The sequence below is a fragment of the Oratosquilla oratoria genome, chromosome 10, assembly GCF_046742065.1.
Source record: "Oratosquilla oratoria isolate Oo_2021 chromosome 10, ASM4674206v1, whole genome shotgun sequence".
NCBI classification, from domain to species: Eukaryota; Metazoa; Arthropoda; class Malacostraca; order Stomatopoda; family Squillidae; genus Oratosquilla; species Oratosquilla oratoria.
The window spans coordinates 73,507,548-73,647,783 of NC_134786.1; the positions used below are offsets into that span (position 1 = coordinate 73,507,548).

General features: G+C 41.2%; 2 protein-coding genes across 8 annotated transcripts; both read right to left on the bottom strand.

Moving 5' to 3' along the window:
• Nucleotides 1-7,875: 7,875 nt before the first annotated feature.
• Nucleotides 7,876-30,263, bottom strand: LOC143028970 (uncharacterized). The gene is made up of 7 exons (XM_076191320.1): nucleotides 30,256-30,263; nucleotides 28,687-28,751; nucleotides 11,325-12,171; nucleotides 10,759-11,229; nucleotides 10,471-10,714; nucleotides 10,067-10,315; nucleotides 7,876-9,693 (listed from the first exon to the last, which is right to left on the bottom strand). The coding sequence occupies exons 1-7, from the start codon at nucleotides 30,261-30,263 to the stop codon at nucleotides 7,876-7,878; spliced, it is 3,702 nt and encodes a 1,233-aa protein (XP_076047435.1).
• A 4,309-nt stretch (nucleotides 30,264-34,572) lies between these two features.
• Nucleotides 34,573-121,567, bottom strand: LOC143029302 (ethanolamine-phosphate phospho-lyase-like). 7 transcript variants are annotated; one of them, XM_076192054.1, is made up of 13 exons: nucleotides 120,760-120,916; nucleotides 112,071-112,121; nucleotides 100,588-100,703; nucleotides 90,603-90,762; nucleotides 89,112-89,186; nucleotides 88,021-88,166; nucleotides 77,239-77,383; nucleotides 76,308-76,395; nucleotides 75,632-75,751; nucleotides 60,959-61,203; nucleotides 47,898-48,059; nucleotides 47,066-47,223; nucleotides 34,573-35,059 (listed from the first exon to the last, which is right to left on the bottom strand). In XM_076192054.1, exons 1-12 carry the CDS (start codon nucleotides 120,783-120,785, stop codon nucleotides 47,082-47,084), a joined length of 1,476 nt encoding a protein of 491 aa, XP_076048169.1. In that variant the 5' UTR covers nucleotides 120,786-120,916; the 3' UTR covers nucleotides 34,573-35,059; nucleotides 47,066-47,081. The 7 variants fall into 7 exon arrangements, with proteins under 7 accessions (XP_076048169.1, XP_076048163.1, XP_076048170.1 ...); XM_076192048.1 differs by lacking the exons at nucleotides 112,071-112,121; nucleotides 120,760-120,916 and adding an exon at nucleotides 121,248-121,567; XM_076192055.1 differs by lacking the exon at nucleotides 112,071-112,121 and having other exon boundaries at nucleotides 120,760-120,907.
• Nucleotides 121,568-140,236: the final 18,669 nt, after the last annotated feature.

A 140,236-nucleotide genomic window follows, 5' to 3' on the forward strand; every position in this document is an offset into this window, starting at 1 on the left:
AGACATGGTGGAGAAGGCTGTCATGAATTTGTTCAACTTACTGAAAAAGAGAAAGTCCCCCTCTCCCACCCCTTCTCCATCCTCCTCTCCCACCTCCTCTTCCTCCTCCTCCACCGCCTCCACCTCCTCTTCCTCCCCTTACACTTCTAAGCCCACCACACCTACTTTCAGTATTGGAAAAGCGACACCTACACCAATGAAGACAAGGAAAGTGGCTCCTACCAAGCCCCAACACCATCAATATGCACTTCGGCTTGAAGACTCCTCTTCTGATGAGGAGGACAATGTCTCCACTGCAGAAAACTTGCAACCCATCTTGTCTTCTGACCGAGGAAGACAAGGTGAGGACGTAATGGAACTCGACAGGGACGAAAGTCGCCCTGTTCAATAGTCAATTAAGGTTGCTACAGTGGAACATAAACGGGTTCCGCAGTAAAAGCTCGTATCTCCTTGCATTTGTGCAAGAGTATGATTACGATATCATACTTCTCCAAGAGATATTGGTGAGGGACGAGGTGCGATTTCCGGGATATCACATTTTTTCCTCCCTCGCATACACACATGATCCTCGTCAAATCATCCATCCCCTGTAGTGAAATCTTGGATCCTGTATCATGTGGGGGTGGTGTAGAAGTTCTTGTGGTTTGTCTCTATCGGGCACAAGAGACACCATCTACAACATATACAGGGGCCATAGTGCGGTGCTGGACATTGGAGAAGTATGTGCTCTTGCTGCGGACAGGCTCCTCATCATAGGAGGGGACTTCAACGCCCACCATCAATTGTTGATGGCGCCCCGAAGGCCCAATGTCACTGGGCACCACTTAAATTACGTATTAGATGAATTACTGACATTGCGTTGTTGAATGATGGGAATCCGACGCACGTGCAAGGTGGACGACTTGATCTGACCTTGGCGACGGCAACTCTGCTTCCTAGGGTAACCTGGGAGGTGCATTCTAATGTCACCAGTGATCACTTCGGTGTCTCTGTGCACATAAGGGATGCACCACCCATACCTGCTGTATTACCTGTTCCCAGATGGAAGACTGCTCTGGCAAATTGGCCGGCCTTCGAGAGACCTGTTGAAGAGTGGGCAGCTTCATATGTTCCACCACAGGACGTGGGAACATTAGAAGCTGAATTTTCTGCAGCCCTTCAAGAGATTGACAGCAGAGCTATCCCGAAGTTGGGCCAGTCTACTAGGGAACATAAGAACAGCTGGTATTATACCCCTGAGGTAAGAGAAGTTAACCATCGGGTCAACATGCTTAGGCGTTTTGTCCGTAGGCGCCGGACTCGGACCAATTTGGCCAACTTGCCACGCTTGAAGACCTAAAGCCCTGCCAAAATGTCGTAGCGAGGATTATCTTAGGGGCTCAACCTTGGACCAAGACTGTTAATCTCCAGATGGAGGCTTCATTGCCTTTTTTATCATTGACTTTCTTGCCAAGATAGTCCAGAGTCCCAGGATAACTGAACTGAGTCAGAGCCTTGTGATAGCTCTGGGACGGGTGGATAATCCCATCCACTGCTGTATATGGCTATCTCAAGCGGCAAGTCTCCTGGACTCCTTCGGGTTTACCAGTGCTCTCCTTGAAAAGGGGTAGGGACTCTCCTCACCCAGAGTTCAAGTCCCCACCTCCATGGCTGTCGGTACCTACGGCTTTCGTTGTCGTTAAGCTTTCCAGTAGGAAGATGTTATGTAACCAGGAAAGAGTGCGAGCGCGGGCCCTACAGGGCATCCGCGCATTGTCGAGACCTGGGACGGCGGTCTATTATACGGATGGTTCCGTGGACTCCAACAGGCCTCGTACTGCGGGAGCTGCCTTCGTGACGGATGGTTTGACCTTTGGCAGGAGAGTATCTGATCATGCGTCCACTCTCCAAGCTGAGGCCATAGCGATCCAAGGAGCGTTAGAGCATGATCTAATATCTCGAACTGGTCCTGTGGTGGTCCACACTGACTCACAGCCTCTGCTAGGCAGCTTGGATACAACCCAGCCCAGCGACAGTGTACGCCTACTGGTCTCCATCCTAGCACTCCTGCTGAAGCTACACCAGCAAGGCAGGAGTGTTACTCTCAACTGGGTGCCAAGCCATATGGGCGTCCCAGGCAATGAGCTAGCCGACGCGGTAGCGGAAGCGGAGCGCCAAAGACCCGAAGTCGATGTCGTCCCTCTCAGCAGTAATCAGTTGCGCATACGCACCAGAGCTCTTAGCCAGATACAACGGTTCCTCCAGCACAGACTGGAGGCAGAGGTATCCGAGAGAGCGAAGTGGTACAGGGCAGTCACCGACTACGAAGTCCCTTGTACTTCCTCGCTCTACACCTAGAAAAGTCGAAACTCTGCTCTTCCGACTGAGGCTGGAGGACCGTTGTTTCTGGCAAATAAAAAGCAATCCGTCACAAGAAGAACAAAGATGCCAACATTGCAGCCACCCTGAAGCTGCCCTCAAGCACTATCTATAGCATTGCTCCGCAACTGCTTTTCTGAGGAGAGGGCCCCGACCACATCTGAGGGTCTTGTGCGCCACCCACTTAGCCACCTCAGCCAATACGAATTGCGTCGGCTGGTGGAGTGTCAGCCCACCCTTTAAAATCACTTATATATGTTGATTTAATAGATTCATACCACTGTTGATATTACCAAAGGGTGCATTCACAGGGATGTAAATTCACCCTACACTGAATCACCCTTCAAACGGGCTCACTCAAAAGCCCGTAGGAATTATATTTCCGAAAAAAAGTCACCTTCACTTCTCACCTGGTCTCCTCTCATCCTCAAAAAGCCTCTTAGTGAGGCGAAAAAACTCCAAGTTTTTTATGTTATTGTCAACAGTTTTTACATGCTGTTACATGTTTTACAATAATATTTATCGGCATTCTTCAGCGCCTTTCCTTTTCCGAGTATCATGGTTTTTTCGTCCATAAGTTGAATGAGGATGATAAGAAGTTCCTTCTTAAACTCAAGAAATTACAACTCAAAATAGTTAAATCTATTAACGCAGTTGATTTTAACCAAATCAGCCATCATGAGTCCACTGCTGAACAAAGGCCTCCTTCATAGCATTCCATGATTCACATGACCGCACCAACCTCTGCCACGTCACTCCCGCAGACTTCTCAATCTCGTCTCTCCACCTTCTGTCTGGTCTCCCTCTTCCACGCTTCCCATCTCGTTGCCTTCACTCAGTAACACACCTGCTTTATCACTCATCAGTCGTTCGCACCAACTTACCTGCCCAATTACTCTTCCTCTCTTTTACCACCTCCACAATATCTTTCACTCTAGTCTGCTCTCTCACCCAACTTGCTCTCTTTCGGTCACTCAGTGTTATTCTCATCACTGATCTCTCCATTCTCCTCTGTGCAGTCCTTAGCTTTGTTTCCATCGCCTTCGTCAGTTTCTAAGTCTCACACCCGTAGATTAACTATTGGTGTAAATGTAAATATATAAATACATATATATATATATATATATATATATATATATATATATATATATACGTATACATACATACATATATATATACTATATATATATATATATATATATACGTATACATACATACATATATATATACTATATATATATATATATATATATATATATATATATATATATATATATATATATATTTGTACAACACTGAATGGGTACCAATGACAAGAGATACATTTTTATCAACCACAATGTACTTTAACTCTAAGCCATCAACATCGGAAGAACCGTGGAGACAACATGCAGGAATTGAAACGTGGTACACCCGAGGACTCGAACCTACGGCCAGCACGTGACCAGTGCTGTAGTGGCTTAGACCATTACACCATCAAGAGAGGATATATATATATATATATATATATATATATATATATATCCATACATATATATATATATATATAAATATATATATATATATATATATTTATATATATATATATATGTGCTAATAAGAACACGGGTACGTGTGTTCACTTATGCAAAGTAGACCACTTGGAAAGAGAAACTAACGAATCAGAGCGCTTTCGCATATTACATCTTCAGTGCAAAAAGTCTTTTTGCACTAGGTGTAATATACGAAAGCGCTCTGCTTCGTTAGTCTCTATTTCCAAGGTGTCTATTTTGTATAGATATATATATATATATATATATATATATATATATATATATATATGTATATATATATCAAGGACTACTATTACACAGGACGTGCGCACCCAGATTCCTGGCTCCTCTAGCGGAGGCCATTGCTTTCTTTGTAACCTAACATTTTATATTGAACAAATATATTAAAACTAGAAACCTAACATTGTATATAGGACAAATATATCAACTATTGACCTATTCAATGCAGTATAAGTTAATATAAACTTTTATAGTGAAATAAGAAACTATTTTTAAGGCACTGTTATGCTTTGAAATGACAATTTTAGCCGGACTTAACAGGTATTATTGTATGAGGTTAGTGGACACCAGGGTTGGCACGCTCTTTGTCAAGAGGATGCTTGGCTGTGGCACGGCAATCACCCGGAAAATCAAACAGCTTACAGTACTGCTGGTTTATCTTGTGGTTGTCTGTGATAGACCCGATGACACGCCCACCTGCCCTCTCAACAGCAGCTGCCGCCTCCTTCACACGCTCAAGCTGGTGTGCTGCTGTAAGCTTGTGGACGGGTGTCACAGAAATCATAATACTAGGCCCTCTGCGTTTCCTTGGCAGCACCAAAAAGTCTGAGTTGTTCATAACTACACTTGGGGTATAATTCAAGAGCAAAACAATAATCATTCATGGAAAACTGTTTTTGTGATAAAAGTTCCAACTGACGTGTCAAAAATACCAGCTTCTTCTCATTCTCGGTGTTTACACAGGCTGACGTGTGGGTTTGAAGAAGAGTGACAATAATCTCAATCTTTTTGTCTAACGGGATGTCATAGTTAATTGCTAACCGCACAGCTTCGGCGGACTGACCATACGACCTCAAACCATTGTTGGGATGAAGTGTCTTACCCAGTGGTACACTAATGCCCTTCTTGAATGCACGGCAGATCAGTGGGCTACACAACGTGGGCGTGTTTTCGACAATCACAGACAGTCTGCACTCACTGAAATTTTCTATCATGAACAGACACACTAACCTTTCTTACGATCTTCAAATAATTAAGTTCTTGTACTGCTTATTTAGGTCACGTTCAGGTCTAAAAGCATCAAATGAACTAATCATATCTTTCTGAAGAAAATGCCTCGGTTGCTTGTCTTCGGCCCTCGCCGGGCGAGTTACAGATTTTGAAGATGGCAGACATGAAGCAGGCACATTGAAGACACTGGGAGGGATCGCAGGTCGCGTAGAACCACCAGGCAATTTGATAGAAGACGTGTTGGGACCCCAGTGTTTCTCACAAATGAAAAATCTTTTGGCAGTTGAAACACTCGGCACCTGTTATCCTTGTTATAATTACCGTTGCAGTTCACAACACCACACTTATTCGGCATTTTGAATACACAAAATCAGCAAGAACCTATGTAAACAAATACAATCCACTTCTAAATGCAGCCACACGGGAAAGACGGAGTAACACAACCTTAACACCTCCATTGCTAGTAGCACACTGGACCAGTGTTGCCACTCTGGAAAATGAAAAAACCTAGACAGCTTGCCAAAAACTACTACATTGAACAAAAAACTGCTAGATTCGAATTATATTACACAACATACACATGAAAACATTTTGAAGTTAGAAAACTGTATACATCAAACTAATTACCACTGCCTGTAATGGTGCAATAATCCAAATTTATACAACCAATCGCCAGTTAGTCAAGTAGACAACTATGATCTAAAATCGTCACTTGTATGCAGGGAAGACTGTTGTTGCATTGCTCTTAACGATTCTGTACTTAAAAATGTGCAAAAACTAATAATTCGGATAATACAAACCTCAACCGTCCTGCAACCATTTATATACTAATGTAACCAATCAATCGCGCAAACATACTATAAGCAAATAACAAGTACGCCAATTTGACTGACAATTTCTATGGAGTTCGTATGATGATATACATTCAGTTCATAGCAACTGTACGTGTGAATGTGTTATAGCTAATTTTCAAAACCTCTCAATGACAAATCATGCTTTCATGGAATAAATCGAGAAGTATTAGACAGGAATGATGCAGAAAAATAAGATTTTGCGAAAACAGATACAAACTTAGACGCGATCGCGACAGCCTGCTATATTTTGTACTTTGTAGGATGGTTGCGTGATTAGTAGGCAGGGTTGCCAATTTAGCATTTTTGGTGCCAGATCTGGCACTATTTTTCTGTGTTTGGCTCAAACTTTTTCAATCTAGCATCTGGCTCCAAGAATTTGGCTCCGTAATGCAAAATTAAACGTTTTTATTAGGATCTTCAAAATATACTAGATTCTTGATATCCATGACGAAAAACCACTAGACTACTAGATTGAGGCAAAAAATAATAGATCTAGTGGGAAAACACTAGGAGTGGCAACCCTGCACTGGACTGGCCTTCGCTAGCGGACCCAGGGATCTGGGTGCGCACGTCCTGTGTAATAGTAGTCCTTGACATATATACATATATATACATATATACACATATATACACAAATATATATATATATATACATATATATATATATTATATATATATATACATATATATATATATATGTATATATATTGTAATGGTGACATAATATTCCTTGTTTGTTATACATACATATTTGTAATATTGTTTATTTATTATTATATATTTAATATATCATTGTGAGAGCTAAGTGTTCATTTAAGGGTGTATGTTTTTCCCGCCAAGTCTGAGCTTGTTGGCGTCGGAGTCAGTTTGTATTCTGTACAAGGTACCCCTTGCCTATTCTTGGGTCTGTTCGCATTCCCTTAAGGTTTTCCTCACATGCTACAGTTTTCTATGTCACTTTTGTTGTTCTCCCTGGTCTTGCTCCAGTGGCGGATCCAGGATAAGAATTTGGGGGGGGGGGCTAACCTGAATTCCTTCCTCTGAGTAGTCTGATGTATCAGAAGTCTGGAGTATACTTAATAAGGTTTTTCAGATTTTTCTGTATTTTAGACATATATAATAGAATAAATATTCGTTTTATATTGTTACACGCTTGTGCTAGTCAGTGATAAGGCACTGGCACGCGTATAATCTCGCATAGACAGAAATTATTGTAGGATCCGTGTGTAGTGTTAGTGCACATGGACTCATGGAAGTAATAAAAAATAGAAGTAGCTTCAAAAACAGAAATACAAACAAAAACGTGTATGAACTTCTGAACCTGTTAATAAAAGTATTTAAATTACATCAATAACACATAGCATTGTTCATGGGATCTCACACGAACAACCCCCTCCAGTTTTTTTTTTTTTTGGGGGGGGGGCAAATACACTGATTACACTGTCTATTTCTGTCAGAATCTTTCACCAGTTGTGTCGATTCTTGACTGTCCATTCTGGTCATTCTCCCTTCCTCCACTCTTCGCGCTTCGGAGTTTGAGTTTCGAAGTTTGGTTGTTTTGAAGCTTATGTGTTTGCTTGTGTTGTTTTTTGATGCTTCATAGTTTCGAACTTCGATTACGCAAATTGGTGATACTCTCGCAAACCACTTAGTTTCTTCAAACTGTAATTGATGTATTAGTTAATGAGCTGTTTATGCATATGTATAATTCAGCCAAATTTTACGAGTCACAAGTGATCTGTGACACTCGCCCACACAAAAAGATATTGCTCCACGCAATGTCTAACCAATTACTCCAGTAATAATTACATAGAGATACTGATATGTAATTGAATTGAAATCTACCTGCACAACTATAATATTCTATAAAAGTATAATTACTACACTTTTACGTCTTTCTCGAGCAGTCGGGACATCAGGTCAGCTCCAACATTTGAACTTCCTTTGATGTACCGGATGACCACGTTGAACTGCTGGAGGTACAATGCCCACCTCATGATTCGGGCGTTGGCGTTCTTGGAGGTCCTAAGGCTCGAAAGAGGCAAGTGATCAGTCTCTAAAATAAATTTATCTCCGTAGAGGAAATAATAATACTTTTTGATGCCCTCTACAACTGCAAGCAACTCCTTTTCCACCGTACTATAGTTCCACTCCGCTGGCTTCAGCTTCCTACTATGATAACTAACAGGAAAAATATCCCCATCTCTTTCTTGCATCAGGATAGCTCCAATGCCTTCTTGAGACGCATCGGTCCGGAGGATGAAAGGCTGGTTGAAGCCCGGTAGTTGAAGTATCGGCTCCTTGCAGAGGAGGTTCTTAAGCGTCGTAAACGCTTCCTCCTGTTCAGGCCTCCATGTCAACTTGTTAGGAGCATTCTTGTTGAGAAGCTCTGTGAGTGGCAAGGCGAGGACAGCAAAATTCGGAATGAACCTGCGGTAGTAGCCCACAAGTCCCAAGAACGATCGGACCTGTTTCTTCGTGGTCGGCCGAGATGCATTCTTGATCTTCATTATCTTGCTATCCTGGCATCCACATCGTCCTTCGCCTAAGGTATGTCCCAGGAACTGTACTTCCTGTTGGAAAAGTTCGCATTTAGACGGCTTGACTGTCATATTCACTGAACTAAGTCTCTTAAGTACCTTCTCCAGGATCTCCAGATGTTCCTCGAAGGTAGAAGAGTGGATGAGTATATTGTCCACAAAAGCTTCCACTCCATGGATGCCGCGCAGAACTTGACGCATGGCACGGTTAAAAACTGCTGGGGAGTTGGTAAGTCCAAAAGGTAGTACTTTGAACTGGTAAAGTCCGTTGGGTATTGCGACTGCCGTGACCTGTTTGCTTCTCTCCTCCAGCGGAATCTGGAAGAATCCTTTCGCCAAATCCATCTTGGAAAATATTTTGGAGTTGGCGGCCTTTGCAAATATTTCCTGCTGATTGCTCATTGGCTCTGCATCCACCTGGGTTACTGCATTTACTCCGCGGTAATCTCCACAGATTCGTACACCTCCATACTTCTTGCGTACAACGACTATAGGACTGCAGTAGGGAGACGATGACTTCTCTATGATGCCTGCAGCTTCCATGTTGTCTATCTCCTTCTTGACCGCATCCACCAGACGAATGGGTATCGGGTATGGCTTCAATCTGACGGGTACGCTGCTCGTCAGCCGTATTTCGTGGCAATCCACCTTGGCGACTCCAGGCTTATCGGAGAACACTGCTGAATGTCGCTGGAGAATAGAATTTATACGTCTCTTCTGCTCTGGACCAAGCCTCGGAGGTACTTGCACATCCTCCACCGTTTCGCCTTGAATAGCTTCACGGGTAAGGGGTGCGCAATCTGTCAATTCCTCAACCTCTGGTATAACCACGGCAGCAGAGACCATCTGCGACTGCTTAAACTGGCCTTCGACAATCTGCAGACACTCGTACTGTTCAGGTGATAGCACACGATCTCCCCTATTCAGCAAACATTCTTGACCAACTGCCGAACATGTAACTTGAGGTGTGTAATATTTCTTCAGCATATTAATGTGGAACCTCTTTTGGTCTGGTCCCACTTGCACCAAGTAGTTCAAATCATTGAGACGTTTGACTACTTCAAAAGGTCCTTGCCATTGCGACAGCAACTTGTTGTGCGCGGTGGGTAGAAGGAGGGGGCACTGGTCTCCTTCCTCGAGGATCCTCAGCTTAGTTTTCTAGTCGTAGTACGCCTTCTGAACTTCCTTAGCTTTCAGTAGCTCTTGCTTTGCTACTTCACAGGTCTCTCGTAGTCGTTCGGCCAAGTCCAGCACATTTATGCATAAGTTGTCTTCACTGCGGGGTCAGGCTCTTCTTCGTCCCAGAGTTCTCGCAGTACTTGCAGAGGACCACGAACTGACCTGCCGTAGACTAACTCAAATGGTGAGAACTGTAGTGAAGCTTGGGGTACTTCGCGGTTGGCGAATAGTAGAGGGGCGATAAATCGTGGCCATTCCTTAGGTTGCTCTGCTGCCATCCGCTTCAGCATCTTCTTGAGGGTGCCATTGAAACGCTCACAGAGTGGTAAGGGGTAGTCCTGAGCCCTTTTACAGCCAGTAGCCTCAGCAACTCTTCCATCATGACTGAAGTGAACTGGCTCCCCCGGTCGGACAACACTTGCTTAGGAATGCCCACGCGACAAAAGATTTCGAACATTGCTTCGGCGACAGTTATGGTTTCAATATTGCGAAGGGGTACTGCTTCAGACCATCTCGTCGCGAAGCCCACGCAGGTAAGGGTGTATTTGGCTCCGTCAGCTGCCCTTGGAATGATAGGTCCAACGATGTCCACAGCCACTCGCTGGAATGGCTCAGAGATCAGAGTGGTGCAGGCTTCACTCGGCCGCGATCTGTAGTCTTCTGACATACGTCACATGACCTCATCATCCTCACTATCTCTCTGCCTATCCCAGGCCAGAAAAATTGAGACTGAATTCTATCTTGAGTTTTCTGTACTCCCATGTGTCCACCTAGTGCAGCATGATGACCCAGCTTAAACACTGCCAGGCGATACTTCTCTGGAACGACGAACTGTAATCTCGAGTCCCCGCTTGGATACACCGTACTGCGATAAAGTCTTCCCCTTTTCTTAAGGAATCTGGTTTCCGTTCCCCGAGAAGTTCTGCAATGTCCCTCTAGAACCTTCTTACAAACCATGGCAAGTGTGGGATCGGTCGTTTGCTCGGCAACTACGTCCTCACTATTTGCAAGATCTGAAACAGATGAAAGTATCAAAGGTTTTACCTGGTTGGTTGCTCTGGCGGCTCCTCTGGTAACCGCCGCTGCACAGGTTTGGGTGGTGTCTTCGTGTGAGCCGTAGCTAAGGGGCAGATCACCCGAGTCCCGTTGATAAGACTCACGGTTACATAATTTCCAGTGTAACTGTCAGGCGTTACAAGCCTCTCCTTGACACAACACCCCGTCGATCCGTTGTCCCTTAAGACTTCCGCGGTGACACCATTTACCTTGCCAGGCTGAACCAGGAGCCCTGTACCTCTGAGACTAGAACTCAATGCAGCTGATAAGTACACGTGTTGGGGAGTTGACACGGAACCGGCGGTGACACACTCTTCTTGTGGAATAACCTTTGGGGAAAATACCTCAGGTGCTCCTCCGTGGTGTACTGCTGCTGCTGCAGCGTGCTGATTCTTCTGACCCTTGTGACCCTTCCAACCACCTTGAGAGTAGGGCTGGTTCCTCACTTGCTGTGGTTGGCTGTGAGGAAAAAAAAGATTGAGTAAATCTTTGTGGTTTCGACTGCTGTGGAGATGACTGGTAACTTATTGTGGTGTTGGGCTTGCGTGTTAGACCCTTGTGGTGTCTGAGAATGTACAGGGGGAGGCAACTTCTTGTGAAGTTGTTTCCTCGTGTGGTACCCGTAAGCTGCGAAGTGTGCGTCGGCCAGGTCAGTCATTTGCTGGAGGTCCTTTACTTTCTGTGTCTTGAATTTAGCCACCAGCTCCGTGGGACACGACTTTTCCAGCTGGGTGCGCAGCATCAAGTCGCGCAGACCCTCGACAGTCTGCGGAGTCTCGTCCTTTTCCATCCAATGGTCCAAGTAACTCTTCAATCTAGCGCAGAACTGGGCTACCGTCTCCTTATCCTGCAACATAGCTCGCTGATATTGGTCACGCGCATCCTCCAATGTCTTACCATAAGCTAGAAGTAATGCTTTCTTCATACCTTCATAATCTCGCATTGAGGAGTCAAGACGGTGGATGATGTCGAGAGGTTTCCCGTCGAAGAGGTTCATAAACTCGACCTTCTTAACATCTTCGCTCAATTTGTACGTAGTCGCCACCATCTGGAACCTGTCAATAAAAGGCTCAATCGCTTGACCTACCTCATATTTTGGAACGTTGAGCCGGTGTGTAGAGAACTGGGTGTGAGCAACAGGGTTGACACCTGGCGAGCTGGTACCATCGGTCTGAGGTTGGGAAAGTTTGAGCTGTAGCATCTCCTTCTCATGCAGCCGTTTCTCCTTTTCATGTTCCAACTTTAGTTTCTCGAACTCTCGTTCCTGCGCTCTGTCGTCCCGAAGTTGCTGTTGCCGTTTTCGGACGTACTCCCGGATTTCCTCAGTATCCTTATACCCCAGGGTTTCCGCCTCACTCGTCAATTCCTGCACGGACATGGCTCTCACACTTCTGTAATCAACTTCAATGTTACAATAAAAGTTTTACTGCCAGAGTGTGAATAACGCACAAGAAGGCCCCACGATGGGCGCCATTTATGTCAGAATCTTTCACCAGCTGTGTCGATTCTTGACTGTCCATTCTGGTCATTCTCCCTTCCTCCACTCTTCGCGCTTCGGAGTTTGAGTTTCGAAGTTTCGGAGGTTTGAAGCTTCAGAGTTTCCAAGTCTTGGTATTTGATGCTTCAGAGTTTCGAACTTCGATTACGCAAATTGGTGATACTCTCGCAAACCACTTAGTTTCTTCAAACTGTAATTGATGTATTAGTTAATGAGCTGTTTATGTATATGTATAATTCAGCCAAATTTTTACGAGTCACAAGTGATCTGTGACAATTTCAATATTGATTTCATTGTAAACGCCGAGTAGCGCCAGGCCGTTGAGGCTATCTTGACCCATAGTATTCCTTAGGTAGGTCTTCAGTCGCTTCAGGGTTGAAAATGAACGCTCGGCCTCTACGTTCGAGACTGGGAGCGTGATCAAAACTCGGAGGAGCTTGGCCAGGTTCGGATACATTCGGGTCTGGGCGTGGGCAAGGGCATCTCCAATGGATTCGAACTTCATTGTTGTTGAATACCAGCGCTCTGCTTCCACCTTCACGAGGCTCAAGGTCTCGATGTCAGCCTCATAAACCTTTGCCGCTTCCAGTACAGCAGCAACATCTCCGTCAGCGCTGCTGAGCAGATTCTTGATCTTGAAGCCAACAGGAATAGTATCATTCCCGAACCGGGTCTGCAGCTCAGTCAATACATGGTCGAGGAATGGGACATATACACAGTGGCGGCGCCAGGGGGGGGGCTTGGAAAAGTGGCCAGCCCCCCCATTAGCCCCCCCCCCCAAACTGAAATGAGCAAATTGAAAATTTAAAACACTCATTGAAATAATTTTATTAAGTGGAATTTTTAATTGCCAGGGCTAAAAATTTGTCAGCCATCAGTGCTAGCCCAACCATTAACCTCCTCCCCTTCTGAAATGAGGATAATATATGTGTAATATCATATTACTATTAGCCCCACCAAAAATTTGCTCAGCCCCCCCTTAGCCTCCCCAACTAAAAATTCGTGGCGCCGCCGCTGCATATACAGATCTTCGGTAATACTCCCTCAGCTTCTGGAAGAGTAAATTCGCTCGCTGCGTTTGGCGCTTGCAAACTCGAGGTACAGGAATGGTGTCATGTGATGAACCGATCTCCTGGAGGAGCCCCTCTGCCTTCTTGAAGATGTTCTGGAAGCTGGTCAGTGCACCTTCCCGGGTCTTGTTTAGATGCGTCACCACATCACCAATCGTAGCGTACGCTGAGACTAGATCGACCATAGGGGACTGCAGGGCTCGGCTCGGCTCCACAGTGTGAGCTAGCACAGACTCAGCGACGGCGAGACCAATCAGAAAGCGCGGCTCTCGGATTGCTATTAGTAGTAGTCCCGCCGTCGCGTCCGAGTTGCTCTCGTTCTCCAGAAAGACGGCAATAACTGGCAGGAATTCCATAAACACAATGACCGAGTCGTGTCGCTCAACCCATCTAATAGCGCAGAGGCTGACCAGAAAGTACTAAAATCGATTAAATGAAATCCTTACAATGATTCATGGAAGAACAAATTTGGGGGGGGCTTCAGCCCCCCTCAGCCCCCCCCCCCGGGATCCGCGCCTGCTTTCTCTGGTTTGCGAGGATGCTTCAAGGTTCATGATGTCACTCGAGTCACGAATAGACTATTTAACGTTAATATGAATAAACTAAAATTCCAGATAAGACTGAACTTGACACTGGGTTGATTTCTTAAGAGAGACTAAAATTCCAGATAAGACTGAACTTGACACTGGGTTGATTTCTTAAGAGAGAAGACTGAAGACTGAAATTTACACTATTGCTGGCTATAAGGGAACCTCTGGATGCTATAGGCTCCTCCTACAACTTATTATGATTGGTTAAGATTCTCTGTATACCACAAATGACCAATGGGAACACATGCCCTTTTCGTAAACATCTCATGCAACATCAGCATAACAGCATATGGCTTGAGAGTGTTTTTATGGCTCGATAAGGGCCCAGCGTGCGATGCGATGACGAAAACTAGTATCGACTAGTATCACTGTACTAGTATCAACCTCTAGTAGCAACTAGTGGTGATGGTGTTGGTGGTGTCGTCAAACCAATCACCACAAATATAAAACTATACAATATATTAGTATGCTATAAAAATCATGATAAGCTTGCACGTGGAAGTAATGTTATTCCAAGGACTGATAAACGACAAATAACAGGTAAAAAGAAAAAAAAAATTATTAACTGGGGACACACACATGGGAGCTTCACTCACACGCCGGCACCAGTCTCCACGGTCTCTCCGAGCAAGCTCCCATGCAGACACCCTTCCCGCTCCAAAGAACTCTAGACTGGTTCGATCAACTTGAGTAGGATCAACATTAGGGAAAGATGCCTCATGTCCACATAGCCAGAGTTGACGTCTCCAAATTATGCTGGAAGTAACTGACCTAGAATTCAAGTCAGCTTTCAATGACCATATCTAACAGCAAGACAGGGAACACTAAGATTGAAAATATATTGGAGACAGGTAGGCTGTTAGCAGTTCTTGAAACAAGTAGAGGGTACAACAATTGTTGTACCACTCGGTGTCATTTTCAGTCCGTAATCCTGAACGAAAATTCGGGGCCCAAAAAACGACACACCGTGGCAATGAACTTCAAACTAGGTATGGCATGTGGAGAATAAAAGACAGGGCCCTATGAGTGTAGCTACTTTCCTGTATAGTATGCTAAAGTAATTACACACGTTTGATCACACAGGTCGATCTAGAAGGTGCACCGTCTCCAGTTATATATAAACAATGTTCAATAAATTATAAATGACAGCTGAACCATTATTTATGGTGTTCGTCTTGTTAGTATACCTCCCTAGATTATGACGTCAGTGGATTGAAGGAGATGAAGTCAAGCCTGGAGCTACCGTTGCTGACATAACACGCAATATAATAACAAGTGTCACATCGACCTCTGCGTTCTCTTCTGCTACGTCGCTGGGCAACGCTCCTGCCTCCACTCTCCTGTCAGTGACAGAAGCTTTCGTTATCATCTACCAAAAGCCGTCGTTTCACCACAACGTGTACTACCATTATCGCCACCACCACCAGTTACAACAACTAACGTAACCGCTTGGTTCACATTTTACAGTTCACATACACGTTCTCTTGTTACTTAATATAAATACGACAGAAAACGATAGGATTACATGGGTAACAACAGTAAATTGTGTCAGTATCTTTGTATATAAATATGATAATAATAATAACAATAATGATGATGATGATGATGATGATGATGATGATAAGTTTATTTGGCAATAAACCAAATACATTAAATACAGATAATGAAAAGAACACATTGTTCGAAATTACAATTACAATTGCCGAGGATAACACAAAAAAGCATGCAAGCATACGATGAGTAAACATTTGCTGAACATTAAGTTTTTACTTCACAAAGTAATATTAACAACTGTATATCAATTGTTTGGAACAAGTGGGAACTGGCTCAAGCACGCGTGAAAACAGAGTTCACAGGTTGTTACTTGACCTTATTTCGTGGTCTGCTGGGCTAGTATGCATTCGGACCTTAATCATCCACGGTGTGATGCCCCTGTTACAGTGACGATGCCCGGAAAAAGCTAATGCTTCTCACACTCACACATTGATGTCACCAAGTTACCCCAAGTGAGCAGCGGTCGGGGGGGGGGGGGCATTACACAGAGTGAATGAAGCCCTTCCTAACCTCTCCGTCACGGCTAGGATTTGAACAGACGACGAAATCCCCACGCGTTCTACCAACCGGTAACTTGCATTTCCGCGCAACATTAGTTCACATAACAGACGGAAAGTAATACATCAACACCGCTACCACCACCGCCACATTGTAAATTTATTTTCCTTGCCAAAGGGTTCAAACCCATCTCGATTAATCTTTTGACGCCTCTATATTCTTCTTTGGTTATTCAGGCCGCCAAAATATTTCATCAAGATGAAAAAAGACGTCAAGGCGTTAAACGGTTTTGACTCTGTGCCTTCAGTTAGAGCGTGAAGTTCAAATTTCTAGGTATGAAGAACTTTCTGTTGCCAGTGGCACGCGATATAGTGTTACAATTTAGCGAACCAGAAGGATTTTGATTGATTTGTAACAAGGCTAGCTGACGAAAAAATACAGAAGAATCGGTAAATGTGCATGACGAATCTGGCGCATGCGTGCGAGTGTGTAATCACGAGTAGTTGTACTCATTAACAAGTCTTACAAACCCAAGCCGCGGTGCAACAGCCCCTCCGCCATTGCCTGCCAGAGTGCAGATCCACTGCCATTCTTCGCGTAGGTCTCAGCCCGCCACTCATCACTGCAAGGGTGGCGCGATACCTTACCATCTCCCCTTCCGAGACATCCCTCAACTTCTTGGGGGTCCACGTGGCGTCGCCAGAGGTTGAGGGATGGCCTCCATTCCTCTTCTCTGGGCAGCGCCACTCCCAACAGTGGTATCATGTGGACACCACCTCCTGTTTTACTGTTTTACCTATGAACACAGTTCCTAACTGCTGCAAGGTGGGTGAAAAAATAAGATTAAATAGAATAAATGAATAAAGAAACAAAAAATCATAGTTACATGTGAGAAAAACAAGATTGTTTAAATATTAGGAAGCATAGCTTTCCACATAGACGTGTAGATTTGTGGAATAAGTTGGATTAATATATAATCCAGGCCAAAGCATAAACCAACTTAGGATAAAAGTGGTCATTCATTCTCAAACTATGGGAGTATGGGTATATCATGTTAGAAAGCTTTCATGCTGTGAGGCAACTTTAGTTTGGAAACAAGTTCTGTCTCCTGTAGAAGAAATGTGGAAAGATGATAGGGGGACTGTTGTTGCTTCACCTAAAACTTCTGGGATAGAGGTAGGGTATACGTTTTACTATATCATCGATGGCTAGGGTAAAGGAAGGACACTAAAGACACTTACTTTTGGGATTCCATCCAACTTGGACTTTGAAGGTTTCGCAAGACTAAAGGAGCATATGCCACAAGGTACATAGCCCTGTGTGCCTGGGGCATTGGCGCAGGTAATAATGCACAGAAGGGCAGTAATCATACACCACAAACACACAAACATAAACTCTCGTGGAAGCCTAGGAGAAAAAGTGTACATTGATACCACCACTGAAAAAAGTATGGCAAAAACAAGGGCGAGTGTTTGTAAATGTGGCGTGAATCACATTCTCTTTGCAGCAAGATGGCTGTGATCCAGGGGCTAACGCAGATACTTGATCAAAGGAGATTACAGGAGGGAGTGGAGTTCAAAATATATGTAAGAAATATACTGAAACTATTTTTACTAAGAGCTTGTACCAAGATGTCTATGGTGATATAACCAGTACAGAAACCAGATTGAAGGGAAGCAGAAGGAAGTAATTTTCCGGTTACCAGAAGAGTCAGAATAAGACAAATTTTTCTAACAATTTACAAGGGCAATTTGTGAGAGCAACTGGGTGGTATTACTTGGGGAAAGGTAGGATTCTGAGGAGAGTCCCCCCCCCCTCCGGCTTCCGTGGGTAAGGTGAATCTTTTGGTGTAGGTGTATATTTTGACTAAGCCACTCACATTAAAAGTGTGATTGTTGGTTTTATATATACATACATATACCAAGGGATTTTTCCTCCTTACAAGGAAGGTAGACAAAGGCAAAGGCATAAATCATTTCCAACCCATTTCATCCCCATATACTCCACTCACCTCCCTCCCTCTTTTCTTGGCTCCTCCTGGATGATGGATCATCTCTGCGTCTTGCCCATTGCTCTGGGCTGGGTCAGAAGCAATGCAGCAAGGCACAGCACATCAAGAGCAAGCCCGCTTCATTTAATTGGTGACCCTCACCCCTCTCTGTCCCCTCATGCAGAAAAAGAGAAGACGGGGAGAAATCCCTATGGGCTGCATCAAAATATCATTCAAATATATTCCTTTGCCCCCACCCACTCTTTTCCATGCATCACAGCATCATCCGTACGCAACAATTCTTCACTCACCCTATTTTCTGTCTTCTCCCTTCCTTCCTCAACAGACATTCCCCTCTTTCCCAATGGCCTTTTTATCCTATCCATCCATTTCGTCCTTGGTCACCCCGTCTTGTTCACTCCATCTACCTCTGCCTTCCACACCTCTTTTACTAATCTTTCTTCACTCGTTCTTTCCATGTATCCAAACCATCCCAATACTCTTTCATCAATCCTATCTCCCAACTCCCTTTCCATCCCCACTCTCCTCTTCACCTCATTTCTCTCTATCCAGCCTAGTAACCCCTACCATACTTCTCAGACATTTTATCTCAAACACATTTAAACTCTTCCTCTCTTATGTTCCATGTCTGTGCCCCATACAATGCTGTTGGCATAATCACCATTTCATACAATCTCCTCTTAGCATCCACTCTCAAATATCTATTTCTCATTACACTTCTTCCCCAAGGCATTTACTTGCTTTTCTCAATCTACATTCTACCCCCCCCCCACTCCTCCCTTTCCCACCACATTCGTCCTCAAGTATCTACAACTATCCACTATCTCCAGTCTCTCTCCCTAAATACTCACTTTCAATTATTTGCTCCCATTCTCTCCCTTTGTACATTTCATCCCCTTTTATCCACATTTTTCTTTGACTTCCCAAACTGTCACTAATTTTCTTAAACCCTCTGATCCTGCCACAAGCGCAGTGACATCTGCAAACAATTGGCTTATCTTTTTCCATTTCTTTAATCATTTCCAATCCCCAGCCAATTACCCTTGCATTTATCTCTTGCACCGCCCAATCCATGTATAAATTGAACAGCCATGACAACATACACATTCCTGTTGAAGTCCCACCTTTACCTCAAACCACTCACTCTCTGCATTTCTAATTCTAACACAGGCACTACTGTAGTAAAAACTCCTAACAGCTTTCCTCCTATCCCATATATCTACAATACCTCCCACAGTCCCTTACTGTCTACCCTGTCATAAGCCTTTTCCAAATCCATAAAGGCCCAAAAAATCCTTACCTTTTCCTAAAGCTTTCTCACATATCTGCCTTACCACAAAAATCTGATCCACACAATCCCTACCTGTCCTTAATCCACACTGTTCCTCACCAATTACTCCCTCTGTTCCTCTCCTAATCCTCTCAATCAAAACCCTTCCCAATTACACTCAAGAAACTAATCCCTCTGAAACCACTACACTCACACTTGTCCTCTTTCCCCTTGTAAAGTGGAACTATACAGGCATTCCTCCAGTCCTCTGGCATGCTACCCTCTTTTAGACAAACATTAAACCTCACCAGCCAGTTTACTGTCACTGTACCTCCCTTTTTTTAGACATTCCACATGACACCCATCTAACCCAGGTGCCTTACCTGTTCTCATAATTTTGATAATTGCTTTCAGCTAATCTTTTCTTATTTCTCCTCCATTTCCCTTATTCATCACTGTCATTTACTTAGCACTTGTCACTGCAACTACCTATTCCTCCCTATCCTTCACATTTAGTAATTTGTTGCTTGTTGGAAAGTGTGGTTTCGTGGTAAAGAACGTCATCGACGAGTCTGAAATGTTCCAAGGAGGTAGGGAAGTCTGTAAGATCTGATGTATCTCCTGACTCGAGAGTAAATATCACACGTTTCCATATTGGGTCGGATCTTTGAGCTGCATGAATACGCGCATGAGTAAGAGTGACTGGCTGAGGGAGGGAATTGACAGCAGCAACAAATGGTGGCAGCGGTGGGATACGAACTACGAACATTAGTTACGACAAATGCGGACTTGTGTTCAGCGTGTTCAACAACGCTTCTGACGCCGTTAATTGCCTTTTACTTACGGCAAGTTACCTGCCTGTGTGACCAATATTACCTGCAACTACAAGAAATCTCTCTACATTACTGCATACGAGATCTTCTCTAGGGTCACCTCCGCCTCCACAACCACGTTCACCAGGAGTGAAGTGTATACCCACGCTTACCAATTTCTGTATTGTCTCATCCGCGAACCCTCCTCCACCAGCCCTCACTCCATCTCGCTCCTTCGCATTCCAATAACAGGAAGCTGCTGTCAATCATCCGGCGGTCAACGCATACCCCAGTCTCTTGGTGTTCCACTTTTGGACGACTCCAGCCGGATCTACCTCTCTTACTCCATCCACCACCTCCACGTGGACCACCTACTACGCACTCCTGCATCTTCCTGGAGCGCCATATACCTCCGCTCCTTACGCCAAATGGGGAACCTCCTCATCCCCGAACCACCACCGCCTAGTCAGCGTAGCAGCCGTACATCCGGTCTCCTTCCCCGCTCACCGGCATCCTCCGCACTACTTCTTCCACGCTACCTGGAATCCCATTCAGTGCCATTTCTGTGACTATTTCAAATTCAATTCACAAATATTTATTAACTCAGTGACATTACCTTCCTTCATCAGTGACATTCTATGAAATATTAACTTTCGTATTCGTGTGATATCTATCACAGTATTAGTGTATATACCTTATACTTTCATTGTAGAATTTTACACATTATCTTATATTTATATATTTACGATTGTACCTCCTCTCTGTATCTTTACTAATTTCTTCCACTGTTTGCAGCCAAAAATTCTTCGTGTGTTTCCATTCTTCCCTTCAATACTTCGTCCCTTAATTCTACCTGCTGCTCAAGACTTCTTCGTGACACGAATTTCCTGGACAGTGGAAGGTGATGGATGTTGTGGGTAATACGTACCTTAAGTGAGTGATGAAGGGAGGGGGAGGATAGCTGCAGTTGGGGAACCGAAGTCCAGATTTGTATCACCACCCGGGACCACTCGCGCTCCCTCCAGGGCGAGCGTGAACGTAAATCAAAGAAGGGGGGGGGGGTGATGGGGCAACTCATTAAGTGAACCGTCCTAGGCTAATGAAACCCAGAACTCCTATTGTGCGTTTTAATATACTAATTAATTCTATAATTAGACACTAGTATTATGCTACTCATCATTATGCAATGTGTGTTAACAGTTAACTGGATTTCACTCATACATCCTATCTATTCCCTGCGCGCGATTACTAGCTAAATAACTTATACTAAAACATCTTAACTTAATGTGTGTCTTGCGTGTGGAGACGTCTTCAATTGGCGCGGTCTCCTGCTGAGTTCCGACCGGCGCGGCTCCGCTTCTGGGGGCGGGGGCGCGGCTTTGTGTGGATCGGGGCGGGAAACTGATCGACCTCGTAGCTTGGTGTTTAAGGACGGGCGCTGAGATTGGGTTTGCAAGCAACCCACTTCACCGACGTATTCCTGGTCACTCGTACACTGCACACTGGAGTAGTTCCGGCGGGGGGGGGGGGTTCGTACCCGTATCACTTGTTAGGTCTTACAGTGTGAACAGTCACTGGAGGAAGAAGGTCCTCGAAAGCCGCATAAGGGAGGAGAGGGCGCGAAGAACTTCCGAGATACGAACGGCCCGACCTCCCTAGTTGAACTCAATGGAGAGACTGACCTGTGTCCCGCGGCATATAAGGTCAAATTGTCCGCCAGCCAACGTCCAACGTTGCCAATAGTTCTACGTCTCCGTCACTAGTTTTGAAGGGAACTGCGAACAATGTTTATGCGAAAGATGACACAGTTCCAATTGTTCCTTGAGGGTAGACACTATTCACGAGCGTGATAGATACGATCCTAATTATTCTAATTGCCTAGCTTAAACAAATATATGGCAGCGCGCAGGGGGGGGGGTGTTCGCACGAAGCTGGAACAAGGTCGCTTTGTGCTTGGGCGCGGAAAACCGTTGGGCTAGGCTATGGGAACACGAATCTAAAGGGAGGGGGGGGGGTTTCTCTAGATAATTAGAAGTCTCTCACTTCGTTAAGGCACTGTAATTGATTGTCAAAATGGCACAACAGTTGATGAGGATAAGGAGAAGGAGAAAGGACAGGAAGTAGCTACTAGAAGTCTTAAGGACTCTGGTAATTCCCCAGAGTATAGGGAATGAATGACCGAAACGGGGAGAAATCGGACGAAAGAAAATGGGAAGGGGAGACAGCGAGCCGGGTGTCACAATAATATTAAAGAATCGTGATACTTCGTATTATTTCTAAGGTAAGTGGAAAACTCTTTGGCACTATACACCCTTCCTGTATGACAAAATTTCCTCGCTATCCTTTTCATAGTCCTAAATTCCCTTGTCATACGATTCATCTTTCATCCCATACACCATTTTTTAACCGTCCACCCCCTTCATCCCCAGAGTCACTACCTCCACTTCCTTCATCCCCAATGTCACAAACACCACCTTCGAGTCCTACCAACATGGCTTCCTCGTCCACTCAACCTCCCATTCCACAACTAATGACTATAATACATAAAACTGTAGACGTCCCCAAATTCACGGGGGACAATATACCCACCCACACATTTCTGGCAAATGTCAAAACAGCTATTAACCGCAGAAAATGTTCTACAGATCAGGTGAAAATTGCTGTTCTCCACAGCTTTGTTGACCTTACCTATAATGATGGTGACATTCTTCAGTCCGATGCCTTAACAGACTTGTACAACAACACGTAGTTCCTTCTGACTTAGTACCTGAAGTACTGTTCCTTTTACATGATTCTCCACTTGCTGCACATCCGAGTAAAGACAACTGCTTAACACAGGCCAGACTTCAGTACTTTTGGCTTAGTATGAGAAAAGATATCCATGCCTACATCGACGCCTGTCATTCTTGCGCTACCCATTAAGGTCATATTCACAGTAAAGTTCCCATTTTGAAATATCCAATCCCTAGCAAACCCTTTGACATGGTTGCGGTTGACCTTCTCAAGTTACCACTCACTTCTAGTGGAAATCAGTACCTGTTTGTGTGTATGGACTATTTTTCCAGATTCTGAGGCGAAGTCTGGGAGTGAGTGCTAGTGGCTAGTGGTGTACATATTTCACTGTTCAATAAAAACTGTGAACTGGAATCTCCAATTATTTTCATTGTTGCCAAGCAACAAATTCCCTAAAATACTTTGCCCATCTTCCTCTTACTGCCGTCTCTTCCATTATCATCTCTCCATCTGTATCTTTTACCTTTTCATCTCTACTTGGTTTGCCTTCTCTTCCTCTTAATTTCCTTCCAAAACATCTTTTCATTATATTCAAAATTTTGTTATAATCTTACCCCATTTCACATCTGCTCTCTTTTATCTTATGCTTGGCTTCTCTTTTCTTTGTACTTCATCTTATTTTGCAACCAATCTGTGAATGCTCATTTCTTCTCTTCTACAACCTTCCTTGCTTTATTATTCCACCACTCACTACCCTTCCTTCTATCTTCCTTGTTCCACACACCATCTTTGCACACCTTATGACTCCCTCCTTGAAACATTCCCATTCCTCCTCCACTCCTAGTTCTACTCTATCCTTCACTCCCTTCCACTTTTATCTCAGCTTCTTCTTATACTCCTCCTTTCCTTTCTCATTTAAGCAGTTTACTCTAAGCACCTACCTACTCTGTCCTTCTCTTCTTTCTCCATCTATCCTCCACTCTCAACTTACCTTCAACCAAAAAATTATTTGACATTCCCCACTCTCCTCTAAGAACATTACATCTTCTCCTGGTTACCACTATATGGTCCATTAAAGCCCTATCTACCACCTTCTTCCATATGTACTTATGTTGGACTTTCTTCTTTCTAAATACTGTGTTTACTATCATCAACTCTGGACACATCATCAGCAACTCTCCACAGTGTATATGCAGTATATATGTGTATATATATATTATTACATATATGAGTATTCTATATATGTAAGTATGAAAATAATTATTACTTTGGTGAAAAGACGTCAGTTATTCAAAGGACGAGAATGGAATGTTATGTTTTAGACTGTACACGTAGGAATATCAATAATGTTTTGGATCGACATCTTAGAAAAGAGATTAAGGGGGACAGTAGAGGACAGCTTCAATGAATGGCAATATGGTTTTAGACCTGGAAGATCTACCATTGATCTAATTTTTGCCTTAGAAATGCTTTCTGAGAAAAACTGTGAATGGAATAGAAAAGTTTACTTAGCTTTCGTCGACCGGGAAAAGGCATTCTATAGGGTTCCCAGAAAGATCTTGTGGTGCATCTTGGATATAGAAGAGTATAACATTCCTCCCAAACTTAAAAGGGCAATAAAAAGGATGTACATAAACGATAGGTGCCGTGTTAAGGCCCAGCAGGGAAATGGGGAATGGTTTAGCATAACTTCAGGAGTAAAACAAAGAAGTGTGCTTTCCCCAGTCTTATTCATCATTTTCATGGATTACTGTGGAAAGTTAGTGACAAGAAGAGCGGAAGGAAAAATATTTGGCTACACAGATGATCTGGCATTGATAGCAGAAACTAAAGAAGTGTTATAGAGGTTCATTTTAGTTTGGGATGAGGAATTATCAGCCAAAGGTATGAAAATTTATAAGGGAAAAACAGAGGTTATGCTGCCAAGTAGAAATGAAGAAGACATGCATGTGAGATTAGGAAATACAATTTTGAACCAAACAAATCAGTTTAGATATTTAGGAGTAGTTTTCGGCAAAGAAAATGACACCTTGATTGAGATAAATAACAGGATCACGAAGTTTAATGCGACTCTCTACTTACTATATCCACTCATTAAAGACTGCCACGTGCCAAGGAAAGTAAAGACTATCTTATATACGAGTATACTACGACCTATACTTACATATGGGCATGAGGCTTGGTCACTTACCACCAAGGTTGGAAATAAAATTCAAGCAACAGAAATGAAAGTTTTAAGATTAATAAGGAATGTCACCAGAAGAGACAGAATCCGGAATGTTTCCATCAGACAAGAATTAGGAGTGGAAAATATCCTTAAATTCATTGAGAAAGGACAGCTACGATGGTTTGGTCATATGAAAAGAATGAACATCAACAGATATCCAAGAAAATATTATGAGTGGAGACATGAAGGAACAAGACCAGTAGGTAGACCCAGAGTGAGGTGGAGGGACAACATTAGTAGAGCAGTGGAAGCCAGGGAAGAGAATCTCGAAAACCAGCATCTATATGTGGACAGGATCAGATGGAGGGGCTACATAAGGCAGAACAACTGACAACCTTTAATGCTTAACAGGAGACTGGTAAGAAGGTAAGAATCATGTTTTGCTCTGTAAGATGCATTATTATTTTTGTGTATTATTCTGTAAATATGCCAATACAAATTATTATGATGTTTTTCAGTGGATACAATACAAATTTATGTATTATTTCAAGGTAGCGTGTATTACATTTTAGTCGTATTGGTTTGAGAAGTGTCACCAAGCATGAGTACAAATACATTTACTCTGTCTTGGCCAATCAGGTCCAAACTCCACAGACTCTGGTTCTATGGACCAATCAGGGGTGATTTTGTACAGGAGGATGGGATGCTTCATGTGCATTATGAGGAGTGAGAATTAGGCAGTCATATAGGGAGTGGAGATGTTATGGCTGCGAATTAAGTGAGTCCTTTCCACCCCCAGTTTATATATTCAACTCAGCTAGTAATTTAGATTTTGTGTGAAGTCTATGGCAGTGATGTGGGAAGCCTAGTCAGTGAATCTCTTGCTTATTATTTCTCTCTCACCCCTGTTAAAAATTGTAAGAATTTGGAATCAGGTTTAGAATTTAACTGTACATCATTCATTCATTTATATGTCTTTTGTGATAATTATCTTGTTAATCCTATGAATTGTAATGAATAATGTTAAACTTAAAAAAAAAAAAAAATTCCCATGATAAAAAAGTTGTATGGCGACCTTGGATAAATTTCTATGAACAGATTATCCCAAAGACATAGGGTCTTGGGAATTATTCATATAATCTTGGAATATTTTTCTGTTACAAGTCAGAAGTATTTGTAAGATTCGTAGCAATATACACATACCAACAGCTTTTTCCCCTTTACAAGGTAGCCAAAAAACAAAGGCATAAAATCTACTCCCACCCATTCCATCCCAACATATGTCACTCATTCCTCTCCCTCTTGGCTCCTGGATGATGGGTCATCCCTGCATCTTGCCCACTAAACTGGATCAGAAGCAATGTAGCAATACAGCACATCCACAGCAAGGATGCTTCATTTAATTTGTGAGCCCCCTCATAAAGAAAAAGAAAAGACAGGGAGAAATCCCTTTGGGTTGCATCAAAATATTGTTCACACTTATTTCCTTTTCCCCCTATCCCTGACTCACTCACCCCTACCTTTTGTCTTCTCCCTTCCTTCCTCAACAGACATTCCCCTCTTTCCCTATAGATATATCTAAATTGTTCTTAAATTTGTGTATGGTTTTTGCACACCATCATTTCATCCAGTTTGTTCCATACATCCACCACTCTGTGGGGAAAGCTGTTCTTTTTCAGGTCTCTTCTATAACTGCCCTTTTTGAGCTTCCTTCCATGTCCCCCTCTATTTCTCATATCCCAATTTAGCAAGTCTTCTCTATCAAGGACTTCCATACCTCTAATGATTCTATAGATGGTCAACAAGTCTCCTCTTGTTCTTCTTTGTTTCAAGATTGGTAACTCTGTGTGTGTGTGTGTGCACAAGATAATGAATTATGATTTTCAATCTAGTTTTTCACTGTTTTTGTGATATGAAAAACCAAATGGCTAAAGAAAGGCACAATTTTTTTTTTTTATAATATATTTCATGAAAATTATTTTTCTTCTATATCATATTTTATATTGGCAAACATTATTTTAAGTATATGATGAGCAATAAGTGCCTTGATCAACAGGTTGTACAATAACTACATGGATTTCCATCTAAATATAATTATACTGGGCTGTTTAGTAATCCATAACAAAGGTGGATGTAAATGCCAGTTCAGTTAAGCATTCAGTTCTCTACCTATGTGTGACAGGATGGTGGATAAAGTGCTTATACTATTCTTGATGGATAACTTTGTAGAAATTTTATACATACATATACCAAAGGCTTTTTCCCCCTTACATGGGGGGTAGCCAAAAAGAAAAAAGGCATAGAAACCACTCCCACAGCAAGGCCGCTTCAGCAACCCCCCTCTCCGTCCCCTCATGCAGAAAAGGAGAAGACGAGGAGAAATCCCTTCAGGCTGCGTCAAATTTTTTCTCATACATACTTCCTCACCCCCCATCCCCCACCTGCCCCCCCTCATGCATCACAGCATTATCCATACACAACCCTTCTCCATTCACCCCTATCTTCTGTCCTCTCCCGTCCTTCCTCAACAGACATTCCCCTCTTCCCCAAAGCCCCGTCTACCCCGTCCATCCATCTCATCCTAGGACGCCCCCTCATATTTACTCCTTCCACCTCTGCTTTCCACACCTCTTTTACTAATCTTTCTTCACTCATTCTTTCCATGTGTCCAAACCATCCTAATACTCTTTCATCAACCCTATCTCCCAGCTCCCTTTCCACCCCTGTTCTCCTCCTCACTTGCTTATTTCTCACTCTATCTAGCCTAGTAACACCTATCATACTTCAGATATTTCATCTCAAACACATTCAAACTCCTTCTCTCTTCCTCTCTTAAGTTCCATATTTCTGCCACGTACAGTGCTGTTGGCACAATCACTCCTTCATATAACCTTCTCTTAGCATCCATTCCCAGATGTCTATTTCTCATTACACTTTTTAATCCACCAAGGCATTTACTCGCTTCTCTCAATCTACATTCTACTTCCACCCCCCTCCTCCCTTTCCTGCCACATTCACACCAAGTATCTAAAACTATCCACTTCCTCCAGTCTCTTACCCTTAATGCTCACTTCCAGCCTGCTGTCACTCTCTCCCCTTGTACATCTCATCACCTTACTTTTGCCCACATACATTTAACTTTTATGCTACCTAGAAATCTTGTTGAAATGGTTGAAATATACACACAATCCTCAATCTGTTTTTCTCTGAGTGCTACCATATAACTTTATTCAACAAAATAAAACTACTGCACTTAAACATATATGTCAAACAACGCTGGAGGGTATCCCCAAACATAATTTGTTACTACAACTGTTAAATGACATACTTCACCATAAAAATTCACATTCTAATGCTGATGAAATCATGAAACTAATTGTATATAAGTAATAGCTACATAAAATATATATATATATATATATATAAATAATAATAATACAAAAAAATAAATAGAATAATAAGTGAATAAAAATAAATAAAATCCTTCTTTGTTGTCCATGAGTCTCTTAAGTCGTATTTACCAAAATGTACACAATCATCTGTCAAATGTAGTATCATCTGCAATCACCATAAATCAAAACAGGTCTGTATTCTTCTGAAGTTACATGGCATTCTGCACTTCATTGAACATTTTAGCAAACAGAGCTGGAAAACAATGGACATAACACAGACTGAAAACATAATTTCCTTTGGAAATTTTACAATTGACTTACTGGGTAAGTGGTTTCGAGCATTGCTACTTATATGGAGGTCAGTAGAGGAAGCAGTTTGAGTCTGCCTGGCAAAAAACAAGTTCATCAAGGGCATAATACATTTAATTCCCTGCTTCAAAAAGTTCTTTATAAAGAGATACCAGTCTCAAATTCTTTCCCTATATAGTATATGTAACACAATGAGATTTTTCAAGTAGTTCACTAAATGTAAACTAAAACAATTTTTGGCTGAAACAAAACTTTTACTATGAATATGATTACAAGATAAGAATATGGAATTAAAGCATCATAATCCTTTCTTTAATGTAGCATTACATGAAGTTATATACACACAAACTTGGAATATCTGACCTCTAAATAAATGGGCATCAAAATAATGCACTTAATTATGACTACTTTCCTTAAGATTCTGTGTTACAATGTAATATATCTTATAAAAATAAAATGAATGAAATAAAACATCTGCATATAACTATACGAGGTAAAAAATGAAATATGGGAAAAAAAGAATAATAAAATAAAGAATCTACCTATATACCAAGGTTTTTTTTTTCCTTACAAGGTAGGTAGCCAAGTCAAAAGGCAAGTACCCACTCCCACCCATTCCATTCCCATCAACCACCCTTTCTTCCCTTTTATTTTAACTCCTAATGGGTGACAGGTCACCCCAGTATCCTGCCACTGTCCTGGGCCAGAAGCAATGTAGCAAGACATAGCACACCCAAAGCAGGGCTGCTTCAATTAATTGGCAACTCCCCCTCTGTTCCTTCATGAAGAAAAGGAGGGGAGAAATCTCTTCAGGCTGCATCAAAATATTCATGCAGAACCACTCCTTAGCCACACATCCCCTCCCACACCCCTTCCCTTCCTTGGATCAAAGTATCATCTATACACAGCCATTCTCCATTCACCCTTATCTCCTGCCTTCTCCCTTCCTTGCTCATGAGACATCCTCCTCTTTCTCAATGTCCCTTTTACCACATCCATCCATCTCATCCTTGGCAGTCACCTCAAATTCACTCCATCCGCCTATGCCTTCCGCAGCTCTTTTACTACTCTTTCTTCACTGATTTTGAGTCAAAACCATCCCAGTACTCTTTCATCAGCCCTATCTACCATCTCCTTATTCAACCCCAGCTCTTTGAGATTTCTATCCAATCATATTCTAATTTAAATTGCTAAAAAAAATTAAACCATACCCTGGATTACTATTTATGAACAATCTATAAGATATAGAGAGGTAGCGGAAAAAACAAAGGGGATATAAATTCAACACTTCATTGCTGTGAACAGAACATGTGGGTCATACACCTCTAACCGTCCAGCCACCTTCTAGAATATCACTTAACAAAATAACCTAACCTAATCACATAATTTTTCTTTATCGTTGGGAGAGAGAACTCTTGGCCATAATCCCTTTCACAAATGAATTCTTCCTATAACCTATTCCAAAAGATTCTTCGATCGCCATGCTCGATTGATCTGTATATTTGTATTTATTTGTGTACTCCCTCTACCCCATTATTACATTCCTGTTGGGATGAATGCCTCAACTCAGAATGCACATACCTGAACATTATACCTGACAGTGCCACGAATGTGTTCGCATCATTGGATGAAGATACTGAATACCACTTCGTAATACAAGTCAAGGTCCCACTACTTTGTTTTGTGATGGAACATTTATGTATTAAAGATCCTAAAAATATTCCTCTAATGGAATTCTGAACTGGAGGGTGGGAAATTCCTAATCGGTTATTAGATATGAATATGTCCTCATGATGTCATGGAGGGGTGGAGTGAGAGCTGTATGGTCCATCATGCCCATAGATGACTTAGTCATGTAAAACAAAAAATAATTACCAATTAAATCCCTGGCCTTATATACAGATGTATATACATATTCATATATCATAACAATGCCAACAAGCGAACTTTTGATCCATACTGACATTAGATGGGGAGCTATAACATTTTACTTGTATGTTTATCCAATTTAATTTTAACCTCTTCAATATGAGTCAAATTCTCACAGGCAGCATCAGTTGCCATGTGTATGATGATTCAATGATGTATTACAATATTTGCTTTACAAAATATAAAGTTACAGGTGTATTACTCGTCTTTCACTCTGAATATTAATAACCACAGAAAATATGATTAAGCCAGTTCACAGAATATGGGGGTCACTTGGCTACGACTACAAAATAAATACAATCAAGACACCAATGCCAGCATCCTCATATAGCCACTCACGCCTCATGATGCCTACACAGGTGTCATTGTACTGAAGGATACCTCATCCTATGTTACATTACATTTACATTTAATTACCTTGACTAGAAGCTTATTATATTCACTGTTAGTGCTGTTGGTGAAACTAATTCTATCTACTTCTAGGTTAGGGTAAATAAGAAAATTGGATAAATGATAAAAAAATAATAAATGCCTAAATCTTTATACATTTATTTTTTCAATTATACTTTAGTTAGTATGCCCTTTTTCCTCAGACTGCCTCATATTTAATTTTTGACTGCCTTACTACAGGTGCTCAAGTGGCACTTCAGAACTGCAATAGAATTTTAGGTTATTTTTAAGATGGAAGTAAAATGCTTACAGAGATTATATCTTCATTGTATGAATATTCTATATACACCAATATTCATTCCATACTTTTTCAAAAGAATGAAAAACATTGAAATAAATATACAAAATGAAAAGGGATAAGTAAGAGAGCAATTACATAGGATGATTGTATAAGGCAATTACCATTTGGAAAACATGTAGTGAGGTTTGGCACCTACTTCCCATATTTACCTAGTTGTATTTTACGGGATGAGAGCTATGCTCGTAGTGACCTGTTTTCATATCTCTCCACATCCAGTTTGTTCTTAAAATCGTTTATAGTACATATGTATATTCATGTGAGTTTTGTTTCTTCTCAACACGCAGGCCTTCGCAGGCTTTTCGCGAGTCGTGTGATTGCAAGCCGTCTTGACCCTGTGGTTGGCATTGGCATGGTGTGCCTCAGGAGCTGGCTCTGTCCCCACACTGCCTGGGCTGGGTCACCTGATTGTGACCATGGGAGATGATTGGCTAGTCAGTTGGCTTGGAAGGTAGATCATTCTGCCCATGTTACCTGCCGAGATTGGTCTACATGTATGTACTCTCTCCCAAAAGTAAATGACCTCACCCAGTACTTTTCCCTACTGATAGTTAGTTGCTCATGCTCCAAAATCATATCACTAGTACACAAATAAAGGAGCAGAATAACACACGGTGGTGTTTATTTTCACACCTTCACCCTCGGCACACTACCATAAACCATTCCAGCTGTGGAGTTCCTTAGGGTGATGACTGCTCAGACAGACAGTCTAGGAAACAACAACGACCCACCCCCACCCTTTTGTTTCCCTTTTATCTTAGCTTCTTGTGGATGAAGGTTTGTGATGGTGTGGTATGTTGTAGCATTGTACAATTATTGTTGTGTAATATAATTATATATTGCTTTATAAGGAATTGTATATTTTCCCTATTGAATAATTGTCATAGGTTTTGTTGGACATTAATTTCATAAATGACTGATATTTAATGTAAAGGGTGTAATTTTGTGCATGAGACTGTAGGGAGACCCAAGTAAGCTCCTGTATGTCTGGTGCCAAAACAAAGCGTGGATCAGTTGTAACTCAATCTCCAAAGTGTACACATGCATTTGCCTATTGTAGTGCTTTATTGAATTGTGATTTAATACACTAATTTAGATTGTTAATATACTTTCATTTAGCCACCCTACAACAGGGTCATCCCTGTCTTCCACCCACTGCCCAGGTCAGAAGCAATGGAGCAAGACAACATATCCACAGCAGGGTGCTACCACTTCATTTACACTGACCTTGCTGTGGATGTGCTGTGTCTTGCTGCAGTGCTTTTAACCCAGGGTAGTGGGTGAGATGCTGGGGACCCATCATCCTGGAGGAGCCAAGAAAAGAGGGAGGGAGGGAGGGAGGGAGGGATGATGAATGGGAGTGGAGCATGTGGGGATGAAATGGGTGGGAACAGATTTATGCCTTTGACTTTGGCTACCTCTTTTGTAAGAATGAAAACATTTGGTGTATGTATGTATTACTATTGGTGGCTAAGATCACTTATAGCACAGAGATAGAGAGAGGGAAAGGGAGGGAGGGAGAGAGAGGGAGAGAGAGAGAGAGAGAGAGAGAGAGAGATATGGAGAGACATACAGAGGGAAAAAATATCTGGCTCTATCTGTGACTTGATACAAGATTCAATATGAAATGATTTGACTTATGTCACCTGATCTGAAAAAAATCTAATGGATTTAAATGTAAACTAGAGTGGCAACTCTTGATGAGTCTTGCATCTTCTTGACATAATGTGACTTGGCTCACTTGGTGTAAATGTAGACTTTGCGTAAACAGTTTCTGTATCACTGGTTTATAGTAGTATGAGGAGGAGAGCAGTCACCAGTTGTCAGCTCTTCTTATGTGAAAAGGTGGAGAAAATACAACTAAAGTTGATGCAGATATTGGGATGGGTCTGGAGACCAACTATTAGTCCCTTGGGGCTGCATCTCCTGATAAAGTAAGGGTGTTGATGGATTCTGAAGATGGGCAGCGAGGATAAGATTCTTGATCAAGTACCCATCATCGGTTCCACTGTTATTGGAAAAATCATAAAATCTGAGAGCAATATGGAAAGAAGGGAATTATAAGAACAAGATCACAGTATCACAACATATTAAAGAAAGAGAATGGAGATGAAGTATGAAAAAGTAGAAATGAAGGGTGTAAGCAGATTGATTGAACATTGGGAAAAGAGTGAAGGAAACTTATGCATAAAGAAACAAGATTATAGATTAGGCAACATTAATAGTGTAAGATATAAACAAGTGGTGAAAAACACAACAGACTTCCACATAAATGATATTTGGCAAACCATATTACAGGAAGACTGACACAAGTGTGAAATGAATCATGATGTCTGGAACTGAACGAGATTTAAGATCTACAGTAAGACAGGTGGATCCCACAAAGAAAGGGTTATTCTTAGCTTGCCCAATTCATCAAGCTTCCTATGGGACATTGGTCTCCAGTTAAAGAGAACCAGAGCAATGCATTGACTAACTGATCAAGCTACTTTCTTCTTAACTAAAGTCAGTGGCTAAAGAAGAAAAACAGTTACATACAGTATGTATGTATGTATATATATATATATACAAATACATATAATTTTAATTGTTACCTCAAACTTCACTATAAGGAAAACCAGTAGCTCCAAAGTGACAGGCAACAGTCCTTGGGACATCCCAAAGATCTCTCTGGGAAGAAACTTTGTACTGTTACCTGTGTTGTATTAGTATGGGACTGTTTCCTTGTCACCAGATGAAAATGGTAGAGGAAGGAAGGCAAATGCATGTTGCCCGCTTTTCATGTGTGAAAAAATCTAAGAAATACAGTTGAGATTGATAGAGAGAGGTCTTGGGATCATTCAGGTTGATGGATTTTAAAAATAGGCAGCTTCACTGTCCATATCACAAAACTACCACATGCAGGTACCCATCATTGGTCCCTACATATATATATATTCTGTATATACTACAAACTATAGGTTAGTTGTCTTTGACATGAATATTTGGGCACAAAATCTGTTTCAAATTGGAAAAAGATGAAGAAGAAAGAAAAAAAAATAGTAGTTCCTAATTAATTCAAGTAACCTAGGTGTCGTAACACACGAATAAAATAAAATTTAAACCCACTCTCGGAGAAAGATAAGCTGAGATACAGAGAAAACCGTATATTTCGGCCACTGACTGTGGTCCTCTGCTGAAGAGGACCACAGTCAGTGGTCGAAATATACGGTTTTCTCTGTATCTCAGCTTATCTTTCTCCGAGAGTGGGTTTAAGTTTTATTCCTAATTAATATTAATAAACTCGTGGAGTTTTTACATGAGTAGTACATATAGTGGTAAAAATAATTCTGTTATGGTACATCATAAAAAGTATCCCTACTTTTGGCATCATCCCATTTTCTGTATTTTATAAAAACAATGAACATTTAAAATAAAAGCTCTTCAGTACAAATTTAAAATTTTGATCACAATACAGACAGTGCACTGAGAATTTTATAATCTTTTCTCCCCCTACATCTATTACACTAATCAATCACAGGTTCTATCCAAATACTGTACACAGGAAATTATTTGACAAAACATACATACAAATCACTGGATATGATTTGCCCTTGCTGTTGTGGATTACTATACACTTGCAACTTCTGCTGTAGCTTTGGTTCATCAGCTAACATCTCTGCAATTCCCTTCGTGCACAGATAACCAGACCAAGAAGAATACCCATACCTGAAAACAAGGAGCACCTCATTAGGAGACTGAATGAAAAGAATGTTCCTAGAAGTTTCAAAGCTCAAGCTAGTTCCTCCTCCATCAAAACTGGCTAAATAATCTTTCATCTACTGTACTGGTCCAACAAAAATAACCTAGCTCCTATACCACATGAATAAGAGAACTTCTTCATGTCTGAAAGAATTTTACACTAGTAGTCTCAAGGACCCATTCTACACTAAGAGGTTCATACATATACCAAAGGCTTTTATGGATCTGGAAAAGGCTTATGACAGGGTAGACAGGAAGGCACTGTGGAAGGTACTGCAGATATATGGGATAGGAGGAAAGCTGTTAAGAGCAATCAAGAGTTTTTACGAGAGTAGTAGAGCTTGTGTTAGGATCAGAAATGGAGAGAGTGAATGGTTTGAGGTAAAGGTAGGACTTCGTCAGGGATGTGTTATGTCGCCCTGACTGTTCAATCTTTACATGGATGGGGTGGTGCGAGAAGTGAATGCAAGGGTAGTGGGTCAGGGGTTGGAGATGATTAAAGAATTTGGAGAAAAGTGGGAGGTGAACCAGTTATTTTTTGCTGATGACACTGCACTTGTAGCAGGATCAGAGGAGGGATTGAGGAAGTTAGTGACAGAGTTTAAGAAGGTGTGTGAAAGAAGGAAGCTGAAGATAAATGTGGGTAAAAGTAAGGTGATGAGATGTACACGGGGAGAGAGTGACAGCAGGCTGGAAGTGAGCATTAAGGGTGAAAGACTGGAGGAAGTGGATAGTTTTAGATACTTGGGTGAGAATATGGCAGGAAAGGGAGGAGTGGGGGTGGAGGTAGAATGTAGATTGAGAGAAGCGAGTAAATGCCTTGGTGGATTGAAAAGTGTAATGAGAAATAGACATCTGGGAATGGATGCTAAGAGGAGGTTATATGAAGGAGTGATTGTTCCAACATCATTGTACAGGGCAGAAACATGGAACATGAGAGAGGAAGAGAGAAGGAGTTTGAATGTGTTTGAGATGAAATGTCTGAGAAGTATGATAGGGGTTACTAGGCTGGATAGAGTGAGAAATGAGGAGGTGAGGAGGAGAACGGGTGGAAAGGGAACTGGGAGATAGGGTTGATGAAAGAGTATTAGGATGGTTTGGACACATGGAAAGAATGAGTGAAGAAAGATTAGTAAAAGAGGTGTGGAAGGCAGAGGTGGAAGGAGTGAATATGAGGGGGCGTCCTAGGATGAGATGGATGGATGGGGTGAAAGGGGCATTACAAAAGAGAGGAATGTCTGTGGAGGAAGTAGTGTTGCAAGATGCAGCACATCCACAGCATGACCAGCTGGGGCTGAGTCAAATTATTTTTCATACATACTCCCTCACCCCCAATCCCCTACCCACTCCCTTTCATGCATCTCAGCATCATCCATACACAACTATTCTCCATTCACCTCTATCTTCTGTCCTTCCTCAACAGATATTCCTCTCTTTCCCAATGCCCCCTTTACCCTATCCATCTATCTCTTCACCTTGGTTGCCCCCTCATGTTCACTCCTTCTACCTTTGCCTTCCACACCTTTTACTAATCTTTCTTCACTCATTCTTTCCATGTGTCCAGACCATCCAAATACTCTTTCATCAATCCTATCTCCCAACTCCCTTTTCAACCCCCTTCTCCTCACCTCCTTGTTTCTCACTCTATCCAGCCTAGTAACCCCTATCATACTTCTCAGACATTTCATCTCAAACACATTCAAACTAATCCTTTATGTTCCATGTTTCTGCCCCATACGGTGCTGTTGGCACAATCACTCCTTCATACAATCTCCTCTTAGCATCCATTCCCAAATGTCTGTTTCTCATTACACTTTTTAATTCCCCCAAGGTATTTACTTGCTTCTCTCAATCTACATTTTACTTTCAATTCCACTCCTCCCTTTCCTTCCACATTTGCACCCAAGTACTTAAAACCATCCACTTCCTTCAGTCTTTCTCCCTTAATACTCACTTCCAATTTGCTGCCACATTCTCCCCTTGTACATCTCATCACCTTACTTTTACACACATTTATCTTTAACTTCCTTCTTTTGCATACCTTCCCAAACTCTGTCACTAACTTCCTCAATCCCTCCTTTGATCCTACCACAAGTGTAGTGTTGTCAGCAAACAACAACTTGCTTACCTCCCACTTTTCTCTGTTTCCTTTAACCACCTCCAATCCCAACCCAATACCCTTCCAAAACATCTTTTAATTATTTTCAAAATTTTCTATCATACTCTTACCCCATTTCACATCCGCTCTCCTCTTTGCCTCCTTTATCTTCTGGTTTACTTCTCTTTTTTTTTTTTTGTACATCTCATATGCTTTGTGTCATATTTTGTAACCAATCTGTGAATGCTCACTTCTCTTCTACAACCTTCTTTGCTTCCTCATCCCACCACTTGTTAACCTTCCTTCTATTTCCTCCTGTCCTCCTTGTTCCACACACCATCTTCTCGTACCTTATGACTCCCTCCTTGAATAATCCCCATTCTTCCTCCACTCTTACTTCTACTCTATCCTTCACTCCCTCCCACTGCCAGTGGAGTTGGAGTGGGGGCAGTGTTGCTACAACCTGATCCTACCTCCACCATTCTCCATCCTGTGGCCTTCTTCTCAGCGAAGCTCAACAAACATCAAGAGAGCTACTCCACCATAGCGAAAGAAGCCCTATCCCTTGTCCTAGCAGTCAAGAAGTTCCGGTGTTACCTCCAATCATCAGCAGCGCCCATCAAGATATTCACCAACCATAACCCTCTCGTTTTCATTCAGAAAGCCAAGCTGCAGAATCAGAAGAATCTTTGTTGGGCTCTAACCTTACAAGAGTAACATCTAGATATCCACCATATAAAAAGGTCTAACAAAATCATAGCAGATACTCTCTCTTATGCTCCAGTCAGCTAACCTCCTTTGTGTTCCCCTTCGGAGGTCTTCAATGGGAGGGGGTGTCATGATACTACCCCTAGCCAGGTGACACGATACCTCATCCGGGTGTCAAGATACCCATTCACCTGAATGACACCCTTCCAACTATCACTATCCTCCTAATTTGCCATTTGTTCGAAGGAACAAGCAGTCAGCCTTCTCCCCCTCCCCCACTTGGGTCACTCCGCAGCAAAGCGATAGTTTGGCAGTTTGGCCTAAACAACTGACCTCAGCCAATCACTGGCCAAGATGTCAGCCTGGATCTACTATATAAGCCAGGTATTTCTAAAACTCAGTAGACTTGCCTCTAGCTAGCTGCCAGCTCTGCTTCCTCTGATTGTAAGATTTATTGCTTGGACGACTCGACGTACCAGGTTTCAGTCTTACCCGTTCTATATTTTCTACATATCTCATTCCCCATTTATTTTGTATGTATTATGTGCTAGGATTATTATTATTATTATTACTTTGTTAGTTTATTGTCTCTGATTATATTTCATACTGAAATATTAAATGGTTAACACTGTCCTCTGTCTTTTGACATACCAATAGTCTGATGCATTTTCAAGACCCCATTCTAACTTTGTTGTGGCTTGGGCACTCGGTATGCCCTTACAGTTAACAAGTATCTTTCCAGTCTGAGTCAACACCTAGCATTAAGGTTTCCTAATACTACTACATTGACATTTCTCCCTAAACCTTCTATGCACTCATTTAAATCTATCTATACTCTTCTCACTACCAGACCCGTATGCACTTACAAACACCTACATCTCCCTTCCCAGTTTCACCTTTGTCCACATTAACCTTGAAGAAACCTTCCATTTCACCACATGCTTACCTATCTCTTCACTTATTAGTATAGCCACCCCTTCTCTCTCTTGTCATCTCTTCACTCCTGAGACCCATCCAACTACACTCCCAATCTCAAACTCACCCCTCCCTTTCAACTTTGTTTCACCCAAATACATTCATCTTTCTTCTCACAAACATACTGCCTATAGTGCTGAGGATTGGCACCTACTTCCCATGTGTACCTTCACGTGAGCTTTGTTCATCTCACCATGTGAGCCTTCATGGGCTTTTAGCCTTGTGGTTGGCATTTGGCACGGTGTGCCCCAGGGATTGGTACCATGGCAAGCTGCCTGGGCTGGGTCATATGACTGTGCCCGTGGGAGATGATTTGTTAGTTACCCAAGCGTTCTTGCATGCCCGGCACCTAGCAAGATCTCTTGGCTTGGAAGGCGGTTCATTCTGCCCATGTTGCCAGCTGAGATTGGTCATCACGTATGTACTCTTGGCCAAAAGTAATTGTCCACACCCAGTACTTCTCCCGCTGATAGTTAACTCCTGCTCCGAAATCATATCACTGTTACACAGTAGTGTTTATTTTCATGCCTTCACCCTTGGCACAGACTACCATAGAGGTGGATAAAGTGACATGCTCTGTACACACACCAATTCTAACTCAGTGAGCATATTTACAGGAACAAATCACACTGTTGGGACTACTCAGTGAATGCAAAAGGAGCACTAATTTCATTTAGTTATGCCTAAAAGAACTCAGAAACCCCAAGAGACTGGACACAGTCATCAGTCCAGGGTGCTGCAGGCTATGGCAGACATTCTGTTGTTCCTTTCGACAGGAATAAATTGCCACCCAATGAATGGGCTGCCTGCATATTTCAATGTGCAGTCATGGCTCAGTCTCTTGGAAGAACGATGGGCACCAGAGGTGACACTGACAAGACTGTTGTCACCCAGCAGAAAACTGCTGGCAACACTGCAATGTCTGCTAGGTTAGCTCAGGGTAGGCACCCCAATGACTAGGAGACTTTTAAGTTTGCATTAAAAAATTCTTCTAATTTCCCATTTTGGCAGATAGTATTGGCAACTGTTTAGGTGAGGCCGAGATGAGACCATCAGATACGCTCACATCTTATGTGCTGAGGTTAGCGAACATGGTTGCATCCTACGCCATTTACTGCCCAGACCAAGAAGACCATGCTGTTTATGTGGCCATAGGCAAATTAAAGGTCATGCTGAAGCAGTTTGTGAGTGTCCTCACTAACAGGAGACATCCATCATAGGTATCCTACATGTGGGTAGACTATGTGCACCAGCACAACTTAAATATGAAAACAGAACACGCATGTAGCAGGGACTTGCCCATGGCTCTGTACCCTGCCACAAGTGCCATCTCACAGTCAACCTTTACACCTTCACCAATTCCAATCTCTGCACTATGCAAGCATACAGATTCTTCCTCGCCTCACCATTCATGAGAGACAGAGGTGCTCCTTGAGAGGAAGACACTCTCCTTATAGGGCCAACTTACCTCACACGGCTGGGGGACAGGAATGCGTGGAAACAGAACCACAGATGTGTCAACAACAGGTGGCACCCTTACTGCACCCATGGCAAGAAAGTGGGCCACTCTATTGAGTTGTGCTATTCATTTTCACCCATGTGGCTAGGCAAGCACGCCTTGCCAAGCCTCGGTGGCACAGGTAGTGTGAAAAATGATGATGCAGGTCGTGTGAGAAGTGATGGCCAGTCGGGTTTGTCTGAACATAGGCTGTCAAAAAACTTCTCGTGCAGAGGGAAGTCTGCCCTAAAATAACTGCTGAGCATAGGATACATGTGGAAATTATCTACATTGATTTTTCCAGTCCTCACAGTGCTGGAGGTAGGTTGGCCATGATGGCAGATCAATTGTTTGGGCCAATTGCCACTCAGTCCATTTGCACTCTCCTTGACATGGGATCGGCAGTATCTCTTATTCATAAGAGTGTTCTGTCTATTAACACAGAAGGATTTCAGGTGGGCTCCACCAGAATCATAATGGCGGATGATTTGGAGACGCCTAACCTTGACAAATTTACTGTACGGTTTGGCCAAGCAGGTTTCCAGTTTACACACTCATTCTTTGTCATCCTTGTGGAGGGCCTTCCTGCTAAGCTGATTTTGGGAATTGACTTCCTTGCTGTACACAGGGTGACTTTAATATTTTGTCCTCTAACATTACAAATTGAAGGCAAGGATATTCCGGTAATCCTTGCAGGGATGAGTGCTCCAGAAACACCAATGCTCACCTTCTGTGAGTAGAGACAAAGCCATTGCAGGTAAGTGAGGCAGCCATGTTCCCAGTTAAAACCATCGAGGCTCAATGGGTACCAGAGTTCTTAGGTGGAACATTAAGTTTGGTATTAGAGAGAGCAGACCAGCTTGTTCCTGCAGGTCAGGCCATTTTGGCGCTGTTCACAGCACATGCATACACTGAAGGTGCCAGCCTGCTCATCCAGGGGGTAGTGGAGCTACTCAGGAAAGGCTTTATGCAAAGTTCTGTTCCTGAACTTAGGCATTCCTATGGGCATCTGCTCAGGTGCATGCGTTTGAGTCCCTCAAAACCCATTTGTCAAGCACAGTGGTCCTCCCCTACCCCAATTTTGCAAAACCTTTTTTGCTCACCACTGACGCCAGTGCTTCAACGATTGGGGGCGTGCTTTAGCAGGAGGACAAGGAAGGTAGGAGATGTCCACTCTCTTATTTCAGTCACACTCTTAATGAGCATGAGAGATAGTATAGTACCGACAAGAAAGAAAAGAAGCATCATCAGAGGTCTACAATTTCACAGTAAATTGTCCTCTTATCATGAGATATCCAGTTAGACAACTGAGCGACCACAGGCCTTTGGTCTGGCTCTTCACTGCTAAGGGCACAAACACTTGGAACCTTCGGTAGCAAATGGCAATCGCTGATTTCAATCTTGAAGTCAATTATATCCTGGTCCAATTAAACATCATCGCTGATGCACTCCCTAGGATACAGGGTGCAGAGCACCCTATGGATGATTTCATAATGACAGCCATAACCATGGGTGGCCAGCTTTTAACCCCACAATAACATATACCAAGGGCTTTTTCCCACTTATAAGGGAGGTAGCCAAAGTTAAAAGCATAAATCCACTACCACCAATTTCATTCCAACATACTTCACTCACATTCATCACCTCCAATCCCCCATACACTCACTTTCATGCATCACAGCATCATCCATACACAACCATTCTCCACTCACCCCTATCTTCTGTCTTCTCCCTTCCTTCCTCAACAGACATCCCCCTCTTTCCCAATGCCCCTGTAGTGATGTTACTATTGGTGAAGAGAAAGAGGTTTTGGTGAGTTCATCTCCTTTTATTGTAAGGTATGAGTGAACTGATTTTACACATGGTGGAAGCCGCTATATATACCGCATGGGTAAGTTACCCATGGTGCGTAATTACATAATTGCACTGGGTTAGGCTACGTCGGGTCAAGTAGGGTCGCATAGGCAGAGAAGCATCAGATCGTGGGTGACATCATCCATGCCACAAGATGATCGTGGTGTGATAGTAGCACAGGTGCAGAGGGGTGGTGGTCCGGTGTTGCTGCCTTTGCTGGTGTTGTTGGTGCCTGTTGACTGGCGATGCTGCTGCGGCAGAGATTTTGTCTGTGATGTCGTCAGTAGCACAGACATCCTGACTCCTTGCTGCGGTGGCGTGGGCATCGGCGAGATGGTCCGCCTTCATCGAAACTTCCTCGGTGGTCATTTTCTTGGCATTGCCAAGGGTGGATAGGATGGGCGCCAGGAGGCGCAAGAGCCACAATTGACGAAGCATATCGACATTCCTGCTGGTTCCGTTGGCTGTGGGTGGGAGGTGGGCGATGGACATCATCTCGAGGTATGCAGTATTTGGTTTAATGTCCCCCAGTGGCTATTGTGAGAATTGGAGGATTTTTGTGGCTCTGGAGGCTGCTGACGGCGTGAATTCCTGAAGCAGGTACTGTTTCAGAATGTTGTACTGGATAACGTCATCATGTTGATCAAGCCATTGGGAGATAAGTGGGAACACATCCTCGGGGATTGCCTCAAGAACATAGTCTGCCTTCATTTGGGACACACTGATATTCCGCAGGTGGAACTGGATCTCCGTCTGTCGAAACCGGGAGGGAGTGTCGACCGTAGAAAAAGTGGCAGCTTCAGGGAGACGGTGTTGGTAGCTGGCAGTGTGGCGTCGGGGGTGGCAGCAGTAGATGGGTCCATTGTTGCTCCGAATGGTCACCGGTGTAGCAATGCTACTATTGGTGAAGAGAAAGAGGTTTTGGTGAGTTTGTCTCCTTTTATTGTAAGGTACGAGTGAACTGATTTTGCATGCAGCAGAAGCCGCTATACAGTCGAACCTCGAAAGCCCGGACTAATTGGGGGGAAGGGTGGTACGGTCATGCCAAACGTCCGGTCATCGAAAATATTGTCCTAACACCCATAGATTTTCATAGCGGTATACGTATAGGTAATGTGTGATATGGCATAGAAACACATAAGAATAATACTCTAACACTGTAATAATAACAATACTGTAATAATAATGCTATAGTACTAATAATTCTGTAATACAGGCATGTAAATGTACTGTATATACAGTGTACTGTACTGTATTTTTTATTACGTACACTGTAAATATCTGAAGGTATGCACGCGGGACAGTGGTGGCGGCCAGGGTTGCTGCGTTTTCTACACTGCCGTGTAGAATGTAGAGTGTTGCCATACTGGGGCATACATTTTTCTCGGGCGTGTGCAGACTTTCATAGCAAGATATACTTGTCAAACTTTGACAAAATGGTGGTTCTAGTTTTTTTATTCTTGAATGTATATAAGGCCCCCATGCCCTAACATATTCAGTAAGATATAAAAATTATTTTTTTATATTATTATCGCTAAAAGAAAGCTGAAACTTTAGCGTAGAATTTTTTTCTACTCGGGAAAAACTTATCTTTTGGGGTATAATATTTTATAAGTAACACAATTACCAATAAAAGTCATATTTTGATGTACCATATGTAGAAAAAATTTCCTTATGTCCTTGTGCAGTTGCCACATGCCACTATTTTACTACGTTTTGGTACAAAATTCTACGAAACGGCAGCCCTGGTGGCGGCTTGACTGGGCCGGGTTTGAGTACACGTGTACAGCCGTCGCTGCCACCTACCGGACAAATAGGGAACTTTGCTTGAAAAGTCCGCCCTTTGTTCATTTCGACCGGTCATACGAGGGTCCGGGCATTCGGGGTCCGGGCTTTCAAGATTCGACTGTATATACCGTGTGGGTAAGTTACCCGTGGTGTGTAATTACATAATTGCACTGGGTCAGGTTAGTTCGGGTCAAGCAGGGTTGCAACATCATGCACGTTCCATGCCATGTGATGATCGTGGTGTGTACACCCCTTTTCCCCATCTATCCATTTCATCCTTGGTCACCCCCTCGCGTTCACTCCATCCACTTCTTCCTATCATACTTCTTTTATTAATCTTTCTTCACTCATTCTTTCCATGTGTCCAAACCATCTCAATACTCTTCTTTCATCAACTATCTCCCAACTCCTTTTCCACCCCCTTCTCTTCACTTTGTTTCTTATTCTATCCAACCTAGTAACCCCTACCATACTTCTCATGCAATTCATCTCAAACACATTTAAACTCTTCCTCTTTTGTTCCACACACACACACATTTATATATATATATATATATATATATATATATATATATGTATATATAATGTATATACATATATATATATATTATATATATGTAAACATATATATATAGTATATATATATAGATATAATGTATATATACATATATATATATATATATATATGTATATACACGTACATATACATGAAATACATACATACATACATACATGCATATATATATATATATATATATATATATATATGCAATAAAAACACTAGGAGCGTGTGTTCACAAATGCGTAAATAACCACTAGGAAAAAGTAAACTAACGAAGCAGAGCGCTTTCGTGTAATTACATCTTCAGTGCAGATACAAAGAAGGAATTATAAGATGAAGAAACAAGGTACAGAATATATGACATAGTGAAGAGGGCATTCGGAGAGGTAGTGGAAGAAGTACACGTGACGGACGTATGGGCCGTCCTGGTAGCCAACAAGTATGGGACGTTTGGGCCGTCCTGGTAACCAACAAGTATGGGACAACTGCTCATAATTTATATTACAATTCAAACAATTTTGAAATTTCATGAGAAATAAAACTATCTAATTTGTACAAACCTTGATGAAGATTAACATTTATCCCCTTACTAGATTTGATCAAACTGCATTCAATAACAGAAAGAAATTTAATTGAATGCAGTTTGATCAAATCTAGTAAGGGGATAAATGTTAATCTTCATCAAGGTTTGTACAAATTAGATAGTTTTATTTCTCATGAAATTTCAAAATTGTTTGAATTGTAATATAAATTATGAGCAGTTGTCCCATACTTGTTGGTTACCAGGACGGCCCAAACGTCCCATACTTGTTGGCTACCAGGACGGCCCATACGTCCGTCACGTGTACTTCTTCCACTACCTCTCCGAATGCCCTCTTCACTATGTCATATATTCTGTACCTTGTTTCTTCATCTTATAATTCCTTCTTTGTATCTGCACTGAAGATGTAATTACACGAAAGCGCTCTGCTTCGTTAGTTTACTTTTTCCTAGTGGTTATTTACGCATATATACATATATATATACACATGTATATACAGACATACATATATATATATATGTATACATATATATATATATATATATATATATATATATATATATATATATATATATGCTGTAGATTTGGATGGGGCTATTTTGAGTCTGTAATAAACCATGTGTTGAGTGTATCAAGGTATGGCTGCATTATTTCTGCGGCTTTGTCTGTGTTACAATGTGTACATGTGATTGTTATGTCGTCTGTGTAGGAGGAGATTTGTATTTCTGAGACATCTGGTGTGGGTATATCATGCATGTATAGATTAAAGAGTGGGGAATAGAACAGAGCCCTGTGGTACTCCATTCTTAATGTTTCTGTTGTGCGATGATTGGCCATTATAAGACACATAAGCATTTCTGCCTGCTAAACAGTGGTAAACATCCCTGGCCACTGGCACTATGCAGGTGGCACCTATCCCCAGGAGGGGCTTTGGTTGCCTGGGTGAGTACCACATTCCTTTTGCAACATGCACTGGAAGGTAAGTTGAGAGTGGAGGATAGAAGGAGAAAGAGGAAAAGGACAAAAGGCAGGAAGGTGCATGGAGTAAACTGCTTAAATGAGAAAGAAAAGGAGTACACGAAGCTGAGAGGAGTGGGAGGGAGCGAAGGATAGAATAGAACTAGGAGTGGAGAAGGAATGGGGATGGTTCAAGGAAGGAGTCACAAGGTGTGCAAAGTTGATGTGTGGAACAAGGAGGACAGAAGGAAATAGAAGGAAGGGTAGTGAGTGGTGGGATGATGAAGCAAAAAAAGTTGTAGAAGAGAAGAAGCGTGTATTCACAGATTGGTTACAAAACAGGATGAGAGAATCATATGAGAGGTATAAAGTAAAGCATAAGATAAAGGAGGCAAAGAGGAGAGCAAATGTGAAATGGGGTAAGAGTATGACAAAATTTTGAAAATAATAAAAAAGATGTTTTGGAAAGAAATTAAGAGAGGAACAGGAGGAAAATCAAGTAGAGAAGAAAAGGTAATGGGTGCAGATGTAGAGATTATAATGAAAGAGATGGCAGTAAGAGGAAGATGGGAAAAGTATTTTAATGAGTTGCTAAATAAGAAGGATAGCGAAGGAAAGGCAGTTGCAATGGAAAGAGCTAAGAAAATGAAAGTGATGAATGAAAATGGAGGAGAAATAAGGAAAGATAAGGTGAAAGCAGTTATTAAAATGATGAGAGCAGGTAAGGCACCTGGGTTTGATGGGTGTCATGTAGAGTGTCTAAAAAAAGGGAGGTACAAAGATGGTGGACTGGCTGGTGAGGTTGTTTCATGTTTGTCTAAAAGAGGGTAGAGTGCTGGATGACTGGAGGAGTGCCTGTATAGTTCCGCTTTACAAGGGAGAAAAGGAAAAGTGTGGGTGTAGTAGTTTCAGAGGGATCAGTTTGTTGAGTTTATATACATACATACATATACATATTATTATCCCAATATATAAGAGAAAAATATGCTTACCAATAAAATAGATTATCTAGTCAATATCATCATAACTTGGTCTTGCTCTCTTGGCTTCTGGTCCTTCAATATCTTCTTCATCATCTATTGAATCCAAAGCTTCTACTGACACCACATCACCAGTGTTTCCAAATTGAATTCCTTGATTAAAGCTAAGGCTGAAATAGAAACAATTTGCATATATTTTATCAAACTTTCACATCCAAAAAAATTTATCTTTGTTGGCATCTTTCATGGGTCTTCAAAAGTAGGTGGATGGGTATCTCTTCAATGTGAGTCAAATTCTCGAGGGCAATATCAGATGCCTGATGTACAATGATGCATCACAATACTTGTGTTATAAAATATAAAGTTATAGCTGTATTTCTCAATTTCTTTCACTCTGAATATTAATAACCATAGAAAATATGATCAAGCCAGTTCACAGAATATGGGGGTCACTCAGCTACTACTACAAAATAAATATAATCAAGACATCGACATAGACATTTTCATATACCTCATGACACCTACATAGGTATCATTGTATTGAAGGAGTTAAAAGTACACTAATGAAGATAGCATTTTTCATTGATTAGAAAATTAAAATTAAATTTTCATTCAAACAGTTAAGCTCCTGAAAACTAAGTGCACACACAATGAAACCTGGCAAATGTCTGACAATTTTATTCAGCTGTAAAACAACCTCTGCTCTAAATGAGGTCTCCTATGGTCAAGGCTCAGTCAAAACTGGAGGTTCCTCACATCTTAACTGAATACCATATACCAGTATTTGTCACATCTATAATTCCACTACAGTACTGATGAAGCCAATATTAGCTGATTTACTTACTTTTGACGGCTACTTTCATGGGCATTTGTAGAAAGCACTTCATCCAGAGCTTGTACAAGAGACCGTGCATTCTGTTGGTTGAAGCACATTGGTGGTGTCAAAGTTATTACATTCTTGTCAGGCCCTTGTGCCTGAACAAGGATATGATGCTCTTCCTTCAATCTGTTATTAATGTATGAGAAGAATCATTAATATAAATTTGTATAAGTATCTAACATAAAGTTAAGTTGCATAATTTTTCAACATTTATATATACTTTTTCTCACTGTTCCCACAATCCAGTTCTAATGTCAGAGTGTCAGCTATATGGTCTGTGTATGTCATTACTCTATTTCGCCCATTATGTTACGCTGGCTAGGCATTGGCCTGGGAAGGGCTTTGGACTTCAATTTGGACTTCAATTTGGAAGTAGGTAGAAACAACTTTGCCAACCGTGTAGTTAATGAATGGAATAAACTTCCTGCACAGGTAGTGCAATGTAGTTCAGTTCGAAGCTTTAAGAATCATTTAGATAAATACCTAAGTAAGATGCTGTAATTATTATAATTTATGTTATATTATTTGTTTTTGTTTTGTTATAATTTGTCTGTCTGATTTTCATTTATTATTAGTTATATGTCAATTTATTATCATTTACTATTTACCTGTTTGTTTGTTATTCAACTATACCAATGCATTTATTTATGTATTTTAATTGTTATTTACATTGTTATAGTTTTAATTTATTATTAATATTTTTTTTTTTTTTTTTTTTGCATCCGACCTAGATATGGATCAAAAGGTCTCCTGTCGGCATGCTTTGCCTTTGTAATCCTTTGGTCACCACAATTTCCTTGGTGATCAAGTTTCACTGTTTCCCTCACTTGTTGGCTGTGCTAATGTTATTTAGGAATTTAGATATATTTGTTTAGTTTTGTTAGTTTTAAGTATGGTATGGATTCAAGGAGGCCTGTCTTTAAACAAACCTCCAATCTATTCATTTTTGATTAAGGTCAACGAGTTTTGTTCCACTGACCAGAATTAAAAGGATTTAATTCCTCTGGCAATCTGAGTAAACTGCCGGATCATAATCTCTTGTATATATATTTTTTCTATCTGTAATTGATATTTCAGTTTAAGAGGTGAGACCCATAAATTACATAATGGGCTCTGAATAGATTTACAATTAGTATGGGTTATCTATTTCTGATTCTTAACTAGAGCCATTCGGTTGCCAGTCCCATGCCATAGCAGTTTTTGGCAACCCTCGTGCTCTGTGTACTATGTAAAGGCAGGTCAGAGACCTTTCTAGGCCTTTTCCCTTTTTCTACCCAAGGGTGCTGCTGCATATGTAAGTTAAGTTTTCCCAGTATTAAAGTGTTGTATGTGTCACCTTTTGTACTTGTTTGTGCAGTGGCCAGACTTTTTATCTTAAACCTATTGCATTTTGTTTTTGGCTTTAACAATAAGGATTGTGAATCTTTTAATCTGCTTTACAAATTATATTTGTGTATATTGATTTTAGCATTTATGTAAATAACTATAAACTAAATGAACTATATTTTTGTAATATTCTCATTCACTCCTGAAATATTAATTACTGCAAATTGAAGGAAGTATCAGTTTATCAATTTTTTTTAATCATAACACTAACATGACAGCTGCAAGAACAGAGGTGCAAAGGATACAATAATTTCCACTTCCTCACTGTAACTGTAGATTGAGAGAAACAAATGCCTTGGAGGATTAAAAAGTGTCATAAGAAATAGGCAAATGGATACAAAGAGAATATAAGAAAGGGGTGATTTTACAAACAACACTGCAAGGGGTGGAGACTTGGGGTATTGGTTGCATGTTATTGCGAGATTAAAATCTGCTCAGTAGCATGCAGCTGATACTTTAGTGTCTATATGGGGCACCCCTATGAACCAGAGTCACACATCATTTTGTCTGTGATAAAGGAAATCTCTATTCATAGAGAAATGATACTTTTTTATACGGCAACTGACCCTCCATTATGCTCCCCCACCTCTTAATAATGACTTGTACCACTTCTCTGGATATACAATTCCATTTTTGCCAAACCCTGTAGTAGGGGAGAAAGAATACTGCTACCAAATGTTTCCACTTGAGTTGTAAAAGGTGACAAAAATGGAACAGGGATAGGACTACACATCCTACTTTTTGTAGCCCCAAAGGGGACAATTCTTACAAAAGCAAAAGTGTAAGAGGGTCTAGGAGTTTTCCAACCAGAACACTAAGGTGGTCTTCTAATGTGCCTGGACATGATACAGATGAGAGTAAAAAGAAAGAGGTAGGCAGTATGTTAATGAAAAGATTGATGCACTGGCATTGAGTGAAACTGAGTTGAAAGGGAGGGGTTAGTTTGAGTTTGGGAATGTAGTTGGGAGGGTGTCAGGAGTGAAGAGAGGACAAGGGAGAGGAGTGGCTATACTAGTAAGTGAAGAGATAGGTAAGCATGTGGTGGAGTGGAAGGAGGTTTCTTCAAGGTTAATGTGGATGAAGGTGAAACTGGGAAGGGAGATGTGGGTCTTTGTAAATGCATATGGGGCTGGTAGTGAGAAGAGTGTAGAGGAAAGGGAGGCTTTTTGGATAGATTTAAATGAGTGCACATAGGTTTTAGGGAGAAATGTCAATGAAGTGGTATTGGCAGATGTCAGTGATAGGGTAGGAGACAAACCAATAGATGGATTGGTTGGAAAATGAGGAGTGCCAAGAAAAAATTGTAGTGGAGAGTTTATGGTGATGTGTCTAGAGAGTTGATGATAACAAACACAGTTTTGGAAGAGTCAAGCATAAGTACACATAGGAAAGGGTGGTGGATGGAAAGGTGGTGGACAGGGCTTTAATGGACTACATAGTGGTAACCAGAAGAGTAGGAAGAGTTTTGGATATACATGTTCTTAGGGGAGAGAGTGGGTGAATATCAGATAATTTTTTGGTGGAAAGTAAGATGAGAGTGGAGGATGGAGAAAGAGGAAAAGGACTTAAAGTAGGGAGGTGCTTAGATTAAAGTGTTTAAGTGAGAAAGAAAAGGAGAAGGAGTACAAAAAGAAGCTGAAAGAGGAATGGGGATGTTTCAAGGAGGGATTCACAAGGTATGCAAAGATGGTATGTGGGACAAGGAAGATGGGAGGAAATAGAAGGAAGGGTAGTGAGTGGTGGAATGATGAAGCAATGAAGACTGTAGAAGAGAAGAAGCCAGCATTCATATAGTGGTTGCAAAATAAAATGAAAAAATCATATGAGAGATGCAAAGAAAAAGAGACGTAAAGCATAAGATAATGGGGGCAAAGATGAGAGCAGACGTGAAATGTAGTAAGAGTATAACAGAAATTTTTGAAAATAATAAAAAGATGTTTTGGAGGGAAATTAAGAGAGGAAGGGGAGGCAAATCAAGTAGAGAAGCGAAGGTAAAAAGTACAGAGGAGATGGCAGTAAGAGGAAGATGGGGAGAGTATTTTAGGGAGATGCTAAATGTGAAGGAGGATAGGGAAGGAAAGGTAGTTACAGTGAAAAGAACTAAGAAAATGACAGTGATGAATGCAGAAAATAGAAGAGAAATAAGATGTGAAAGCAGTTATTAAAATGATGAGAGCAGGTAAGGCACCTGGGTTTGATGGGTGTCATATGGAGTGTCTAAAAAAGGGGATTTCACCAGGGATGTGTCATGTCACCATGGCTGTTCAATATATACATGGATGGGGCAGTCCAAGAGATAAATACAAGGGTAATGGGCTGGGGATTGGAGATGGTTAAAGAAAATAGAAAAAATGGGAGATAAGCCAATTGTTGTTTACTGACAACACTAGACTTGTAGCAGGATCAGAGGAGGGACTAAAGAAGTTTGTGATAGAGCTTGTGAAAGTATATGAAAGAAGGAAGTTGATTAAACATGGGTAACAGTAAGGTGATGAGATGTACAAGGGGAGAGGAAGGCAGCAGACTGGAAGCGAGTATTGAGGGATAGAGATTGGAAGAAGTGGGTAGCTTTAGACATCTGGGTGTGAATGTGGCGGGAAGGGGAGGAGTGAAAGTAGAGGTAAAATGTAGACTGAGAGAAGCAAGTAAATGCCTTGGGAGATTAAAAAGTGTTATGAGAGGAGATTGTATGAATGAGTGATTGTGCTGACAGCACTGTATGGGGCAGAAACATGAAACATACGAGAGGAAGAGTTTAAATGGGTTTGAGATAAAATACCTGAGAAGTGTGGTAAGGGTTACTAAGCTGGATAGAGTGAGAAACAAGGAGATGAGGAGGAGAGTGGGGGTGGAGAGGGAGTTGAGAGATAGGACTGATGAAAGAGTATTGGAATAGTTTGGACACATGGAAAAAATGAGTGAAGGAAGATTAGTAAAAGAGGTGTGGAAGGTAGAGGTGGAGGGAGTGAACACGAGGGGGTGACCAAGGATGAGAAGGATAGATGGGGTAAAAGGGGCATTGGGAAATAAAGACAGAAGATAGGGGTGAGTGGATAATGGTTGTGTATAGATGACACTGTGATGCATGGATGGGAGTGGGTGGAGGGTGGGGGGCAAGAATATATGTGTGATTTATTTTTTTGATGCAACCCAAAAGAATTTCTCCCAGTCTTCCCCTTTTCTGCATGAGGGGACAGAGGGGGGGTGGGGGTTGCCAATTAAATGAAGTGGCCTCCTTGCTGTGGATGTGCTGTGTCTTCCTACATTGTTTTTGACCCAGGGCAGTGGGCAAGATGCACGGATGACCCATCATCCAGGAGGAGCCAAGATGAGAGGAAGGGGTGATGAATGGGAGTGTAGTATATGTGAAAATGGATGTATGCCTTTGAATTTGGCTACCTCCCCTGTAAGGGGAGATGTGTATGTATGAGATGAAATGTTTAGGAAGTATGGTAAGGGTTACAAAGTTGTAAAGTTGTATAGGGTAAGAAATGTAAAGGCGAGATGGAGAACAGGGATGGAAAAGGACATGGCAGATAGGGCTGATGAAAGAACTGGGATGATTTGGAAATATGGAGAGAATGAGTGAAGAAAGATTAGTAAAAGGTGTGTGGACGGTAGAGGTGGATGGAGTGAATCACCAAGGATGAGATGGATGGGTGGGGTGAAAGGGGCTTTGAGCAAGAGGGGAATGTCTGTTGAGCCAGGAATGGAATGATTCAAGGGTTGTCTGGCATCGCGACAGCAAAGGTCATTGACGCCGATGTCATCTAAAGAAAGTCAATAATAACTGAATAAAATAAAAGGGGTATTTTAAAACATCTTTTTTTTTTTTTAAATAATTAAAAACAGAACTTATTTACAATTTTTGAAGAAGGCAAGCTTTCTCAATGAATTTAAAAATGTCATTAGCATTATACACATCTTCCTCTCCAAGGATCTTGGCAAGGATGTATCTGCTATCCCTATCATGAGCCTTGGAGAGGTATCGGTGTCAAGATCCTCGAGACTGGGGCATTCAACCAGGAAATGTCGCACAGTCAGGGGGACCAAACATTCCTCATAATTTGGCTGATAATTTCCATCCATCAAATATTTGTGAGTGAGACGAGTATGTCCAATCCTGAGTCTGCATAGTGCTGTTTCCCATCTCCTAGGCATTCTACCATATTCCCAAGGAGATATCACACTTGTAATCTCCTTCGTCTTATTAGGATTAACCAAGTTCCAGCGTTCCTGCCAAGTACTGCAAGTGAAAGTTTTAATTTCTGGAAAGTAATCACTGAATAACAGTGGGTATCTCCTTGGAAATAGCTCTGTTGCTGCATGTTTGGCTAATTTATTAGCCTCTTTGTTTCCAATCACTCCAACATGTGCAGAGACCCAGCAAAACTTTACTTAGGTACCTTGTCTCTCTATAATATGAATCCACTGTAAGATTTTTAAAATCAGAGGATTCATAGAGTTATAAGCACAGAGTGCCTTCAACACACTTTTGGAGTCACAGAAAAAGGTAAAGCAACCAGTATCCAGAGTTGCCACTTTCTCAACAGCAGCTAGAATAGCATATAGCTCAGCTGTAAAGATAGAGGCTGAAATAGAAAGAGCCTCTCTGCATAAAACGTTGCTACTATAGACTCCAAATCCAATGCCAGCATCAGATTTCGGAGCCATCAGTAAAGATATAAGTAGTATCACTATGCTCTACAACATGGTTCATAAAAATTGAACGGGCTTCAGGCTCTGTCGTGTCTTTCTTAAAACCATTGAAATAGTTACAAAAAGTCACTTCCGGTAGCTTCCAGGGTGGAATTACTGATGGTTTGAAAGGCAATGCCTCATGCATATTTCTATGTTTATTAAAATCTGCTTTGCCCGAAAACCATATGGTTGAGGAGATTTCGGGTGAGCTTCATAAAAGTTAAAATAGGTTTCCTTAGTTACCGTTTTAAAAGTTATAGATTCAGGGAGCCTCTGTAGTCTGTACCAATATCTTAGTAAGAAAGACTGGCAATAAATATCCAGGGGTAATTCACCCACATCTACCAAAAGACTTGGAATAGGCGAAGTTTTAAATGCACCAGTAGCTAGGCGGATGCTTGCATGGTGTATCGAATCAAGCGTTTTGAGCTGGTTTGGAGAAGCTGCAGAATAGATCTCGCAACCATATGAGATTTTTGAAAATATAAGTGCCTTATACAACTTGGTAATGTTTTTCTATCTGCACCCCAGGAAGTATGAGCCAATACTTTTAGAATGTTCATTGCATTACTGCATTTATTTCTAAGGTATTTCAAGTGGGCAGTCCATGTCAATCTTTGGTCGAACATTAAACCCAAGAAATGGGTCTCTTGAACACAAGGGATTCATTGTCCTTTAATGTAAATATCAGGGTCTGGATGTATTCCTCTGATTCTACAAAAGTGCACAAGGACAGTTTTGCTCATAGAGAACTTAAAACCATTCATCTCTGCCCATTCAATAATCTTATCGATTGTCAGTTGGATTTTCCTTTCCACCATCACCATTCTTGCTCCAGAAAATAATATGGACAGGTCATCCACAAAGAGTGTGTGTAGGATATCATGAGGAATGACAGACAATATTCCATTAATACATACATACATACATATACCAAGGCTTTTTCCCCCTTACAAGGGAGGTAGCCAAAAAGGGAAAGGCATAAAAACACTCCCACCCATTTCATCCCTACATACACTCCACACCCCTCCCACCCTCCCTCTCATCTGAGCACCTCCTGGATGACGGGTCATCCCTGCACCCTACCCACCGCCCTGGGTCAGAATTCCATTAATAGCCAAAGCAAATAATGTGACGCTCAAAACACTCCCCTGTGGCACACCTTCTTCTTGGCATTTTCTGTCTGAGTATGTATTACCCACCTTAACTTGAAAGATTCGTCGAGCCAGGAAAGCTTGAATAAATAAAGGCAGTTCACCTCTCAATCCTGCTTTCAGGATTCCATGCCTCCATGTAGTGTCATATGCCTTTTCCATGTCAAAGAATACTGACACGTGGTGATGTTTTGCAGCATATGCTTCACATATCGACGACTCAAGATGGATTAATGCATCTGTTGTCGAGTGCATTCTTCTAAAGCCACATTGATTTGGAGAAAAAATATGTTTCTTCTCCAAATACCATACCAACCTTGTGTTAACCATCTTTTCCATGATTTTACAAAGGCAAGAGGTCAGTGCAATAGGACGGTAACTTGCTGCTAAAAATTGATCTTTTCCAGGTTTTAAAAAAGCTAAGATAATTGAGTTCCCATATTGTCGGGTAACTAGTGTCACGCCAAATTCTATTAATAATACTTAAAATGAATTTCTTTGTATGAATAGAAGCATGCATTGCATAGGGAATCTCATCAGGGCCTGGAGTCTTGTTATTACATGATGACAAGGCTGAATCAAATTCCTTTTCGCTAAATGGTTGGTTATAAGACTCAGTTTTATTGGTAGAGAAATCTAGTCTTTTGCTCTTCTCTGAGTCGATACTGATATGTAGGTGAGACTTGTGATTTACTGGATATATTTGCAAAATGATTGGCTAAAGAATTACTCACGTCTACGGCACTGGTTAAAATTTGCCTGTTTACATTTAATACTGGGGGTGGATTTAGAGCTAACTTCCCCACAATTTTCCTGAGCTTTCTCCATACAGATGAAGGTGGAGTTCTATCATTTATTGAGGATCCATATGATGTCCATGAAGCACGTTTGGCAGCCTTTACTGCAAGTCGAAACTGTGCCCTACATTTCTTATAAAAAAATTAGATTTTCCTGTGTGGTGTCTATGACATCTGGTAAAAGATCTTCTTGTTAATCTATGTAACACCTGGAGTTCATTGGACCATCAAGGAACTGGTTGACGTCGAAATAAACCTGTAGATTTGGGGATGGAATTGGTGCCGGCAGAGTGGAATGTTCCGTTCAACAGCTCAATTGCACTATCCACTGTTTGGAAGTTGTCAACATCTCTCTCTATATCACTCCACTCCTGAAATTTTTCCCAGTCGGCTTTTTCCAAGATTCACCTTGGTGATCTATATGTAGAAAGATCAAAACCGGTATCAATTACAATAGGTGCATGGTCACTGGTATGCCAATCATCCAGCATTCTCCAACTGAAATCAGTTAAACAATTTGAGCTGGCTATAGAGATATCAATACATGATAATGTTCTGGTTTGTATATGGAAGTGAGTAGGCTCTCCTATGTTGAGTAATCCAATGTCCTCATTTTCTATGAGGGATGCTATTATATTGCCTTTGGCATTTGCTACTACATCACCCCATAAGGGATGTCTGCTGTTCATATCACCAAGTATGAGGAGAGGCTGCAGAAGCTGTTGGAAAAGATTTTTCATATCTTCATATATCAACTAGTCACTGGGAGGTATATAAATAGAACATACTGTGTACCTTCTTCTCCCAAGATCTACTTGCACTGCAACTGCTTGTAATGGGGTTTGCAAATGAACAGTTATTTGATGAACGTCATGGTGAACATATAGAACACTTCCACCATGACTTCCTTCTTGAGGATTATATGGGGTTCTATAACCGAAGTACTCCCTGGGACAGGGAGTATTTTGGTCTAATTTGCTCTCCTGTAATCAAACTATTGTAGGTGATATATCATGTATTAGTAGTTTAAATTCTTCATATTTTGCCTGTAGACCCTGACAATTCCATTGTAGTAAGGATATGAAATTTAGTTTTTGTAGGTGGGAGTACTTCTAACTGCTGTACTGTTTGATAGAGTTGGTCTTGTAACACTGGGTTTCCTGCCAGCATTCATTCCTTTTTTTGTATGTTTCTTTGATGGATGGAGTTCCTCATGAATCTCAGCCTATATATTATAAGTTTTGGTGATACCTGTTTTTTTTTGTGATTCAGAGTTGGTTACTATATCAGAATTCCATGAGGAAAGGACTTCAATGATATCTATTTGAGGTGCTTATTTTGGCATTTTTTGGTTTGGGAGAAAGTGATGGAGGTCTCTCATGTTTACGGTTATCTGATGTACTAGTATTATTGACTTCCATGTCTAATGTTTGAGGTAGTTTTTGATCCTGACTGATCTCCCCGAGATCAGGTAACGATGATGCCTGAGATGGGGAAGGCAAGGATGGAGGAGTGGGGGATGAAGGTCTCTCATCATTAATTGAAGATCCATTCTTCTTTGGGGCTATCTTGTCCTCCTTGGAGGGTTGTGCTCTAGCCTCAACAGGATGAGCACTTGACCCAGATGGCTGGGCCACTACCACAGGGGTTGATGCACCTGCTAGAGGAGGTGCAACCACTGATCCCCTTGTGGTAGCGAGGGGTAGTGGATTTAGAGCTCTCGCATAGCTCTTAAAATGTCCCATTTGTCTTTTTGCGTACCCAATACTTATGTGTTCAGCATTTGCTTTATTGATTGCTGCCAGCTCAAATTTGAATATTTCACAGCTCTTATCATTAGATTTATGTTCTAGCTGGCAGTTTACACATTTGGGAGTTCTGGAACATGTATCGTGATGAAGATCAGAACAGTTAATACAGAGTTTAACATTTTTACACATTTTCGATGAGTGGCCATACTTAAAACAATTGAAACATTGCATTGGTCTTTGGTGGAAGGGTCTTACTCTCACCCGTTCGTTCTCAAATGTTACGTGGGAAGGTATGTCAGAGTCTATGAACGTCAAAATTATCATACCAGTGTTAGATGCTTTTTTTACTTTCCATACTGTGGAGGGGCTCATGTTCAGGATTACAGTTTCTGTCAAGTCATACAGATCTTTGTCAAAGATGACTCCTCTTCCATAACTAAAGTTTAAATGAGGCTTGATCTCCTTAAGCATTTCATTATCTTTAATCTGCATCAGAAGCATCATCTGGGCTTGCATTTTGGATTTTGCACGTACTAGCACAGTGAATTTTCCAAAGTGGGAAATGTCTCCACTTTTAATGCCACTTACTTTCTTTTGGAGGTACAGGTACTCCTCGTTTAACGACGACAATTGGGACCAGCGCGCCGTCGTTAACCGAATTGGTCGTTAAGCGAAAGTGTATACATATACGTACATGTACTGTATGTACAATGTCCAGCAATACATGTATCTTTATTTTCGTGTATTTTCCCTCTTTTATACAGTACATTAAAGCTTTATTTACTGTTTATTTACGGTGGTTAGGTTCCTAAAATTACCGTATATGACCAAATCCGCATATGCTGACATTCCATATTGAATACCGGGGTATTTTTTAGTTTCGACCATGGGCGCAATATAGCAATAGAAAATTAATTATTAATTTTGTAAATTAAAATGTATCAACGTAATATGCAATTTTGTGGGCGGAAATGAAAGTAAAAAATACCTTGCTACAAGAAAATATGCTAATGAACGAAGTCGGTAGCATAGGCTCGGGACGCCATCTTGTCTGCCAATGTCTCTCACGACGACGAGCCGGATGACATTTAATTTGCAGGTAATGATTTATTAAACACAGGTTAGGTTAGTTTAGTTTAGGTTAGACGAATTAATTTATCATCCTTTCATTTCTTCGACATCGGCATCTATCATAACAAACATGGTGTACCATTCGTCCGACATGACTTTGTTACTTACGAAATCTGTTTTAGCATTTTTTTTTTCATTTCCGCTCACAAAATTGCATATTACGTTGATACATTATAATTTACAAAATTAATAATTAATTTTCTATTGTTATATTGCGCCCATGGTCGAAACTAAAAATTTACCACTACCGGTATACACTGTACCCCAGGTAGTTTTTGCAGCTTGCAGGATGGTAATGTAGACCTAAGCTTCAGAACACTTTACCTCACAGCTAATATCCACCGTACAAGTTCATTTATAACATCATACAAATTTGCCTCAGCCAACTTAATTATCGTACACGACGTCGTAACTTCGGGAGATTTACGTTAAACGACGTCATAAAGCCCGTCGTTACTCTGAGTTGTCGTTAACAGAGTAGGTCGTTAAACGGGGAGTACCTGTACCTGCTAAATTTGTAATAATTATAATATTCTTCCTTTGCTGTAGCAATCAACCACATAGGAGGATTGGGAGTCCTTGAGTAATCATCATCTAGTTGCTGATCAATAGCTGGAGCCCATTCAGATGGTACATATATATCTAGGTTAGTTGGAACTCTGTCTATTAAAGCTCCTCGTAAATCAGATTCACATATTTTTAGGCTGCCTATGTTACAGCTGGCTTTGAGTGCATCCTCATATTTACTAAAATTAACCCAAGCTTCCCATTTTTGTTAATTTTCAAGTTCATTCGAATTTCTGAGATATTACCAAAGTCACCAAGGGTATTTGAGATAATCTCATAGTTACATTGAAGAGGAATATTTTCAATGTGAAGAACTCTAAGATTTTTAATGTTTGTTGACTTTCCCGTCTGGGGCTTGATAGATTTATTCTGAGATTTGCTTTTTTCTTTATCTTTGGTTGTGCCAAGAGAGGAGTCCAAGTTAAGTCCAGGTTTGTCAGGATGATCAGGAGGGTCTGGGGGTGGAGGTATAGGTGCCAGTTTGTTACTTGCTGCTGCAGAGTTATCATTTTCTGCATTGGTTGTGGCCATATTTGAAAGTTGGTTAAGAGAAATGCATGGAAGAAAGATACAATGGCCTCCCAATGCCTTGGGGGTTGAAGGAAAGTTCCCCATAGGACCAGAAAGTTCCAGAATATGGTCATTTACACAAGCAGGACCTCGGAATTGAGCTGTAGACTTTGACAACCCGATTTGTCCTCTGGAGTTTTGTCCCATAAAGAATTGGGCCAACGTAGTCATCCTGCATGTGTACTGGAAAAGGGGGAAAGGAAGTCAGCAGCCTGGTACCTTCCTCACAAACATGTATTCCCCAGTTGGCTGGCTTTCAGCCCTCGCAGGGAGTAGGGACCTCATGGTATACATCCCCACTTGACTGGGTTCAAGCATGGAGCTTGGAAGGCACCAGGTTGCCAGAACCTTCCCAGTAAGTATATAAGAAAAACTGGAGTGTAGAGCTGGGTAGGCGAGTTCACTGAGGGGAGGAGTGAGGGGTCACCCATCTATTACCTATCCAGTTAGTGCCAGCACAAGCTGGAAGTGGAAGGAGGGGAAAATGGAATATTAGGCTGAGGGTGAAGAAAGGGCCAACAGATTTCGTCTGGAAGCTTTGGGTCAACCTTAGCAGCATGGTCAAACCTACCAGGGTGAAAGATTACCCCACTACCACTGCTTGACCCTTCATTGCTTCACGCAAGCCCCCTAACTACATCAAAATACTGGGCCCTTGGGGGGGGAGAGAGAGGTAATTGCTATACAAGTATACTAGTAAATCACAAATGAAGATGATCACCACATACTAACTTAGAGAGAGAGAGAGAGAAAATGAGAGGAAGAAAGGTAATTGCTATACAAGTATACTAGTAAATCACAAATGAAGCTCACCACATACTAACTTAGAGAGAGAGAGAGAGAGAGAGAGAGAGAGAAAGAGAGAGAGAGGGAAATGAGAGAATAAGAGAATGAATGAGAAAGAGATGGATAAAAAGAGAAGCATTCCATTCAATATTGTTTATACATATATTTTTCTAACATCTCACCTGTATATAACAGCTTCAGTCAATTCTCTTGCTGGTTTTCTGCTGACTTTGTCCATAACAAACTCAATTCCAATACAGAGTCCCATTCCTCGAACATCTCCAATGTTAGCATGTTTTGTTTTCAGATGTTGGAAATTCTCTATCAATGTCTTCCCTACTGCTTTTGCACTCTGGACTAGTTTTTCATTTTGTATGACATCAAGAACTGCTAAACCAATTGCGCATGCAACTGGGTTGCCACCAAACTGTCAAAAGAAAAAGAAAAAAATATTATATATACTGTATATACTGTGTGTATATATATATATATATATATATATATATATATATATATAGTCAAACCTCAGTTTTCAAACATAATTAATTTCAAAAATATGTTCTAAAACTGAATTGTTCGAAAACTGAATAATATTTTCCCATTACAAATAATGTAAATGAGATTAATTCGTTCGCAAGCACCAGATGAATACTTGTTTACCTAATTATACTTTATCATATAATAAATAAAATATAAAAGTGTAAATCAAATGAAAAGCATGACAGAAGTAAATTTAATGACAATGCAACACTGTACAGTCATTATGTAATGTATGCACTGTACATTAAATACATGTTGAGGACGAAAACCTTCTTTACAAAATCACCAAACTTAACCACAAAATTTTCTGCCATTTCCTTGCTTGAACTCACTGCCTCACCATGCACTACACTGTGAATTTCACTTCTGTTCTTAGATTTTTCAAACCATCCTCAACTTGGTTTAAATACAAAATCATCAGCACTTGCACCAGGGCTTTTCTTTACTAGATCATCGTAAATTGCTAACGCTTTCTCACAGATAAATGCTTCAGATACTATCACCTGCTAACTGTCTCTCTTTTATATAAACAAGCAACAACTTTTTCACTTCCTCAAGTATTTGTGGTCTTGTTTACTAATGATGGTTACTCCTTTTGCAACATCAACTACTTCATCACTTTTTTATTCTGAGAATAAATTTGTAGACTTTGCCATACCATACTGCACAGCAAGATCAGATACATGAACGCCATTTTTGTGTTTTGCAATAGCTTCTTCACATCGATTGTTTTTCACACGACTTTTCTTTCTCCTTGACCAGTATCACTTTTTGTTTTCTTTGGAGCCATTGCTAGGGGCTAGTGTAGGAATAATAAATGATGAATGCAATAAAATTGATAATGAAAGCAGCACAACTATTCAGCTCAGCAGTCAACAGAGAACTGTTTGGATTTTGTCAGTGGCCACGTGTCAGCATCGTTTGAGAACCGAAATTTTGTTCGAAAACAGAGTTATTTCCAGCTCGCATTTTTCATCTGAAAACAGATTTGTTCAAGTTCAGAGACATTTGAGAACTGAGGTTTGACTGTATATAATCAAATTAGTTTCACAAGAGGTGGTCTTGTGGGATGGACATCAGAGAGAATCATTACCCTGCTGCCCATCTTCAAAACCCTTCCAGAGGTGCCCAAGATATATGTATCAAATTCTACAGTTCACCACACAGCACTGAAAGAGAGATAGAAAAAAAAAAAAAAAAAAAAAAAAAAAAAAAAAAAAAAAAAAAAAAAAAAAAAAAAAAAAGAGGCTGACAACTAATATGACTTGCCCCAGATGCAGGTCATCTTCCATTGCCTAGCACTCATACATCTGAAGTTATATTTCATTGCTTCTATCAATGGGAAATGTGGGAAATGCTGAAGTGGTACATACACATCACAAAAGACCTTTCCACCCTAATAAAAAAGATGGCTTATTCAAAGCATACACCCACCATAGACCCTTCCCATACACATCCAAAAACACATACACTGACTCACCCATCTCAGTTTCCCACGGATAAAGGGTCATCCCAGTCCCTCACCACACTGCACCTACACATCTGGGCCCAAGAGCCAAAGCTGGTTTACCCCAACTGCTTCATTATGCAGTGAACTCCACCTCCTCATCCACTCAAGAAACATGCAGAGCCAGCATGAAGAAATCCCTTCAAGTCCCACCATTTCCTTGTCCATTTAGGACCACTCTCCACTCACACCAACCTTTTGCCCTTCCCCTTCCTTGCTCAACAAACATTCCTTTTGCACCCAGTGCCCCATTCATCACATTCTTGGTCTTTTCCTCAAGTTTCATCCATCCACATCTGCTTTCCACACTCTTTCCATATAAGGTGTATTTACCTAGTTGTATTTTACAGGAAGGGGAGCTATGCTCGTGGTGTCCTGTCTTCATATCTCGTTATATCTAGTATGTTTTTAAATTCGTGTATCACTTTTGCACACACCACATTCTCATCTAACTTGTTCCAAATATCTATTACCCTGTGGGGAAAGCTGTTCTTTTTCAGGTCTCTACTATGACTGTCTTTCTTGATTTTCTTTCCGTGTCCTCTTGTAACTCTACTATCCCATTTTATTAATCCTTTCTATCAATAGTTTCTATGCCTTTCATGATTCTATATATTATCAAGTCTCCTCTCTTCTTTATTCTAATGTCTGTAGCTCAAGTTTTGCTAGTCTCTTCTCATATGATAGTTCTGAGAGTGTTGGTGCCAATTTTGTAATTGCTCTTTGTATTCTTTCAAGTTTTGTTATACATTTTTTTGTACTTGGTGATCACATCTTCGCTGCATACTCCAATCTTGGTCTTATCAAAGTGACTAGTATTTTCTTCACCACTACGTCCAGGTATGTAAATGCCACTTTGATTGTTCTTATTTAAATTATAAGTTTTTCAAAAAAATTTTGTTTGTGACATATTATTCATAATAATGACTCCCAGATCCTTCTCATTTCCTAGTTGTTGTTTTTTCTTCTCCCAATTTATATGATCCCACTGTTCTTTTTTGTCTTCTTCCAAATTCCATTATACTACACTTCTTAATATTGAATTCTATCTCCCACTTCCTACTCCATTTCCATACAGCAACTCACAATCTTCTACAATGTTCACCTTTTTCAACAATTTTGCATCATCTGCAAAGAAGCTCATATAACTTTCAATTCCTTTATCCATATCATTAATATATACAGCAAACATTATTGGGGCCAGAACTGTTCCTTGTGAAACTCCACTAATCACTTCATCCCGATTAGAGTGTTTGTCTCTTATCACCACTCTCATTTTTCTTTCATGCAAGAAGACTTCCATCCACTTTAGTAGTTTGCCCTGTATTCCTCCTGCAGTTTCTAATTTCTTTAGCAATTTCTTATGTGGCACCTTATCAAAAGCTTTTTTCAGGTCTAGAGATGCACAATCAGCCCATCCATCTCTTTCTTGTATTACATCTATTAGCCTTGAATAGAAACACATCAAGTTTGTGACGCATGATCGTCCTTGTCTAAATCCAAACTGCCTTGGATTTAGTGCATTGTTTTTTTCCAATTGCCTTACCCATCTAATTTTGATAATTCTTTCACAAATTTTAGCTATCATACTTGTAAGAGAGACTGGTCTATAGTTAGTAGGGTTTTCCTTGTTTCCCCCTTTATATATTGGTACTATATTTGCTCTTTTCCAATCTTCTGGAACTTTTCCTTCTTTCAATGAACTGCTTATTAGACTATGTATTTTGTCTGTTAGTTCATTCCTGCATCCTCTCAAAATCCAGTTTGCCATTTCATCTGGTCCATGTGATTTTCTGACATCGAGATTACTCAAGTGATTCATTATTTCTTTCCTTGTTACTTCTATCTCTTTCATAGGGGGACTTTCTCCTCCCACTCGACATCTCTAAGTTGTATGTTCTCCCTCGTAAACACCGATTTAAAATGCTTGTTCATAATTTCTGCCATTTCTATTTCCTCTGTGTATTCAACTCCTTGTCATAGTTTCACTAATTCTTGTTTGTTTTTCAGTTTGTTGTTTACAAATCTATAAAATAGTTTTGGTTGATCTTTACATTTTTCTATGACATCTTTTTTGAATTTTCTCTTTTCTTATCTGCACACTTGTACATATTCATTTCTATAACTAGTATATATTTTCCATTTTTCAGGTCTTTTGTCTTTCTTCCATTTTATCCAAGCTTTATCCCTTTGTCTTTTAACTCCCTACATCTTTTGTTGTACCAACATTTTACATATCCTTTTTCTTGTTTTTGTCTTGGAACATACTTTTCCACTTCTTTATAAAAAAAAATTCTCATCTACTGTTGTTTCCTCTTTGTGTATCCTTTCCCAGTCTGCTTTTTGAAATTCTTTTATTTGATCAAAATTTGTTTTTCCATACATCAATCTTTCCTTTCTATATTGTTCGTTTTTTTCCATGTATTTTTCCTCACTTGGATCCAGTTCAACCAATATGTGGTCACTTTTACTTATTGGTGTCTTATATTCAATCTTGTCCACTATTTCAGGTTTTGATGTGATTATTAGGTCCAGTCTTGATGGTTCTTCCTCATTTCTATACCTAGTATTCTCTTGTATCCATTGTGTCATTGTATGTTTTATAATCATATCAAGTAGTACATTTCACCATAGGTCATCTCCACCCTTCACTGTCATCTCTTCCCAGCAGATTTCTTTACAATTAAAGTCACCCATTATAACTATTCTTCCTCCATCTTCCATTATCTAATTTAGTGTTATCCTTGTGTCTTCTAACATATTTTTGTGTTCTCTCTCTTCCCATGAAGCCGTTTTAGGAGGCACATAATTTACCACAAACTTCCTGCTCTTCCCATCCCTGTCCTCCACTTCCATCATTATCATCTCTACTCTATTCTTTCCAAATGTGACATTCCTCACATATCCTTCTTAGTCAGGAACATAACTCCACCCCCTTGTTTTACCTCTGTTTCTAATCCAATAATTATATGCACCATGTCCTACACTATTGGGTGGTAGTGGACCTTTCAATTTTGTCTCTACAATTCCCATTATGTCTGGTTCTTTTTCCTTCAGGTAATCATTCAGTTCATTCAAGCCAGTTATTAAGCCATCTATATTTGTGTAATACACTTTTAATTTTTTGCTACCTCCATCCTGTTTTCCGTTTCCCTTCCGTTTTTCTCTGCTATGAACCATTTCCTCACTTTCATATTCACTACTCTCCAATAGAATTTCTCTTTGTCTGACTCTGTTCTTTTCTTGTTTTTTCCTTAGCTTCTAGTCTTTTTGTTTTCTCCCCTCTTTCCTCTTTATTCATTTCTCTTTTTATCCATACCTGTTTATATTGATCACTGTGCTAGTTTCCCTATTTTTGCTAAGATATTCTCTGCTGTCGTTTGTGACCTGAATTTAACCTTAATTGGTCTGGTCTTATCTGTATTGTATTTCCCTATTCTACATATTTCTTTCTCTGTTTCTTGTTCCTCTTGAACTGCTTCTAATATCTTGTTTACCTTTTCCTTCTCCTCTTTTATTTTTGTAGTCCTATTTGGATTCTGCTTCTCTTCCATCCCTAATATAATTATATTTTTCTATTTGTCCGCTAAGTCTCTTACTATATTCTCCTTCTCTCTTATCACTTTAATAACTGTGTCTTTAGTTTCTTTCATATGTTGTGTCACTATATCTCTAAATACAATGTTGTTGTTCTCTTTGACTTTTCTCCAACCCTGTGCTTCTTTTGTTATGGACTCTTTATTCTCTTTATTCTTCTTCTTTAATTCCTCATTCTCATCTTTTACTTCTTTTAACTGTCTTTTTAATTCTTCTATTTTTTTAGTTAGGTTTTGGTTCTCCCTCTTTAGTTCTTCCAATTCTCTTTGCATAATCCGTGTAAGCTGGCTGAACCTAACCTCCCAGTGTTCGTTCATTTTCTCTAGTTTTTCCTCTAGATTTTCTAATCGTGGGAGGTTGGCATCCCCTCCCTCATTAAATCCATGAAAATTATTATCTTCACTTTCTATTGTGTTGTTCTTATCTATATTTCTGATCATAGTGCCTTTACTGATATTTTCGACTTCACCTGCGTCGTCTGCAGCCCTCTTGTTGACATTTCTTCTGATGTCCGGGGGAGCCCGTTCGTCTTCTACTCATTTCCTTCAATTTTCCTCAGTAATCCCTCCCTTTCTCCTTTTTCTTCACCTTCCCACTACACCATGAGCTTTCCCCTTCCCTACTAATACAACAAAGGTACTCCCTTGTCATTGAGATCGATGAAACTTGAAGTTTTCCTGGAGTTCCAAACTTTGCTGTCACTTCGACCGACGTGTGTGTGTATTTACCTAGTTTTATTATACAGGAAGAGAGCAATGCTTGTAGTGTCCCATGTTTGTATCTCTCAGCATCAATTTTGTTCTTAAATTCTTATATAATTTTTGCACACACTGTTGCCTCATCCAATTTGTTCCAGATATCCACCACTGCGTAGGAAACTATTCTTTTTCAGATCTCTTCTACAACTATCCTTTTTGAGTTTCTTTTCATGTCCTCTTGTATTTCTTGTATCCCACTTTAATAAATCTTCTCTGTTGAAGACTTTCATCCCTTCATAATTCTCTTTCTCTTCTTTGTTCCAGGGTTGGTAGTTCCAGTTTGGATAATCTTTGTTCGGATGTCAATTTAGAGAGTGTTGGTGCCATCTTTGTCGTGCTCTTTGGATTCTTTCTAATTTATTTATATTCTTTTTTGTATTGGGTGTCCACAGTGTCACAACATACTCGTCTTGGTCTTATCAGTGTGACTAATATTTTCTTTACCATTTCCTCATCCAAGTAGTCACACGCCACTTTCATTGATCTTAGTAAACTGAAGTTTTCTCTGACTATTTTGTTGATATGCTTGTCTGGTGACATATCTTTGCTGATAATTACTCCTAGGTCCTTTTCTGAGCTAACTTTTTTATTTCCTTTATACCAATTTCATACTGCCCTGATATTCTATTTTTACTTTTTCCAACTTTACTTATGACAGATATGTGAGAAAGCTATAGGAAAGGGGAAGGATGTTTTTTGGGCTTTCATGGATCTGGAAAAGGCTTATGATAGGGTAGACAGAAAGGCACTGTGGGAGGTTATGCAGATTTATGGGATAGGAGGAAAGCTTTTGGGAGCTGTCAAGAGTTTTTATGAGAGTAGTAGAGCATGTGTTAGGATTAGAAATGGAGAGAGTGAGTGGTTTGAAGTAAAGGTGGGACTTCGTCAAGGATGCGTTATGTCGCCCTGGCTGTTCAACTTATACATGGATGGGGTGGTGCGAGAGGTGAATGCTAGGGTAGTGAGTCAGGGATTGGAGATGGTTAAAGAAAATGGAGAAAAGTGGGAGGTGAGCCAGCTGTTGTTTGCGGACGACACTGCGCTTGTGGCAGGGTCAGAGGAGGGATTGAGGAAGCTGGTGGCAGAGTTTGGGAGAGTATGTGATAGAAGAAAGCTAAAGATAAATGTGGGTAAAAGTAAGGTGATGAGATGTACAAGGGGTGAAAGTGGCAGTAGACTGGAAGTGAACATTAAGGGAGAGCGACTGGAGGAAGTGGATAGTTTTAGATACTTGGGTGCAAGTGTAGCAGGAAAAGGTGGAGTGAAGGTGGAGGTAGAATGTAGATTGAGAGAAGCGAGTAAATGCCTTGGTGGTTTAAAGAGTGTAATGAGGAATAGACATTTGGGAATGGATGCGAAGAGGAGACTGTATGAAGGAGTGATTGTGCCAACAGCACTGTATGGGGCAGAAACGTGGAACATAAGAGAAGAAGAGAGAAGGAGTTTGAATGTGTTTGAGATGAGGTGTCTGAGAAGTATGGTGGGGGTTACTAGGCTAGATAAAGTGAGAAATGAGGAGGTGAGGAGGAGAACAGGGGTGAAAAAAGGATTTGGGAGATAGGGTTGATGAAAGAATATTAGGATGGTTTGGACACATGGAAAGAATGAGTGAAGAAAGACTAGTAAAAGAGGTATGGAAGGCAGATGTGGAGGGAGTGAACATGAGGGGACGTCCTAGGATGAGGTGGATGGATGGGGTGAAGGGGGCTTTGGGGAAGAGGGGAATGTCTGTTGAGGAAGGAAGGGAGAGGACGGAAGACAGAGGTGAGTGGAGAATGGTTGTATATGGATGATGTTGTGACTGCATGAGGAGGAATGGGCGGGGTAGTGGGGGGTGGGGGAGTATGTGTGAGTAAATTTTGACGCAGCCCGAAGGGATTTCTCCCCGTCCTCGCCTTATATGCAAAGGGGGACGGAGAGGGGGGGTCGCCGATTAAATGAAGCGGCCTCGCTGTGGATGTACTGTGTCTTGCGACACTGCTTCTGACCCAGGGCGGTGGGCAGGGTGCAGGGATGACCCGTCATCCGGGAGGTGCTCAGATGAGAGGAAGGGTGGGGGTGTGTGTGTGTGTGTGGAGTGTATTTAGGGATGAAATGGGTGGGAGTGTTTTTATGCCTTTCCCTTTTTGGCTACCTCCCTTGGAAGGGGGAAAAAGCCTTGGTATATGTATGTATGTACTTATGACCCGTCATCCAGGAGATGCCAAGATAAGAGGGAGGAAAGAGGGTGGAGGGGAGTGGAGTATGATAGGGATGGAATGGGTGGGAGTGGATTTTATGCCTTTGTTTTTTGGCTATTTTCCTTATAAAGGGGAAAAAAAGCCTTTGGTATATATATATGTATTTACCTAGTTGTATTTTATGGAACGAGAGCTATGCTCGTAGTGACCTGTTTTCGTATCTCTCTGCATCCAGTTTATTTTTATAATCTTGTATAGTTTTGGCATTCACTGTTTCTCCATTTAGTTTGTTCCAGACATCAATCACTCTATGTGGGAAGCTATTCTTTTTCAAATCTCTTCTGTAACTGTCCTTCTTTAGCTTCTTTTCATGTCCTCTTTTTTTCTCTTCTGTCCCATTTTAATAAGTTGTCTCTATCAATAACTTCCATCTCTTTCATAATTCTGTAAACGGTCAACAAATCACCTCTTTCTCTTCTCTCTTTCAGTGTTGATAGATGTAATTTCTCCAATCTTTGCTCGTATGTCAAATTTGATAGTGTAAGTGCCACTTTAGTCGCTGCTCTTTGAATTCTTTCTAATTTATTTATTTATTTTTTTTTTTTTTGTGCTAGATGCCCAGTGTTGCAGCATACCCTAGTTTAGGTCTTATGAGTGCAATCACTATTTTCTTTACCATTTCTACATTCATGTAGTTGAAGGCCATTTCCATTGATCTTATAAGTTAAAAGTCTCTCCAACTAATTTATTGATATGTTTATCAGGTGTCAAGTCACTTGAGATAATCACTCCCAGGTCCCTTTCTGAGTCGACTTTTTTTACTTCCTTGTTTCCAATTTTATGTTGACCCGATGTTCTATTTTTGGTTTTTCCAAATTCCAATATAATTTATTAATGTTAAAGTTCATTTCACACCTCTGACTCCATTCCCATATATTGTCCAGGTTTTCTTGTAGCGATCTGCAACCTTCTTCTGTGCTTACTCTCGAGTAATTTGGCATCGTCAGCAAAGAAGTTCATGTAACACTTCACTCCCTCATCCATATCATTTATATATATGGCAAACATTAAAGGAGCCAATACAGAGCCTTGCAGGATGCCACTTATCACATCTTCCCAGTTCAAATTTTTGTCTCTAAGTACCACTCTCATTTTTCTCCCACTTAAGAAATCCTTCATCCATTCCAGTAGCTTACCTTGTATTCCTCCTATTATTTCAATTTTTCTTATTAACTTTTTATGTGGTACATACATACATACATATACCAAAGGCTCTTTCCCCCTTACACGGGGGGGTAGCCAAAAAGAAAAAGGCATAGAAATCACTCCCACCCATTTCATTTCCCATATATTCCACTCCCCTCCACCCTCCTCCCTCCTATCTTGGCACCTCCTGGATGACGGGTCATCCCTGCATCCTGTCCACTGCCCTGGGTCAGAAGCAGTGTCGCAAGACACAGCACATCCACAGCAAGGCCGCTTCATAAATTCAGCGACCCCCCCCCTCTCCGTCCCCTCATGGGGTTTGGGTCTTTTTATGTGGTACCTTGTCAAAAGCCTTCTGCAAGTCCAAGAAGGTGCAATTTGCCCAGCCATCTCTTTCCTGTATTATCTCAATTAATTTTGAGTAAAAGCATATTAAGTTAGTGGTACACGATTTTCCGCTTCTAAAGCCTGTCTGGGGTATTGGCTGCATGTTATTGTGGCAAAGTAGCATGCAGTTGATACTTTAGGGTCTATATGGGGCACCCCTACAGACCAGAGCCCCACATCATTTTGTCTGTCATAAAGGAAAACTATGTACCGTATTTTTCGGTGTATGACCCGCAGCTTTTTGCCTCAGAAAGGGGCCAAAATTTGGGGGTGTGGGTGATATAAAGGTGCGGGTCATCTGTGGATTCTGGTTAGAAATTGCCCTCTTATGCAGTCAAAAAAAATTGAACGATTAGTTTAGCTGGGTGCCCTCTCGGATCGGGGATTTGCGGGAGGACTGACCGGGTTCGTCGAATGAAAGTTGATCAATGTCATAATACAGCGTGCACGATCGAGACAAACGACAAAGAGAAGGTAGGATTTGTCAGTATCTTACCCGCTTTACATGCGGCATTATCACAAATAAAACAGGCCTAACTAAACAGCATGAACATACAACACTGACTGGTACCAACACCAACATCGTGTGTCGCGATCAAACAAAAACAAGCGGGTGGCCATTTTTGCAATTACAAATTACAAACTGTACCTGATTCCTTAATGCTAAATTTGTGCATTACATGTGCATAATACGTTTAGGTCTATCTTTGGAGGAATATTCCTCCAAGGCCTCTATCTAAATACTTCTATCTCTAAATTTTATTCTTTGGCAAAAAATCACTACAGAACTTCGCTATTTTCCTAATAATGTTTTCTTCTGTTGACATAAAAAAACAAAAGTATTTTCTTAATCTAATCTATTTATATTGGGAGAATGCATTTTTATTTCATTAATCAGTTCAGTCCTGGGTTTGACCAAGGATGGACAAATTTTTGTCACCACAAAAATCGACATCATGATCCAATTAAGAGGGTATAAATACCGCAGTTTTAAGCGATTAATCATCATTTCACAACAAGCTTACAACGACGATGCAGAAGAAAACAACATCAAGATGCCACCAGTGAAGAAGAGGCTAAAAAGTTACGATGCCGACTTCAAGTTAAAGGCAGTCCAGTTTGCGAAGGAGCATGGCAATCATGCCGCCGGCCGAGAGTACGGAATCGATGAATCGTTGGTGCGGGCATGGAAAAAGCAGGACAAACTAAAACAGGCGAAAAAGAAAAAAAAAAAAAAAAAGCATTTCGGGGGCACCAAGCAAGATGGCCCAACCTTGAAGATAAAGTTGAATCATGGGTGAATGAACAGAGGGCGGCAGGACGGGGGGTGTCTACAATAAGCATCCGATTAAAAGCAAAAACCATCGCTAAAGATCTCGGCATTGAAGAATTTCAGGGTGGACCATCTTGGTGTTTTAGGTTCATGCGCAGGAAAGAATTGGCGATCCGCACCCGCACTACAATGGCACAGAAACTTCCCAAAGATTGGCAAGAAAAGCTCGACACTTTTAGGGGTTACACAAGGGACAAGATAAGGCAGCATAAAATCAGTCTCGATCACCTGATCAATATGGACGAAGTTCCTTTAACGTTCGACATCCCGATGACGAGAACTGTCGAGCATGTTGGCGAGAAAACAGTACCCATCAAGACAACAGGCCATGAGAAATCGAGTTTCACTGTCATGCTTTCATGTACCGCATCGGGGAAGAAACACCCACCAATGATGATCTTCAAATGAAAAACTATCCCGAAGGAGAAGTTTCCATCTGGCGTCGTGGTTCGTGCTAATCCAAAGGGGTGGATGGATGAAGGAGTCATGAACGACTGGATTGACTCAGTGTATGTCAAGTGCCCGGGTGGATTCTTCCACACAAAGACCTTGCCACTCATTTTGGACTCGATGACCGCCCATAAAACCAAATCCGTTAAACAACACCTCGAGAAAGTCAACTCAAAGATCGCGATAATCCCTGGCGGTCTTACGAAACTTCTCCAGCCACTTGACATTTCGGTCAACAAGCCATTCAAGGACAGACTGCGTGCTGCCTAGGAGAAGTGGATGGTGGAGGGCGAACATTCCTTCACTAAAACTGGTAGACAACGCAGAGATACTTATGCTCAAGTGGCAGAATGGGTCGTTCAAGCATGGGAGAAAATTAAAGAATCGACTATTCAGAACGGTTTCCGTAAATCAGAAATGTGCCATCCTGCAATGTTTGATGCATGCTACGACTCGGAAAAGGAATCGGATGAATCCGAAATAGAAATGGAAACGGATGAGGTCACTGCATCAGAATTGGCCGATTTATACCACCTCTTCCATGACGATACAGAGGATGAGGAATTCGATGGCTTCGTGAGCGATGATACACCTTCATAAACATTATTGACTCTGTTGTCTGTGATCACTGACTGCTTTTTTTCTAATAACGATGTGCTTCATTGACTCTGTTCATAACAGTTCAGTAATGTGCTCTATTATTGTTCTATTCTATTGAAAACTAACCATTGGAAATTGTTTGGTTTAATAATTAATTACCAATCTTTGTATGGCATTTATAAACCAATTGATTGATTAATTACCGGTAAACAACCAAACAGGGTTTTATGGCATTATTTACACAAATTGATTAAGGTTCTTTGTAATATATATATATAAGTGCAATAAAATATATTAAAATGTAATTTGTTGGTTATTCTTCATCTTCATCACAATCAGAAATAAATAGGACTGGAGGAATGCTGGTATCATGATCATGAATTGCAATGCCGCATCTTCGACCCATCCCAAAGGCATCGTAAGATCAGTTGCACACTTTCAAGATCACCCCTCTTTCATCGAAGCTACCACTACATCTAGTGGCAGCTTCAGAAACCAAATTGTGAGGTTGTGTACGTACGTGTCGGCCTTTGACGTGTGATGAATCCTGAAAAGCAAGATATCACCAAGAAACCTGCCAATATCGGAAAACATATATCTTTTTTTATAAATCACATAAGCATTGATGAAACAGAAAATTTAGAAAAAGCCTCAGCTTTGAAATTACTTTGATCACCACGTCAATGGCCAGCCGTAACAACAACCGCCGTGAGCTGTGCCTGTGGCCACCCATGCATGGGTAGTATACATCGTTGGATCTACACTGCCGTGCACGCCATATGACTGCGGGTCATACAGCGGTGCGGGTCTTGTGTGGATTTTCACTAAGGTGTAAGGGGGTGCGGGTCATATAACGGTGCGGGCTATAGTCCGAAAAATACGGTACATAGAGAAATTATGACACTTTTATACTACGACTGTCCCTCTGTTATGCCCTATCATCAGTATTATAATTTGTGAAATAAGGGAATGTATGAAGTTATAATTTCAGGCTCCTAGTCCCCCCCCCTGTCCTAATAAAAGTGCAGGGTATCATCTCGTCATGCGAGGGGTATCAGAGTTGCCCGCACTCCTCATTCGCACAGGCACATACTTCCCTTTTCCTTTGATTTTTACTCCACCCTTATGTCTATCAATGTCACTGCCTGGTTGTGGTTGTGGTTGTGATTGTGGTCGAAGTTGTGGCTGTGAAGCGTCACTAGCCCTGTGTGGCCTACGAGTGTCACTATCACAATCACTTTCCTCTGTTTTTGGTTCTCGATTGTATGGATCACTGTCACTCACATACAAAAGCTTCCTCTTAGTTCCTTGAGGCATGTTTACACTAATATCACACTGATTGAGGTAGATAATCCCAATAAATAAGATGCAAAGAGCACTCCCGAGTCACCACGTGTATCAACGCTCTACCGCGTGTATGAAAGCACTAACTGGCATCGTAGCATTCTCTAGGCAGTGTTGACAAGTCAGACAAACTTCCCTAAAAGTATGAAAGCACTACCAAATCTAGTGCGATTTCTGTAAGGGGTTGAATATCGTGCCACCCGGGCGGCATATTGGTTCTCTCCAGTGCTGCCTCCCGGGCAGCATATCGGAGTTAACAGGTTAATGTTAAAGTTCACTTCACACCTCTGACTTCATTCCCATATTTTGTCTAGGTCTTCTTGTAGTGACCTGCAGTCTTCTACTGTGCTTACCCTTGAGTAATTTGGTATCATTAACACACACAGAGAGAGAGAGAGAGAGAGAGAGGAAAGAGAGAGAGAGAGGAAAGAGAGGAGAGAGAGGAAAGAGAGGAGAGAGAGGAAAGAGAGAGAGAGAGGAAAGAGAGAGAGAGAGAGAGGAAAGAGAGAGAGAGAGAGAGAGGAAAGAGAGAGGAGAGAGAGGAAAGAGAGGAGAGAGAGGAAAGAGAGAGAGAGAGAGAGAGGAGAGAGAGAGAGGAAAGAGAGAGAGGAAAGAGAGGAGAGAGAGGGAGGAGAGAGGGAGAGAGAGAGGAGAGAGAGGGAGTAGAGAGAGAGAGAGAGAGAGAGAGAGAGAGAGAGAGAGAGAGAGAGAGAGAGAGAGAGAGAGGGAGAGAGAGAGGAAAGAGAGAGGAAAGAGAGGAGAGGAAAGAGAGAGAGGAGAGAGAGGGAAGAGAGAGAGAGGAGAGAGAGAGGGAGAGGAGAGAGAGAGAGAAGGAGTCTGGGAGGAAGGGAGGGAATGACTGAGTCAAATTCAAATCATACAACTGGTTCTTATAAAAAATACCAAGATTACTCTAAGTTCTGATACTGAAAAATACACCTAATAATACATACTGTGGAGTAGTATTCCCCAAGCGCATCTGATATTTCTCTTGTGGTGACAACTGCTGCCATTGGATGACCATTCCCTAAAGGTTTGCCAACTGTCACTATATCTGGAACAACTCCGTAGTGCTGGATAAAAAATTGTGAGAAATCCAAAAAGTTATAAATTTGGAAACAAGGTCAACCAGATTTAAAAATATAATCACATATAAAACTGTGCAATCCCTATGGCATGGTGACATCCTATGTGAATTTTCATTGGGCTGGATCTCTCATGTGATGATCAAGAATGGAGAGTGAATGGTCTACAATAAACTTGGAGGTAAACTAGTTCAGGCTGCAGAGCCTTGCTGTGGAAGAGCAGTGCCTTCCTGCACTGCCCTTGACCTCAGTGGTGTGGTTGGGGATAGGGATGACCCTTTATTCACATGGTGCTAAGATGAGAGGGGTGACAAATGGGTTTCATTTGTGTAGACGAGTACCTTGATTTGGCCACCCCACTTAAGAAGGCCTTTGGTATACATAAAACATTATCATTATTAGATAAAAGGGACAATAAATGGGTAATGGATGGGTGTAGGATGGGTGGATGCCTTTTGGTATTATGCATGCATGCATGTGTGGGTGTGTGGGTGTATATACACACACATAAACACACTTATCTTTGATAAAATTTCATAATTACCTGGAAAGCCCAGAAATATTCCCCTGTGCGTCCCAAGCCACACTGCACCTCATCTGCAATACATACACCGCCAAGATCTCGTATCAAGCTGGAAAAATATGGAAATACTGTAAGAAGAAACAAGTAGTTAAAAGCCACAATAATAGTAAATAATAGGTTTCTCAGACTTTGTTTATATGCTTGTCTGGGGACATGTCTTTGGTGATAATTACTCCTAGGTCCTTTTCCACGCTAACTTTCTTTAATTCCTTTGTACCAATTTTATATTGTCCTGATATTCTTTTTTTCACTTTTTCCAAACTCTATTATACTACATTTCTTCATGTTGAAGTTCACTTCCTACTTTTGGCTCCATTCCCAGACTTTGTCCAGGTCTCTGTAGCAATTCAGTCTTTTTTCTATACTTTCTTTAGTAGTTCTGCATCATCTACAAAGAAGTTCATATAACATTCAACACCTTCATCCATGTCATTTATATATATAGCAAAGATTATTGGAGCCAACACTGAACCCTGTGGGACTCCACTTATCAGTTCTTCCCAGGTCGAGGTTTTATCTCTAAGACCACTCTCATTTTTCTCCCATACAAGAAATCTTCCATCCATTTCAATAATTTTCCTTGTACACCTCTTGTTTTGAGTTTTCTTAATAGCTTTTTGTGTGGTACTTTATCAAATGCCTTTTGTAAATCCAGGAAAGCACAACCTGCCCATCCATCCATTTCTTGTATCATATCTATTAACCATGAATAAAAACAAGTTAAGTTTGTGGCACATGATCTTCATTGTCTAAAACTGAATTGTTTTGGATTCAGTATATTGTTCTCTTCCAGATGTTTAGTCCATCTACTTTTGATGACTTTTTCACACGTGTGTGTGTTTTTGCAATGAACAAAGAAGAAATAAACAAAACTTTCATTGAAATGCCTTACCCGTAGAGATGTGTGTAGTAGTTACGAGGGGGCATTATTACACCACAGTTGACTACAATAGGTTCAGAAATGAAGCAGGAAATTTGTCGATTATTGAGCACTGCCTGCTGTATTATTCTCTCTGCCTCTAATGAATACCTTTCCCCTGAAAAATGTGAATAAAATTATTCTTCATTTGATAATACCAGTATTAAGTAAACAAATATACAAATAGAATTTTTGGGTAGTACTGTATAACAAATATAAACACGAAACAAGTTCATCTCATATTTACCCCCTGGTATCATCAACAAGTGTCAAGAAGAAAAGGGAAGATGCAAAGAAGTTTCACATTATTATTTTTCTTTTAATATAATGAAAGGTAAACATATCTCTATAATTCATGTTGCCTCAATTTTCACAGGCTGGTAATCAACAGTAACTAGCAATAGTTCCCAAGCCTCCTACAAATCTCTCTTGAAAAATATGCTGTTCTATTGTTTGTGTTACATTTGTATAGTATCATTTAATTTCTACATCGCCATTTCTAAAAGGGGAGAGAGAGAGAAAGAAGATAGAGAGACACAGAGATAATGTGTGTGTGTTTACCTAATTGTATTGTGTGTGTATTTACATAATTGTAGTACCCTATCCAAGAGTTGACACCTTTATGATTACCAAAGCTATGTCAATAGAGAGGAAATCTCTGCAGGGTCACCCATATCAAACAGGTTTTGTAAGAAAGATCAGACAAAGAGCAGCTCACACACACAATCACAGGACCCACTGCTAACTGGCACATCCCTGGTGGCAAACTGGGAAATTCCTCATAGATACATGGGGTACCATCATAATGACAATGTGGACCATTGGGCACTCTATAGATATATAGGGCTTCACTGAATATAATGAACAAGGTGACACCAAAGAAATATCTCACCAGAAACCAGCTGGCACTGAGGTGTGATTACTGCCAAAATCCCTTCATAGCGGCCATGAAAAAAACAACCAAAACAAAACCAGGCATTCCTGTTGGATCATCATCTCCTAAAGGTCTAACTGCACTGCTCTGTGTACTTATAGGCAGTGTGCCACTGAATGTGAGTAAGCACTGTCCAAGCGGATCCATTAAACAACATGAACAAAGTGAAGATCTATACTTACAACACAAAAACCCTCTCAGAAGATCACAGGCTGGAGAGTTTAATGGAAGAACTAAATAACATCAAGTGGGAAATCATAGAACTGAGTGAAGTCAATATGTGATAGAAGAAAGCTAAAGATAAATGTGTATAAACGTAAGGTGACGAGATGTACAAGGGGAGAAGATGGCAACAAATTGGAAGTGAACATTAAGGGAGAGCGACTGGAGGAAATGGATAGTTTTAGATACTTGGGTGCAAGTGTAGCAGGAAAAGGTGGAGTGAAGGTGGAGGTAGAATGTAGATTGAGAGAAGCGAGTAAATGCCTTGGTGGATTAAAGAGTAATGAGGAATAGACATTTGGGAATGGATGCGAAGAGGAGACTGTATGAAGGAGTGATTGTGCCAACAGCACTGTATGGGGCAGAAACGTGGAACATAAGGGAAGAAGAGAGAAGGAGTTTGAATGTGTTTGAGATGAGGTGTCTGAGAAGTATGGTGGGGGTTACTAGGCTGGATAGAGTGAGAAATGAGGAGGAGGTGAGGAGGAGAACAGGGGTGAAAAAGGATTTGGGAGATAGGGTTGATGAAAGAATATTAGGATGGTTTGGACACATGGAAAGAATGAGTGAAGAAAGACTAGTAAAAGAGGTATGGAAGGCAGATGTGGAGGGAGTGAACATGAGGGGACGTCCTAGGATGAGGTGGATGGATGGGGTGAAGGGGGCTTTGGGGAAGAGGGGAATGTCTGTTGAGGAAGGAAGGGAGAGGACGGAAGACAGAGGTGAGTGGAGAATGGTTGTATATGGATGATGTTGTGATTGCATGAGGAGGAATGGGCAGGGGGGTGGGGTAGTATGCGTGAGTAAATTTTGACGCAGCCCGAAGGGATTTCTCCCCGTCCTCTCCTTATATGCAAGGGGGGACGGAGAGGGGGGGTCGCCGATTAAATGAAGCGGCCTTGCTGTGGATGTGCTGTGTCTTGCGACACTGCTTCTGACCCAGGGCGGTGGGCAGGGTGCAGGGATGACCCGTCATCCAGGAGGTGCTCAGATGAGAGGTAGGGTGGGAGGGGTGTGGAGTGTATTTAGGGATGAAATAGGTGGGAGTGTTTTTATGCCTTTCCCTTTTTGGCTACCTCCCTTGGAAGGGGGAAAAAGCCTTGGTATATGTATGTATGTATATATGATGATTTAAGTCAGGCAATGGATCAAGAAAAAATTAAGTACATGTTGGTAATAAGCAACTTCAATACTAAAGTGGGGAAGATGATGTGAGTTGAGTCATGCATTGGGAAGCTTGGAGTAGGTGAAAGAAATGAAGGGTGTGTAGGTTGTAAATGGACCTGGAGAAGTCCAAATGGAACAACAAAGTAGACTTCATTTATTTACAGCTTGCTTGGAAGAGATTTTCAGAAGGTTGAGTTGGGAAGAGGAAGGTTTGAAGATTAATGGCAAATATTTGAACCACCTAAGATTTGTACATACATATACCAAGGCTTTTTTCCCCCTTACAAGGGGGGTAGCCAAAAAGAAAAAGGCATAAAATCATTACCACCCATTCCATCCCTGAATACACTCCACACCCCTCCACCCTCCCTCTTATCTTAGCACCTCCTGAATGACGGGTCATCCCTGCACCTTGTCCACTGCCCTGGGTCAGAAGCAGTGTCGCAGGACACAGCACATCCACAGCAAGGCCGCTTCATTAAATCAGCGACCCCCCCTCTCCGTCCCCCCATTGCATAAAATGAGAGGACGGGGAGAAATCCCTTCGGGCTGCGTCAAATTTTGCTCACACATACTACCTCACCCCCCATCCCCCCGCCCATTCCACCTCATACAATCACAACATCATCCATATACAACCATTCTCCATTCACCCCTGTCTTCTGTCCTCTCCCGTCCTTCCTCAGCAGACATTCCCCTCTTCCCCAAAGCCCCCTTCACCCCATCCATCCACCTCATCCTAGGACGTCCCCTCATGTTCACTCCCTCCACATCTGCCTTCCATACCTCTTTTACTAGTCTTTCTTCACTCATTCTTTCCATGTGTCCAAACCATCCTAATATTCTTTCATCAACCCTATCTCCCAGCTTCCTTTTCACCCCCGTTCTCCTCCTCACCTCCTCATTTCTCACTCTATCTAGCCTAGTAACCCCCATCATACTTCTCAGACACCTCATCTCAAACACATTCAAACTCCTTCTCTCTTCTTCTCTTATGTTCCATGTTTCTGCCCCATACAGTGCTGTTGGCACAATCACTCCTTCATACAGTCTCCTCTTAGCATCCATTCCCAAATGTCTATTCCTCATTACACTCTTTAATCCACCAAGGCATTTACTCGCTTCTCTCAATCTACATTCTACCTCCACTTTCACTCCACCTTTCCCTGCCACATTTGCACCCAAGTATCTAAAACTATCTATTTCCTCCAGTCGCTCTCCCTTAATGCTCACTTCCAGTCTACTGCCACTTTCACCCCTTGTACATCTCATCACCTTACTTTTACCCACATTTATCTTTAGCTTTCTTCTATCACATACTCTCCCAAACTCTGCCACCAACTTCCTCAATCCCTCCTCCGATCCTGCCACAAGCGCAGTGTCGTCCGCAAACAACAACTGGCTCACCTCCCACTTTTCTCCATTTTCTTTAACCATCTCCAATCCCTTGCCCACTACCCTTGCCTCTTATACTAAGATTTGTGGATGACATTATTCTTATTTCAGAGAGAGCAGAAGACTTGCAAGATATGTTGAGTGATCTGAACAAGGAAAGTCTCAAAGTATGTTTAAAAATGAATAACTGCGCTTGTGGCAGGATCGGAGGAGGGATTGAGGAAGCTGGTGACAGAGTTTGGGAGAGTGTGTGATAGGAGAAAGCTGAAGATAAATGTGGGTAAAAGTAAGGTGATGAGATGTACAAGGGGTGAAAGTGGCAGTAATCTGGAAGTGAGCATTAAGGGAGAGCAACTGGAGGAAGTGGATAGTTTTAGATATTTGGGTGCAAGTGTGGCAGGAAAGGGTGGAGTGAAGGTGGAGGTAGAATGTAGATTGAGAGAAGCGAGTAAATGCCTTGGTGGTTTAAAAAGTGTAATGAGGAATAGGAATCTGGGAATGGATGCTAAGAGGAGACTGTATGAAGGAGTGATTGTGCCAACAGCACTGTATGGAGCAGAAACATGGAACATGAGAGAGGAAGAGAGAAGGAACTTGAATGTGTTTGAGATGAAGTGTCTGAGAAGTATGATGGGGGTTACTAGGCTAGATAGAGTAAGAAATGAGGAAGTGAGGAGGAGAACAGGGGTGGAAAGGGAGCTGGGAGATAATGTGGATGAAAGAGTATTAGGATGGTTTGGACACATGGAAAGAATGAGTGAAGAAAGACTAGTAAAGGAGGTATGGAAGGCAGATGTGGAAGGAGTGAACATGAGGGGATGTCCTAGGATGAGATGGATGGATGGGGTGAAGGGGGCTTTGGGGAAGAGGGGAATGTCTGTTGAGGAAGGACGGGAGAGGACAGAAGACAGGGGTGAATGGAGAATGGTTGTATATGGAAAATATTGTGATGCATGAGGTGGATTGGACGGGGGAATGGGGGTGAGGTAGTGTGTGTGAGCAAAAATGTTTGACGAGCCCGAAGGGATTTCTCCCCGTCCTCTCCTTTATATGGGGGGACGGAGAAGCGGCCTTGCTGTGGATGTGCTGTGTCCTGCGACACTGCTTCTGACCCAGGGCAGTGGACAGGGTGCAGGGATGACCCGTCATCTAGGAGGTGCTAAGATGGGAGGGAGGGTGGAGGGGTGTGAAGTGTTTTCGGGGATGAAATGGGTGGGAATGTTTTTGTGCCTTGTCCTTTTTGGCTACCCCCCTGGTAAGGGGGAAAAAAGCCTTGGTATATGTATGTATGTAATCTCAGTACTTTTAGTCTTTCCTCATATGGTTTATCTGCCAGGCTGGCTGGGGACCAGTTTGTTGCCCTTTGTATTCTCTCAATCTTGCTTATATCCTTCACTCTGTGTGGGGCCCATACTACTGATGCATATTACAGTCTTGGAGGTATTAGGGTTTCAATGAGTTCTTTCATCATCTCTTCATCAATATAATGAAATGCCACTTTAATATTCTTCAGTAGTCCATATGTATGTGTGTATGAGAGAGAGAGAGAGAGAGAGAGAGAGAGAGAGAGAGAGAGAGAGAGAGAGAGAGAGAGAGAGAGAGAGAGAGAGAGAGAGAGAGAGAGAGTGTGAGAGACAACTAACAACATGACAACTACTCCCCTTCTACTTTCAGTCGGTAAGAGAAACAGTTCCACACCAATACAACACAGACAACAGTCCAAAGTTTCTTCCTAGAGACATCTGTAGAAAGGCAACTGTTGGGCTGTGGGTTTCCTACTAGGTGAAACTGAGGCAATAATTTTCATTATTATTCTCCCTCCATTCACTCCTATCTTTTGGAGTCTTTCTCATGCTTGAGACATTTCATGTACAGGTAAACGTCGACTTACGATGGCATTAGGTTTCGATAGAGCCATCGTAAGACGATCTCATCGTAAGTCGATCCCCACTCTGTTCCGTGGTCACTGTACCTAGCCTACCTGTATATTAACCACCAGAGATACTGAATATAGCATATTAAACATGTACAGTAGTTTATTTAATTATTTTTATCCTTTTTACCATATTCAAACACTATAATATGTATTTTCAGTACGGTACTTAAATCTCGCGGGCAGCAGCCAATGCCAGCCGTACGACGTGACGTAATAATACTCGCATCTCTCTTTCACCCGCGAATTTTGAAAACCACAGAGAATGAATCATTTGAGAGAATGTAAAAACACAGGGGCGACTACAATAAATATAATCAAGACGCCGATATAGCAGCGTCGCGAATCCACTTGCTCCTCATGACGCCTATGTGTGCGGCACCGTATGGAAGGGGTTAAATTATCATATCGTCGTCGTCGTCATCGTAAAGTCGAACAATCGTAAGTCGCGGCCATCGTAAGTCGACGTTTACCTGTATATCCAAAACCAACATCACTCCATCCATCCACCTCTACATTAGTCCATGTACATACATCCATATACCAAGGGATTTTTCCCATTTACCAGAGAAGTAGCCAAAGTCAGAAGGCATATACCCATTCCACCCCCATCCACCAACCCATTCCTCCCTCTCCTCTTAGCTCCTCATGGATGACAGTTCATCCCTGTATCCTGCCCACTGCCCTTGGTCAGAAGCAATGCAGCAAGGCACAGCTATGTATGTATATGTATATATATATATATATATATACACATATACCAAAGGCTTTTCCCCCCTTACAAGGGAGGTAGCCAAAAAGAAAAAGGCATAAAAACCATTCCCACCCATTCCATCCCTAGTACACTCCCCTCCCTCTTATCTTGGCACCTCCTGGATGACGGGTCATCCCTGCACCTTGTCCATTGCCCTGGGTCAGAAGCAATGTCACAAGACACAGCACATCCACAGCAAGGCCACTTCATTAAGTCGGCAACCCCCCTCTCCATCCCCTCATGCAGAAAAGGAAAAGACGGAGAGAAATCCCTTCGGGCTGCATCAAATTTTTCTCACACATACTACCTCACCCCCCATCCCCTCACCTATTCCACCTCATGCATCACATCATCATCCATATACAACCATTCTTCATTCACCCCTGTCTTCTGTCCTCTCCTGTCCTTCCTCAACAAACATTCCCCTCTTTCCCAAAACCCCCTTCACCCCATCCACCAATCTCATCCTAGGTCGCCCCCTCATGTTCCCTCCTTCCACATCTGCCTTCCATATCTCTTTTACTAGTCTTTCTTTACCCATTCTTTCCATGTGTCCAAACCATCCTAATACTCTTTCATCCACCCTATCTCACAACTCCCTTACCACTCCTGTTCTCCTCCTCACCTCCTCATTTCTCACTCTATCTAGCCTAGTAACCCCATCATACTTCTCAGACACCTCATCTCAAACACATTCAAACTCCTTCTCTCTTCCTCTCTTATGTTCATGTTTCTGCCCCATACAGTGCTGTTGGTACAACCACTCCTTCATACAATCTTCTCTTAGCCTCCATTCCCAAATGTCGTCTATTTCTCATTACACTTTTTAATCCACCAAGGCATTTACTTGCTTCTCTCAATCTACATTCTACCTCCACCTCCACTCCACCCTTTCCTGCCACATTCGCACCCAAGTATCTAAAACTATCCATTTCCTCCAGTCGCTCTCCCTTAATGCTCACTTCCAGTCTGCTGCCACTTCCACCCCTTGTACATCTCATCACCTTATTTTTACCCACATTTATCTTCAAATTTCTTCTTTCACACACTCTCCCAAACTTTGTCACCAACTTCCTCAATCCCTTCTCTGATCCTGGCACAAGCGCAGTATTGTCTGCAAACAACAGCTGGCTCATCTCCCACTTTTCTCCATTTTCTTTAACCATCTCCAATCCCTGACCCACTACCCTTGCATTTACGTCTTGGACCACCCCATCCATGTATAAGTTGAATAGCCAGAGCGACATAACACATCCCTGACAAAGTCCCACCTTTACCTTGAACCACTCACTCTCTCCATCTCTAATCCTGACACATGATCTACTACTCTTGTAAAAATTCTTGACTGCTCCTAGAAGCTTTCCTCCTATTCCATATATCTGCAGTACCTCCCACAGTGCCTTTCTGTCTACCCTGTCGTAAGCCTTTTCCTGATCCATAAAAGCCCAAAAAACATCCTTCCCCTTTCCTATAGCTTTCTCACATATCTGTCTTACTACAAAAATCTCATCTACGCAACCTCTACCTGTCCTAAATCCACACTGTTCCTCACCAATTACTCCCTCTGTTCCTCTCCTAATCCTCTCAATCAAAACCCTCCCATAAGACTTCCCAACTACACTTAACAAGCTAATCCCTCTGAAACTACTACACTCACACTTGTCCCCTTTTCTCTTGTAAAGCAGAACTATACAGGCACTTCTCCAGTCCTCCGGCACTCTACCTTCTCTCCAGCAAATGTTAAATAACCTCACCAGCCAGTCCACCATCACTGTACCTCCTTTTTTTAGACATTCTGCATGGCATCCATCCAGACCAGGTGCTTTCCCTACTCTCATCATCTTAACAACTGCCTTCACTTCATCCTTCCTTATTTTTCCTCCATTACCCTCACTCATCACTCTCATTTTCTTAGCACTTCCCACTGCAACTATCTTTCCCTCCCTATCCTCCTTCACATTTAGCAACTCCCTAAAATACTCTGTCCATTTTCCCCTTACTGCCTTCTCTTCCACTATCATCTCTCCATCTGCACCTTTTATCTTTTCTTCTCTACTTGATTTGCCTCCTCTTCCTCTCTTAATTTCTTTCCAAAACATCTCTTCATTACTTTCAAAATTTTCTGTCATACTCTTACCCCATTTCACATCTGCTCTCCTCTTTGCCTCCTTTACCTTGTGCTTTACTTCTCTTTTCTTTTCTTTGTACCTCTCATATGACTCCCTCATCCTATTTTGTAACCAATCTGTGAAAGCTTGCTTCTACTCTTCTACAACCTTCTTTGTTTCCTCATCCCACCATTCATTACCCTTCCTTCTATTTCCTCCTGTCCTTCTTGTTCCACACACCATCTTTGCACACCTTATGACTCCCTCCTTGAACCATCCCCATTCCTAACTCCACTCCTAGCTCTACTCTATCCTTCACTCCCTCCCACTACTCTCTCAGCTTCTTCTTGTACTCCTTCTCCTTTTCCTTTTCATTTAAAGAGTTCACTCTAAGCACCTCCCTACCTTTTGTCCTTTTCCGCTTTCTTCATCTATCCTCCACTTTCAACTTACCTTCCACCAAAAAATGATTTGATATTACCCCACTCTCTCCCCTTAGCACATGTACATCCTTAACTCTTCCTACTATACTCCTATCTACCACTACATAGTCCGTTAATGCTCTATCTACCACCCTTCCATCCACCACCCTCTCCCATGTGTACTTATGCTTGACTTTCTTCCGAAGCACTATATTTGCTATCACCAACTCTTTTTCTAGACACATCTCCACCATCAACTCTTATACATACATACATATACCAAGGCTTTTTCCCCCTTACAAGGGAGGTAGCCAAAAAGGACAAGGCATAAAATCATTCCCACCCATTCCATCCCCGAAAACACTCCACACCCCTCCACCCTCCCTCCCATCTTAGCACCTCCTAGATGACAGGTCATCCCTGCACCCTGTCCACTGCCCTGGGTCAGAAGCAGTGTCGCAGGACAAAGCACATCCACAGCAAGGCCGCTTCATTAAATCGGCGACCCCCCCCCTCTCCGTCCCCCCATATAAAGGAGAGGACGGGGAGAAATCCCTTCGGGCTGCGTCAAAATTTTTGCTCACACACACTACCTCACCCCCCATCAACTCTCCACTACAATTATTTCCTGGAACTCCACATTTCCCAATCACTCTGTCAATGGGTTCATTTCCTACCCTAGCATTAAGGTACTACTACATTGATGTTCCTCCCTAATCCCTCTATGCACTCATTTAAATCTATTCAAAAAGCCTCCCTTTCTTCTACACTCTTCTCACTACCAGGCCCATATGCACTTACAAAAACCCACATCTCTTTTCCCAGTTTCACCTTCATCCACATTATCCTTGATGAAACCTCCTTCCACTCCACTACATGCTTACCTATCTCTTCACTTACTAGTATAGCCACCCCTTCTCTCCCTCATCCTCTCTTCACTCCTGAGAACCTCCCAACTAAACTCCCAAACTCAGACTTGCCCTTCCCTCTCAACTTAGTTTCACTCAGTGCCAACACATCCATCTTTCTTCTCACAAACATCCTACCTATCTCTTCCCTTTTACTCCCATCTGTATCACATCCATGCACATTAAAAGACCCAAACCTTAGGATGCTGGTTGGAAAACTCCCAGACCCTCTTATGCCTTTACATTTTTTTAGGAATATCCCCTGTGGGGCTACAGGGAGAAGGATGCCTGGTCCCAATTCCCGTCCTGTTTTTCTTGCCTCTTACGATCCAAGTGGGAATACTTGGTGGCAGCATTCTTTTCCCCACACCACAGGGTAGGCGAAACAAGGAAATGAAATTCAGAGAAATGGTACAGGACAGCAACAAGGGGTTGGGGGACAGCATAACAGAGGGACAATATTAGTATAATAAAAGTTTCATCATTTCTCTGTGAGCAGAGTGCTCCTCTATCACAGACAAAATGATATGTCGCTCTGGTCCATAGGGTCGCCTCATGCAGACCCTAAAGTATCAACTGCATGCTACTTTGCCATAACAACATGCAGCCAATACCACAGATGGGGTATATATATATACCAAAATGCCCTTTCCCCTTTATAAGGGGGTGGCCAGCGCCAAGGCATGCATCTACCCTTCATCCATCCCATACCAATTTGTTGTCCCTCTCATCTCATGGATGAAGGGTTATCCCTGTCCCCCATCCACTGCTTGGGTCAGGAGTAATGCAACAAGACACAAATATTGGTCTATGTAAATAACAGATATTTATAACCAAGTGATCACAAACTGTATTATAGATAGAACACTATATATATACTACTATATAATATCATACAGGCATAATACTCACCACAGTGTACATCTGCCTCTCTGTAGCTTCCCCTGAATGTATCTGGTAAGGGTAAAACGTGTATGAAATCTTTTTTACCCTGCGACATTCTTTTGAACATTTTGGGGCTGATATCAATAAGGTTTCCTAGATTTCCATGATATGCACTGAAATGCAGGTAATTAGATTAGCAATGAATTGAAGTCAATATTTCAATTTTCTTTTAATCACATTTATGCACCTATAATCAGAAGAAGAAGAAGAAAAAAAAAAAAAAAGGAACACCGATTCTTATCAATCCATACACAGTGCAGAACAACCAAATTCATGAGAGGGACATACATGGGATTGGAAGAGACAAAACCACAGGCCAGCATGTAGTGACCCATTGATGATTTGAGAACAGATGAGCAAGGATATCTTCAAAGAGTTCAAGAATCTTTGGTGCTTGGAACAAGAGCAGGGGGTGGACCAAGGAAGAGAAATGTGGATGAATGGAATGAAACAATCAATCTGATGCCTCTCATCTCTTTTGCAAGAGACCAACCACCCCTCAAAGTAACTGACCACAGCCACAAGTTAGGCACATAAATAAACCCATCATTCTGTAGCACCAGGTCTTTCTTGCCTAAGTCACACCAAGAAAAGATTCTGTGATGTTGTCCTCACATGGCAAATGTAGGGCGGTGCTCTGAGTCCTCAGTTGTGATGTTACATCTCAGGCAATAGAAGCCTGTTGCCAGGCCAACCCTGGATGGAGTGAATAAAGTCATAGAGGGTTTGTAGTCACGATGTCAAACTAGTAAAAATGTCTTGTGTGTGAAGTATAGGTAAGGTGAGGTCCTGTTCTGTGAGAAAGGTGCACCATGGATGAACTGCCAGGACTTCCAAGGAAGTGCAATTTTCTCATAGTTTAAAGAGAAGGAGCAAAAGAGATGAGTAGGATAGGAAATTAAAAATAGGATTTCCCTTTTAGGCCTAACCTCCTTGCTTTGTGGGAAATGTGGAGGGTGGAGAGGGGGGAGTAGAACTGAATTGTAAACACTTCCTGGTGACACAGATAACAACACATTTCTATTTCCAACTGAGAAAAGAATATAACATTTACTTACTCATCAAAGACAACAACATCATGCCGTCGAGTATAGGCCTTTGCTAACCGCAGGGCAAGGTCATTTGCCTCTGATCTGTAAAACAATGGATCACAAAAATTAAAATATCAATAAATATCTTCATGGGTATAATTTTCACTTCAAACAATATTTTTTCCCCTGAGAAGAGTGATTAACAACATAATTTTCTTTACAAAATCTAAAAACTTAACATGTACATTGCCTTCCATTTCACTATTTACTTTATAATGTAGGTTTCAAAATATTTTTTTGTCTTAAAATTCATATATACATACACAAAGGGCCTTTCCCCCTTACAAGAGAGGTAGCCAAAGTCAACATGCATAATTCCACTCCCACCCATTCCATCACCATTCATCACTCCTTCCTCCCTCCCTCTCATCCTGGCTCCTCCTGGGTGATGGGTCATCCCTGCATCTTGTCCATCACCCTGGACTAGAAGCAATGCAGCAAGACACAGCACATCCACAGCAAGGACAATTAATTTAATCAGTGAACCCCCCCTCTCCGTCCCCTCATGAAGTAACATTGAAGATGTGGATAAATCCCTTCGGGCTGCATTATAATATCATTTACACATAACCACTACCCTACCCATCCCCCACCCACTTCCTTCCATGCATCACAGTATTATCTATACACAGCCATTTTCCACTCACTCCTATCTTCTGCTTTCTCCCTTCCTTCCTCAACAGACATCCCCCTCTTGCTCAATGCCCCTTTTATCCCCATCCATTCATCTCATTCAGAAATTATAAACCTCATCCATAAAATAATAAAAATAACTGTTGCCTGGAGTTTCAGTGATTGGAAACCTACAGAACCATAGTGGCTGACAAAGATACCTAGGCCCTCCTACAGATCTCTCTGGTAAGAAATATTGGACTGTTGTCTGTTATATTAGTATGGGATTGTTTCTATGCCATTGGTGTAAATCATCTATCTATATGCCAAGGGTTTCTTCCTCCTTATAAGGGAGGTAATCAAATCAAGGAACTTAACTCATTCCCACTCATCTTAGCTCCTTGTGGATGAAGAGTCATCCCTGTTTCCTGCCCAGTACTTGGGTCAGAAGCAATACAGCAAGATACAGTTCATTTCACATGTGGGGATGAGGAGGGAGAGTCACAATAAAGTGAAGCAGCCTTGATGTGTATGTACTGCATCTTGCTAGTGCTTCTGACCTGGTCAATGGGCAGGAGACAGGGATGACCCTTCTGCCATGAGAAACTATGATGAGAGGGAAACAAGGGTGGTGGATGAGATGAGAGTGGAATAGCTGGGAGTGAGCACATGCCTTGACAGGCTACCTCCCTTATAAGGGGGAACAAGCCCTTGGTATAGAGACAGACTTACACCAATGAGAGAAATAGTCCTGTTGGTGTAAGTAGCAAGAGATGAGAAGCTGCCACTGGTTGTTAACTCTCCTTGTGTGTTAAATCCATAAAATGAAGCAATATATATACTTACCCAGAATTAACCAGATAGCAGACTGATAGCACATCAGGAAGAGTCTCAAGGAAGCTCTTGACATACTGGTTTAGGCAGTCATTGATGAATCCCTGTGCTGTCACTAGTCTACTCATCTGTGCCTGTCCGGCAGACACAATCTGGGGATGGCAGTGGCCCACTACAGAGCAAAAACAATACATGGTTAAAATATATACCACCTCAGCAATTGATTAGGTAAATACATAATACACCAGACATAGAAATTATATACATATAAACATATATATATATACTCTGTCTGGGGTATTGGCTGCATGTTATTGTGGCAAAATAGCAAGCAGTACTTTAGGGTCTATATGGGGTACCCCTAGGGACCAGAGCCACACATCATTTTGTCTGTGATTGAGGAAAACTGTTGAGGAAGGACGGGAGAGGCCAGAAGATAGGGGTGAGTGGAGAAGGGTTGTGTATGGATGATGTTGTGATGCATGAGGGGGAGTGGATGGGGGATGGGGGGTGAGGAAGTATGTATGAGAAAAAATTTGATGCAGCCCGATGGGATTTCTCCCCATCTTCTCCTTTTCTGCATGAGGGGACGGAGAGGGGGGGGTCGCTGAATTTATGAAGTGGCCTTGCTGTGGATGTGCTGTGTCTTGCGACACTGCTTCTGACCCAGGGCAGTGGACAGGATCCAGGGATGACCCATCATCCAGGAGGTGCCAAGATAAGAGGGAGGGAGGAGGGTGGAGGGGGGTGGAATATATGGGAAATGGAATGGGTGGGAGTGGTTTCTATGCCTTTTTCTTTTTGGTTACCCCCTGTGTATGGGGGAAAAAGCCTTTGGTATATGTAGGTACATAGAATGGGTACATACTCAAAAGAAAAAAAACACAAACCAATGAAAATCAAACTAAGAACTCAAATGATACAAGAAATACTATCAAAAGTGGCAAAACTGGCAAACAGTGAAAAATACAAAAATGTGTGGATAAAAAAGGAAATGAATGAAGAGGAAATAGAGAAAGATAGGGCACTGAGAAGGAAAAAACGAGAAAAGAATTAGATGGAAAAAATGAGTTTTTTTGGAGAGTGCTGTATCTAAGACTGAGAAAATGGTACATCAGAAAAATGGAAACATAAACCAAAAAAAGAGAAGAAAAGAAAAAATTAAAAGCGGTATATACAAATATGGATGGTATGATTTCAGGAATAAATGAATTGAATAACTATTTGTCAATAGAGAAACCGGACATAATGTGAATTTTGGAGACAAAACTGAGAGGTCCTATACAATCAAGTATGGTGGGACAAGGTTTATAACCTTTGGTCGAAAAATATGATGGACATACAGGGGGAGGAGTCATGCTATTGACTAGAAAGGACCTAAATGTAATGAAGGCAACAGAAGGAAAAGACAATGTGGAATTAATCACAATTAAAGTAAAAAATAGTAGTATGAAAAGTAGAAAGTTTATAGTCGTATATGTGCCACCAAAAACTAAGACTTGGACTGACAGTGAACACTCAAAATTACTAGAAGACACAAAGAATGAATTCACCAAGACACTGAAATATGGAAAAAATATAGTAATTATGGGTGACTTTAATGCAAAGGAAATAAGAACAAAAGGACATAAGAATAAAGGACACTGCAAGAGACCATAAGGCCTACACTAGGCAGCTCCGTATCCATCACCACCTGTCATCCCCATCCATAAAGTTGTCTAATTGTTTTTTAAAACAACTGATAGTTTCAGCGCTTACTACATGGTTACTAAGTTTATTCCATTCATCGACCACCCTATTAGTAAACCAATTCTTGCCTATTTCCTTCTTAAATCTAAATTTGTCCAGTTTATACCCATTACTGTGAGTCCTGCTCTGTTGTTTTATTATGATGACCTTGTTTGCTTCACCCTTGTTATAGCCTTTGATTCACTTGAACACTTCTATTAGATCACCCCGCACTCTACGTCTTTCCAGAGAGTGTAAGTTTAGGTGCCTAAGCCTTTCTTCGTAAGGCAAGTTTCAGAGTCCATGTATCATTTTGGTCATTCTTCTCTGTACTGATTCTAGTGAATTGATGTCCATTTTGTAGGACGGAGACCAAAACTGTACCGCATAGGAAGAATTGACAATGGGAGGTGGTGAGGAACTCTGGGGCAACGTCCTACTGGATATGACCATCAATTACACATTGACTCAATGGGTTAAAGAAAATACTCAATATAGACAAAAAGAAGAACCATTGAGACTTGATTTGATATTCACCTCTGAGCCTGAAATTGTAGAAGAAATAAACTATAAAACACCAATTGGAAAGAGTGACCACATACTAATAGAGTTCGAGCTTAAGGAACAAAATGTTGTGAGAAAGAACGAGAAACATAACATAAGAACATAAGAATGAAGGAGACTGCAAGAGACCATAAGGCCTACACTAGGCAGCTCCGTATCCATCACTACCTGTCATTCCCATCCATAAAGTTGTCTAATCGTTTCTTAAAACAACTGATAGTTTCAGCGCTTACTACATGGTTACTAAGTTTATTCCATTCATCGACCACCCTATTAGTAAACCAATTCTTGCCAATTTCCTTTTTAAATCTAAATTTATCCAGTTTATAACCGTATTTTGGCCCTTCGAGCGGAGAACTCGATTCTCCTCTTTAAGGCACTTTACAGCATCCTCCAAGGCTTCAATTCTACTAAGTACAGATTGTACCTCATCAGTGCTGAACACAGTAACACAACCACTCGCCATATCACTAATTGAAGCAGCTACTCGGATGACCTGACCTGAGTGACGACTACTGCTCGACTGATGACGACTACTGCTCAACTATGAAGGAAGATTTATGTACAAAACTGACTTTGTAAAACTTAGAATTTTCTTTTTCAAAATTGCTTGTTGGGAAAAATTTGCAAATGATGAAACAAAGATGGAAGAGAAATGGAACATTTTTACATACATACATATACCAAGGCTTTTTCCCCCTTACAAGGGGGGTAGCCAAAAAGAAAAAGGCATAAAATCATTCCCACCCATTCCATCCCTGAATACACTCCACACCCCTCCACCCTCCCTCTTATCTTAGCACCTCCTGAATGACGGGTCATCCCTGCACCTTGTCCACTGCCCTGGGTCAGAAGCAGTGTCGCAAGACACAGCACATCCACAGTAAGGCCGCTTCATTAAATCGGCGACCCCCCCCTCTCCATCCCCCCATTGCATGAAATGAGAGGACGGGGAGAAATCCCTTCGTGCTGCGTCAAATTTTGCTCACACATACTACCTCACCCCCCATCCACCCGCCCATTCCACCTCATGCTATCACATCATCCATATACAACCACTCTCCATTCACCCCTGTCTTCTGTCCTCTCCCGTCCTTCCTCAACAGACATTCCCCTCTTCCCCAAAGCCCCCTTCACCCCATCCATCCACCTCATCCTAGGATGCCCCCTCATGTTCACTCCCTCCACATCTGCCTTCCACACCTCTTTTACTAGTCTTTCTTCACTCATTCTTTCCATGTGTCCAAACCATCCTAATATTCTTTCATCAACCCTATCTCCCAGCTCCCTTTCCACCCCCGTTCTCCTCCTCACCTCCTCATTTCTCACTCTATCTAGCCTAGTAACCCCCATCAAACTTCTCAGACACCTCATCTCAAACACATTCAAACTCCTTCTCTCTTCTTCTCTTATGTTCCATGTTTCTGCCCCATACAGTGCTGTTGGCACAATCACTCCTTCATACAGTCTCCTCTTAGCATCCATTCCCAAATGTCTATTCCTCATTACACTCTTTAAAGAAGATATATAAGGAGAAATATATAAGGAGGGAACAGATAAACATGTGCCTAAGCAGAAACAGAAAAGGGAGTACATAAAGTGCTGGTATAATAAAAAGTGTAGCAATGCTAAAGATAGAAAAGACAAACCTTGGAAAAGATGGAAAAGAGACAAAAATTGACTAAATGGCAAACATACATCAAACTGAGAAATGAATATGTAGACATATGTAGAGAGGAAAAATTAAACTATGAAAAAGATATAATAGCAAAATGCAAAGATCAACCTTAACTATTTTATAGATATGTAAATGATAAGAGATCAACCTTAACTATTTTACAGATATGTAAATGATAAGATTTAAAGACAAACATGAAATAGTGAAACTGCGTGAGGGAAATAAAGAATACACAGAAGATGTAGAAATGGCTGAAGTAATGACCAGACACTTTATATTAAGTCTGTATTTACAATTGAAAGCTCACAAATGTGGGATGATGGTCACCAAGAAGGATCTCCCAAAATGAAAGAAATAACGGTGATACAGAAAGAAATAATGGACCAAATGAGGAAACTCAATGTCAGAGAGTCACACAGGCCAGAACTGGATATCAAAAGAATGCATAGATGAACTCACAGATAAAATACACATGATAATTGACTTCTCACTCAAAGAAGGAAAAGTACCACTAGATCGGAAAAATGCAAATATTGTACCGATATATAAGGGAGGAGATAAAGAAAATCCAACAAATTATAGACCGGTATCCCTTACAAGCACAATTGCAAAAATATGCGAAAGAGTTATAAAAAATAAATGGACTAAACACTTGAACGAGAACAAAATAATAAACCCCAACCAATTTGGATTTAGAAGTGGATGATCATGTACTACAAATTTAAAATACTTTTACTCAAGATTGGTAGATATAATACAAGAAAGAGATGGCTGGGCAGACTGTGCCTTCCTGGACCTACAAAAGGCTTTTGACAAAGTACCACACAAAAAATTACTAAGAAAAATTGAAACAATAGGTGGAATACAAGGAAAATTATTGGAATGGATGAAAGACTTCTTGAAAGGAAGAAAAATGAGAGTGGTACTTAGAGAAAAGAACTCAAATTGGGTAAACATGTTAAGTGGAGTCCCCCAAGGCTCCGTGTTGGCTCCAATAATGTTTGCTGTTTATATAAACAACATAGATGAAGGAATTGAATGTTATATAAACTTCTTTGCAGATGATGCAAAACTATTGAAGAGAGTAAAGAAGATTGCAAATCTTTTCAAGAAGACCTGGACAAAGTCTGGAAATGGAGTAAAAAGAATGAAGTGAATTTCAACATTAAGAAATGTAGTATAATGGAATTTGGAAAAAGTAAAAATAGAATATCTGGTCAATACAAAATTGGAACAAAGGAAGTTACAAAAGTAAACTCAGAAAGAGACCTAAGAGTAATTATCTCAAATGTCATGACACCAGACAAACATGTAAAGAAAATAGTTGGAGAAACCTATAATTTAACAAGATCAATGAAAGTGGCCTTTGACTACATGGATGAGGAAATGGCAGAGAGAATACTAGTTACACTGATAAGACCAAAATTAGAATATGCAGCATCACTATGGACATCCAGTACAATAAAAAAAACATAAAGAAACTAGAAAGAATTCGAAGACAAAGATGGCACCAACACATAGCAAGTTGACATACAAACAAAGATCGGACAAACTAAACATACTAACTCTGGAGCAAAGAAGAGAAAGAGGGAATTTGATAACCATCTACAGAATTATGAAAGGGATGGAAATCCTTGATAGGGATGATCTACTTAAATGGGACAGAAGAAACACAAGAGGGCACGAGAAGAAACTTAAGAAGGACAGTTACAGAAGAGATTTGAAAAAGAACAGCTTTCTACACAGAGTAATAGATACATTGAATAAATTGAAAGAGAAAACAGTGAGTGCTAAAACTATACATGATTTTAAGAAAGAACTGGATGTGGAAAGATACAACTGCAGGTCAATACGAACGTAGCTCCTCTCCTGCATATTACAACTAGGTAAATACAATCTCCTCTTAGCATCCATTTCCAAAAGTGGCATAAGTAAATATATTATTCTGATTGATACATATATAAAGGCATAAACTTCCTAACACAAAGTTCATTATTCTAAAAGTTTATTTTCATTCAATAGTGCCCTCCTACTACAGCATCCATTTCAATTTAATGTCATCACTTTAAACAAGAGAGTTGATGATAGCAAATATGGTGTTTCGGATGAAAGTCAAGCATAAGTACACATGGGAGAGGGTGGTGGATGGAAGGGTGGTAGATAGAGCATTAATGGATTATGTAGTGGTAAATAGGATTATGATGGGAAGAGTTAAGGATGTACATGTGCTAAGGGGAGAGAGTGGAGGAATATCAAATAATTTTTTGGTGGAAGGTAAGTTGAGAGTGGAGGATAGATGGAGAAAGAGGAGAGGGACAAAAGGTAGGGAGGTGCTTAGAGTGAACTCTTTAAATGAAAAGGAAAAGGAGAAGGAGTACAAGAAGAAGCTGAAGGAGGAGTGGGAGGGAGTGAAGGATAGAGTAGAGCTAGGAGTGGAGGAGGAATGGGGATGGTTCAAGGAGGGAGTCACAAAGTGTGCAAAGATGGTGTGTGGAACAAGAAGGACAGGAGGAAATAGAAGGAAGGGTAGTGAATGGTGGGATGAGGAAACAAAGAAGGTTGTAGAAGAGAAGAAGCGAGCTTTCACAGATTGGTTACAAAATAGGACGAGGGAGTCATATGAGAGGTACAAAGAAAAGAAAAGAGAAGTAAAGCACAAGGTAAAGGAGGCAAAGAGGAGAGCAGATGTGAAATGGGGTAAGAGTATGACAGAAAATTTTGAAAGTAATAAAAAGATGTTTTGGAAAGAAATTAAGAGAGGAAGAGGAGGCGAATCAAGTAGACAAGAAAAGGTAGGTGCAGATGGAGAGATGATAATGGAAGAGAAGGCAGTAAGGGGAAGATGGGCAGAATATTTTAGGGAGTTGCTAAATGTGAAGGAGGATAGGGAGGGAAAGATAGCTGCAGTGGGAAATGCTAAGAAAATGACTGTGATGAGTGAGGAAAATGGAGGAGAAATAAGAAAGGATGAAGTGAAGGCAGTTGTTAAGATGATGAAAGCAGGCAAGGCACCTGGTCTGGATGGATGCCATGCAGAATGTCTAAAAAAAAAAGGAGGTACAGTGATGGTGGACTGGCTGGTGAGGTTATTTAATGTTTGCTGGAGAGAGGGTAGAGTGCTGGAGGACTGGAGGAGTGCCTGTATAGTTCCACTTTACAAGGGAAAAGGGGACAAGTGTGAATGTAGTAGTTTCAGAGGGATTAGCTTGTTAAGTGTAGTTGGGAAGGCTTATGGGAGGATCATGATTGAGAGGATTAGGAGAGGAACAGAGGGAGTAATTGGTGAGGAACAGTGGGGGTTTGGGAAGGGTAGAGGTTGTATAGATCAGATTTTTGTAGTAAGACAGATATGTGAGAAAGCTATAGGAAAGGGGAAGGATGTTTTTTGGGCCTTTATGGATCTGGAAAAGGCTTAAGACAGGGTAGACAGAAAGGCACTATGGGGGTTTTTGCGGATTTACGGGATAGGAGGAAAGCTTCTAGGAGCTGTCAAGAGTTTTTATGAGGGTAGTAGAGCTTGTGGCAGGATTAGAAATGGAGGGAGTGAGTGGTTCGAGGTAAAGGTGGGACTTTGTCAAGGATGCGATATGTCGCTCTAGCTGTTCAACTTATACATGGATAGGGTAGTGCGAGAGGTAAATGCAAGGGTAGTGGGTCAGGGATTGGAGATGGTTAAAGAAAATGGAGAAAAGTGGGAGGTGTGCCAGCTGTTGTTTGCGGACAACACTGCAGTTGTGGCAGGTTCGGAGGAGGGATTGAGGAAGTTGGTGACAGAGTTTGGGAGAGTGTGTGATAGAAGAAAGTTGAAGATAAATGTGGGTAAAAGTAAGGTGATGAGATGTGCAAGAGGTGAAAGTGGCAGTAGTCTGGAAGTGAGCATTAAGGGAGAGCGACTGGAGGAAGTTGATAGTTTTAGATACTTGAGAGCAAAAGTGGCAGGAAAAGGTGGAGTGAAGGTGGAGGTAGAATGTAGATTGAGAGAAGCGAGTAAATGCCTTGGTGGATTAAAAAGTGTAATGAGGAATAGACATTTGGGAATGGATGCTAAGAGGAGACTGTATGAAGGAGTGATTGTGCCAACAGCACTGTATGGGGCAGAAACATGGAACATAAGAGAGGAAGAGAGAAGGAGTTTGAATGTGTTTGAGATGAGGTGTCTGAGAAGTATGATGGGTGTTACTAGGCTAGATAGAGTGAGAAATGAGGAGGTGAGGAGGAGAACAGGGGTGGAAAGGGAGTTGGGAGATAGGGTTGATGAAAGAGTATTAGGATGGTTTGGACACATGGAAAGAATGAGTGAAGAAAGACTAGTAAAAGATGTATGGAAGGCAGATGTGGAGGGAATGAACATGAGGGGACATCCTAGGATGAGGTGGATGGATGGGGTGAAGGGGGCTTTGGGGAAGAGGGGAATGTCTGTTGAGGAAGGACAGGAGAAGACAGAAGACAGGGGTGAATGGAGAATGGTTGTATATGGATGATGATGTTATACATGAGGTGGAATGGGCGGGGGGATGGGGGGTGAGGTAGTATGTGTGAGCAAAATTTGATGCAGCCCGAAGGGATTTCTCCCCGTCTTCTCCTTTTACGCATGGGGGGACGGAGAGGGGAGGTCGCCGATTTAATGAAGCGGCCTTACTGTGGATGTGCTGTGTCTTGCGACACTGATTCTGACCCAGGGCAGTGGACGAGGTGCAGGGATGACCCGTCATCCAGGAGGTGCTAAGATAAGAGGGAGGGTGGTGGGGTGTGGAGTGCATTCAGGGATGGAATGGGTGGGAATGATTTTATACTTTTTCCTTTTTGGCTACCTCCCTTGTACACATACATATACCAAGGCTTTTTCCCCCTTCCAAGGGAGGTAGCCAAAAAGGGAAAGGCATAAAAACACTCCCACCCATTTCATCCCTAAATACACTCCACACCCCTCCACCCTCCCTCTCATCTGAGCACCTCCTGGATGACGGGTCATCCCTGCACCCTGCCCACCGCCCTGGGTCAGAAGCAGTGTCGCAAGACACAGCACATCCACAGCAAGGCCGCTTCATTTAATTGGCGACCCCCCCCTCTCCGTCCCCCCTTGCATATAACGAGAGGACGGGGAGAAATCCCTTCGGGCTGCGTCAAAATTTACTCACGCATACTACCCCACCCCCCACACACCCCGCCCATTCCTCCTCATGCAATCACATCATCCATATACAACCATTCTCCACTCACCTCTGTCTTCCGTCCTCAACAGACATTCCCCTCTTCCCCAAAGCCCCCTTCATCCCATCCATCCACCTCATCCTAGGACGTCCCCTCATGTTCACTCCCTCCACATCTGCCTTCCATACCTCTTTTACTAGTCTTTCTTCACTCATTCTTTCCATGTGTCCAAACCATCCTAATATTCTTTCATCAACCCTATCTCCCAAATCCTTTTTCACCCCTGTTCTCCTCCTCACCTCCTCATTTCTCACTCTATCCAGCCTAGTAACCCCCACCATACTTCTCAGACACCTCATCTCAAACACATTCAAACTCCTTCTCTCTTCTTCTCTTATGTTCCACGTTTCTGCCCCATACAGTGCTGTTGGCACAATCACTCCTTCATACAGTCTCCTCTTCGCATCCATTCCCAAATGTCTATTCCTCATTGTAAGGGGGAAAAAGCATTGGTATATGTATGTATATACTTTAAACAAATTCTATTCACTAGAAGTATATGAAAAAGGCAACTGTTTCACACAAAGAACCTAGTCATACCCAAACAACAACAACATTTCTTCTTTAAATGAATTTTGAACCAATTCAATGGGTTTGCTGGTTGCTTGGGAGTGGAGGGTCTCCTCTAAGGGAGATGTAACTGATTCACAAGTGCCAGACTAGGTAATTCAACTATGGTCTGGTCAGTAAACTGATAATTAATGATTAATGCTTAAGTAATTTTGTACTGCTTAACGCCAGATGACTTCATTTTACACAGAAACTCAAAAGTGAAGGGATTAACACCTGGAGAGACAAAGTTCAAAAAGTTCTTACCATGTGCAACATTTGAAACACAGTCAAGGTACTGGATACCAAAGTCATCTATCATGTACTGCTTCTGTGCTCTAACAATCTTAAGTGGTGCTGAAGCATAATGTAGTACACACCCCCTGAAACGAAAAATGTATGTGATCATGATTTGCCTAAAATGAAAAACGAACCCATTAATTATCTTGTTTACAATAAAAATAAAGTTACTTCCAGAACTAGATTAATATTTTCTACAAACCAATATTTCTTGCAGAGTTGAATTTCACTAATTCAGGGTGAATGTAATTTAAAAACACACAACAGCTAATATTGGATTAATGTTTCATTTTACTTTCCATAGGTCTTCCAATCAAAAATACACTTGTTCAATAACTTTTCACTCTATGCACCATATGAGTCAGCTGATCATTAACTCATAAATCATCTTATCATCTTCCATTTTTATTTGAAGTATAATAATCTTCACCAACTGACCAATACAATGGTGTCCAAGAATGTCAGTATGTGACTGCATTTCAAAGACCACCAAAATTAGGTATATGTTATTTGCCCCATGCAAATAAATACATATTATATATATACCAATCAATCTGTTGCCTTAACCTTTAGCAGGATAGTTGTAGCCTCTTGCATCACATCACATAATAATAATAATAATAATAATAATATTATATATATATAAAAAATAAATAAATGAATAAATAAATCAAAATAAATAAATAAATAATAATAATGCAGCTGTGGCATGGTCCCTACACAAACCAGGATTAAAAAATAAAAAGAGCAGTAAACAAAATGATTCTCAGCCTCATGGGTAAATCATACGAGGTCAACCAACATCACACAACTATGACAAGCCATTTTTCTCCTTACCTAATCCCATGTGGAGTACTGACTGGATGTTTTCTGCAGCAATATTTTAAGGACGCGTGACATTCCTATGGATTAAGTCACTCACCTTTCATTTATGACTGGAGACTAATCTCCACTCAAAAAGGAATGCCGATCACTTTCAACTTCTACCATCCAGGATTTGAACTCATGAACCCAAGGTCTGGCTACAACATTATAAAACACAAACATATTCAAACCTATATTTGACTGCCTGTGACAAATAAAAGGGACAGCATGAGCATTGCTCTATTCTTGTACATTACAATAAGGGGAACACACCATGTACATAGGAACATAAGAAAGGAGGAGACTGCAAGAGACCACAAGGCCTACACTAGGCAGTTCCATGTTCCTTACCAACTGTCATTCCTATCCACAAAGTTATCTGATCTTTTCTTAATACAACCAACTGCTTTAGCACTCAGGGGCACCTTATTGAACATATACACACTGCCAAACTGTTATAAGATCTAGATATATATGCCTCAAGCCAAGTATTGTAAATGAACTTCAAAGAAAAGAAAAGAAAAGAAAGAAGAAGAAAAAAAAATGAATTACTTTATGGGAAATAAGCCAATTACAAAAACAAAAGAAAAAACTATAGGAGTCTTAGTCATGGATAACTTATCACCTGATATACTTATTGGCAAAACTTTTTGAAACATTCAACTTATTGAACATAAAAATGGCTTTTCACTACATAGGCAAGATGAAAGAAATCACATAACTTATATATTTTAGATATAAACAGCAGTAGTGGGGGCTCTGCACAAGAGGGAAAGATATAAACAAGGTTGAATGAAGACAGAGCAGTGGTCAAATTGTTCCCAGCCTTGAAGATAAATTGTACAAAGAGATTAGAAGCACTGGCTGCCATCACTGAGAGGTGACTTGATAACTGTTGAGCTTATTAATAGGGGATAGACAAAACTAACAAAGAAGATGTTTAAAACTGGAATGAGAGGGTGTCATGAAGTCATGGGCACAAATTCAAGCCCCCATGTTGGAATGAGTTTAACAGTTTTCCATATATATGCATCAACTCTTGGAAAAGCCTAATGGATGACTTACTGCAAGCTATAACCATAAATTCATTTAAAATTAAGCATGATATTTGGACATGGAACTTGTCAAGTGTAACACTTTTCCTTATAATATATACATATACCAAGGGCTTTTTCCCCCTTACAAGGGAGGCAGCCAAAGTCAGAGGCATAAATCCACTCCCACTCATTTCATCCCCACATACTCGTACTCCACTCCCATTCACCACTCATCACTTCCTCTTTTCTTGACTCTTTCTGGATGATGGGTCATCTTTGCATCTCACACACTTGCCCTGGGTCAGAAACAGTGTAGCAAGACACAGCACATCCACAGCAAGGCTGCTTCATTTAATTGGCAACTCCCTCTCCATCCCCTCATGCAGAAAAAAAGAAGACTGGGAGAAATCCCTTTGGGCTGTGTCAGAATATCATTCAAACATACTTCCTACTCCCAATCCCCCACCCACTTCATTCCATGCATCACAGGATCATCCATACACAACCATTTTCCACTCACCCCTATCTTCTGTCTTCTCCCTTTCTTCCTCAACAGACTTCCCTTTCCCAATGCCCCTTTTACTCCATCCATCTCATCTCATCCTTAGTCACCCCCACATTCACTCCATCCACCTCTGCCTTCCACACTTCTTTTACTAATCTTTCTTCACTCATTCTTTCCATGTGTGCAAACCATCCCAATATTCTTTTATCAACCCTATCCCCTAACTCCTTTTCCAACCCCACTGTCCTTCTTGTTTCTCAATCTATCCAGCCTAGTAACTCCTAACATACTTCTTAGGCATTCCTTATAATACAATATATGAATTACATAGCATAAAATCATATTTTCACTTTAATTGCTGATTATACTTCAGAATACAGTATATCAATTTAACCCCCTGTAAAGGGAAAGCATACAATATATATGATACATTTTGCTTTTGTAAATATCAAATTCCTTCTCTCTTCCTCTCTTATGCTCCATGTTTCTGCCCCATACAGTGCTGTTGGCACAATCACTCCTTCATATAACCTCCTCTTAGCATCCATTCCCAGATGTCTATTTATCATTACACTTTTTAATCCACCAAGGCATTTACTTGCTTCTCTCAATCTATATTCTACCTCCACCCCAACTCCTCCCTTTCCTGCCACATTTGCACCCAAGTATCTAAAACTATCCACTTCCTCCAGTCTTTTACCCTTAATGCTCACTTCCCACCTGCTGTCACTCTCTCCCCTTGTACATCTCATCACATTACTTTTGCCTACATTTATCTTCAGCTTCCTTCTTTCACAGACCTTCTCAAACTCTGTCACTAACTTCCGCAATCCCTCCTCTGATCCTGCTCCAAGCGCAGTGTCATCACCAAACAACAACTGGCTTATTTCCCACTTTTCTCCATTTTCTTTAACCATCTCCAATCCCTGACCCACTACCCTTGCATTCACCTCTTGGACCACCCCATCCATGTATAGATTGAACAGCCAGAGCAACATAACACATCCCTGACAAAGTCCTACCTTTACCTCAAACCATTCACTCTCTCCATTTCTAATCCTAACACAAGCTCTACTACTCTCGTAAAAACTCTTGACTGCTCTTAACAGCTTTTTTCCTATCCCATATATCTGCAATACCTCCCACAGTGCCTTCCTGTCTACCCTGTCATAAGCCTTTTCCAGATCCATAAAAGCCAAAAAACATCCTTACCTTTTCCTATAGCTTTCTCACATATCTGTCTTACCACAAATATCTGATCTACACAACCCCTATCTGTCCTAAAACCACATTGTTCCTCACCATTTACTCCCTCTCCTAATCCTCTCAATCAAGACCCTCCCATAAGCCTTCTCAACTACACTCAACAAGCATATCCCTCTGAAACTACTATACTCACACTTGTCACCCTTCCCCTTGTAAAGCGAATCTATTCAGGCACTCTTCCAGTCCTCCAGCACTCTACCCTCTCTCAAACAGACATTAACCCTTAACAGGTAAAGTGGGGTCAGACAGACCCCATAATTTTTTGCTTTTTACATACATACATATACCAAGGCCTTTTCCCCCTTCCAAGGGAGGTAGCCAAAAAGGGAAAGGCATAAAAACACTCCCACCCATTTCATCCCTAAATACACTCCACACCCCTCCCACCCTCCCTCTCATCTGAGCACCTCCTGGATGATGGGTCATCCCTGCACCCTGCCCACCGCCCTGGGTCAGAAGCAGTGTCGCAAGACACAGCACATCCACAGCAAGGCCGCTTCATTTAATCGGCGACCCCGCCTCTCCGTCCCCCTTTGCATATAATGCGAGGACGGGGAGAAATCCCTTCGGGCTGCGTCAAAATTTACTCACACATACTACCCCACCCCCCGCCCATTCCTCCTCATGCAGTCACATCATCCATATACAACCATTCTCCACTCACCTCTGTCTTCCGTCCTCTCCCTTCCTTCCTCAACAGACATTCCCCTCTTCCCCAAAGCCCCCTTCACCCCATCCATCCATCTCATCCTAGGACGTCCCCTCATGTTCACTCCCTCCACATCTGCCTTCCATACCTCTTTTACTAGTCTTTCTTCACTCATTCTTTCCATGTGTCCAAACCATCCTAATATTCTTTCATCAACCCTATCTCCCAAATCCTTTTTCACCCCTGTTCTCCTCCTCACCTCCTCATTTCTCACTCTATCTAGCCTAGTAACCCCCATCATACTTCTCAGACACCTCATCTCAAACACATTCAAACTCCTTCTCTCTTCTTCTCTTATGTTCCACGTTTCTGCCCCATACAGTGCTGTTGGCACAATCACTCCTTCATACAGTCTCCTCTTCGCATCCATTCCCAAATGTCTATTCCTCATTACACTCTTTAAACCACCAAGGCATTTACTCGCTTCTCTCAATCTACATTCTACCTCCACCTTCACTCCACCTTTTCCTGCTACACTTGCACCCAAGTATCTAAAACTATCCACTTCCTCCAGTCGCTCTCCCTTAATGTTCACTTCCAGTCTACTGCCACTTTCACCCCTTGTACATCTCATCACCTTACTTTTACCCACATTTATCTTCAGCTTTCTTCTATCACATACTCTCCCAAACTCTGCCACCAGCTTCCTCAATCCCTCCTCTGACCCTGCCACAAGCGCAGTGTCATCCGCAAACAACAACTGGCTCACCTCCCACTTTTCTCCATTTTCTTTAACCATCTCCAATCCCTGACTCACTACCCTAGCATTCACCTCTCGCACCACCCCATCCATGTATAAGTTGAACAGCCAGGGCGACATAACGCATCCTTGACGAAGTCCCACCTTTACTTCAAACCACTCACTCACTCTCTTGTTTTTTAATTTTAATATACTAATATATTACATACAGATATGTACTCCCATATACCTTCTTGGTCAGTGGAGTAGTTTAATGGGGTGATAGGGCCATTCCTGAATCTTGCTCTATATAAGCTTTATAGAGCTTTTGAGCCCGTCTGACCCCACTTTACCTGAGGTGTGAGTACCGTGGGGTCAGTCAGACCCCACTTTACCTGAGGTGTGAGTAGCGTGGGGTTTGTCAGACCCCACTTTACCTGAGGTTTGTTCATGTCATATAAATGTTTTATCATTTATACTTATGGGTAAATAATAATTTCTTCTTTTTTATCAACAGAAAAACATACATCCGAGTTTGATTTTATTTATCTATTTAATTTATTTATTTAATTTATTTATTTAATCTATTCCATTTTCCCTCTTTTGATCACATTAATTTTTATCACAATGTTTAATTTCTGTTCTGGTAATGTGAGTTTCTTTTCATATCATGGTCACACTATACTCATATTATCATAAAGCATGACATTCCGCCACATTTTATTTGATTGATTTATCCTTCCCTCTTTTGTTCAAATTTAATTTGTATCACATATTTTGTATCACATATGAATGCTTAATATTTTCTGTTCTGTTAATATGTTTCTTCTCACAACAAGATCACACTATTCTCATATCATAAAATGTGACATCTCGCCACATTTTAGGGCACCTCAGTCACTCTATTCCCACACATACAGCTGTAATTTATTTCATCCTTCCCCTCTTTTAGTTCAAATTTAATTTGTATCACATATTTTGTATCACATATAAATGTTTGATATTTTCTGTTCTGTTGATATGTTTCTTCTCACACTATTCTCATATCATCATAAGATGTGACATCTCGCCACATTTTAGGACACCTCAGCCACTCTATTCCCACACATGCATCTGGTTCTCATCTATCCCCCTTGTACAAGATCTTTTGAAAAATTATGGGCTCACATATGTAGGCACACTGAGGGACAAGAAGCCACAAGTACCAGCTCTGATGACAGACAAGACGGTCATCAGAAAAGGGTGCACGGCTTTCCTCTTTGACACAACCATGGCACTTGTGTCACATTTACCTGACAAGAAGAAAAAATTTGTGCAGTTGATCTCCTCAATGCACCAACAACCTGTTATGGATGACTGTGGGAAGCCAGAAATCATCTTGTATTATAACAACACAAAAGGAGGGGTTGACGCGTTTGATCAAATGTGTGCCCGATATACGTGCAGCCGAAAAACCAAACGGTGGCCTTTGTGCATAATGTACGGACTGGTCAACGCCGCCGGTGTCAACTCCTATATCACCTGCAATGAAATGAGGAAACGTGATGGACAGGTGGAACTTTCATCACGCCGGAAGTATCTGATTGAGCTGGCAGAAGAGATGATACGGCCATGGGCAGAGGAGAGGATGAACTTCAAGGGGATGCACAAAAGTACTTTGATGACCATCAGAACAGTCTTTGGCTTGAACATGCCCCATCAGCAAGCGGATACCTCTTCTATGAGAAAGCGATGTGCCTTGTGTGACCGGAAGTCTGACAGGAAGACCAAGAACTACTGCCTACACTGCAAAAGACCAGTGTGTCAGGACCATTCAACCCCCATCTGCGATGACTGCAATTAGATTCTTCAGTATCACAAATTCCACTTTCAGTATATCCAATAAAATATGTACTTCATTATCACTAGCATTATGTATGAATTGCTTGGCTCATGTCCTCTCAAGAAAACTCAAAACCCTCTGAGACCACAAACTTCCGTCAACGAAGGATGGGGTTTTGCTGAGTCAGGGTAGGAGTGCTTAGAGCCATAAAAACTTATAAATAATAAACTTAGATACCATTAAAAACTTATAGATTGTTTGCTGGACCTAGTATCAACCTTCCCTGAAAATTTCATTAAAACCAGTCCATAATTTTTGCGTAAAATTGGTCAGTCAAAATAATCGCCTCATTTTTTTTCTTCAGATTTCATGGTTTATGAAACACATTCATTATTCATTTGTTGTAGCTCTGCTTTTCCTTAAAGATAGTTGGGACATTGGTCTCTACAAAATGATGATGACCAACCGCTTCATGTTTTATGCTTTCAGTCAAGCACCCTCTGAAGTCAACAATATCTTATTTTTCATAATTTTTTTTGTAATTTTCATTAAAATATATGTCTAACAATTATAGTCACTTTTAAGCATGTAAATGGAAGAATATAAGTTGAAGTACATATTTATTTATTTCTATGTCAATAAATGCAGTAGAAGTATTTTTTTTTTATTTTTTGTGTTTGGGGTCTGTCAGACCCCGCTTTACCTGAATCGTTTGTCAAAAAGACCTTTACCTGTTAAGGGTTAAATAGCCTCACCAGCCAGCCCACCATCACTGTACCTCCTTTCTTCAGACATTCTGCATGGCATCCATCCAGACCAGGTGCCTTACCTGCTCTCATCATCTTAACAGCTGCTTTCACTTCATTTTTTCCCTATTTCTCCTCCATTTTCCTCATGCATCACTCATTTTTTTAGCGCTTCCCACTGCAACTATCTTTCCCTCCCTATCCTCCATCACATTTGGCAACTCCCTAAAATACTCTGCCCACCTTCCTCTCACTGCCTTCTCTTCCATTATCATCTCTCCATCTTTTCTCTACTTGATTTGCCTCCTCTTCCTCTTTTAATTTCTTTCCAAAACATCTTTTTATTACTTTCAAAATTTTCTGTCATACTCTTACCCCATTTCACATCTGCTCTCCTCTTTGCTTCCTTTATCTTATGTTTAACTTCCCTTCTCTTTACTTTGTACCTCTCATACGATTCCCTCATCCTAATTTGTAACCAATCTATGAATGCCTGCTTCTTCTCTTCTACACCCTTCTTTGCTTTCTCATCCCACCATTCACTACCCTTCCTTCTATTTCCTCCTGCCCTCCTTGTTCCACACACCATCTTTGCACACCTTATGACTCCCTCCTTGAACCATCCCCATTCCTCCTCCACTCCTCTCTCAGCTTCTTCTTATACTCATTCTCCTTTTCTTTCTAATTTAAGCAGTTCACTCTAAGTACCTCCCTACCTTCTGCACTTTTCCTCTTTATCCACCTATTCTCCACTCTCAATTTACCTTCTACCAGAAAATGATCTGATATTCCCCCACTCTCTCCCCTTAGAACATGTACATCCTTAACTCTTCCTACCCTACTCCTGGTCACCACTATATAGTCCATTAATGCTCTATCTGCCACCCTTCCATCCACCACCCTCTCCCATGTGTACTTATGCTTGACTTTCTTCCTAAACACTGTATTTGCTATCATCAACTCTCTTTCAGGACACATCTCCATCAATTCCCCACTACGATTTTTACATGGAACTCCATACTTCCCAATCACTCTATTGGTTCGTTTCCTACCCTAGCATTAAGGTCTCCCAATACAATTACATTGACATTTCTCCCTAATCCTTCTATGCACTCATTTATATCTATCCGAAAAGCCTCCCTTTCCTCTACGCTCTTCTCACTACCAGGCCCATACGCACTTAAAAAAACCCACATCTCCCTTCCCAGCTTCACCTTCATCCACATCAACCTTGATGAAACCTCCTTCCACTCCACTACATGCTTACTTATCTATTCACTTACTCATATAGTCACCCCTTCTCTCCCTCGCCCCCTCTTCACTCTTGAGTACCTCTCAGCTACACTCCCAAACTCACACTTGCCCCTCCCTTTCATTTTAGTTTCACTCAAAGCCAGCACATCCATCTTTCTTCTCACAAATATACTGCCTATCTCTTCCCTTTTACTCTCATCTGTACCACATCCACGCACATTCAAAGACCCAAACCTTAGGGTACTGGTTGGAAAACTCCCAGACCCTCTTATGCCTTTACTTTTTTTAGGAATGTCCCCTTTGGGGATACAGGTAGCAGGACTCCTAATCCCATCCCCCGTCCCGTTTTTTGTCGCCTCTTACGACTCAAGTGGAAAGACTTGGTGGCGGCATTCTCTTCCCCCACCACAGGATAGGCAAAAAAAAGGAAATGAATATTCAGAGAGAAATTGTGCAGGACAGAAACAAGAGGTTGGGGGACAGCATAATGGAGGGACAGTCGTAGTATAATAGTGTCATCATTTCTCTATGAACAGAGTTTTCCTCTATCACAAAATGATGTGTGGCTGTGGTCTGTAGGGGCGCCCCATATAGACCCTAAAGTATCAACTGCATGCTACTCTGCCACAATAACATGCACCCAATACCCCAAATGGGGTATAAGAGAGGAAGAGAGAAGGAGTTTGAATGTGTTTGAGATGAAATGTCTGAGAAGTATGATTGGGGTTACTAGGCTAGATAGAGTGAGAAATGAGGAGGTGAGGAGGAGAACAGGGGTGGAAAGGGAACTGGGAGATAGGGTTGATGAAAGAGTATTAGGATGGTTTGGACACATGGAAAGAATGAGTGAAGAAAGATTAGTTAAAGAGGTGTGGAGGGCAGAGGTGGAGGGAGTGAATATGAGGGGGCATCCTAGGATGAGATGGATAGATGGGGTGAAAGGGGCATTACAAAAGAGAGGAATGTCTGTTGAGGAAGGATGGGAGAGGACAGAAGATAGGAGTGAATGGAGAAGGGTTGTGTATGGATGCATGAGGGGGAGTGGGTGGGGGAAGGGGGTGAGGAAGTATGTATGAGAAAAAAATTGACGCAGCTCGAAGGGATTTCTCCCCGTCTTCTCCTTTCCTGCATGAGGGGATGGAGAGGGGGGTCGCCGAATTTATGAAGCGGCCTTGCTGTGGATGTGCTGTGTCTTGCGACACTGCTTCTGACCCAGGGCAGTGGACAGGATGCAGGGATGACCCGTCATCCAGGAGGTGCCAAGAAAAGAGGGAGGGAGGGGAGCAGAATGTGTAGGGAATGGAATGGGTGGGAGTGGTTTCTATGCCTATTTCTTTTTGGCTATCCCCTGTGTAAGGGGGAAAAAGCTTTTGGTATATGTATGTAAATACCAAATTCATTCATCTAAAGAACCGATTCTTGACAAAAAGTGGCCATGATTAATCAATATTCTTTCCTGTCTGGGGTCTGTTGTTCATTCAAATACAGTCAAACCTCGAAAGCCCGGACTAATTGGGGGGAAGGTTGGTCCGGTCATCGAAAATATCGCCCTAACAACCGTAGATTTTCATAGCGGTATACGTATAGGTAATGTATGGTATGGCATAGAAACACATAAGGATAATACTCTAACACTGTAATAATAGCAATACTGTAATAATAATGCTATAATACTAATAATTCTGTAATAATAACTGTAATACAGGCATATAAATGTACTGTATATACAGTGTACTGTACTGTATTTTTTATTACGTACACTGTAAATATCGGAAGGTATGCACGCGGGACAGTGGTGGCGGCCAGGGTTGCCACGTTTTCTACACTGCCGTGTAGAATGGGAGTGTTGCCATACCGGGGCATACATTTTTCTCGGGCGTGTGATGACTTTCATAGCAAGATATACTTGTCAAACTTTGACAAAATGGTGGTTCTAGTTTTTTATTCTTGAATGTATATAAGGCCCCCATGCCCTAACATATTCAGTAAGATATAAAAATTATTTTTTTATATTATTATCGCTAAAAGAAAGCTTAAACTTTAGCGTAGAATTTTTTTCTACAGTACACGGTAAACACGTATCTTTTGGGGTATAATATTTTATAAGTAACACAATTACCAATAAAAGTCATATTTTGATGTACCATTTATTATTTGATAACTAGTTCTATGATTTATAAACAAAAGTTTGAGTTTTTGAACGTTTTTAACAGCCCGCTGAAATGTAGAAAAAAATTCATGTCCTTGTGCAGTTGCCACATGCCGCTATTTTACTACGTTTTGGTACAAAATTCTACAAAACGGCAGCCCTGGTGGCGGCTTGACTGGGCCGGGTTTGAGTACACGTGTACGGCCGTCGCTGCCACCTACCGGACAAATAGGGAACTTTGCTTGAAAAGTCCGCCCTTTGTTCATTTCGACTGGTCATATGAGGGTCCGGGCATTCGGGGTCCGGGCTTTCGAGGTTTGACTGTAATTTAATTGGTGTCATTAAAATGAATCATTATAGTATGCTAGTACTGTAGAAAGTTAAAAAGTAATTATATCAACTTATTTTAATCATCTTACCTTGGTATATGGGTTGACCGGGCATGTTCAGGCTGGCTGGGGGGCGTACAACTATATGCAAAACAAAGTTGAATGTTAAAGGAAATGTTCTTCAAAAACTTAAAGAGTGAAAATAAAACAGAGGATAGATATTTACAAAGGATTATTTCTGTGTATACTGATGCTCCTCTACTTACGTTCATTCGTTTTACATTTTTTTTATTTTACGTTTGAACTAAAAAAAATTGTATTTTTTTAGTGAATTTTTTAGTTTAGCGCGCTCTCTGTAGTACGAGACGTGCAAACAATACTTACGCATGATGCTGCGTCCATTGTTTACATGGCACAAATGACAGACTGAACGTGCCTTGCCTCCTCCTCCTCCTCCTCCACCATCTCACTTTATGTTGCTTGAATTTAAATTATTTGAAATTAATGTTATTATTTTACAATGTTATGTTTATAATTAATGATTTAGGGGTGTTTTATAAGATACGGTAATAGAATTTATGGATGTATAGTACAGTATGAATGGTCATACATTACTGGAACGTACAGTAACAACTTACGTTCATTTTCACGTTATGTTCGGCCGTTCGGAACGTAACTAAAACATAAGTTGAGGAGCGTCTGTATATGTAAATATACCGGTACTTGTGCTTGTGGTGACCCATCTTTGTATCTTGCAACATATAGTTTGATCTTAAATTCTTGCACACTTGTTTCATGCAATTTGTTCCAGACATCTACCACTCTATGTGGAAAACATTTTTTTTTTCAGATCTCTTCTATAACTATTCTTTTTGGGATTCTTTTCATGTCCCCTTGTTCTTCTTCTTTCCCACTTTAATAGGTCTTCTCTGTCAAGGACTTCCATGCCTTTCAGGATTCTGTAAATGACCAATAGATCACCTCTTTCTCTTCTTTGTTCCAGGGTTGGTAGTTCCAGTTTAGACAATCTTTGCTCATATTTTGAAAGTGTCAGGGTCATCTTTGGATTCTTTCGATTTTTACTTATATTCTTTTTTGTACTGGGTGTCCATAGTAGCTTTCTCTGACTATTTTGTTTATATGCTTGTCTGGGGACATGCCTTTGGTGATTACTCCTAGGTTATTTTCGGAACCAACTTTCTTTACTTCCTTTGCACTGATTTTATATTGTCCTGATATTCTTTTTTTTTTTTACTTTTTCCAAATTCCATTATACTACATTGTCACAGATCACTTATGACTCACAAAATTTTAGGCAGAATTGTATATATATAAACAGCTGATTATTTAATAAATCAATTACAGTTGGAGAGAACAGAGTGGTTTGAAAGAGTATTGTCGACTTTGGATTTGAAGCTCGAAACTCTGAAGCTTCAAACTCCAAAACTCAGAAACTTCAAAACTCTGAAATTCCAAAGCATGAAGGGTGGAGGAAGAGAGAAGGACCACAAGGGAACAGTCAACAGACAGAGCTGGTGGAAGTCGGGACTGTTGGAGCTAGAATAAGACCTGGGCGGCATATCACTGTATAACCATCGTGACTTTGTTCTGCATCGAATTGACTGACAGATTGGTGACCAAGTTGTTCAATTACTGTATACCAAGTATAACTCTCTTGAAAGTCTCAAGTGCCAGGTGTGTCAGGTGGTGGTCCAATCAGTCTACTATATGAACTGGTAAATATACAGGTCAATTTATGTTTTTTTTTCCATTCTTCTTTTACTGCTGTTTTAAAATGACTAACTGAGGTAGCACTCACTGTTGCTGACTTGAGGTTATTCCTATCTCTCATGACTCTATAATTGAAAGAAATTTGCTTGGACTCCTGTAGCCTGAATAAACTTAAGTTTTAAATTGTGACCTCTGGTGTTCCAGTTGTGAATGGGTTGCAGCATATGGTGGTTGGGGCATCCGGGCCACCTTGTATCTGTATTCATGGAGTCCAGACCATGCATAATTTAACATCTGCCCACTTTCTCCTAAAATGCAAAGTAGTCAAATGCAAATTCCTTAATTGTTCTTCATATGATAGATGTCTCAGTTCTGACACAAGTTTTGTTGCACTCATCTGTACTCTTTCTAATTTATCCATGTATATTTTAAAAGGGAAGAGATAGGTAGTATGTGTGTGAGAAGAAAGGTGGATGTGTTGGCTTTGAGTGAAACTAAGTTGAAAGGGAAGGGTGAGTGTAAGTGGGAGGTTATCAGGAGTGAAGAGAGGGCGAGGGAGGGAAGGGGTGGCTATTCTAGTAAGTGAAGAGATAGGTAAATGGGTAGTGGAGTGGAAGGAGGTTTCCTCAAGGATAATGTGGATGAAGGTGAAACTGGGAAAGGAGATGTGGGTCTTTGTAAGTGCATATGGGCCTGGCAGTGAGAAGAGTGTAGAAGAAAGGGAGGCCTTTTGGATAGATCTAAATGAGTGCATAGAGGATTTAGGAAGAAATGTCAATGTAATAGTACTGGGAGACCTTAATGCTAGGGTAGGAAATGGTCCAATCGATGGAGTGGTTGGGAAATGTGGAGTTCCAGGAAAGAATCGTAGTGGAGAGTTGATGGTGGAATTGTGTCTAGAAAGAGAGTAGATGATAGCAAAAACAGTGTTTCGGAAGAAAGGCAAGCATAAGTACACATGGGAGAGGTTCTCCGCGGGCGGGGCGTTGGAGTGCATGGGGTTCCGAGCCTTCCCCTGTGTTTGTGTTCTCCATCATCCAAGTAATATATATATATATATATGTGTGTGTATATATATGTGTATGTATTTGTATGTGTATGTATAAGTACGTATATATGTATTTATGTATATGTATATATACATATATATATGTTTATGTATATACTATATGTAAATATGTGTGTGTGTATATGTATGTATGTATGTATGTATATGTACATATATATATATATATATATATATATATATATGAATGTATGTATATGTGTGTATATGTATATATATATATGTATATATATGACAACAGACAAGAAACAATGGTCTCAAACTGTCCGGAAATAGATTCAATTTGGAAGTAGGTAGAAACAACTTCGCCAACCGTGTAGTTAATGAATGGAATAAACTTCCTGCACAGGTAGTGCAATGTAGTTCAGTTCGAAACTTTAAAAATCATTTAGATAAACACCTAAGCAAGATGCTGTAATGATTATAATTTATTTCATATTATTTGTTTTTGTTTTGTTATCATTTGTCTGTTTTGATTTTCATTTATTATTAGTTATATGTCAATTCATTATTATTTACTATTTACCTGTTTGTTTATTATCTAACTATACCTATGCATTTATTTATGTATTTTATTTGTTATTTGCATTATCATAGTTTTTATTTATCAATTTTTTTTTCGCATCCGACCTAGATATGGACCAAAAGGTCTCCTGTCGGCATGCTCCGCCTTTGTAATCCTTTGAGAGGGTGGTGGAGGGAAGGGTGGTAGATAGAACACTAATGGATTATGTAGTGGTAAACAGGATTATGATAGGAAGAGTTAAGGATGTACATGTGCTAAGGGGAGAGGGTGGGGGAATATCAGATCATTTTTTGGTGGAAGGTAAGTTGAGAGTGGAGGATAGATGGAGAAAGAGGAAAGGGACAAAAGGTAGGGAGGTTCTTAGAGTGAACTCTTTGAATGAAAAGGAAAAGGAGAAGGAGTACGGAAAGAAGCTGAAGGAGGAGTGGGAGGGAGTAAAGGGTAGAGTAGAGCTGGGTGTGGAGGAGGAATGGGGATGGTTCAAGGAGGGAGTCATAAAGTGTGCAAGGATGGTGTGTGGAACAAGAAGGACAGGGAGAAATAGAAGAAAGGGTAGTGAATGGTGGGATGAGGAAACAAAGAAGGTTGTAGAAGAGAAGAAGCGAGCTTTCACAGATTGGTTACAAAATAGTCCCTGAATCTCTACTCTTTGGAGAGAAGATGGGATAGGTACACCATAATATACACACATACATATACCAAAGGCTTTTTTCCCCCTTACAAGGGAGGTAGCCAAAAAAACAAAGCCATAAAATCCACTCCCATCCATTCCATTCCCATTCACTCCCTTCCCTCCCTCTTATCTTGGCTCCTGCATCTTGCCCACTGCCCTGGTTCTGAAGCAGTTCAGCATGACACAGCAAAGCAGCTTCATTTAATATATTCATGGAAAATAATGGAGGAAAAAGTGCAAAATCTGACACAAACCCCATAAGGTCACAGGTGCCTGAAAGCAGAGGCAGAAGTTGCATTGTCAACACTGTTCAGCATGGCAGAACTGGATCACTACAGTATTACAGCTTCATGTAGAGAGCTGCCAGACTCTTCAATTGCACCCCATGAAAGGTCCTAGATAAAATGGGTTGCTCAGTGGACTCTTTCAAACACCAGCTGTATAAATTCCTAGCCAAATTGGAAGCCATACCTGGACATCCAGACAGGCAAAATTCTTTAGTGAAGGCCAAGGAAAACTGGAGGTAAACACTACATATTGGCCAATGCCCTGGTGGGATGATAAACCCACCAAACCAAGTCAAATAAATCATGTATTTCCTAGAACTGTGTGACTGCTGCATTTGGTACCCTGCATCCTCTAGTAAAACCATGTTGTCTTGGACACTATTATATTTGTTTTTATAAGATCTATCAGTTGATCCACCACTATCCTTACCAGCACCTTACAACAGCTGTGGATGATACTGGATGTTAGTTTTTGGCTATTTTGCAGTTTGTTTTTGAAGATGGGTACACTTGATGCTTCTTTTCATTGCACAGGTTTTTTACCATCTGATAACCTCACAAGGAGCAGCTATGAACTCGACCACAGGCCAGTTCCAACATGTAGGTACAGGCACAAAATTTTCAAAAAAATTTATCCCTTAAATTATTGTTGCATATGAAAGACAATTTCATTAGAAACAAAATACTTTTTTAATTTTTTAAATAATTTGAAAAATAAGGGAGATACGATTTTTTGAATTATTTCTTATCCCAAATTTTTGCATAGACTTTACCCTAACAAAAAGTTAGAATTAAGGGTGGTAATTTGTAAAGATTTTGGTAAAGAAATACACAAACTCTCAACCACTGGTCCAATTTTATTGAAATTTGGAATACTAGAGTTTTAACCCCTTCCATACGGTGCCGCACACGTAGGCGTCATGGGGAGCGAGTGTATTCGCGAGGCTGCCATATCGGCGTCTTGATTATATTTATTGTAGTCGCCCCTCCATAATGACATTCTTTCTAATTCTTTTGTAATCGCATTTTCTATGGTTATCAAAATTCACGGGTGAAGAGAGAACGATCGATATAAGCGGTGACTATATTTTATGATGCGAGTATTATTACGACACGTCGTACGGCTGGCATTGGCTGCTGCCACCGAGATCCAAGTCCATGACGCCTACGTGTGCGGCACCGTATGGAAGGGGTTAAGGGTCAACAAATTACCTGAGCATGTCAAAAACAATGTGGAACATCTCTATCATACCAAATCTGCCTTTTCATGGCAACTATTAAGTTGTCAATTTAGAGATGATCATGAGTAAAATCCAAACCCCTGGCCCAATTGACATGTAACTTGGCATGTGAAGGTTTTATGGGTCAACAAATCACCTGAGCATGTCAAAAACAATGCAGGACCTTCCTTTTATACTATCTTTACTAACACCTTCCATGTTGGCAAGGCAACTATTGTCAATTTAGAGATAATCATCCATAAAATCCAAATGCCTGGCCCAATTGATGTGCAACTTGGCATATGAAGGTTTTATGGGTCAACAAATCACCTGAGAATGTCAAAAACAATGCAGGACCTTCCTGTTGTACTATTCTTACTAACATCTATCATGTTGCCATGGCAACTATTGTCAATTTAGAGATAATCATCCATAAAATCCAAATGCCTGGCCCAATTGACATGCAACTTGGCATATGAAGGTTTTATGGGTCAACAAATCATCTGAGAATGTCAAAAACAATGCAGGACCTTCCTTTTGTACTATTCTTACTAACACCTATCATGTTGCCATGGCAACTATTATCAATTTAGAGATAATCATCCATAAATCCAAACCCCTGGCCCAATTGACATGCAACTTGGCATATGAAGATTTTAAGGGTCAACAAATCACCTGAGCATGTCAAAAAGAATGTAGGACCTTCCTTTACTATTCTAACACCTATCATGTAACATGTTTCATCAATGTAATGTATACGCAGCTAAAAGAACTCTATCACATTAAAAAGTGCATATATGGGTGCCTTAGCCTTTACCTTTATATTGCCTCTCGGTACATTAACCAGTCAGTACTGAAACTGTCCTAAGACCTAACTTAAATTTACGTTGATATTGGTGCATTATTTTTTACACCAATTTACTGATATAGAAAAAAAAAAGAATAATGTATTTTTACTTTCAAAGGAGTGATTTTGTTTAATCATGTTATCTATAATCATGATAATCTGAATAAACAGCCTTATTTCAACAGCTCATATCTATTACCATGAAACCCAGAAGAAAATTAAGTCTAGTCTCTAGACCTCTATTAGTCTTGAGACTTCTCATGGTCATGAACAAGGAATGCTGACCATATTACTAATAGTTATTTCATATATTTGCTATCATAGCCATAGCCAGCTATGGAATAGGCATAGCATAGCCTGTCCAACATCTTGAAATTCATACCATAACAATGTAAGTATTATTTGTGAACAACACCCTCTACGACTACTACTAGACTATCTCCGACATGTGTAAACAAAAACAAACACGACCTGGATGTATCACATAATATGCCTACATGTAATGAAATGAAGCTCAACTGTAGAATAGCCAATGATCTTAAGCTGCTCATTTCTGGGAGAAAATGGGTTAAAAATAAATATTCTTACATTATAATATTTTGTTCTTGGTGTCTTACCTTAATATTTTTACTCGGTAAACTATTTTGCCGAGGTTGATAACTAAATTTCTGTTTAAATCAGTGAAAATTTGTTTGTATTTGAAGAATTGGGCATAGATAGGTAGGTCAAACACCACCAGAGGCGCCACCGTCGATGACGAGCACAATAGCGCGTCATTTTATGCGCACGCCGTTCAAACGGCCAAATTTACATACCGCGGGAAATTTAATTAATAAAAATGTTGCGTGAGTGTATTTACTACGATCGTAATAAATTTCAAACATTCACATCATCAGTTACATGTCGGTCAATAAAAACATTAGATAAACATGGCGGCCTGCATTCAGCAGTATATCAAAAATTGGTATATGTTTCAACGTAAAAAATGAGCTAACAAATTTATTGTGCGGGCAACTGACCATAATTAACCAAAACTACTAGTATCTTGGATTATTCTAATACCAAAATAAAGTCAGTATGTTACGGTAGAGCTGAGAAATTGGTTGTTAAAATTAGTTTTTTTTTCTATCGGGTCGGATTATCGGATAACAACATCAACATCCATCCCGCCATCTTATCTATCACTGGTGATATGGACCAAACTTCACTCTATTAAGTTTCTTACTATTATGTTATTAGTGTAATAGACTTATAGTTGAATTATTTTAAATATTTCCTTTAAAATGTGTGATTTTCATGTAATTTGATCGAAGAGAAGTTACGTTTTCATCCCCCGTAATATTACGGACCACAGCTACGATTCGTCCTGCCCGCTATCTATGATCACTGGTGGTATGGATCAAACTACACTATTAAGTTTGTTACTATTGGGTTATTAGCGTAATACCTTGCATATAATTGAATTATTCAAATTATTTTCTTTAAAATGTGTGATTTTCATGTAATTTTACGGTATTCGTAGCTGTGGTGGGTAATTTTGCAGGGGATAAAAACGTAATTATATGATCAAATTACATGGAAATCACACATCTTATAGAAGATAGGTCAAATAATGCAACCATATGCTAATTTTTTATATAAAATTGTGCCTGTCAGTAAAAACCGTCATTGTTTACGTTTGATCGGCGATCAGTCAGACCGCACGTTTCGGCCCGATTTCCTCGGACAAAATAGGCCCGATTTAATTCCATTCAAAATGCAATATCTCGAGAACTAGGACAGCTAGATGGATAAATCAAATTGCATTATACTCATAGCGACTTTTTCCATCCCATGAGAACTACTTCAGCTCAAATATCAGGAATTCCATTTTCATATTGACCTAGCTAGCATAGACTTGCACAACATCAATATAATTTGAATACCCTGTGCATGCGCTGAACAATACAAGCATTCAAACTGAGACATACTTATTACAACGGCCCACAAAAGATTGCATTGTAAACAGTGCATGCGCAATGGTGGCGCCAGGAGTGGATGCACCCTTATCTATATGTGAGGTTTGGCAGAGATGTGGGAGTGGTGTGTCCCCTGACTGGCCATGGTATGAACACCAAAACCTATCTACAAGGTCAATGTTTCGACTTTAGTTTAGACTCTTAATGATTAATCCATTCATTGGACTACCCTTAGATGTATATATGTTGTCAGACATAACTGTAACTTACTACACGACATTAATCATTCAGTTACTTTCAATAAGGAGTCATGTTCTCTTCTGAATAATAATTTCTCAATTAATAGGAAAGATAAAAACATGACATGCCTAATTTTGCTCTTAAAACCTGATAGTGATACGTCTTACGTAAAGGACGTTATCCTACATGATGAATCTGATGCAAAGTACTCCATTCCGTATATACCCTTACCCGGTTTCTCTAGGCCCTGTGTCCATTGTACCATTGGGTGGTTTTGACTTAACAACGCCGATTTCTATAAATGATCTCTAGGCATTTGTATACTGTTGTCAACCAAACGTAGCAACAACTTCTTACCAAAACAAACAGAACATGGAGATGCGAAATATAAAATAATTTCAGCACAAAATTACAACTGGCGAAATCATATAATAATCAAACTGGAATTAAATATATGTGTATGTAAACCTGAAATAAAATTAATTTTAATAGATAAAATCATTGTGCGCATGCGCAGTGTTCCCATGGTAACGCTTGCGTAATTTCAACTTTTGTTGATATTCCGGAACTTTCATTTTATTAATTTCTACGTCCTTCAGTTACAAACTAGTTTCACAGTATAATATGAAATTATGTATTTTTATGTACTATAGATACTTACCTAATCTAAACACCGAGGAAAGGATTTTCCTCTATCTGGATAATACGTAAGCTCTTACCTTCTCTCGCGTATCAAACTTTTCATATAATCATTTCCACTGTGAAGTTCGTTACCACTATAACTGAAACGACTTCTTTTAAACATAGTGAAGGAAAACTGGCGTGCGATGAACTGTCAAACACTGACAAATCAAGTTCAACTCTGATGTAAGCGATTCTTGTGTACTAGAGATGCGCTTGTCTAGGCTTGTGTTACTATTGGATAACAATAGCCCACTTCAATTTGTATTTCCATTGAGTTTTGATACTCATTAAATCACGGAATTACACAGTTTTCTCAACTTTTGCCGGGTCGAAGTACGGAAGCAACCTTCCTCTCTTCCTACGCTGTGTTTCTCCTGTTCGGTGGTGTTTGGCAATTCGTTTATGTAAACGTTGTGAAGAGGCGTGGCTAAAGATCCCTAACGTATAAACTGAATGTGCAAATTCTTTAATTATTTTCTAGTTTAGAGTTACATCAGCGCATGTAGGTGCAGATACAAACACTCAAAATAAATCTACGACAGACTACACGAAGTATAAAATAATAAACTTCGAAACGTTGACCTCCGCAGCAGATCGTAAACTGGCAAATAGTTACTAGAAAATGTGAACAAGTTTTCTGGCAACGATATATGTTTTTTAATGTCGCATATGTAGTGATATAATGCTTTTCTCAATTAGTTTACTATTATCGTTACCATCATCACAACCGTTTATGATATCACTATTATTATTATTATTATTATTATTATTATTATTATTATTATTATTATCATTATTATTATTATTATTATTATTATTATTATTATTATTATTATTATTATTATCATTATTATTATTATTATTGTTGTTATTATTATTATTATTATTATTATTATTATTATTATTATTATTATTATTATTATTATTATTATTATTATTATTATTATTATTATTATTATTATTATTGTTGTTGTTGTAGATCGGATCTTTGTGGTGGGACAGATATGTGAGACAGCTATAGGAAAGGGGAGGGATGTTTTTTGGGCTTTTATGGATCTGGAAAAAGCTTATGATAGGGTAGACAGAAAGGCACTGTGGGAGGTTATGCAGATATACGGGATAGGAGGAAAGCTTCTGGGAGCTGTCAAGAGTTTTTATGAGAATAGTAGAGCTTGTGTCAGGATTGGAAATGGAGAGAGTGAGTGGTTCGAGGTAAAGGTGGGACTTCGTCAAGGATGCGTTATGTCGCCCTGGCTGTTCAACTTATACATGGATGGGGTGGTGCGAGAGGTAAATGCAAGGGTAGTGGGTAAGGGATTGGAGATGGTTAAAGAAAATGGAGAATAGTGGGAGGTGAGCCAGCTGTTGTTTGCGGACGACACTGCGCTTGTGGCAGGATCGGAGGAGGGATTGAGGAAGTTGGTGGCAGAGTTTGGGAGAGTATGTGATAGAAGAAAGCTAAAGATAAATGTGGGTAAAAGTAAGGTGATGAGATGCACAAGGGATGAAAGTGGCAGTAGACTGGAAGTGAGCTTTAAGGGAGAGCGACTGGAGGAAGTGGATAGTTTTAGATACTTGGGTGCGAATGTGGCAGGGAAAGGTGGAGTGAAGGTGGAGGTAGAATGTGGATTGAGAGAAGCGAGTAAATGCCTTGGTGGATTAAAAAGTGTAATGAGGAATAGAGATTTGGGAATGGATGCTAAGAGGAGACTGTATGAAGGAGTGATTGTGCCAGCAGCACTGTATGGGGCAGAAACATGGAACATAGGAAAAGAAGAGAGAAGGAGTTTGAATGTGTTTGAGATGAGGTGTCTGAGAAGTATGATGGGTGTTACTAGGCTAGATAGAGTGAGAAATGAGGAGGTGAGGAGGAGAACAGGGGTGAAAGAGGAGCTGCGAGATAGGGTTGATGAAAGAATATTAGGATGGTTTGGACACATGGAAAGAATGAGTGAAGAAAGACTAGTAAAAGAGGTGTGGAAGGCAGATGTGGAGGGGGTGAACATGAGAGGACGTCCTAGGTGAGGTGGATGGATGGGGTGAGGGGGGCTTTGGGGAAGAGGGGAATGTTTGTTGAGGAAGGACAGGAGAGGACAGAAGACAGGGGTGAATGGAGAATGGTTGTATATGGATGATTATGTGATTGCATGAGGTGGAATGGGCGGGTGGATGGTGGGTGAGGTAGTATGTGTGAGCAAAATTTGATGCAGCCCGAAGGGATTTCTCCCCGTCCTCTCATTTTATGCAATGGAGACGCGGAGAGGGGAGGTGTCGCCGATTTAATGAAGCGGCCTTGCTGTGGATGTGCTGTGTCTTGCGACACTGCTTCTGACCCAGGGCAGTGGACAAGGTGCAGGGATGACCCGTCATTCAGGAGGTGCTAAGATAAGAGGGAGGGTGGAGGGGTGTGAAGTGTATTCAGGGATGGAATGGGTGGGAATGATTTTATGCCTTTTTCTTTTTGGCTACCCCCCTTGTAAGGGGAAAAAAGCCTTGGTATATGTATGTATGTATGTATTATTATTATTATTATTATTATTATTATTATTATTATTATTATTATTATTATTATTATTATTATTATTATTATTATTATTATTATTATTATTATTATTATTATTATTATTATTAAAATTATTATTATTATTATCATCATTATTAGTAGTATCATTATCAAGGAGGAATGTAATATTTATATTGAAAACATCAAACTGAAGCAGGCAGAAATTTAGTTATCTTGGAGTGCTTTTTGATGAAGAAAACAGACAAAACATAGAAATATCAAATAGAATGAAAACATACAATACAAATGTCAATGCATTATCCCATACTTAATGATAGAAATATCCAAAGTCCAAAATCATTATATTTAGACCAGGATGAAGATCAGTACTTCTTTATGGGTCAGAAACTTGGACACTGACAACAAGAACATCTTCGCAAATACAAGCAGCAGAAACGAGAACCTGAGATTGACCCAGGGAGTGAGTAGATGTGATAGAATTAGAAATGAAGAAATTGTGGAGAGATTAAGAATAGTACTTATGCTAAAGATAATTGAAAAGAACCAATTGAGATGGTATGGGCATGTTAAAAGAATGGAAGAGACAAGACACACAAAGAAATTCTTGGAATGGGTTCCTCCTGGTAGGTGGCCGGTGGGACGCCCTAGCAAACGATGGACACCACAGGGAGTGGAAGAAGCTGCTGAACAAAGGGGAAGGAAATTGCAAGAAATAATTAGAGGTGAGGACTTCCTTGCGTCTGGTGAGAAAGATGAGATCATCATCATCATCATCATCATCATCACCATCATCATTATAACTATTATTATCATCATCATCATTACTATTATTATTATTATTATCATTATTATTATTATTATTATTAAAATCATCACCACCATCATGGCGGTATTGTTATATCCCATCTGTGATAACAAACATTAGAAAAATATAATTTCAATTTGTTTAATGATAACGCCAGCTATAACAAATTGATATACACAATGTTACAAACTCACTTTCTCTTTCTCTCTCTCTCATAGAATTTTTGTTGCATGCATGGTTTCTGGGTTTTACTAGAACACGAGGCTGGATGCAGGATACAGGGGTGGATGAGTAATACATTAATCAACAAATTTTATGATGAAGAAACATTACAGTACATTGCCTAAGTGATTATCTCAGACGGAGAGCTCACGCCAGGAAAAGCTGAGCAACACGAATGCCGTCACCTTTGCCCAATGTCTTGTATTACGACGTGGAACTGTCGTGGACACCACGATCGAAACTCAGCTTATAGTTTGAAAGTGAAATTTCAATGACTATACTGCGCCAAGTCCACATCGACACCACTCTTTTGTGAGAGAAAGGGAAAGAGGGCAAATGCATTATTTATTCATTCGTTTATCAATTCATTCACTTATCTATTTGTTTATTTATCAATTCATTTATATGTATATTTATCTATTCATCTATTCTCGTGTATTTCAAGATGCAAATAGGCATGCGTATATATAGTGGAGCAAAAATAAAGAATGTTCATGCTACAGGATAAAAACAACGGCAAGATGTGTGCAAACTGTTACATTAGTGTGAAATTTGGGAAAGACTGGCAAACAACATGGTGCAAAGTCCAGGTGAACGGAACGAAATTTTATTTAATTACATCGAATGCATTATATTTATTATAGGATGATAACATGGATTACAAAGAGTCCTTGTTGAATCGTACGCTGTGGTTGTACTTTCTTCTTTTCGTCATTATGAATTTCAGTTATGTGACTGTTCATCGCTGCCGCGTAGTGAGCGATCATTTCCGATTTTTTTGTGGTGTTGCCATGTATATTAACAAAAAAAAGTTATCTGAATTATCAAAGAATGACTATAAAGAAGCTAGAAGACAAATGTTACATATGTACAGCATATGTAACTTCGCGGTAAAGATATCCCGTTAATAAAAGAACAAACATTGCATTACGCTGACACAGATACTTCACTTTATGACGTCATAGTCGGATCACACAAAAATAAAATACCTCCTTCTTATTTGCGCCAGTACTTTTACCATTGAGGGAATCATAATCAGTATTATAGAAACATACAACAATTTCAGTTATATTACAAACTTGGATCCATGAGATTTAGAGCCTACAGAAAGCATTTAGCTTACCGGTGTTTACAGGAAGACAGTAATAACAGTTATATAAATAAAAAATAATCCTATGGATTTCCTCTGGAATATTTTATCTAGGCAACAATGATCGCAAACTTTGATTTAACAGTTATAAAACAACAACAGAAAATGTCGCTCATCAAGAGTAGCAATAAGTTTGTAAAAGCAAAGAAATCAAAAGAGCTAGCACTAGCAAAAGCAACCGCGTGATTTAAAACACCAATTCGACGTTTGGGAAAATATCACACATAATTATACTTTGTTGATAACTAGCGCTTCTGTTCTTGGGGATAATATTACACTTTAAAGACGGAGCCATACAGGTGATATAGGAGAAATGTAAAGATAGTAGCAGAATGGAGGAAGGGAAGTGTAGTGGTTTGGTTCGAACAAGCCAGGGAAAATGAAATTCACTTTGGTCTCTTATTCTAATCTCTTTGGTAAAACCACAAGTAATAGCCACTGGTTAGTGGATCTGATCAGTCGTAGCTGGACGGTGAGCCTAACGTCAGAGGCGGTGGCGGCTGATGACGGCGAGGCTCGATGGAGCTGCTACAAGACTGGACGAGATGTTGTTGCTGCTGCCGTGGCTATTACCATTCTGTCCTGACTAGCCGCCGCTGCCCTATTTAAGGGTCGCTCGCGGCTCAGCGTAGTTGGCAAGAGAGGTCGCTAGCCGCTCGAGAACCATTTGCTGGCTCCTGATTGGCTAGCTCATATTCACCTCTTGCCAACTATGGGAAGTGTGTGACCGCCTGTGGCTGCGTCACTACACCACTCCCCCTCTCTTCGAGAGCGGGCGTCGAGGGAGATAGGGAGCGACGCGCGCGACGTGGTTGAATCGGTGTGGCCTTCGTATCACTCGCCCAAAACGTGTGGTCATTCCATCAGGGGGCATGTCTGGCGAGGAGGGCCTTGATGGAGGGGGGCTCGAATGCAGGGTGGTGTGGTCGAAGTCAGATGCCTGGCGAGGTGGGGTCGGTTGAGTATGGAGCTGTGGAGACATAAGGTTGGGTGAGAATTGTTGCATTGCATGGTAGAGTGGGGGCGTAGGGTGGGGAGGATCTTGCGGGGTGCCGGGAACAGTTGTAGAAGGATGTGGTTGCGGGGTGCCGGGAACAGTTGTAGAAGGATGTGGTTGCGGGGTGGGAGAAGGAGAAGGGTTCGCTGTCGTGTGCGTGTGATCTGTGTATGGTGAAGAGTCAGGGGCAGGAGGGGAGTGTTGGTTTGGAAGGGAGAGTGTTTCGGGGGGTGAGGAATGACTTGGTTCGGTGGTGAGGATGGGGTTAGGACCATGTTGTAAGATGTATTGTAGTGGCCCTGGAGGTTTGGTAGGGGGATTGATGGGGAGATGGGCCGGCTTGAGCCTGTCGATGGAGACGCTATCCGGTTTGGCACCTCGGTTGATCACGAAGTACTTTGGTGATCTGCTGAGGACTCGGAAGGGGCCGTCGTATGGGCGCTGAAGAGGAGCTCGTGTGGAGTCTTTCCTGACGAAGACGTGGTCACTTGTAGACAGGGCCGGGGGAAGGTGCTCCGGCTGTGGTTGTGGTGGACGAGGGGGTGTTGGACGGGTGTTGGCGAATGTGTCCTTGATGAGTTGGAGGAGGGCGTGACGATCCGGATCGCCGACGGCAGGCGTGGCAATTTCCCCAGGGAGGCGAAGGTTCTCAGCGTAAAGTAGCTGCGATGGGGAAATGTCATTGTCGACCTTAGGTGTGACGCGGATCGTGAGAAGCACCAGGGGAAGGGCGTCGACCCAGTCGCATGAGGGTTGTGCCTTCAGCGACTCCTTCAGTTGGCGGTGGAACCGTTCCACGAGTCCATTGGCTTGGGGGTGGTAAGCGGTGGTCCGGTTACTTTTGGTGCCAAGGAACTTGAGGAGGCTGGACCATAGGTCAGATTCGAACTGGGAGCCCCTATCGGTGACAATGATGTGAGGTGCGCCGAATCTGGATACCCATCCAGAGAGGAAAGCACGGGCGGTCGTCTCGGCGGATATATCCGGAAGGGGGATCGCTTCTGGCCACCTGGTGTACCTGTCGATACACGTAAGGAGGTAACGCATGCCGCGAGAAGGCGGAAGGGGGCCCACAATGTCCACATGAACTGACTGGAAACGTGCCGTTGGTGCAGGAAAACGCTGGAGTGGTGCGTGGACGTGGCGCGTAACCTTGGCCGTCTGGCAGGGGAGGCAGGTCCGGGTCCATTGTCTGACATCCTTGTTGATGCCTGGCCAGACGACTCGATCCGTGATGAGGCGTTGTGTCGCGCGGATGCCCGGATGACTGTGGTCATGGAAGGAGGAGAAGACGTCCTTACGGTGACAGGCGGGGATGTACGGACGGGGTTTGCCTGTGGAGATGTCACACCACAATGGTACGGGGTTGTTGGGAAGCTGTCTTAGCTGTAGGGACGAGGTGTCGTGCATACGTAGGAGGCGGAGTTCACCGTCGTTGTTCTGAGATGCGGCGATGCGTGTGTAGTCTATGTTGTGGTTAGGGAGGATGCTGGAGGTGATTCTAGACAAGGCATCGGCTACCTGGTTATCCTCTCCCTTGATGTATTCAATGCGAGTATCAAATTGGGAGAGGAAGGACAGCTGCCGGGAGACTCTTGGGGAGTGATGGTCGGAGACTCTGTCTAGGGCATGGGCGAGTGGCTTGTGGTCTGTAAGGATAACGAAAGGCCGGCCTTCCAGGAAGTAAAGGAAGTGCTTGACAGCCGAGACTATGGCTAGCAGTTCCCTGTCAAAGGCGCTGTAGCGAATTTGAGGAGGGTCCAGACGTTTGGAGAAAAAGGCGATAGGCTGGAGCTGGCCGTTGATCTTCTGTTGGAGGACGGCGCCAATTGCTGTGGAGGAGGCATCAGTGGTAAGGAATGTGGGTGCGTGAGCTACTGGGTAGGACAAGCGGGCGGCTTCAGCGATTGCCGCCTTGGCTTGTTCGAATGCCTGGGTCGCTTCGGAAGACCATCTCACAGGTTTGACCGACCGCTTGGAATGGTTCTTGGTGAGGTCGTTCAAGGGAGCGAGTTTTGCAGCTGCGTTGGGGATGAATCTGTGGTAATAATTGACGATTCCTAGGAATCGTCGGAGCATCTTGATGGTTGTTGGCTGTGGGAAATCTTGGATTGTGTCTACTTTCTGAGGGAGAGGATACAGACCTGCTGTTGAGATGCGGTGTCCGAGGAAGTCGAGAGATGAAACTCCGAGGAGACACTTGGACGGATGTACCCGGAGGCCATAATCTTGGAGGCGGCGGAAGAGGAGGCGGAGGTGTTGGCGGTGTTGGTCGTGGGTATCGGAGGCTACGAGGATGTCGTCGATGTAAACGGTGATGAAGTCGAAGTCTCTGAGGGCATGGTCTATGAACCTCTGGAACGTCTGGGCGGCATTCCGGAGGCCAAAGGCCATCATCTTCCACTCGAAGAGGCCGAACGGAGTGGCTATGGCTGTCTTCTGGACGTCTTCCGGCGCTACAGGGATTTGATGAAACGCCCTGACCAGGTCAATTTTGGAGAAGACCTGCTTCCCGTGAAGCTTGAAGTGGAAGTCTTGAGCGTGAGGGATGGGGTAGCGGTCGGGCTTCGTGATGCGGTTAAGTTGACGGTAGTCACCGCAAGCCCGCCATTGGTTGGGCGGTGGGGGTGGCTTGGGAACCATGTGGAGTGGTGATGCCCAAGCACTCTCCGATGGTTGGATGATGTCCTGGTCTAGGAGTTCTTGGAACTCCTGTTTGGCAGCGGCCAACTTCTCTGGGGAAAGTCGTCGAGGCTTGCTGTGTACTGGCGGTCCAGATGTCTGGATGTGGTGCATGATGTTGTGAGGGGTGGTGGTGGTGTTGGTCTTGTCTGGCGATGTTAGCTGGGGAAACTCCTGCAGGATGCGTACATAATCGCCAGCGAACTGGAGGGACGATATCTGGTGGGATTTGGCGTTAGTGGTGGTTCCCGGTATGCTTGTCGTGCCGTGGTACAAGCAGTTATCCTTGGCGTTTACTACCATATTGTAATGCTGGAGGAAGTCGTAGCCAAGAATGGGGTGCTGGACCGCTGCTATGACGAATGTCCAAGGGAACTTGACATCGTGGAGGTCCAGGACGCTGTGGTGGCTGCCGTACGTTGCAATGGGCGTACCGTTGGCTGCAAGCAGGTCGTAGGATGGCCACCGTGTACCGTGGTTGGGTTCTTCCGTCGGGGGTATGATGCTGACGGCTGAACCCGTGTCTACCAGGAAAGAGAGGCCAGAGTGGCGATCACGCACTGAGAGGAGGGTGTGAGTATGGTTAGCGGGGGTAGGAGTGCTTACCGACCCCCGCGTTTGGCGTTTCCCTGCGACCAGCTGCATGGTTGTGTGCATCTGAGCGCCTTGGCTCCGAAGCGGGTATGGTACCAACAGGAGGCAGTATCCTGTCGTGGAGCGGGGCTAGGTGGTGGTTGAGGGGGGGTTCCCTTCTCGGCAAGCAACTGGTTGAGCAAGGTCTTCATGTCGGCGACTTCCTGCCGTAGTTGCTGCATACTTTGGTCACTGGCACTATATGACATGGGAATGTTTTCACTCACAGCACTATGGTCGGTAACACCTGGGTTGTCACTACACTTAGCACGAACACTATGCACTGGTTTGTGTACCGAGGTATGTCGCTGGAACAACCTATCTGCTATTTCGCAGTATTGTTCGTCGTCCTTATCGCCGGCTAAAGCTTCCAGGTGTAAGTGGAGGGCGTCCGGCATCTTGGAGAGGTGAATGGAGCGGAGGAGTTCCTTGGGCAATACCACCTTTGCACGGGTGTTGAGGTTGGCCATACGGGTGTATAGCTGTGAGGGGGTGGTGTCGCCGAGTTCGCTCTGCTGGATATCTCGGTAGAGCTGGTCGTCAGGCCTGGCGCATAGCTTCCGTAAGGCAGTCTTGAGGGCGGCACACTTGCCTTCTTCCGGAGGAGAAGAGACGGCGTTACGGACAAGGGCGATGACGTCCGTTGGTAGAGCGGCGATGTACGCGCCGAAGGCTTGGTGGTCTGGAACGTCACCTTGAGTGGCTAAATAGGCTTCTGTGTGAAGTAGCCAGCTCTCCAAGTCACGGGAGAAACTGGGAAGTTTCACTTGTGAATTTTCCATAATCCTGGTAGTCTTTCACCGGGGTCACCAATTTGTAGTGGTTTGGTTCGAACAAGCCAGGGAAAATGAAATTCACTTTGGTCTCTTATTCTAATCTCTTTGGTAAAACCACAAGTAATAGCCACTGGTTAGTGGATCTGATCAGTCGTAGCTGGACGGTGAGCCTAACGTCAGAGGCGGTGGCGGCTGATGACGGCGAGGCTCGATGGAGCTGCTACAAGACTGGACGAGATGTTGTTGCTGCTGCCGTGGCTATTACCATTCTGTCCTGACTAGCCGCCGCTGCCCTATTTAAGGGTCGCTCGCGGCTCAGCGTAGTTGGCAAGAGAGGTCGCTAGCCGCTCGAGAACCATTTGCTGGCTCCTGATTGGCTAGCTCATATTCACCTCTTGCCAACTATGGGAAGTGTGTGACCGCCTGTGGCTGCGTCACTACAGCAGAAGTTCAAAGTGAGTGACTTGCTCCATAGTGATATCACGTCTCTAAAGCATTGGGAAAAAAAAAATATATATATAGGCCATTTGTTTAACTCTTCGGATGACAAAATGAATGCAATGATTTAGGGGGTAAGTAGGATTGATTTTGAAGTTGATGGCACTCAAAAATGTAGGTTTTGGCCCCGTAGATGACTGTAGGGGGTTCTTGATCTGAATAAACCTACCTAGCGACGCCTTTTCCGGACGGATGAATCACGATAGTAGTGATTCCCTCCAAATGAATAAATTCTTCAGGCATATATATGATAAATATGCAGAACCACGACGCTACAGGCCAAAACACGAGAGGAAGTAGTCTCTTCTTTAAATGCTTCTCTATAACTTTCGTAATCGTGGTTTTCTAATATTAAGAGCGCTTGCTGCCTCGTGTTTCACTGACTAGAAACAACCTACAGCCCCGCAGTGGTTGGCAACAATCCTCAGACTCTCACTTTATGGGATAAAAACAGCTAGTTTTACCCAATAAAATAGGGAAAATTGTCAAAAGGCAAGAAAAAGGTCCTATTAACGAGTTGTCATCTATCCAATCCCGTGTAAAGGATGTTCAACTTCATATTTCGGAGAATCAAGTCGGGGTCTAGATAAACGCCAATCCGAACACAAAAACGGCCTTGAGCTCACAGGACTTCAAACTCTCTTGTCCAGCATTTGGACAAACATGGCCACCTGCCCCACTGGAGGGAGGCTACATTTCTTCAAAAGGGTCCGAAGAAGAAGGCAAGAAAAACGATCGAAGCTGCATACATAGATACTAGGAAAAATACCAACGGAAGAGATGATTTATTTTTCTTTTTTGCTAATCAAAGATAGCCAGTGTCCTCGTCCTGCACACGACGAGACGGGTGGAACACGGGACAACTGATCACCACGGGACAACTGATCACCACGGGACAACTGATCACCACGGGACAACTGATCACCACGGGACAACTGATCACCACCCAGGCGCTATAACCTGACCGAATACTCTTCAAGAGCGATATAAATTGTAACCTGTGTAGAAACTTTCTGTAGATAACTCTATGAAGAAGACCAAGTTGGCTGAAACGTTAGAGTCAATAAATTCCTAGACCATCTTCGTTTTACTCCCATCACCCATAATCTCATTCTTCCTTTCTTACACACACACACACACACACACACACACACACACACACACACACACACACACACACACACACACACACACACACACACACACACACACACACACACACACACACACATATATATATATATATATGTATATATATATATATATATATAATATATATATAATATATATATCAGCCATTTTGAGTCCACTGCTGAAAAAAAATCTCTCATAGCATTCCATGATTCACAAGACAGCGCCACACTCTGCCACGTCACTCCTGCAAACTTCTCTATCTCGTCTCTCCACCTTCTGTCTGGTCTCCCTCTTCCACGCTTCCCATCTCGCGGCGTCCACCCAGTAACACATTTGCTCCATCGCTCATCACTTGTTCGCACCAACTTAACTGTCCAATTCTACTTCCTCTCTTTTACTGCCTCCACATTATCTTTCACTCTAGTCTGCTCTCTCACCCGACTTGCTCTCGGTCTCTCAGCGTTATTCCCATCATTGATCTCTCCATTCTCCCCTGTGCATTCCTTAGCTTTGTTTCCATCGCCTTCGTCAGTTTCCAAGTCTCACACCCTAGATTATTGTTGGCAGAATGTATAAAGGCATAAACGTAGAGAGCCTCTCAGGATTTTATTATACTTACCAAACACTTTCCAACCAGTTGTAATACGCCTTTTTATTTCATTATTATGATCTTTGATCACTTTTACCATCTGGCCTAAACAATTATAGTCTTCAACTTCTTCAAGACATTCACTGTCGATTATATATATATATATACACACACACACACACACACACACACACACACACACACACACACACACACACACATATATATATATATATATATACATATACATATATATATATATATATATATACATGCCCACTGAGACGGGGGTGCAGCCGGTGTGCCGCACCAGGGCCCATAATAGTCTAGGGGGCCTATGAATACCAAAGTTGAAAATTGAAATGGGCAATTATGTGTGACGTATCGGCCTCTAAAATAAGTCTGTGGAAGTACTTCTCTAATATAAATTTATCTCCAATAAAAATATAGATAATGGCTGCGGTTAGTATTTCTTTTAAACTGTTGTGTTTCCTAATTTGTGACAACCTCAGGTTTGTATTACTGGATTCAGAAGGATTTTGCAAAGTCAATAATAAGTCACAAGCGGCTGTCCATAGCCACAACCTAGGGACGCTTCCAAATATCGTTCGGCGCACCTTTAACACTGCTGCTAGGGAAGATATAATTTCTGCTGTACACCCTTGATCAGGACCAAGTCAGGGCCCAATTTAGAGCTAAAGCTGCCGCTGCTGCTGCTGCGAGTTTGCAACCGAAGTGCAAACTGGCTCACAGGAGACGGTGCACTTGCTTTTATTAGGTCCCATCGCTTCGAGACGATGGTCCTCATACACGCGCGTCCATAGTGAGGGATCTATCGATGTACGAAACACGGTTAAAATTGCGATTTCACATATACATACAATTTCTATGTAAATATTATGAATTATCTGAATTAAATACTTGTTTAACAAATCAAACATAGCATATCTAGACCTTTTCTGGGGGGCCCCTTACAGAAAGCGGGGCCTCAGAAAAGGTCTCACATCAGCACATTCTTTTCCTCTCAAGGGCCCTGTATATATATGTATATATACATATAAATGCATATATATGTTGTCACATATATTCCCATATATGTAAGGTTGAAATATATTTATTACTTTGGATAAGGTGTCACTTGCGATTACGTGAGTGTCCGATTACAGAGAACGCGCACGGAGGACGCGTTGGGAGAGAGGTCTATACAATTAGGCGTTTGTTCCTCGTTTTGCGTAACACTTCTCGCCAGCCTAGAGCGGCGCAGAATGTCTTAGCTAACTTGGCCAATCAGGTTCAATCTCCATAAACGCAATTCCTATGGGCCAATCAGAGGATTTTTGTAGAAGAACTAGGCGCCCTTAGGGTGTGTCAGATGATCAGTTTAGGATACGAAGTGCCATGTAGAGGTTGTGTCGCCTCGGGAGGATTGTCGGCTGATGTAAGTCCTCTGTACTCCCCCTGTATTATTCGTAAGATAATCAACTCAGCTAGAATTTCATTTGGATGTTGTGTGACGTCTATGGCAGTGACGCGGGACGCCTAGACAGTGTTTTCGTTGGTAATTAATCAATTAATTACTTAATTTCTCTTTCACCCCCGTTAAAAGTTTTTCGAGCGGGAATCTTCTGTTCTGAAACTTATTTACTCATTTGTATGTTCTGTGATTGTAATCACTCATGTAATCCTATTAACTTTATGAATAGTGTTAAACTTTCCAACTGTGTTTTTTTTCACTTTATCACAATACAAAAAGTGAATGGCGGCCTTATAATTTCTTTAAGTTACCCAAAGACATGGGGTCTTGGGAACTCATTCATTCATTCACTCTTACTATGTGTTACGAGTCAGAAGGCCATGTAATTTTTCTTTGAGATATCCCAAAGACATGGGGTCTTGGGAACTCATTCATTCACTCTTACTATGCGTTATAAGTCAGAAGTGTGGCTTTTTCCCCCTTACACGGGAGGTAGCTAAAAGACAAAGGCATAGAAACCACTTCCACCCATTCCATCCCATACATACTCCACTCCCCTCTACCCTCTTCCCTTCCTCTTATCTTGGCACCTCCTGGATGATGGGTCATCCCTGCATCTTGTCCACTGCCCTGGGTCAGAAGCATTGTCACAAGACACAGCACATCCACAGCAAGGTCGGCTCATTAAATCGGCGACCCCCCTCTCCGTCCCCTCACGCAGAAAAGAAGACCGGAGAGAAATCCCTTCGGGTTGCGTCAATTTATTTCTCATACATACTCCCTCACCCCTCATCCCCCACCCACTCCCCTTCATGCATCACAGCATCATCCATACAGAACCCTTCTCAATTCACCCCTATCTTCCGTCCTCTCCAGTTGTATATGTATATATATTTATATATATATGTATATATATATATATATATACACATATATATGTATATACGAAATGACACACACACACACACACACACACACACACACACACACACACACACACACACACACACACACACACACACACACACACACACACACACACACACATATATATATAAAAATATATAAATATATATATATATACTATATAAGTATACATACAAACACACATGAAGATATATATACAGTATATATATATATATATATATATATATATATATATATGTATATGTATATATAGATGATGAAAACAAACGGACAAATGTTCCGAGCACGACGACCTTTCCTAGGCACCCTGTGAGGTGACATGCCTGTGTATAAAATGTCCATGTTGTACTTTATTGTTATGCTTTGTGATCAAGACCCTAAGGGTCGAAACGTTAAGGCAGTAAAATTCTTCCATTATTCCTCGTATACTTTCTCCGCCTTCAGTTACATATATATGTATATATACATATATATATATATATATATATATATATATATATATATACATTTATATGTATATATATATATATATATATATATATATATAATATGTATATATATACAAACATATTTATATGCGAATAAAACACAAAAACACGTGATTCACAAAATGTGTAATAAAACCATTTGGAAAATGAAATGCAAGGTGACCGAAAGTTTTCGTCTAAGACATTTTCAAAGGTACACAGTAACGAAATGTCTTAATAGACAAAAACGTTCGGCCACCTTTCATTTTATTTTCCAAGGGGTTTTATTGCACATACATACAAATATATATATATATATATATATATATATATATTATATATATATATATATATATGTATATATACGAATAAATCACAAAAACACGTGATTCACAAAATGTGAAATAAAACCAATTGGAAAATGAAAATGAAAGGTGACCGAACGTTTTTCGTCTATTCAAGACATTTTACCTTGAAAATGTCTTGAATAGACGAAAACGTTCGGTCACCATTCATTTTAATTTTCCAAGTGGTTTTATTTCACACACACACATGCGCGCGCACACACACACACACACACACACACACACACACACACACACACACACACACACAGACACATGCACACACACACTTCAACGAACGGACAGCTTAGAAGACGTTCTGAAGAAAATTGAAGTTTGTGGATCCCAACGCAAAGAGAAGTGCCTATTGTATTTACAGGGTGGGGGGGAAATTGCTCGTGGGGTAGTGGGAAAGTAGGGAAAGAGGAGAAGGGAGGGATTGCTGAGGGAAATGGAAGGAAATGAGGAAGGAGAGGACTTGGCCCAGGCAGACAGGCGAAAGGTAAACAAACGGACCCCGACCAGCTGAGCGACGATGAAATGGCTAATAGAAATGTAAAGATTAGAAGTATAGATAAGAGCAATACAGTAGAAAGTGATGAGAATATTTTCCAGGGATTTAAAGAGGGTGGGGGGGACACAACCCCCCCCCCCCGACTGACAAGACTAGAAGAGAAGGTCGATAAGATGATCGAGGACTTGGAGCGTAGGTTCGGTCATGTTAACAACATTATACGGAGAGTTGAAAAATTGGAAGAACTAGAGAAGGCGAACAAAAACATAACTAAGGAAATTGAAGAATTAAAAAAACAGTTAAAAGAAGTAAAAGATGAGAATAAAGTCTTAAAGGAGAATAATAAGGAGAACAAGGAGGGTTGGAAAAAAAATCCAAGAAAATAGCAAAGTTGCATTCACTGACATAATCAGACAGCAAATGAATGAACAAACTGAAAACTCAGTTATTAAAGTGATGAGACAGAAGGAGAATATAGTAAGAGACTTAGCAGACAGAAAGAAATGTATAATTATATTAGGAATGGAAGAGAAACATAACCCAGATAGAACCACAAGAATCAAAGAGGAAAATGAAAAAGTAAGAAATTTACTAGAATTAGTTCAGGAAGATGAACCAGAAATAATTAAACAAATCGAAGAGAAATTCAGGCTCGGGAAATATAGTACAGACAAAACCAGACCAATTAAGATTAAATTCAGGTCACAAACTACGGCTGAGAATATCTTATCCAAAACAGGGAAACTAGCAACAAGTGAACAATATAAAAAGGTATGGATAAAAAAGGAAATGAATAAAGAGGAAAGAGAGGAAGAAAAACAGAAAAGACATGAAGCTAAGAGAAAAAACGAGATAAGAACGGAGTCAGAAAAAGAGAGATTCTATTGGAGAGTAGTGAATATGAAACTAAAGAAAGTCGACATACTAGATAAAAACAAAAGGGAAACAGAGAACACAAAGTAAGTGTCAGAAAACTAAGAATGACTTACACAAATATCGAAACATTAAAAACAGGATTGAATGAGATGAATGATTATATGAAAGAAAAAGAACCAGACATAATTCGAATAGTAGAAACAAAATTAAAAGGCCCACTACCACCCAACAGTGTAGGACCTGATGCATATAATTATTGGATTAGAAACAGAATGAAAAAGGAAGGGGGTGGAGTTATGTTCCTGACTAAGAAGGATATAAACGTGAAGTGTGTCACATATGGAAAGAATACAGTAGAGATAATAATGATGGAAGTAGAAGACAGAGATAAGAAGAACAGAAAGTTTGTGATAAATCATGTGCCCCCGAAAACAGCCTCATGGGAAGAGAGTGGACATAAAAGTATGTTAGAGGACACAAAGATAACATTAAACAAGATAATGGAAGAGGGAGGAAAAATAGTTATGATGGGCGACTTTAATTGCAAAGAAATCTGCTGGGAAGAAATGACAGTAAAGGGTGGAGACGGCTCATGGGGAAACGCTCTACTCGAGATGGTTACTGACCATACAATGGACACAATGGATACAGGAGAACACTAGGTATAGAAATGAAGAAGAGCCATCGAGACTAGACCTAATAATTACATCCGAACCTAGAATAGTGGACAAAATTTAATATAAAACACCAATAAGTAAAAGTGACCACAGATTGATAGAACTGGAACATAATGAAGAAAAATATAAGAAAAGAAATGAAAAATATAGAAAACGAAGAATGATGTATGAAAAAACAAACTTTTATAAAATAAGAGAATTCTTTCAAAAGGAAAAATGGGAAGAAATATACAAAGAAGAAACAACAGTAGAAGAGAAATGGAATATTTTGACAAAAATTTACAAAAAAGGAGTGGAAAAGTATGTCCCAAGACAAAAACAAGAAAAAGAATATGTAAAATGCTGGTACAACAAAAGTTGTAGGGAGTTAAAAGACAAAAGAGACAAAGCCTGGACCAGATGGAAAAAAGACAGAAGACCTGAAAAATGGAAAATATATACCTGTTATAGAAATGAATATGTACAAACGTGCAGAGAGGAAAAGAGAAAATATGAAAAAGATATCATAGAAAAGTGTAAAGATCAACCAAAACTATTCTACAGATTTGTAAACAATAAACTGAAAAACAAACAAGACTTGGAGAAATTAAGACAAGGAGGAGTTGAATACACTGAGGAAATGGAAATGGCGGAAATTATGAACAAACATTTTAAATCAGTGTTTACAAGGGAGAACATACAACCTGAAGAGAACGAATGGAAAGAGAAAGTCCCCCCTATGGAAGAAATAGAAGTAACAAAGAATGAAATATTAACACACTTGAGTAATGTTGATGTCAGAAAATCGCATGGACCAGATGAAATAGCAAACTGGATACTGAAAGAATGCAGGAATGAACTGGCAGACAAAATACATAGCATACTAAATAGTTCCTTGAAAGAAGGAAAAGTTCCAGAAGATTGGAAAAAAGCAAATATAGTACCTATATATAAAGGAGGAAATAAAGAAGAACCTACCAACTATAGACCAGTCTCTCTAACAAGTACAATAGCAAAAATTTGTGAAAGAATTATCAAAAGTAGATGGATAAAATATTTAGAAAAAAACAAAGTGTTAAATCCAAGGCAATTTGGATTCAGACAAAAGACGATCATGCGTCACCAATTTAATATGTTTCTATTCAAGGCTAATAGATATAATACAAGAAAGAGATGGATGGGCGGACTGTGCATTTTTAGACCTAAAGACAGCTTTTGACAAAGTACCACATAAGAAGTTGCTTAATAAATTAGAAACTGAAGGAGGAATACAGGGCAAACTACTAAATTGGATGGAAGACTTTTTGCAAGAAAGAAAAATGAGAGTAGTGATAAGAAACCAGCACTCAAAATGGGATGAAGTAATAAGCGGTGTTCCGCAAGGAACAGTTCTGGCCCCAATAATGTTTGCTATATATATTAATTATATGGATGAAGGAATTGAAAGCTATATGAGCTTCTTTGCAGATGATGCAAAACTACTGAAAAGAGTGAAAACTGAAGAAGATTGTGAATCACTACAGAGAGATCTAAATAAAGTACAGGAATGGAGTAGGAAGTGGGAGATGAAGTTCAATACAAAAAAGTGTAGTATAATGGAATTTGGAAAAAGCAAAAACAGAATAACAGGAGCATATAAATTGGGAGAAGAAGGAATAAAAAAAGTAGAAAATGAGAAGGACCTGGGAGTCATTGTTATGAATAATATGTCACCTGAGAAACATATAAATAAGATTTTTGGAGAAACTTATAATTT

Excerpts from the sequence above, each read along its gene's own strand:
- LOC143028970 (XM_076191320.1), bottom strand. Across the intron at positions 11,230-11,324 it reads CATTCTCAGACACCACAAGG|CCAACCACAGCAAGTGAGGA; the intron begins GTCTAACACGCA and ends TTTTCCTCACAG. Across the intron at positions 10,316-10,470 it reads CACTAGGTGGACACATGGGA|CGAGTGGCTGTGGACATCGT; the intron begins GTACAGAAAACT and ends GAGCCATTCCAG.
- LOC143029302 (XM_076192048.1), bottom strand. The coding sequence starts at position 121,333 with ATGTTTAAAAGAAGTCGTTTCAGTTATAGTGGTAACGAACTTCACAGT. Across the intron at positions 88,167-89,111 it reads GATGTTGTTGTCTTTGATGA|TGCATATCATGGAAATCTAG; the intron begins GTAAGTAAATGT and ends CCTGCATTTCAG. Across the intron at positions 75,752-76,307 it reads AATATTTCTGGGCTTTCCAG|CACTACGGAGTTGTTCCAGA; the intron begins GTAATTATGAAA and ends TTTTTTATCCAG.